The following is a 144,179-nucleotide window of genomic DNA, read 5'->3' as shown; positions in this document are numbered from 1 at the left end:
AATGCCTCCCAAATTGAATGCAGTTTGTCAGGAACCTATCCCATTCCCGTGGCTGTGTTCCTTCTGAAAACAAATGGATCAAATAAGGATTTGATTCATTATTCCATCTCATTGAATTTGTTTAAAGTCATGTGAATGAAAATGAATCCACACCCCTAATGAACATGGATGAGCATGTCTAAATCCTAGAGCAGGAAAGACTAGCTAAGCTAAACTTGATACCCAAATTAAATGTATGATAAGCAACATCATCAAAGCTACAAATCTCTATAAAACAACCATAAATTGATACATCAAATACTATATTCCACATCAAAATGTATTAGTACAATGGCTTTACAATCATAATAATTTATGAATAATTTATCATAAGAATCATAATAATTATTGGGAATTAACCAACAGCTGTATTTTTAAATGTCTGGACTGACAAATAAGGAAGATGATGTAAGATTTGATGCAGGTGAACACTTGTGTTATGACTGAATGGTTACACAGTGAGTGAATTTATTGGTTTTTGTTTGACATGGTGAATCATCAATCAAAATTGTTAATAATTAAAGTATGGGGAAGGGGAAGGGGAAGGGGTAGGGACTGTTCATACATGTCACAAAGCTTATCAATGAGGTAAAAGTCAGCTCTTGTTTAGACTGCTTTGTTTAAGTTTTTCGATCCATTGTATACTGAACTCGTGGGAAACATATTTTGTTACATCACCAATAACACTTGTTGAAACGTAGTCAGAGGGGGAGGGGTGGGGGACGGGAGGAGGGGACGGGGGGATAAAAGGGAAAAATTTGTATAGCGACTGGAGTTATGACACTGACAATTTATAATGGTCTCTTTTCAAAGCATACTCTGTATCAGCTTTGTTACAATTAATAAAAAGATTTAAACATAAATGTCTGGACTGACAATCAGATCATATTTAGTTAGATATTGACATGCCTGGCCAAATGTTACCCATTGATAAACAGATGGAATCAGAGGTCTGGAAGACAGATTTTCACATTAGCTGAATAGCAGTAATATTTAATATAAGATATCAGGATACAATATCTGGATATCCTTGCACTGGGGTATTTAGTAGCAAATTTCTATGCACATTTTTACTAAAAGGAGGACTAAGGTTTTAGGTGAGAACTGGCAGTTGGATTGAAGAGAAGTGGCTCAGTTATTGATGGACTGGAAGTACTGGATAGGGAGTCAGAAACCAGCCTGGAAAAAATGTTCATATCCCTTTTTCTGCTAGCAAAGCAACGATGCTAACTGTATGTACACAGATTTGAAATTGTTATTCTGTAAGTGCATTTTACTCCCCTGAATAAAACATGTTTCAGGGAGTCCTACTTGTTAATACAGCCAAAAGTATGCAGGTTGTGGAGAGCCAAATCTAGCAAGCCAGTTTATACAGTCTAGAAAAAAAATATATATTATCTGTGAATTTTGCAGTCAGTCCTAAATTGAACTGTATAAAATGTTTTATAGGTGTGGCCCTAGGGTTCAGGACACAACCTTTCAGGATACCCACAATGAATATGAATGGGATAGATTTGCAGAGGATGGAGGTAGTACATACTTATTTATCCCATGCATATTTATTGTGGATATCTTGAAACCCTGACTAGCTAGATGTGTCCTGAGGACTGGGTTTAGTAACCCTGGAGTAGCCTAATGGTTGAAGCTGTAGGCTAAGAACCAGGGAAGCCAAACTGATCTAGGAGAGTCACTTAAACCGTTATCTCAGGTAATACTTAGGTGCCCTTTTACCAAACAGCAGTAAACAGTGGCCTTAGCACACTCTTACATGGGTCTTCATACGTGCTAAGGCTGTTTTTACTGTGGGGGTAAAATGGCCATTTTATTTTTAATGACAATGCTCTAATTTTGACCTTAGTACTGGGCAGACTTATACGGTCTGTACCAGAGCTGGTGGTTGGGAGGCGTGGCTGGTGGTTGGGAGGCGGGGATAGTGCTGGGCAGACTTATACGGTCTGTGCCAGAGCCAGTGGTTGGGAGGCGGGGCTGGTGGTTGGGAGGCGGGGATAGTGCTGGGCAGACTTATACGGTCTGTGCCAGAGCCAGTGGTTGGGAGGCGGGGCTGGTGGTTGGGAGGCGGGGATAGTGCCGGGCAGACTTATACAGTCTGTGTCCTGAAGAGGACAGGTACAAATCAAGGTAGGGTATACACAAAAAGTAATACATATGAGTTTATCTTGTTGGGCAGACTGGATGGACCATGCAGGTCTTTTTCTGCCATCATCTACTATGTTACTATGTTAGCCATTAAAATGTGAGCCCCTACTACCACCCATTATGTATAAAGGCTACAATGTAGCTGTGCTGATTAGTGCAGAACATTCCCAGTTCTGCCCCAAACATGCCCCCTGTACTAAACAATAAATTTTTTAGCAAATGCACATCCCAAAATTACCGTGGGATACCTCAGCACACCCCATGGGATGCTATTTTTTGCTGCGGTAAGCACACATTAGTGCTTACTGTAGTTTTGTTAAAGGTCCCTTTAGATTGCAAGCCCTCTGGGAAACAGGAAAATACTATACCTGAATGTACAGTAATTCACCCTGAACTGAAACTGAAAAAAAGCATGAGCTAAATCTAAAATCTCTGGTTCTGCAGGTGCTGTAGTGTAACCAGGGGTTAAGAAAAATAAAAATAAATTTAATTCTTACCTGGGGTCCATTTTGGGGGCCGGAGGGCGTCCGGGGTCGGGAAGAGTGAGGGGAGCGCTGCCGGAGGTGTTCCGGATGGAGTTTGGCCTCGTTTGGGCAGGCGGCAGTGGCAGCAAGCTGGCGCTGCTTGGGGCCAGTCAGCGCTAGGGCTGTGTGTCTCCGGGGCCGAAGAGGAGGAATAGGGCCGTTTTCGGGCTTCGGGCCGTTTTCGGGGTCTTGCGGGCCGTCATCGGCAAAGAAAAGGGCCGTTTTGTGGCTGAAGGCCGAAGAGGAGAGCTGCAAAGAGTCAGCGGGGTTTTTTTAGATGGCCGGCGATTAGCAGATGTAGGCGCGAGAGTGCATGAGGCGGCGCGCCTCATGCACACATCGCGAACGCGCGTTGCCGCGGTTAGGCCGAAGCCGGGGCCTAAATTTTGGGCCCGGGCTCGGAAGTTTTTTTATTTTGATTCCGTTTTCGCGAGGAGGACGTGGGGACCAAAACAGATGGGGGTCTTCGAGAGTGGGAAAAATCTACTTCCAGGTGAGGGGTTTTTTTATCTAAAATTTGAATTTATTTATTTTTAAAATGTGAGAAATACGTTTTTTTATTTTTAAAAAATCAGGATTTTTTTTAATTCAAATTCTGTTTTTGGATTTGGGGTCGGGGAATTTTTTAGAATTTTTCTGGTGGGTTAATTTTTGAATTTTTATATTTTTAGTGGGAGTTTTTGGTAGGGTGTTGTTTTAAGGGGTTCGGAAAGGGTTAATTTAATTTATTCGACGGGGTATGTGAAGGAAGGGTTAATTTAATTTTTGATTGGGTTTTTAGGGAATTTGGGATTTTTAAAAGGGGATTTAAGTGGAATAAGGGTAGGCGGATAGTAAAAAGGGGTATTTTTAAATTTTAAAAACATGATTTGATAGGGGACGGGAAGTTTTATTAGTGTGGAAATTTTGGGGTAAATTAATTAAGGTTAAGAGGGGATTTAGATTAATGGAAGAATTTTCCATTAATTCCTATGGGATTTAACTAAACAAAATGGAGATTTAGCACTGCTGGCCAACATTCCGTTGGTCAGCAGTGAATCTTGGAACCTTGGAAGTGGTGACGGATTGGCTCAGGGTCTTCGGAACTGTCAGCGGAAGTTCCGTAACCTAGGATACGGAGTCGCTGGCAGTTATCAGAAGGAGTTGGGAGTGCGGTGAGTGTGGATGTGTGTAGGAGAGGCTGGTGCTATTGGAGAGAAAGGAGGATAAGTGAGCAAATAGGGTAACAAGGGAGGATTTCTTGGAAAGGGACATAAAGTAAGGGAATGAAAGAGGGGGAGGAGTGATTGTGGTGCTATTTTAGGAATAAAGTTTTTTAATAGTTCATATAAATAGGGGTTAAAATTTCATTAGTGATTAAGTGGGTTCAGAAAGAGGTGAGTAGTGTTAGTGGGTTTGAGGGGAAGGATTATATGATATTATTAGAATATAAGAAATAGTAATAAGGATAGAAATAAGAGTGTAAATGTTTTGTGTGGTTGGGTTCCTGTACCGCTGAAGGCACTCCTTCATTAGCACAGGGAACGCAAAAGAAAAGCTTAGGCTGCATAGAAAGGGTGATTGGATTATTTTAATTTTGAGTTAGGGCTGAGCCACAGTTTGATAATTAAAATCTCACTAAGAAAGAGGGAAAATTTAACTCAGACAGGCAGTTAGGGTTTTGCTCCCTTTTATGTTTATTAAGAGAGGTGAAGGGAGAAGTCAACCCGGTGAAGAATTCTGACAGCCGTGAGTCCAGAAGGAGTTTAAGGGCCCCGACGCAAGAAAGACTACGAGAAAACGATTTGGAAGTGAAGCTTCAGCTAAGTGACAGTTAACACAAATTAAAACAGGAAAAAGACTTATACTTACCTGAACGGAGATAGAAATTCGTTGAAATCCTGAGGGAGACAAAAAGGAAACCCAAAGAATCAATTCATTTTTTATTAGTAAAATTCTATAAATTGAATCTGGGGTATACTATAAGAAATAGATGAAAATTCAATACTTATCTGATATCTTTAGTGAAAGGCGTTGTTGATAAGGAGGTTCTGTAAATAAAGAGAAAGAGAATTACCATATTATAGGGAATGAAAATACATGAAAAATGTTACCAATTAGAAAGGTTGATTAATACAAATGGTACCATTACAAAACAAAAGAATATACAAGTTTTTTTATTTGTTCACATTTTGTACTTAAATAAACATTGTTGAGTTCGCTTTAAAAGTCTGGTGTTATTTCAGTTCAAGAGTTATCCTAATTTAGTTTTTATTCCTCTCCTGGTTTTTTTGAGAACAGGAGACGAGGTTAGTGTATTTGATACCTCTCTCCCTGTGTGGCCAAAGAGTCCTGAGCGTGGTCACGACTACAGATAACTAACACTCAGAGAAACTATAGCTGCCATCGCAGGCCTTAACAGGGAGGGCCGGTAACAGTAGCTGCTCGAGCACCCCCAATATTTCAGGGTCCGACATAGGCGGCACAGCAAGTGCAATGCTCCACAAGAGGACCACCCCCGACTCATGTACTGACAGCAGCTCTCCCGCTCCTCACAGCTCAATAGTGCTGCTAACTACCTTGATTGCTGCTGGTAGAGGCACTGCAGTGATTACAGGGAGCTGCCTTGGGATCTTGGTCTTCCTTAAGATGCTGCTTGCCTCCTCTGATGCAACTTCCTGTTCTGCATGGGCAGGGTGCGTCACAGGTCCAGAAGCAGAACCTTTCAATCGCCGCAGTACCTTGACTGGCAGCAGCGATCAAGGTAGTTGGCAGTACCAGTGCAGGGGGAGACAAAGGGGAGAAACAATGTACCCACGGGGGCCAGAGGAAGGGAGAGAGAGGTACTGCTCTACTGGACCAGGAAAGGGAAAAGATGTGGTAGGGACAGACAGACATGAAGAGGTGCTGGACAGAAAGGGAAGAGGTAGAGGGATAGATGCTGAACCAGCTTGGGGGGGGGGGGGGGGAGAGGAAGACAAAGACAGAGAGAGAGACTGGGGGAGAAGACATGGAAAAAGGATGCTAGATGGAAGAGAGGGGGAGAGACACTGGAGACCCAGGAGGGATCCATACTGAACTGTGAGGGGTGTGTGGGTGGGAACCAACAGGGAGAGATATTGGACCCAGGGTGGAGGGTATGGGGTGTGGATGGAAACCTACAGGGAGAGATATTGGCCCCAGGGGGAAGAAGGGAAGAGAGAGGGAAGGAGCAGGGCATAAAGGAAAAAGAGAGAGGGACATAGAGGGGTAATGCTGGACTGGGACAGGGATACAGTGAGGGGTTGGAGAATAGGGAAAGACACACATAGAGGGGAAATGCTGAATATAAGGGCTGGATCAGGACACTAAGGGGGAAGATGCTGAAAATGGAGGAAGGTAAGAGATGGGGATACACAGAGGAGATGATAAGGTTGCAGGAGGAGGATGGTGGACATGGACATGGTGGACAGACCGCAGCAAAGACAAGAAAAAAAAACACAGATGCAGAGAAAAGACACTGGGACCAAAGGGAACAGAAAAATAAAATGCTCAGACAACAAAGGTAGAAAAAAAGTGTTCTGAATTTATTAATTGGAATATATCTGCTTTTGGAAATACACATTTCTGATATTTTGCATTTTAGTTTCAATTTCTTTAGTATTGTTCTATCACAAATCTGACTTCTTGAGGTTTCCAGTTCGTTTTTTCTGTCTTCATTTTGATCTCAGATCCCTTGTGATATTGTTGTTGTGTCATGTGTTTTTTTATGTGTGACCAAGGTGCATTATTCTGCTAGTATGTAGTATCTGCATACAGATCTTATTTGGGTTTTTTTTTCACTAGGTAGTGAATTGATGTTAGGGCCCAGTGTAGTATTTACAGGGCTGCCTTTTCAAATATTAAGTTGTAGCTCTTCATGTCCTGGGTGTCACGAAATGCCTAGCCACCAGCATGGGGTTACCCCTGGCCACTTAGAGGGTCTATCCCCAGCACAGTTCAGGTCTGCCTGCAACTGTCACTTGTGCTCTACACTAGCACCATCCTCCCACTAACTGGGTCACAACCACCTCTGGGTGAGTCTCCTGCTCTCAAATTATCCCCAGTGATTTCTAGGTTACTGGGACCACACTCCCAGAGGTCCCACAGTTTCCAGAAAACACTCACAGACCCAACACAAAAACCATCAGGATTCTTTATCAGTCCAGATAGGCAGAGGCAATTATCTATTGTCTTAAAAATTGAACAATGAACAAAAGATATGCAATCAGCAAACAATAACAGGTAACTGAAATATGGATCAATTATAACACTAACTAAACATTTGTATATTGTCTAAACAGTACCTGGGAAGATCATGATATATAATTGTTCACAGAGCCTCAGCAAAGATCTGTCTCTCTTTTCTCCCTGGCTAAGACTGAAGCAGCAGCCAGCAACTGCTGGGTAATTTCAAACTCCAGGCCAATCAGAGCCCAGTCAACAAGTCTTAAAAGTATACTGCTCACAGTACTGTAGATTCACGTCTTCACTGAGTGAAACATTCACTTTTCTATAACAACTTTAACATAAAACATGCACCACCTGCTGGCCAAACTAGAGAAATGCACTCCAAGGTTTAATAAAGGCAATTGTACAGGTTTAAAACATATTGTTCTGTCACAGCAAGGTTATTGTGCTATTGTGGTATGGTAAGGTTCTGAGTGTGTTTGTGCCCAAATTTGTGTATAGCGTTAAAGATGTCTTAACAAGGTGTGGTTTGGATTTTAAAACATGCAGGGTACAGTGCTTTGATGATATAGTAATGTCTCAGGAATGGTGTTCAAGCTAAAGTTCAGGAAATGGAGCCTTGTGTTATCTTTGGATGAAATCTAAGACTATTTCTTTTTTGGTGGTGGCAGGCGGAGGGAGAATATTGGGTTGTGTTCAGCACCCCCAATCATTTTGAAAGGTTGGCTTATTTGGCCTTCCTAATGAATGGGGGCATAAGGATTTATTTTGCTTGATCAAAGTACGGCCCCAGTACTCACAGTCAAGCAGGTAGAAGTTGCTCACTACCTGTGTACAGATCTGCTTGGTCTGTTTCTGGCCTGAAATCGGGTCCATTATATATACATGAAACTATAATGCAAAATTCTATCTAACTTTTATGAGTCTTAGCCTTACTTAGCAAAATCTGATTCAAGTAAAATCATTATGTAGTTAATTGCTATCATTCTTCTTGGCATTCTACAAGTATATCTAAATTCTAGGATCAGTATACATCTTTAGAACAGATGGCAGAAAAACAGTTTGTGAAATCAACCCTGTTATAGTGTTTCTACTGGGGAATATTTCCTGAGTTGGAACTGAAACTTAGAAACATTTATTTTTATAGTTACAGATAATTTAAGTTAATAGGTTGGGGGTTGATTAACTCAAATGGGGGTTTAGGCAAATGTATTTACTGACTCAATGAATAAAAATAATTATACCTGATAAAAAAATTAAAATGACTTGGATTTAGATAGCCAAAGAAAGCTAATAAACATCTTGTTCTTTAGGAATGACACCTGTTCCAAACTGAAGAATGTACTATCAGTTTCACGAGAATAGATGTGAGGACCGCTCTCCCTGTCCTGATATTCAGAATTGCTCTCCCAAGGTCATCATCATTATCTGGGATCAGGCACAGGAAGCCCACACAGCATGCTTTCACCAGTTCAAATAAAGGACAACACAAAGCACTTGACCACACTTCTATCCAGCTGCAAACAAGTTTTGGGTGGGACAACAGGTGGATTGGGTGGGTATGCATTTCACCTCCTGCCTTCCTCCATTCAATTCCTTCTCTCCTTCCCCCCAAACTTAAATATATATTAAATACCTTATCTGCCAGATGAAGACTTAGAAGCACGCTAACCCACTTCGGGAAAACTACAGCAGTCATCTGCAGCACTCTGAACTGTCGACACACCAACTGAACATGTGTGAAAACTGAGCATTCCCATAGCCCCACTGCTGACTGCCGCAGTTTTCTAAAAGGGATTACTGGGCTTTTGAGTGTCAAGCTGGTGAGACTTGGGGTCCCTGCCAGCTATACAAGTGGTGTGCTGTTGCTGGGTGGGTCTGAGGTGAAATTAGGTTTGAGACCTCCCAGGCCCACCTGCGGCTACACCCTTCACCAATCATAAACCACCCTTTCGCTTAAATATGCACTAAAGAAAGTACACAGACTTATTTTTTTAAATATTCAGGCTAGTAGTTACAAAGTTACAGTAAATATCACATTTTACTACAGCAAAATTTACCTTACAAGTCACTAACTTCTGGGATATGAGCACCGCATGCTAGTAACTCATGTGGTGAATTTAATTTAGTGTTTCTGCAGCCAGGCACATTCTGCATTCATGGAACACACGAGTATCAAAATATCAGACTCCAAACTGGGCCTGCTGTCTTTTAAAGGGCCAATGCAGAATGTAATCTTCACCTTCCAGTCCTTAATCAGACCTTCCCACTCCTCCAATCCCTGGATCAGATCTTCCTGATCCTCTGATCCAAATCTCTGCACCTCAGCAGCTCTTACTCAAATTAAAAACCCTCCGCACTTATAGGGAAAATATATCTATGCGTGTGATTCTATGAAGAAGGTATATTTATGTATGAGTGTGTGGGAACAGTGGCACCCACCTTCCTGTTTGAGCTCTCCATTTCATCTTTCCCTGTCTATGCATCCCCTTGCCCCCTCTATGACCGTCACTCGACCATTTGATTCCTTTCTTCCACTATTACTTATTTCTCCCTCCACTTAACCCCTTTCTCCTCTAATTCCTGGCATCTCCTAACAGAAGCCTAGTCCTTTCCTTTGGGTAGCAGAGCCTGGCCTCCCCATCACTCCTGCAGCTCCTGCTGTCTTAAAAGCAGATCCTCCTTTCTGTGGAGGACATGTCCTGTGATCCCTGACACTTCCACAGCTTTTGGCTCCTTTCCTCCTGTTCCGACATACTTGACCATGCATTCACAAATTAAAATGTGTGTTATTTACAGATGAACATATATACAGGCACAGCCTCAATAATAGGTGCCCTCGCTTTATGAGAAACTCACCTAAAAAAAAACATTTTAAAAAATCCAGAAACTTGAAATATGTTTCCTTTGATGTAGCTGCAAAAAGCTTGGCGTTCCATTTCCATCTTTACAATTACCAATCCCTCCTTACTTAAGAATCCTCTGATTATCCATTTCACTCTACTGAATAGGTGTCATTAGGGGCTCAGTAGAGGCTAAATGAAGTGCAGATGTGGTATACAAATGAAATTAAGTATGCGTAGAAAAACAGGGCAATTTATAACGAGGGAGGATCTAAAAATGCAGAACTGATTCTTTGGTGTTTAGCCAGCCTTGAAGCATACTGTGGCAGTACAGCACCATTCTAACTAATGCCGGTAATTATAAAGGAAACACTTTCAAACTTTTTGTTACTTTTTGCCTATATTTGTGGTGTCAGCATGTGAAAGCCCTGTGATTATACCAGTATGTAGATTTTATTTGAATATTTGTGAAAAAGAGCTACTTTGTTACAAGGTATGATATATAATCAGTTAAGAAAAGGCAATGAGTAAGCAAGTGTGGGTCTAAGAATTAGAGCCTATAGTCAGGAGCCTTTTCCTTGTAAAAATTGTAGCGTGGGTGGTCCTAAGTGGAATGTTTAATTTTTGGATGCTTTATCAGGGTTGGATGGGTTTCAATTTGGTTTTTATAGTAATTATAGTATGGAGATCATATTGGTGTCCCTGGAAAATGTGACACTACACTTTATGAATAAAGGAGAATCCCCAGTTTAGGTGTCTTCAGGCATCTCTACTATATTCAACACTGTTTCATGTTATCTTGATAGAGAGGCTGGAAGCACTAGGGGTTAGGGGTAAAGCGAAGTTAGCTTGTATTAATCTTGGTAGTTTCTGTAGGGTCAGCGCAGTCATTAGGCAAATCTATTCAGCTGCCAAAGCATAAGCTTCTGGGAGGTGCCCAATAGCATCTCCAGTCAAAGCAAATTCTGATAGCCTCACCAAAGAATTTAAATAGTCATGGAGGGTTGGTTTTGGACTGATTGTGATAGGTGGAGGGAAGAATGGGGGCAAGGCTGAGAGGCTTCCCAGGGCCTTAATTTAAGAGTAGCCATACTGGGTCAGACCAATGATCCATCTAGCCCAGTATCCTGCTCCCAACAGTGGCCAATCCAGGTCACAACTACCTGGCAGAAACCCAATTAGTAACAACATTCAATGCTACCAATTCCAGGGCAAGCAATGGCTTCTCCCATGTCTATCTCAATAACAGACTATGGGCTTTTCTTCCAAAAACTTGCCCAAACCTTTTTTAAACCCAGATACGCTAACCTCTGTTACCACATCCTCCGGCAACGAGTTCCAGAGCTTAACTATGAGAGAAAAAAATATTTCCTCCTTTCATTGGCATTTTTTAAATGTGATTTGTGCACAAGTATTCTCACAAGCATAGTTTGGGCAGAACTGCGGAGAAACTGCAAAATATAAGTGTAACTGGGTACATGCACATGTATGCACTTAGTCATGAGAACATATGCCAGCCACAAATGTCACATATATGTACATATAGGTTCTGGAGATATACACATGACTTATAGCATTCTATAAGTGTCACATATAAGCATGCACCCTATTCAGTGCTCCCCTGTAAACTATATAGTTCAAGAATAGCACTTAGGCAGACCTTTGCCATTTACATGCATGTACCTCTGCTCTAATCATGTAAGTATGAAATTGGTATGTAAATGTTAATTCTTACTTTACAGAATTTCCTGCATAACAGTTACATAGCAACCGATGGAGGGCCCTTTTACAAAGATGTGCTGAAAAATGGTCTGTGGTAGTGTAGACGTGTGTTTTGGGCGCACGCAGAATCATTTTTCAGCGCATCTGTAAAAAAAAATGCCTTTTTAAAATTTTTTGACGAAAATGGACGTGCGGCAAAATGAAAATTGCCACATGCCCATTTTGGATCTGAGACCTTACTGCCAGCCATTGACCTAGCAGTAAAGTCTCACTCGGTAGCCAGGCAGTAATGACCTATGTATGTGTCAAATGCCACTTGGTGCGCATCCAAAAATAAATTTTTTGGATGCGCATATCAGATGCACGCCAAAAATGAAATTACTGCAAGAGCCACGCAGTAACCGGGCAGTAACTCCATTTTGGCGCACACTAGGGGCGTGTAGATGCTTACGCAGCTTAGTAAAAGGGCCCCTAGGTTACCAAAAGTACATAAAACTTACAATCCCCATCAGGACATAGAACAAACTGTTAAAATCATACTTTGTTCTTGGTAGGACTTGTAAGTTTTAGGTTTTTGATTGGGACGCTATCACTTAGAGGTCCTTTTACTAAGGTGTGCTGAAAAATGGCCTGCGGTAGTGTAGACACATGTTTCGGGCGCGAGAAAAATCATTTTTCAGCACACCTGTAAAAAAATGTCTTTTTAAAAATTTTTGCGAAAAATGGATGTATGACAAAATGAAAATTGCCATGTGTTCATTATGGGTCTGAGACCTTACCGCCAGCCAGCGGTAAGGACTCATGCAGTAACCGGGCTGTAATGGTCTATGTGCGTAAAATGCCAATTACCACCCGTGCACCAGAAATTTAAAATATTTTCCGGTGTGTGTATCGGACACGCGTCAAAAATGAAATTACAGCAAAGGCCATGTGGTAGCCGAGTGGTAACTCAAAATTGACGTGCATTGGGCCCGCACAGGTGCCTACATGGCTTAGTAAAATGGCCCCTTATTTTTATGAAGCAGAATTTTAGAAAGGACATCCAACTCAGAATATGGACATCCATTTCTTGTGTATTTTAGATCAGGGTCTGCTGACATACTGCCTGCACTCACATACATGAGAAATGGACCAACTTTTTTTGCAAAATTTTTTATGTGCTCATAAAATATTCTTAAGGACTGCCAGAGACCAACCAAGGTTTTATTTTGTCCATAAACAATTGGGACCCGACATGGACTATATTTCGCTGACCTGCTGTTTCAAGGGACCCAACTTTGGAAACTACTTGTTGATCGTGGCTGTTCCTAAAAATTCAAAAAGGTTTTTCTTTTATTTGGTAATAATTTTAAATGCAATAAACTCTTAAATCTAAAAAAAAGTTCTGTCTCGGCTGGATGGAGTCTGTTACAGAAAAACAGCTTACCACTTAACCTCCATTAACTGACATAAGACTACATTGCACACCTGGAAGTGAGCTGCTTTGCTTTTAAAGCTATGCGGAAGCACCTGACCCTCTCAGGACCATCAAAAATGATGTCATAAGTACGCCCACCATTCCGCCTCCCTATTAAGACCCTTGGGTTCCATAGTATTCCATTGGTAGATCCACTGTTGTTCATGTCTCCACAGCTTTCCAGTTAAATCACACACCCCCAACTTGTATTAAAAAGTGTGTTTACACAGGGAGCATGGACTGGCACAAAGAAAAAACAATATGTGCAATGATTAATTGCTTGTAGACAAAATAAGGCCTTGGTTGGTCTCTGGCAGTCCTTAAGAATATTTTATGAGCACATAAAAATGTTATAAAAAAAAGTTGGTAAACTTTGTTGTTATGGACACTTTTTGAAATGAATGGGATTTTTGTATAGATGATATTTTAATATCCCCATAGCTTTCATATAATTTTCCGCATTGGTTTGCAATGGTTTTCCAAACACGAAGGATGATGTTGTTGCCAATATTATAAAATTGGATTTTCTGTTTTTAACTGACTCCTATAACTGAACATTTACAAAACTAACTGGAATTATTTTTAGGAATTTATGCAGGAAGATGACAGAATTCTGGCAGAGTGCTTAGTTATTTTAACAATTACTGTACACTAAACTTTTCTTCACAGTCACAGAATGATAGGAACTCATTAATAAAGCAGGCTTATATGTTAACCTTTCTTTGAAGACTGATGTATCTTTCATCCCATCCATCCCTTTTCAACTCTTTTTATATACATTATTCAATGGAAGTGCCTTCTCTAACTTTGATTTTCAGCATTTACAATTTCACAGAAGCAAATTCAAATTCTAAATATTCATAGATGTTCAAAAAAAACCAGGCCTGGGATTGCAATCCAGGTTTTGCCTGCTTTCACTATCTAGGGGTCCTTTTACTAAGATGCATAAAAATAAATAACAACTTGGAGGGAAAGACGAAGGACAGAGGGTAAAATTAAGAAAGGGAAGAAAGGGGGAAAAGGGATCATAATAGTGTGCTAAGATGGCTAACTAGTGGGGTTTGATTCCAAATATTGCTGCAATGTTAACCAAACTTGGTGACTGTATACTTAATTCGAATTAGTTAATTTTTGTTAGTTCTATGTTTGTTATCATATAGTTCTTCTTGTGGAATGGAAATTACATTATATTTTGTAATGAATTTGGATGGATGTTTATTTAAAACTAATAAAAAAATAAAAAAAACCCAAAATGGTCTTTTGGTGTGGAAAAAACCTGTGCAAGGGAAGCTAAGGCCACTTTCCACTGCAGTTTAGTAAAAGGATCCCCTAATTTTCTCTTCGAGCTTCTCTTTCTGGATCTCTTACCAAGTCATGCTAAAAAGAGGCTGACACGTCTGTCAGCGCATGGGTTTTTCATCCACTGCAGTTAATTTTAGTGTGGCAGTAAAATGGCCACCTTGCCATATATTTTTGTAATGGCCATGTACTAATTCCCCCATTAATGCATGGGCATTACCACAGGAGCCCTTACCACCACCTATTTAAGAGGCAGAAAGGGCTCCCATGCTGATCGGGTAGTGCACAGTTATATGCCCACTTTACCCGATTAGCGCAGGCATGCCTATTCTCCACCCATGGGCATACTTTCCACATTAGATAATAAAAAATATTTCCAGTGTGGGATTAGCATGTGCTAAGTGGAAAACTACTTTGGGAGGCCTCAGCATGTTCCATAGTAGTGTCCTTTTACCTTGTGGTAGGCCCACGTTAGGCCTACAGTGCCTTAGCAAAAGGGCCCCTTTGAGCTGGCTATGATGACTGAACATTTGTGAAGAGAGAGTGAATGAACGTGCAATAGAAGCCATTAAGTAGTACTGATAATTAAAAATGTCAGATTTATGCCAATATAACTTCTTAACTGCTGTGGAAATGTTTCATGGAAAGTTGTGCAGCACATTTGCAGTGATCAATGACTATTTAGAAACTAAAACATTTTCTTTATACTATGCAAATCAAAAATTGTTTATATCCCAATAAGATATCTATGGTATTGATTTTAGATCTATTATTTTTCACTTTTACTATCATAGATATGAGCAATAATTTTCCTTCACTTCAAAAGTCATTTATATGCAGATAGCAATGTATAATAGACTTAGTCCAACACTGTATGAAATTGAATCACCTTCACCAACCAATTTTGTGATATTTCATAAGTGTTGGATAAGTAATAAATTAACACTAAACTTTGAGAAAAGTTCTAAAAGTCACTCATAATTGCCAACCTAGAACATTAATACTTAGCCCAAAGATAGGTACTGAATAGTTTTATTAATATTTCAGTCTTTTTAAATAGTTTTTTTTTTTTTCAATCATAGAACTTGCAATTTCTGCATTATGGACATAAGATACTGAATGATACTTCAATTTACGAAGTTAAATCTAAATTATTTCAACATAAGGGATTCCACAGTACATTCAATTGGCTTTAGTTTGGCTTTAACTGATTTGTGCATAGTCATGTGTAAAGTGTACTGCAACCTGCGGGATCTCAGGCACTTTGCAAGGGCCATTATTCCAGTGGGCCAGGAGCATTGGGCCACAAAGCCGCAGCCTGATGCCCCTGGGCAAGAGAAGCAGGATTCCCCTCTCCTTCCAGACTCCCCAAGGCTGAAGCTCTCTCCCGGGTCAAGGCCTGCCCCCCTCCCCACAAATTCCAAGCCCCTCACTCTCCCACACCCCAACTCCAAAGGTAGCCTTTGCCCCCCTCTAAGGGCTACCTTTAGAACAGTGGAGGCTTTAAATGACGTTTAATGTGAGCAAGTGCAAAGTGATGCATGTGGGAAAGAGGAACCTGAATTATAGCTATGTCATGCAAGATTCCACGTTAGGAGTCACAGACCAAGAGAGGGATCTAGGCATCATCATTGATGATACGTTGAAACCCTCTGCTCAGTGTGCTGCTGCAGCTAAGAAAGCAAATAGAATGTTAGATATTATTAGGAAAGGAATGGAAAACAAAAATGAGGACGTTATACTGCCTTTGTATCGCTCCATAGTGCGACCACACCTCAAATATTGTGCTCAATTCTGGTCACCGCATATCAAAAAAGATATAGTGGAATTAGAAATGGTGCAGAGAAGGGCGACAAAAATGATAAAGGGGATGGGACGACTTCCCTCTGAGGAAAGGCTAAAGTGGCTAGGGCTCTTCAGCTTGGAGAAAAGGCGGCTGAGGGGAGATATGATAGAGGTCTATAAAATAATGAGTGGAGTTGAACAGGTAGATGTGAAGCATCTGTTTACGCTTTCCAAAAATACTAGGACTAGGGGGCATGCGATGAATCTACAAAATAATAAATTTAAAATGAATCGGAGAAAATGTTTCTTCACTCAACGTGTAATTAAACTCTGGAATTCATTGCCAGAGAATGTGGTAAAGGCGGTTAGCTTAGCGGAGTTTAAAAAAGGTTTGGACGGCTTCCTAATGGACTTGGGGGAAATCCTCTATTTCTGGGATAAGCAGTATAAAATATTTTGCACTGTTTGGGGATCTTGCCAGGTATTTGTGACCTGGATTGGCCACTGTTAGAAGCAGGATGCTAGGCTTGATGGACCTTTGGTCTGTCCCAGTATGGCAATACTTAGGTACTTAAAACAGTGGTGGTCTGAGGTGGGGGGGGGGGGGGTCTTTAGGCAGAAGCAATGCCCAGTCATTTCACAACTGCAAAATGACACCACTAGCTTTAATCTTTTGTGACTATAGCTAGGGGTCATATTTTTTTATATGGAAATATGATCTCTAACATAAGTCTTGCCATTTTGCAGCTGGGGCTAGATTGGGCAGGAGGAACTGGACATCCTTCCTGCTTGAACCCCCTCCTCCCCCAGCCAGACCACCAGTGTTCTAAAGGTAGCCCTTGGAGGGGTAAGGGCTACCATAGGAGTGGCCATACATTAATGCTAACATTACCACTCGGCCATAAATGACACAAATAGAAAAAATCCCTTTTTGATGGCTGTGCCAAAAATGGGCGTAGCACACAGGAAAAGCCCATTAAGGGTGTGCTAAGCCTGTTCTTTAGTGCAGTTCAATAAAGGGCTCTTTATTTATATATTCATTTTTTTTTACTAAATTTCCTTCAACAGGATAACGTAGATTTTGTTTAGATCTAGCCAGGACAAGAAGAACAAAGCATGAGTCTAAACTCACTTAAAAAAAAAACAGTCACATGAGCCAGGAACAGGGTTCATACCTGGAAGAGACAGGAACAGGGTTCAACCTGGAAGATCAATAAGACAAGTTCAAATCAATAGAAGTAGACATAGAAACATGTTGAGGTAAAAACCAGAAAGAGACCCCTGGAGACACATGAAGACTGATAGCGAGAGATGTTGCAACATACAGTATGAAAACAGAAACACTATAAACAGATGCAGGAATCAAGTTCAATCTGTTGTACTAGAAGGCAGGACTGACCTGGAAGATAGTTAACCTAAATTTTGGTTGACTCCTGACAACGAGAAGCAGGGTCTTATATAATGCAGATCTAGGCAACAATAGTGGACATGTTGGAAAGCATCAAGACCTGAATATCTCACTGAGGATAGCAGAGGTAGATGCCCAACTACCACATTTAACATGGTGGCAGGCCCCATCCTTCTCCTTACAGAAAAAGGAGTCAGAATTCAATTTAAGGCCAATTGAGGGAGATGACAGAAAGAGGAAGGAAGGCTTCCATACATCACTGGTCCTAGGCATGGTGTTCCCCTACGCTTGACTACAAGCAATCACCCTGATTAGAGATGCAGAGGTAATGTGCTATAAGTATCATGTCTGGGATGGCAGGGCACCATGGAGGAATAAAGGGTAGGACATAAGAGTAGCTATATCTATCTATCTATCTATCTAGATATAGATATGCCTAAAACTGGAAAATGTGCATATGGCAAGGGGCTTGATCCATTGGAGCCGACTCTGTGGGTGCTGTGTGTGCTTGAGCACCCCTAATACTGAGAAAATTCCTTGTATGTGTCCAGTGAGGGTTATTTCCATTGGGCTTAGCACCCCCAATAATTTTGAAAAGTTGACTCCTATGGCTTGGTCTGTGAGCATTTTGGGTGGCACTAAAGAGAGCATAAAAAATAAAGATGTATTTCCCATTTTAGAAGGGGAATGCACATCTATGTCCAAGAAGATTGGGATATACACCTGTTATCAGGGATGACTAGGTTTCAGAAAAGTGCTTAGAGTGAGCAATGCTCCACGGGAGGGATCAGGGGAGGTATCCCCCTTAATCCTGCAGTGGATGATGCTCCACCCCAAAATTCAAAACTGGTAAGTTGTATCAGATTCAGTGACACCTTAGAAAAGATAAGCATTTATGTTTCTGAAATGCCTGACATAAATGTTATAGTCCAGCATATAAAACATGTACATTGGTATTTCAGAGCTTACACATTTATGTTAATGCTTTAGATGTTTATGGTTGTAAAATGTATTCTCCTACCACATGTAACTGGTGCATAAAAGTACATTTTTCGATGTATTTTAGTACATCGGTAGATTCTGTTCTAAAATCAGGGCTTTATTTCAGTACACACCACTAAGGAATACCGGCATCTTTTCTCATGTGCTCCAAAAATGCCTTACCCCATTACATTTTTATTCAAAATGTCCCAGCTTGTCCCTCCTCCCTGCCCCCCCCCCATTAACCACAGCAAGGTGGTATATCAAATCTCATCCTCCTTCCCTAAAGAGCTAATAATCTCCCTCCGTCCCACCCTCATATACCACATTTCTCCCTTTCTCTTTCTTCCCTCCCTCTTCTCCCCCTGGTCTATTATTTCTCTGTTCCTTCCCTTCCTTCCTTCCTCCACCCTCCCCTCCACCCCCATGAACAGTGACACAAATTAGGTGGTGAGCAGCAGCAATCTCTTCTCATGGCTACTGGAGCTCACTGCCTCAGCCACAGCTTCCTCTGGTGGCCCCTCCAGTCCTGCTTACGGATCTGGAGCTCATTCCTCTGCCCCCACCCCACTGGTCTACCTTAAAGGTGGTCTTCTGTTGGTCCCTGGTAGTGGCAGCATTGCACATACACTGCCTATGGGTGGGAGGAAATATGCTGGATCATGCTAAGGACAGGGGTTGGGAGTGGAAGAGAGCAGAAGAGAAGTTTGGAAGAGACAGGAGGTGCTGCACCAGGATTAATTCTTTTAATCACAATTAATTCTTTTAATCACAATTAATAAATAATGTTTTATTGCAGTGTTGACTGTGATTAATTTGCAGCTCTTTTTTAAATCAAATACCTCCATGTACCTCAGCTGACAAACTCCTAGTGCTGCCCATTTCCAGGCAGTGCAACATATAGCATATGTACTGTTGACAGTGAGCATACGTATACCTGAGAGAGGTTGAGGTCTGTATTCAAGGACTAATGCTCACAGAAATCTCTACTTTGAAAACATCCATCAAGGAATATTTTCCTTTCTTTTTTATTTTAGTTGTATTACTGCTATTTGGTTGTTGTTTTTTATGTATTGGAGTCTATAGGATGTGAAAAATTTTTAAAACGTCTCTCAAACAGGTCATCTTCTACGTTTGAAAAGTTGTACAATCAACAAAAACCTAGGGCCCTGTTTACTAAGGTGCGTTAGCGTTTTTAGCGTGCGCTATTGCTAGATACACCCATAGGAATATATGGGTGTTTCTAGCTTTAGTGCATGCTAATTTTTACCACACACTAAGAATGCTAGCGTGCCTACAGGATGGCTTTTTAAACAGAGTCCCTAGTTTTCTGGAAGACCATTATGGTTAACAGAGTTGCAATTATTGATCTGTTCAAGTTTGTTAAATAAGAAAGCCAGATTGCTCTTTTTTATCCATTTTCACAAGAGGAAACCAAATAAACAGAACCCATTAAAAGTAGAGTAATAGAACAAATGCATCAGAACTAGGCAATAAACCTGAATTTGGCCAATACTAAACCAGATTGCAAACACTGTTTTTAAAGAGCTGGTGTTGATTTCCCCTATCAAAGGCCATAGTGCTTATCTTTTAGAAACGGCTTTTGTTAACCCAGTGGCCAAATTTGTAAATATGCCATGCTTATCTTAATTTATTTTTAAAAAATTCTTTATGTATATCTTTCAAAACAAATTATTCACAAGAATAAAATTCCTACAGAAACACAGAGCATATGAAATCATGAATATGTCCAAAACTGGTTACAAGAACTATTTAACTCTTAATTAGACCACAATTTATAAGTGGGTGAAGAAAGAAAATTAGAGGAGATATAAAGACACTATAGGCCCTGTTTACAAAGGTATGCTAGCATTTTAGCATGCACTAACCGTGTAGATGCCCATAATATTCCTATGGGTGTCTACATGGTTAGCACGGGCTAAAAACATTAGCGTACCTTTGTAAACAGGGCCTTATATATTTATAGAAAAGCCTATTAACACATTTATCTCTCAGATCATCTTCTAAATCACTACAACAATCAAGTGGAAGGCAAAGATAGTGTTTTCTGAAATCAACAAAAGCCTTTAGCTGTTCAGGAGTAAAAAATATATACTTAACCCCTACATAACAAACTACATATTTACACGGATAATACAATAGAAATGAAGTTTCTAGATCTCTAACTTGTTGTTTTAATGCCCCCCCCAAAAAAAAAAAAAAAAATTCCTTCTTTCTTGTGTAGACTTTATAATATCTGGAAAAATCTAAACTTTCTGTCCAAAACAATTCCTGAGATGTTCTAAAATACAGTCGAAGAAGGGAATTAAAGTCCTGCTCAAAAGCAAACATCACAAGTAAGATAAATCGTTCCACTACCTCAAAACTGGATCTTTTCCAGAAAAGCTGTTCAATTATTCAAATCCATTCCATTATTATTCTACAAATATTCTTCCCTTTGAACTATTCCTTGAGAGGTATTGCTTCAAGTCTTACTAGAGGAAACTGGTAAAAATACATCTTATTTGTAAGGGGAATATGATCTGAGGAATATTGTAAAATATCAACCAACTATTTCTTGAATATATCCAAGGGAGCCATACCATTCAATTTAGGGAAGTTTAACAGACAGAGATTTAACTTCCTATTAAAGTTTTCCAGTTGCCCTATTTTCCTGTGTATCACCAGCTTATCCGTAACCATAGTAGTCACTTCTTGATTAACTTGTAAATCCTTCTTAACATGTTAAATCTGCACAGTAAGCTCCTCTTTAACATTTTCCACATTTATAGTTATTAAGCCCATTTTACGCACGAGGTATGAAATAGTTTTTGTCATCGTTGCCTCCAATTTAGACAACACCTACCAAATGCCTTCCAGCATCACCCCTCTTGTTGCCAAAGATTGCACTGGGCCTCCGATATCTCAAACAAGCCTTGTGGAAGGATGGGCCTCCTCTGCCAGAATACCAAAAGTGACTTCCACACCCTGTAATTCCTGTGCCCTTTCCTTCTCACTTGCTAGACAAGAGGGTGTTTTTCAGACCAGAGGAGAAAAAGAGTGGTCAAAGCCCAAGCTCTGTTCATATCAGAGGGCAGCAGGCTCTCCAACTCCAGTTACCACCTGAGAGTCCCGAGCACATATCGCTCAATAGTCTGTTGCACGGGGGTCAAAGTATGGGCCATGGAGGTTGTGGGCTTAATTTCCCTCTTCCTTTTAGTATGTTGCATAAAACTAAGGGATAAAACTGAAAACCAACAAACAGAGCACTGCGAAATGCAGATAGGAACATGTAGCCATCTTCATGCTGATCTTAATTTAGATATATTTTCTTGTTTTTGTATCCTTCTTGCCTCTCTCCAAGATACATTCAGTCACACCTCACCTCACTATACATCCATGCCCCTTGCTATAAACCATGTGGAGAAGTAACCTAAAGGTTAAAGCAACGAGCTAAGAGCCACAGGAACAATGTTTGATTCCCACTACAGATCTTTGTGGCCCTGGGACAAGTCACTTAACACTCCACTGACCCAACTAAAACATATTTACGCTCCTGTTTACTAAGCCACACTATGGGATCTGTTGGCATTAGCGTCGGGACAGCCACTAGTGTGCCTTAGTAAACAGACCCTTTGGACTTAGATCCCATTGAGGACAAAGACAGTACCTGAATATAATATGTAAATTGCTTTGATTGATAGTGCGGCTTAGTAAACAGGAGCGTAAATATTTTTTAGTTGGGGCAGTGGAAGGTTAAGTGACTTGTCCCAGGGCCACAACAGATTATCTTCTATACTTACACATGCAAAACATTTGTTTTAAATATACACCTTTCATGTTCTCAAATAGCCAGTGCCTATGCCCATGTGACTATCAGGGGCATTTTCAAAAGAGAAGGGCGCCCATCTTCCGACACAAATCGGGAGATGGGCGTCCTTCTCTCAGGGTCGCCCAAATCGGCATAATCGAAAGCCGATTTTAGGCGTCCTCAACTGCAGTCCATCACGGGGATGACCAAAGTTCACTGGGGCGTGTCGGAGGCATAGCGAAGGTGGGATTGGGGCGTGCTTAAGAGATGGGCATCCTCGGCCGGTAACGGAAAAAAGAAAGGTGTCTCTGATGAGCATTTGGGCGACTTTACTTGGTGCATTTTATTTTCACGACCAAACCTCAAAAAGGTGCCCAAACTGACCAGATGTCCACCGGAGGTAATTGGGGATGACCTCCACTTACTCCCCCAGTGGTCACCAACCTCCTTCCACCCAAAATTTTTTTTTCTTTTTTGCCAGCCTCAAATGTCATACCCAGCTACCTGACAGCAGTATGCAGGTCCCTGGAGCAGTTTTAGTGGGTGCAGTGCACTTCAGGCAGGCGAACCCAGGCCAATCCCTCCTACCTTTACACTTGTGCTGGTAAATGTGAGCCCTTCAAAACCCACCCGAAACCCACTGTACCCACATGTAGGTACCCCCCTTCACCCCTTAGGGCTATGGTAGTGGTGTACAGTTGTTGGTAGTGGAATTTGGGGGGTTTTGGGGGGCTCAGCACCCATGGTAAGGGAGTTATGAGCTGGGAGCAATTTGAGAAGTCCACTGCAGTGCCCCCTAGGGTGCCCAGTTGGTGTCCTAGCATGTCAGCGGGACCAGTGCACTATGAATGTTGGCTTCTCCCATGACCAAATGGCTTGGATTTGGTCATTTTAGAGATGGGTATCCTCGGTTTCCATTATCACCGAAAACCGGGGACGACCATCTCTAAGGATGACCTAAGGATGACCATCTCTAAGGTCGACCTAAATGTTGAGATTTGGGCCTCCCCGACCGCATTATTGAAACGAAAGATGAACATCCATCTGGTTTCGATAATAGCGGTTTCCCCATCCCTTCGCTGGGACGTCCTTAGAGATGGTCGTCCCCTTTCGATTATGCCCCTCTATGTAACACAGAGGTTCTCAACCCAGTTCTCATGACACACCTAACCAGTTAGGTTTTCAGGATATCCACAATGAATATGCATGAATTAGATTTGCATCCACTACCTCCATTGTATGCAGATTTATCTCATACATATTTATTATGATTTACGCACACAACTTGCTAAGCGTATTCTGGAACATGGTGCGCATAAATTACAAGTCGCACAGTTGAAATGGGGGCATGGTTATCGGTGTGGAATGGGTATTTCTATAATCTATACACATTATACACATCTATACACATGATTATATACATTATATACATATATACATTATATACATCTATACACATATACATTATATACATCTATACACACGATCCAACTTAAATGCGTTAACCCAGCAACACAACAAAACCAAAGCACATACTGGACATACTGGACATTACCTAACTCTTCGTCTTACGATTCCCCAATGTGTCTGTCACACATGAACTTTACTTTACCACAACCTCACTTTTTATTTGTTATAACTGGTATTGGCGATCACCTCTAAGGTACTATGTAAGCCACATTGAGCCTGCAAATAGGTGGGAAAATGTGGGATACAAATGTAACAAATAAATAAATTATTATAGAATACACCCACTCTGTGCCTAATATAGGCATCAGGTTTACGCCAAGTAAAACATGGCCTAAATGGACACAACCAAATTTGGTCACATGGAGAGGTGCTCAGCATATTCTATATACCATGTGGGAATTTAAGCCTATTCTATAAAATTTTACCCTGTAATTCCCTTGCCCGTAATGTCTTGTCTGTTTGTTTTACCTAGATTGTAAGCTCTTTGAGCAGGGACTGTCTCTCTATGTCAAATGTTCAGCGCTGCGTGCATCTGGTAGCGCTATATAGATGCTATTAGTAGTAGTAGTAGTAGTAGTACTAGTAGTAGTAGTAGTACTTTAGAGAATACACCTAGGTGTATATTTTTGCCATGTGGATTTTTCAGATGCCATATATAGAATCTAGCCCATAAATAATCAGACCAATTTTGTATAGGTTGTCTCAGTTATAAAAAAGGGCATTTTGGCCCATGAGTACAAATGTGTGATATCATTTTATAAAAGGCTAGCTGAAGAGTCTTTTATAAAATCTGTAAAAGATCATGAAAAACAAGAGTACTTAGCTCAACACAATCTGAAGAAGCAATTTTCCAAAAATAAAATGTACAAAAAACGTGGCATCACTCAGTGCTTTGTATATGTAGGTAGAGCCAGTTATAATATGTATGGTAATTTTCATCTTACATATGTAAATTTCAGGTTTTGAAAAATTGCACATTCAAATGTAGTTAAGGAGCCAACCTCCAGAATTCAATTTTGTTTTTGTCTTTGTCTTTCGAGCTGGTTTTGAATGCCAAAGAGGTAACAACACTCCTCAATCACAATTTCAAAACACAGATCCAGTTGAATAGTTAACTGGGGACATTTGTTGAAGCAAATGTGCATTTCCATAAAATACAACAAAAAATGTGCATACTTACATACTTATAAAAAATACCCAGTACACTTTCTGTAAATTTGTGCATGCTGCTTGCACACATATATACAGTAAATAGTACCTTTTATGAAATCACTACTTACATGTGTAAATCTGTTCTGTTTTGTTTTTTTACTAGTATGAATAGTGCCTGCCTTTGCTTTTAATACTGTTACTTACAATCATTTTTCATGCACACAAGCTACTCTACTATATTCCAATGTTTATAATGCTTTCTTTGGTATCATATGCATGCAACACACCAGTAAAATAACAGGCAACTGCCATAGATGAACTGACATCAGATATTAGAACACACAAAAATAAGAACCACATATTTACTGAAAACCCCAAAGCACCATCCCCTCTCCCTCCCTTCTACAACAGCTGAAGGGATAGTGAAGAGGGAGGTCTAGTTTAATCTGTCTTTTCCTTGTCTGCCTTGGTCTCTTCAACTTCATTTTTCAAACCTACTAGTTTTAGATAAATGGTCATAGTTAACTTCAATTCAGCCATAAGCGAGAAAATGCCAGCTCTTATGGCAGGCAGATCAAACTATTGAATGCAAAGGAACAGTTTTCTGTTCAAAGGATACATTTTTCTTGAGATCCTGCTTATAATTCTCCTGAGAAGTCAAAGCTTCTAATATATAAAGATAGCCCTTGATAAGAATGTGCACCCCCAAAAATGTTCTATTCAGTTTTGGATTAGCCTCCATTTTTTCCCAGATCTTTGAGTTCTTATTTTTTATTTTTTTTTCAGACATTCATTTCAATAAAAGATCATCTACATGCAATTCAGTTGTATACACACACAGACTTGTAGGTGTTTGTGCACAAAATTAATTATGCATGCGCTTTTTATTTAGGGACCCAAACAAAACAAATGCACAGTAACAAATGTGCACATCTCTAGCTCCTCTCTCCACTGTATATATCTCAACACTTTCCAGCTCAGGGCAAGTCGACCTAAATCAATAATACATAAAGATTGTTACAACTATAACAAATGTTCCAGTTTCCTTCCAGTTCAGAAGGCTAAAACACCCCTGAGAACAGGAGCCAATCAGAGCTGCCGAGGGAGGCGGAGCATGAGGGCCAGATTCTCCCGGGGCCTGGTCTCTAAGGGGAGCCCAGTGCCAGCAATAGAAAAGCCATTTTCTTTAGGCTTCCAGTGGTAGGCATAGGCAGAAGGCTGGATTGGTATCCTGCTGCTCTGGGCCAGATTATCACCTTATCACATTAATTCTGCTCTGCCAACCACGTCCAGCCTCCTATGTGAAGTACTTCACATGCGGGAGGGGACGTGACAGGAAGAAGGACTATAGCTGGCAGAGCAGAGTTAATGCAATAACAAGATAACCCAGCACACAGGAGCAGAAGACAGACCGAGTGAGAAGTAACTACTGAAAGGTGGGGGGCCCATCAAGATTGTCATGGACCTGGTTTGGTCTCACACTAGCCCTGGAGACAATCAGAAAAAAAGACATTTTGCAAGCTTCCAGTTTGCAGATTCAGGTTAATTCTTACAAAATATTTTAAGCAACATAGCAAGATGATAATTGTGTTAAATCTTTTTTCTTCTGACAAAAATAACTCCATTGTTCATCTCTAACAAGTGCTCTTAAATTTTTCTCCCAGACCTTCTTCTTGGCCAAATACTTTAAATTCTATCATGTGTTGGAAATATTTAGCCCTGAGAATCATAATGGTAACAAATAGGCCATTAATGAGTGCACACTGAGGCTTTTGTGGCTGACCCGGCTCTGAGCCACAAAATGCATTACCTGCCTTGTTAAAATATGTATGAGCCTCATTATTTCATTTTCAACATGCAAAGTCACTCCACTGATGTCAACAAGACCTGCAATTGGGTGGAGGAAACAGAGAGTGTATGCTCACACTGATGCCAATGTGAACTAAGGGCAACAAGCCAAGAATGCATTGATTACCATATTCCCTTATTTACAGTACATATTCTCTGAAACACAAAATTTATCCTGGCTGAGTAGGATGTCGTAGAGAATGAAATAGCAGAAAAACTGCAAGGATATGCATAGGGCATAACTTTCTGTTCACTTTATGCTTATTTTACATAATTGATATACTATTAATAATAATAATAATAATAATACATTAACCTGTGTTAGAACTTTGGAAGCTTTCAAACCAATAAATATTAATTCACCGATTAGCAAATATTAAATCGATTTAGAACCTACCACATTTGGGGGTCCTTTTACAAAGCTATGGTAAAAAGTGACCTGTGGTAGTGTGGGCACGTCTGTTGGGCACATGCTGGACCATTTTTTACCGTGGCTGGGAAAAAGGTAATATTTTTTATTGAGCCTGGAAATGGGTGTGTGCAAACAATAAAACTTGTATGTGCTTATTTACGGCCTGAGCCCTTACCACCAGCCATTGATTTAGCAGTAAGGGCTCACACGCTACCAACATGGTAATGATGCAGCATGTGCCAATGTGGCCATTCTGCCGATTACCACCAGAAACATATTTTCTACCGCGGGATTCAGTGCACACAAAATTCGAAATTACCACTAGGTGCACACGCTACACCAGTTTTAGTGCTGATTTGGAGCACGGTACCCAAGCGTTAGCTGTACCGCTGCTTTGTAAAAGGACCCTGAAGGAATAATGAACCAAGGACTCAGTTTTATAAATGACATCCAAATTTGGGCCACAACAAAAGAAAAACAGTGAGGCACAGAAGGACAAGGTTTCGAATAGTCCAACATGAAGCAAGTTTTATTGAAAAGTCTGTAATCAACATGTTGAGAGGGCTTGACACGGCCATGTTTGGGCACCAATGCCTGCATCAGGAGTCTTTCAAACAGGGTTGTTGTCAATGTTGAACTCAAATCAACAATGCAAAAATGCTCAAACAGCTGCACAGAACAGTTGCAACAAAAACAGTTTCACTATTTCTCTTTTGTTGTGGCATACCTATGAGGTTTGCACCTCAGGGGCATATCTGCGTGGGGCCTCAGGGGCCTGGGCCCCCGCAGATTTTGCCCTGGACCCCCCTACCACCATCAACCGTCCCCACGCTGCCGTTGCTTACTTTTGCTGGCAGGGGACCCCAACCCCCGCCAGCCGAGGTCCGCTTCCAACTGCCGTTGCCTTAAAAACTATTTCTTCAGCTGGCGGGGGACCCCAAACCCCTGCCAGCCGACCCGAGATGTTTAAACTTCATTTTCGGCCTTCGTGGCCGTGCTGTTGTATGTGCTGCGACGTCAGACTCCGAACTGGATTCAACAGCTCCTATCAACAACAGCACGGCCACGGAGGCCGAAGATGAACTTTAAACACCTCGGGGCAGCTAGCAGGGGTTTGGGGTCCCCTCCAGCTGAAGAAATAGTTTTTTAAGGCAGCGGCAGGTGGAAGCGGACCTCGGCTGGCGGGGGTTGGGGCCCCTCCCGCCAGCAAAGGTAAGCAACAGCAGCAGGGGAGGGTTGGCGGCGGGAGGGGAGTGAAGAGAGTCGTTGGTGGCTGGGGGGGGGGGGGTCTGACAATGGTGGGGGGGGGTCGGTGGCGGGGGGGGAGCTAAAATGTGCCCCCTCCCTCTGGCTCTGGCCCCCTTACCGCCGGAGTCCAGATACGCCCCTGTTGCACCTCCTCTTTTCTTCTACATTCTGCCCAAATTTGGGCGCCAATAAAAATTAGCACTAAGTGCTATTTTATAAATGGTGCTCAGAGTTGGATGCCCTTCATAGAATAGCATTTGATGCTGGGATCTGCACCCAATTTTGGGTATGAGGATTTACATCAACTAAAACCTGGTGTAAATTCTAACGCCTACATTAGATGCAGATTTCCTGTATTCTATAAAATTGTGTGCAAATTCCAGGAACACCCCTGATCCACCCTTGCCACTCCCATTGCCATACCCCCTTTTAGATCCACATGTAAAATTTACACATGAATCCCGGTGCCTATGTTTGAGCAAATTTAAATTAATAACAATTAGTACTGATTATTAGCACCCAATTATCAGCACTAATTGGCTCGTTTATCAATTAAATTACACACACAAATTGTTTGTGTTCTGTAATTTTATTCTTTATAATAGTTTCCACTATTTTGCCCAGCACTGACATCATGTTTACCCGTCTATAATTTCCAGGATCACCCCTAGAACCCTTTTAAAAATCAGCGTCACAATGGCCATCCTTCAATCTTCAGGCACTATGAATGATTTTAATGACAGGTTACATATTACTAATAGCAGATCAGCAATTTCATGCTTCAGTTCTTTGAGTACCCTTGGATGTATGCCATCCGGGCCAGGTGATTTACTACTCTTTAATTTGTCAATTAGGCTCAGTACATCTTCCAGGTTCACCAAGATTTCTTTCAGTTCCTCCACAACTTCACCCTTGAAAACCATTTCCAGTACAGGCAGATCTCTTACATCTTCTTCCATAAAGACAGAAGTAAAAAATTCATTCAGTATCTCCACTATGGCCTTGTCCTCCCTGAATGCCCCTTTTGCTCCTTCATGATCTAATGGCCCCACAGATTCCATCGCAGGCTTTCGACTCCGGAGGAAACTGGAGAGTTATGGGATAGGCGGTAGCATTCTATTGTGGATTAAAAACTGGTTAAAAGATAGAAAACAGAGAGTAGGGTTAAATGGTCAATATTCTCAATGGAGAAGGGTAGATAGTGGGGTTCCCCAGGGGTCTGTGCTGAGACTGCTGCTTTTTAATATATTTATAAATGATCTAGAGACAGGATTAACTAGTGAGGTAATTAAATTTGCTGATGATACAAAGTTACTCAAAGTTGTGAAATCGCAAGAGGATTGTGAAAAATTACAAGAGGACCTTACGAGTCTGAGAGACCGGGCATCCAAATGGTAGATAATGTTTAATATGAGCTATTGCAAAGTGATGCTTCTAGAAAAGAGAAACTCAAACTACAGTTATGTGATGCAAGGTTCCACATTAGGAGTCATCGACCAGGAAAGGGATCTAGGTATCATCATTGATGATATGTTGAAAATCTCTGCTCAGTGTGTGGCAGCACCGGATAAGAAAGCAAATAAAATGTTAGGTATTATTAGGAAAGGAATGGAAAACAAAAATGAGGAAGTTATAATGCCTTTGTACCACTCCATGGTGCGACCACACTTTGAACACTATTAGGCTTATTTTCGAAAGAGAAGGACACCCATCTTTCGACACAAATCGCAAGATGGGCGTCCTTCTCACAGGGTCGCGCAAATCGGTATAATGGAAAGCCAATTTTGGGCATCCCCAATTGCTTTCCGTCGCGGGGATAACCAAAGTTTATGAGGGCGTGTCAGAGGCATAGCGAAGGCGGGACTTGGGCGTGCCTAACACATGGGCGTCCTCAGCCCATAATGGAAAAAAAAGGGCATCCCTGACGAAAACTTGGACAACTTTACCTGGTCCTTTTTTCCTTATGACCAAGGCACAAAAAGGTGCCCGAACTGACCAGATGACCACTGTAGGGAATTGGGGATGACCTCCCCTTACTTCCCCAGTGGTCACTAACCCCCTCCCACCCTCAAAAAAAATTTTTTTAATATTTTTTTGCCAGCCTCTATGCCAGCCTCAAATGTCATACCCAGCTCCAACACAGCAGTATGCAGGTCCCTGGAGCAATTTTAGTGGATACTGCAGTGCACTACAGGCAGGCAGACCCAGGCCCATCCCCCCCACACCTGTTACACTTGTGGTGGTAAATGTGAGCTCTCCAAAACCCACCTGAAACCCGTTGTACCCACATATAGGTGCCCCCCTTCATCCCTAAGGGCTATGGTAGTGGTGTACAGTTGTGGGGAGTGGGTTTTTTTTTTTGGGGGGGGGGGTTGGGGGGCACAGCACCGAAGGTAAGGGAGCTATGCACCTGGGAGCAATTTGTGAAGTCCACTGCAATGCCCCCTAGGGTGCCCGCCGGTTGGTGTCCTGGCATGTCATGGGGACCAGTGCACTAGGAATGCTGGCTCCTCCCATGACCAAATGGCATGGATTTCATAATTTCTGAGATGGGCATCCTCGGTTTCCATTATCGCCAAAAATCAGAAACGACCAAGTCTAGGGACGACCATCTCTAAGGATGATCTAAATTTCAAGATTTGGGCATCCCCGACCATATTATCAAAACGAAAGATAGGCGTCCATCTTTTTTCAATAATACAGGTTTCCCCGCCCCTTCACTGGGATGTTTTGTGAGGATGTCCTCAGCAAAATTTGGGCGTCCCTTTCAATTATGCCCCTCCATGTATAATTCTGGTCACCGCATCTCAAAAAAGATATAGTGGAATTAGAAAAAGTACAGAGAAGGGCAACAAAAATGATAAAGGGAATGGGACGACTGACTTCACTATGATTGAACAGGACATCACACAATCTTCATCCATTCTGACCCTCCACTTATACCTCATACGATCACTATACAACTTTGTATTTGTTATCCACCAAATGGGCAAATGCCTTTGACGGTACTATGTAAGCCACATTGAGCCTGCAAATAGGTGGGGAAAAATGTGGGGTACAAATGCAACAAATAAAATAAATAAATAATGCATTTTGATTAATAGATCCTTTTAGCTTGAAAGTTCTTTGGCAGAAGGTGTATTGCAAACATGTGTTGAGCTCCGCACACCAGTGGCATTATGTAAAACAATTCTATTAGATCCACAGCACACGCCTGAATAGCATGCCCATTCCCACGCTTCAGTTTTCTAGATCCTGCATTCTGACATTATAGATACATGAGTGAATATATTCCAATGATCATACATGTGAATTTAAGCATAACACAGTATTCCAGCACAGGACAATTAAGCCATATTCCATGAACAACATGCAGAAATATTTGCCCTCTCTGGGTGAAACAATTTTCCATTTCATTATTAGTCTTTTTAAAATTCTTTGAACAGTTTCTCAGCAGTTCTTGGAATTCCTCATACCAGCCCAGCTCCAACTTTGACAGTATCATCTCAGATGGGGTGCCTGATGCACCAAGCCCACTTTGGCTATAAGAAAAATACTTGGCACATCAAGCACCCACGGAGAGGGCTCCAATTGGCCCACACAGTCTTATGTACACACCATGTACACTCCCCAGGTCGTCAATCTCCCGTCTGCCCTCAGCTGCCTGATAGCCCTCGATTCCTTCCTGCCCCCGCCCTACCTTAAAATATTGTAATTTTCCTCGAGCGGGCAGTGCTGGCATTGTAAGCAGCAGCAGGCTCCAGCCTTCCCTCGCATGGTTCTGCCCTCACGGAAACAGGAAATACGTCAGAAGAGGGCGGAGCCATGCGAGGGAAGGCTGGAGCCTGTTGCTGCTTACAATGCTGGCGCCACCCGCTCGAGGAAAATTACAATATTTTAAGGTAGGGCGAGGGCAGGAAGGAATCGAGGGCTATCGGGCAGCTGAGGGCAGATGGGAGATGATTGGCGACCTGGCTGGGGAGCGGGGAAGCCTGCAGCTCGTGGGGTGGGGGCAGCGGTTGGGTTGGGGAGGCTTAGCCTCCCCAAGCCTCTTATACTGGGCGCCTATGCCCTCAACTGTCTTTTCTCCAAACTGAAGAGTCCTAGCTTCTTTAGCCCATCCTCATAGGGAAGTCATTCTATCCCTTTTTGTAATTTTTGTCACCCTTCTCTTCACCTTTTCTAATTCTGTTACATATTTTTTGAGATGCAGTGACTAGAATTGCACACAGTATTCAAGGTGCAGTCACACCATGGAGCAATACAAAGGCATTACAACATTCTTAGTTTTGTTTTCCATTCCTAATAAATCCTAGCATTCTATTTGATTTCTTAGCTGCCACTGCACACTGAGCACTACAGACATTCTGACTCGTCCACATGAACAATTCTCTTTGTTACCCGTCTTGGATAAAGGCAGGATATAAATATTAAAAATGTAAAGCACATAAAAACATCTGTGAATTCTTTGAAGCTAACTCATTTACTTAGATTGTGGAGTCATTTTCTCAGTGTTTTGAGACCTTCAAGGATTCTGTTATCCAGGTGTTTCTGCCCAACACTACAGAACACTTATAGAGGGTAAATGTTCTGAAACTGATGACCACATGAATGAGTAGCAAATTCTTTGGGGAAGCCAATCCTCCTTGCAGACTTTCTAAGCTAGAGGTTCTGTGAAGTTATGGTTCAGATATCGTACAGACCATCATACAGGAGCTACTATTAGCCAGTGCCAAACACAGCTTTTGAGACAATAGGATTGGAACATATGAAATCAATAAATAAACAGAAGGGGGTAAAGCAACACCAACATGAATGGAAGACCCTAGTAATGAATATGAGAAGGTTGGACATTGTTGTTCATTGATAGGATATTATCCCCCCTCCCCCGAGGTTTATCCATTAGGATTCAGTGGCAGATCAGTATTAGAAGTGTTATTAGTTGTCAAGTGTATCCTAAGATAACTGGATACATGAAATTTGTTAGCATAGAAGGAAATATTTTTCTGGAAGGCCCTTGGTAATTTGGGGAAGGAGACCAATGCACTGCAGACAGGGTAATACAGCACTGCCAACAGTAGGATGAAAACCCACATCACCATGAAAAGCAAAAAAAACAATCAGAGAAGGAAGACTGGCATCTCTATAGAAAGACAATGATCATAGAGGTTGCATACTGACATCATGGTTGGTAGAATTAGAATGAGGACCATTAGGTTCATGGGTAAGCAATGGTAGGAAGAGGCAACAATATTAGAGTATGGTAAGGGCACAGAAGATGCTGTATTTCAGGAACCTCCCCAATAACATCAAAATGAGGGTTCATAAAAAGTAAAACCTCCTCTCCAAATGTAAGCCAACGTATAGCTAGGCCAATTTATTTTAAGGATGTGCATTTGTTTATTTTTAACCAAAAATGACAGAAAACAAATACTTTTTTTTTTTTTTGGGGGGGGGGGGGGGTGGTCTATCAGTAGTGCTCAGCATTATCATTGCCCTTAGACCCTCTTCTTCTCTACTGGATTCTTATTCCACATTTCTGTCTCTAAAACTTATGGAACATCTCCTGCCCTTAATTCTACCACTACTGTCATGTTGTTTGTCACAAGCCTATGAGCCTTTGTCTAAGAAACATGCCACCATTGCACTCATCCTTTAAAATACTCACCTGGATCCTGCAGACCTTTCCAGCTTTTGCCCCATGGCCGGAAGGATATTGTTTAAGGCATTTTGCTTATTTCAAATTATTTATGATTCTACATCACATTTATTAATAAACTAGTAAAAAGGGCCCGTTTCTTAAAGCAAAGAAACGGGCGCTAGCAATGTAATGAGTTCCTGCCATTAATGTTTCCACGGTTGTATTCTGAATATAATTGTTGTTTACATGTGTAAGATTTCTTTATATACAATATTTTTTGTGTAAACTGTGTTACAATGTGGTAAATGTTTTACTTGTTCAAGCCCTTCAATCAGTTTAACAATCACATCAGAAGAGCTCCTTACTCGTGAGAATGCAACATACAGTTGCCCATTTTACAGACAGTGTAAGAGAGAGATACACAGAGTGATTGAGTGTGTGTGTGTGTGTGATGTGTGTGAGTGACAAAGTGATTAAATGTTTGTCTTCCCTTCCGTTCTGTGCACTTGCCTCCACTGATGTTCGTACCTCCCTGTATATGATTGTTTGTTAGAGATTCAATCCACTCCACTTCTCTCCTCCAAGTTCCGTTCTGTCTGATTGGTTCTTCGTTCCTGTGACGTCGCATTTGTTTGCTTGGCAACTATGCAGTGTTCCATTTCCTCGACGTGAGGGCGGGGACAGTGAGAGCCAATGAAACGCTGAACTACAGACTTACAAACCCTACACTGCCACAGTGCCACAGAGTCAGCTTCAGAATATTGGAGGTGCTTTTTATTATATAGGATATGTTCTCCAATTCACTATTTGGTCACTTCTCATTTAAGGGATCAGCTTATTCTTTGTCCTTCATCTTTTAGAAACTTATGCTTTTTTGAAGACGATTAACTCAATTTTTTTGGTTATTATAATTCCTGAATGGAATTCTCTCCGATTGATAATTCATTTGGAATGGAATTATCAGACATTTCACAAAAAAAGTTGAAAACCTATCTTTTTGGTTGGGTTTAAATAATAGTTCTTATTTTTGCTGTGTTATTGCTCCTTTTGTATATCACGCTGAATCCAAGTTATGAGAAAGCTGCAGACAAGAAGTGTAGCATTGACATTCTTAATTTATTGTTTCTTAAAGGGTATCTTCGGAGGTAGGGTAAGGGGATGATCAACTAACCTCAAAGAATAAATAAATATCTCAGAAGAAACGAGTGTTCAATATGGGAGCAGCAAACTAAGAGTAACTTTTGTATGCCAAATAATGGCACAGTTTTTCTTGTCTTTGTTCATCTCTATGTGATCTATCATACTTACGCCTATGTTTACTAAGATGTGCTGCTATAGGCGTGTTAGTGTGGTTAACATGTGTTAATGGTTAATGCGCATTAAACGCTAATGCACCCATAGAAATGTATAGGTGCGCTAGCGTTTAATGTGCCTTGACTTTAAAGATGCGTTAAAAACGCTAACGCACCTTAGTAAACATACTTCTGTTCAGAAGGAATGGATCCTAAGGAGCTTAGACGAGATTGGGTGGCAGAGCTGGTGGCGGGAGGCGGAGATGGTGCTGGGCAGGCTTATACGGTCTGTGCCAGAACCGGTGGTGGGAGGCGGGGCTGGTGGTTGGGAGGCGGGGATAGTGCTGGGCAGACTTATACGGTCTGTGCCTGGAAAAGAACAGGTACAAATCAAGGTAAGGTATACACAAAAAGTAGCACATGTGAGTTTATCTTGTTGGGCAGACTGGATGGACCATGCAGGTCTTTTTCTGCCGTCATCTACTATTTACTATGTTAAACATACTCCTTATTTAGCAAAAAACAATGCATTGATTTTACATCATTAATAAACAAATTTATAGATTCTATTGTACAGCACCCTTACTGCTTGAAGTCTGAAGTAAGGACCATGCAATAAGCATTTTTACTGTAATCAATCACTTTATGTAGCTGTTGCTGGTCTATTTGCCCGAGGTTATTTTTAAGCTGACTTTGATCTATATAATGCTTCTCACCTATTAATATTTTTTCACCATTTCCGAGACTGCAAAACGTTTAAAAGCTGCAACAAATTCAAAATAACACAAAAGCATAGCTTTGAAGCCTACCTTTGTGAGTTTATCCAGAACATTTTTTATTACCAAACAACATTGCTTATCACAAATCTAAATCCAAGTTTTTTTTACAATCTGCATTTAAAAGTTGCCAAGAGAGGTAAAATAACAAATAACATTTGTGCTTTGGGGATAGAGGTACAATCTGCTGACATCTAAGGGACCCGTATAATATGCATGTTTCCCCTAAGACACACAATAGTAAAAACACTTTGAAGTATTTTTTTCAAGTGGCAAGTAAGCCAATAAATCACAATATTTACAGTTCTAGCACAGAATCATTTACATACAGTAGTGTTTAGAGGAAGGTGAAGAATATGGCCTTGAGTAAGAGTGGTGGCAATTATGTAAGAGAGCTGAGCATGTAGGGGCCCCTTTACTAGGTATCCTTGTGATCTTGGGCAAGTCACTTAACCCTCCATTGCCTCAGGTAAAAAAAATTAGATTGTGAGCCCTCCTGGGACACAGAAATATTCAGTGTACCTGAATGTAACTCACCTTGAGCTACTACTGAAAAAGGTGTGAGCTAAATAAATAAATAAAATAAAATAAATAGGTGCTAATGTGTGCTTAATAGTGTGTACAGTGGGATGCGCTCATAACTGTCAAATCTGGTTAGCACAGGAGCACAGTGCCCTTAGCACTTACAACATAAGTGGAGGGAAGTGCTCACACAGTAATTTTTAAAAATGGCCACACACTAATGGCAATATTAGCGCCTGAGACTGGCCAAAACACGGTGCCGTGTCAAGTCAACATATTTTATGAAATAAATTGTATGTCTCCCATCTCTCTGGTGTGTTTGGATGTGTCCGGTTGACCACATTACTTCATTGTTTGACTTGAAATATTAGCACATGGCCATTAATAACAAAAAAGTGAAAAATTGGTCACTTTACAGCTGCTTTAAAAGTGGCTTTAGCAAACAAGAAAGACTCATGTAAGGGCATCCAAATCAGTGGCGTAGCCAGACTGCCAATTTTGGGTGGGCCTGAACCCAAAGTGGGTGGGCACAAAAGTTTCTCTGTACCCCCCCCCCCCCCCCCAGCAAAATTTAGTCACACTCAGATGCATTTGTCACACAGGGTAAAGTGCTGCTTTTCAGTGCATCCGATTTCAGACAATTTACTAATCCTTTTCAGTGAGCTTTCAGAGGCCAAAACCTCCTGCCTCAGGTCAGTATAATGCTGTTACGGTATCCTCTCCTGACCTAAGGAAGGAAGTATTGGTCTCTGAAACTTTATTAACACCATATTACTTTATCCTAAATTAAAAATAAAATTATTTTCTTTACCTTTGTTGTATGGCCATTTACTTTGTCTCATTGTGTCTCTAGATTCTGCTTTCTTTCGTTTAACTCTTCTGCCAGGGTTTCCTGGCCATTTGTCATTTTTCTCTCCTTTTTCTTTGCTTTCTTCAATATTTTTCTGCCTCTCTCTGTGTCCAGATTTAATTCATTCTTACTATCCATTCTTTAATTTCCTTCATCTACTTATGGCTTTTCATCTTTTTCTCACCCTTGTTCTCCCCATGCCCCTTCCTCTTATTCTCCAATCTTTCACTACTCCCCCTTTCCATGCAGCAGCTCTCCTCTTTCTCTCCCCATCCTTCCAGTGTCTCCCCTCTCTCTCCCCATCCTCCAATAGTCTCCCCTCTTTCTTTCTGCATCCTTCCATCCAGTGTCACCTTTCTCCCTACCCTTCCATCCAGTGTCTTCCCTCTTTCTCTCCCCATCCTTCTACCCATCTACCCTCTCTCCTGATCCTTCCATCTAATGTCTCTCTCCCTCCTTCTAACCAGTGTCTATCTCTCTACCCTTTTCTGTTCAGTGTCCCTTCTCTCTCCACATCCTTCCAGTCTCTCCCCTTTCTCTCTGCATCCTTCCATCCAGTGTCTCTCTCCCCACCCATCCGTTTTCCCTCTTTCTCTGCCATCCTTCCATCTTCTTCCATCTCTGTACCTCTATCTTCCTCCATGTTTAGTATCTCCTTTTCTCTGTGTCCCTATATTACTCTGTCCATCTTCTCCCCTCTCTTTGTCCCCAGTGCCAATATATTTCTACCCTCTCTGACCCTACCCCATCCAGCTTCTCTCCTTCTCACTCCCTCCTCTTTCCAGCATCTGGTTTGGTTGCTTGATTTCCTGCCTCCCTCCCTCAAGCTGTAGGTTTAATATTCCCTTTTCCTTAATCTCCTTGGTCTGGTATCTCTGTTTCCCTTCCCTCCCTCCTTGTGCTGTACCAGCAGTTCTCTCCCTTCCCTCCAGTTCTCCTCCCATGTCCAGCAGCTCTCTCCCTTCCATCCAGATCCCCTCCTCCTCTTCCTCCCACATCTAACAGCTCTCTCCCTTCCACCCAGATCCCCTCCTCCTCTTCCTTCAGCAGCTCTCTCCCTTCCATCGTCCCCTCCTTCTCTTCCTCCCATGTCCAGCAGCTCTCTCCCTTCCATCGTCCCCTCCTTCTCTTCCTCCCATGTCCAGCAGCTCTCTCCCTTCCCTCCAGTCCCTTCCTCCTCTTCCTAGCTTGTCCAGCAGCTCTCTAGCCCCTTCCTCCTCTCCCTCCCATGTCCAGCAGCTCTCTCCCTTCCATTCAGTCCCCTCCTCCCCTTCCTTCAGCAGCTCTCTCCCTTCCATCGTCCCCTCCTCCTCTTCCTCCCATGTCCAGGAGCTCTCCCCCTTTCCACCAGTCCCTTCTTCCTCTTCCTAGCTTGTCCAGCAGCTCTCCAGCCCCTTCCTCCTCTCCCTCCCATGTCCAGCAGCTCTCTCCCTTCCATTCAGTCCCCTCCTCCCCTTCCTTCAGCAGCTCTCTCCCTTCCATCGTCCCCTCCTTCTCTTCCTCCCATGTCTAGCAGCTCTCTCCCTTCCCTCCCTCTTCCAGAAGCTCTCCAGCCCCTTCCTCCCACCTCCAGCAGCTCTCTTCCTTCCCAGTTCCCTCTAATCCCCTTCCTCCTACAAGTCTGACTGTTGGCAAAAGTATCCCTTCCCCCCCCCAACCAACAAACCACAAATCCAGCACTTGCCCTCCAGGCCCACCCATCCAAATCCTTCATCGCTGTCGCTGCCTTTTCTCCCGCGGCTTCCGGGAGGCAGCGATCAGCGTTACCTGTAGTGCCTGCCCTGAAATTATGCGTCTTTTCTCCCCAGGCTTCGCCCCGCTTGTTTCTTCGCTCGTCGGCAGCGATACGCTGCGCTGCTATTCAAACAGGCAGCTCCGCTCCTCTCTGCCGCGTCCATCCGGCCCTCTGATGCACTTCCTGTTTAGTAGGGCCGGATGGACGCGGCAGAGAGAAGTGGAGCTGCCTGTTTGAATAGCAGCGTAGCGCTGTCGACGAGCGAAGAAACGAGCTGGGCGAAGCCTGGGGAGAAAAGACGCATAATTTCAGGGCAGGCACTACAGGTAACGCTGATCGCTGCCTCCCGGAAGCCGCGGGAGAAAAGGCAGCGACAGCGATGAAGGATTTGGATGGGTGGGCCTGGAGGACAAGTGGGTGGGCCTGGGCCCGTCCAGGCCCACCCGTGGCTACGCCCCTGATCCAAATGCCACTGTTTGCTTAGTAAAAGGTCCCCATGGGGTAGCATTTTACATGCTCAAGTAGGAGCTTAAAGATAGTGCTGGCATTTTGATGTATAAAGGTTGGTGCTCCAAAATTCTAACACTTACTTGTTTACAATATAAATGTAGGAATTCCCTGGAGCAGAAAATGGACAGAGCCCTAGAGGACCAACTCCTGCAGGTAGCATCAGCATTTATGCATCTTCTTTCTTACAAATGGCATAGATAGGCACCAAATCTTATCATCATAATGCAACTTTTACCTCTTAGCTAGTGAAACATCTGTAGGAGCTTTAAAAGTATAAGAACACAAGCACTGCCATACTAGGACAGACCAGTATCCTTTTCTAACAGTGGCCAATCCAGATCACAAGTACCTGGCAAGATCCCAGAAGAGCAAAACTGATGTTATGCTGCCTATCCCAGAATATGCAGTGGATTTTCCCAAGTCCATCTTAATAATGGCTTATGGACTTTTAGGAAATTAGCCAAACCTTTTTTAAACCCTGCCATGCTAACTGCATTTACCATATTACCGCGAGATTAGAGACGAGCGAATGTGGTCCCTCTCCACAAAAGTGGAGACAGGGAAGAAGTGGGAAACTACAGACTGGTAAGTCTCACGTTGGTGGTAGGAAAAAAATGGAGCCGCTGCTGAAAGAAAGGATAGTTAATGTTCTAGAAACCAATGTGTTACAGGACCCGATGCAACATGGCTTTACAAAAAGGAAAATCCTGCCAAACTAATCTTATTGACTTCTTTGACTGGGTGACCAAAGAACTGGAAGAAGGACGTGCGCTAGATGTAATCTACTTGGATTTCAGCAAAGCCTTTGATACGGTCCCCCACAGAAGACTCGTGAATAAGCTGAAAGGGTTGAACTTAGGGCGGAAAGTAATGAACTGGATAGGAAACTGGTTGTCCGATAGGTGGCAGAGAGTGGTGGTAAATGGAATCCGCTCAGAGGAAAGGAATGTGAGCGGTGGAGTTCCTTAGGGGTCGGTGCTGGGGCCTATTCTGTTTAATATATTTGTGGGAGATATTGCTGAAGGGTTGGAAGGAAAGGTTTGCCTTTTTGTGGATGACACGAAAATAGCCAATATACCCTGGAGGGAGTAGAAACAATGAGAAGGGATCTCTGAACTTTAGAAGAATGGTCGAGGGTCTGGCAGTTAAAATTTAACTAAGAGAAATAAGTATTCTGGGTTTAAAGAAAATTTTTGGTTCCCAATCAGTAAACTGGAAATTATTAAAGAAACCAAAAGTAAAAATAAATTAAAGCTGAAACAAACTGTGTTGTTTTATATGAAAACGTATAGTGCCAAAAAATATATATGTTTACAAAATTAAGAATAGTGCTCAGTTTTTTGGGTGTATTACTGCGACCCGAAGACTTGAGATTTGTAAAAACACCATTCCACCATCATAGCACTCCCTACCTCCACTATATGTTGGTGTACCAAATTAAACAGTCTCAAAATAGAGCCATCAAAAAATTATTATAAACTGGTAGCTACTTAGCTTGCATTAACTTAGCGGGAGAGCCATTTTCCAATCTTCAATAGGGTACTGCTATGCAGGAACTGATGTGAGCGCCGAATCGGAGTAAGACTTTTATATTTCAGGTTTACTCTGTGACTTCAATGGTTCAGTGTCCATTGTTCAATATTCATGGTTCCCGACATGGACCATGTTTCACCAATGTATTGGCGTCTTCAGGGGAACTAATCTAGGAGCAATGCGAAGAAATTATAAAAATTGAAAACAAGACAAAAATCAAGCATGAAATAGAACAAAGCTCGATGTATAACATTTGTAATTAATATATCAATGTTCAAAACAATTGTAAGAACTATACTCTGTTACTTACGGATCAGCAACTATAGGGAGGAACAACTCCCATCTGAGTTAAAACCTGCATGAACACACATGCGCCCTACTCTTATAGGCTATCAGCTGACATGCAAGCGCGGGAAAATTCTAAATCAGTGATTGCCACTCTATTTCCCTATTCAGACCACTAGGGGCCACTGTGTTACAACGGAAGATCAGTTCTTCCGGGGGACATCATCACCATGAGGTAAGGAAAACTGGATGAGCACTATAAATTTAAACTCTTCAATAGCATGTTGTTCCTGCCAAGAAGTGCAGAGTGATGCACTTGGGGTGCAGAAATCCAAAAGAGAGATACCGGATAGGAGGGGAGAGATTAGTAAGCTCGACTCATATGTCTTTTATTCCTTCTCACTGCCCAGTCTTCCCTTAGCATTCTTCTTTACATATGTCCCCCTGTCTCATCTTTCCAGGCTACCTTCCCTAACTTTGCCTGTTGGAATACCTTCCCTCCTCTTGTTAAGAATCTCACAATACAGCACAGCACTGGTAGCAAACTAACTCCAGCCTATATGATTTGAAAGTGATGGTGATGTACAGGCCTGCTTGTGGTCTGCAGCATACTATTATTCTTAATGACCTGTCATCTGGGAGATCTGAATCTTCTACTTATAGAACATTTTCTGAGCAGCTATTATTATAGCACATTCGAGACAGTACGTCAGACTCTAAAACTGAGAAATGTTGCATTATCTATAACATTTATCAATCTTACGGAGGAAACAAAGGAATGCTGTTCTTATTATTACAGTATTTTATATTATGCATTCATTTGCTCTTTATTTAATTACCCCCTGTTTACTAAGCCACGCTAGTGGCTGATGGTGCGCTAATGCCGACACAGCCCATTCACTGTGAATGGGCTATGTTGGCATTGCCGCGTGGTTCGGGGCTGCCGAGAGACACAGTCGGGCCCACCTAGGCCACCACGCCGTGTTCCCCATACACACATTCATGCTCCCCTGCCTGCACCCTTACCATGCTTCCTGTGTCTGACTGCTACCCTCTCTCTCTCTCTCTCTCTCTCTCTCTTATCAGACCCCATCGCTTTGTGAGATACATTCGAGGGTGCTCAAGGAACTCAGAGAAGTTCTGGCGGCTCCGCTGACTGACCTTTTCAATGCTTCCTTAGATTCCAGAACGGTCCTGGAGGACTGGAAAGGGCAGATGTGGTCTCTTTGCACAAGAGAGGAAGTAAGGAGGAGGTTGGGAATTACAGACTTGTCAGTCTGACCTCGATGGTGAGTAAACTAATGGAAACGCTTCTAAAGTGGAGGATTGTGAGGTTTCTCGAACTGAATGGAATGCAGGACCTGAGGCAGTATTCAATGTGAGGTAGCCAGTTATCTCCACTGAATATTAGCGCTTAGTATTTATTTATTTATTTATTTATTTATTGCATTTGTATCCCACATTTTCCCACCTCTTTGCAGGCTCAATGTGGCTTGCAATACATCATGAATAGTGGAAGCATCTAAGAAGATATACAATTAGTATTATAGAAGGATCTTGGGTAATATGATAATGATAAGACATAGTAGTAATTTAACAAGCGAACGTGATAATGATGAAACAAACTAGTAGTTTAACAAGCTAATATTGTAAGGCATTTCTGGATAGTTGTATTGGCGTTCATATTTGTTGGTCTTTGTGGTATGCCTTGTTAAAGAGATGGGTCTTCAGTAGTTTGCGGAAGTTAGTATAAGTGGCTAACCAGCTAGCCACAAATATTCAGCACTTCACAAATATTTAGCGGCCAAATCTGACTGCCTAAATAGCAGTCCTATTTTTGTCCACTATAAACTTAACTGACCGGCGCTGAATATTAACTTGTCTAGTTAAGTTTAAACCAGCTGAAAAAAAAAAGATATTCAATACCGGTCACCAGAAGTGGCCCAGAATTGAATATCCAGGCTCAACGCAGATCACGGGCCTTAGCTGGTCTGCCCCCCGCAGGCTGATATCAGCCAGACAAAGACCCTCTACCACAATAAGATTTTTCCCCATATATATGTATTCCCTTGGTAAATATTAGTTCCAGCAAGCTACGCTCAAATGCAAACCATACCCCCTTAAAATATCCGCATGGTATGGCTCTCCATGTGTAAATAGCAGCTTCCTGAAATCCATGGGGTTGATATGATATCTGGTATGGTTTAAGTGAGTAGAAGAAGCTCCTGCCCAGTTAAACCACACTGAGTGGGTCAGATGCTGATAATCAGCGGCACTTAACAGGGCAGTGGCACTAAATATGGGCTCTAACCCTTCCCCATGTCAAAACGGCAGTATAGCCCAGTCAAGGGGTGGAGTCAGAGAGTAGCTGGCACTTCTGTGGGCATGGCCCATATTTACTATCAGTACCCACATAGCTAAGTGGCCAGATAGGACAGCCTTTTGTGCAGTCCTATCTTTGGCTGCTTAGCTATACGGGTGCTGGCACTGAATACTGGCCAGCCCCCACATACTGTAACTTCTAGGTCATGGCCATTGGGTTGCTGAGCATATCCTGCCCTCAATCTCCCTGATCCCATGGTTTTATTCCACCCTATACCCTCATTCTATTCTCCCCCAGTTCCAATCCCCCAGTCCTCCCATATATCCCATTCTGATCCTTCTGCCTTAAAATAGCACCCTTGATGCTCTCCCCAGCCATCATAGACCACCCTTGATGCTCCTTCAGTCAAGAGAGTCCCCCAATTGTTCCTTCCATGCAACAAATACGTCCTCATATACTCCCCTCACCCAGCCAACCCCTCATAACCTACCTGGGGTCCATCCCTGGTGATATAGTGGGATGGAACAGAAGCCTGCAGCCCAATGTGCATGCATGGTAGCCCCCTTTAAAAAAAATCATATGTACTGCATAACTGAGAACATAGTGATGCGTGTGTCTGTACCTTTGGATGTCTGTACTTTCAGCATAAACTTTGTAAAACCGCTACCATAATTGACCTTTTGAAAAGTACATGCACTATTTTTTCCTTTGCTCCTCTGCAAAAAGAGCAGGTGTAGAGTCCATGAGCCCTTTTTTTCATGTGTGTTTTATAATAGTAAATTTTCAAAGGGAAACTACCTACATCATATACGAGGTTAAAATGCCCATATCTTTGCAATTACAAAGCTTACTCAAAATTACTCTTACAATGTTACTTAAAAAATGTTTTTAACAAATTTAAAAAGACAGAGGGCAATTCTATGTAAGGTGAGCTTGCATTTAAATATGTCTGATGCAGCTAATGCAGAATAGGTGCCACTTAAGCTTATGCTTATGCAAAGCACTGTTCTGTAAACTAGCACTCAAGTGGCATAACATGCAATTGAAAAGGGTACACACATGTGGGAGGAGCATGGATGGGAAGTGGGAGTGTCATCTATTAATGAATGCGTGTAATAGAATGCTAAGAGAGGCTAGCATTGATTGACAGATCTAAGCGCACTCTCTTGCACCTACTATTGACTTGGAATAAGCGGGTACACTTTTTTTTGGGGGGGGGGGACACTAATACGGGTGTGCACTAGTATTCTGTAATGGCATCAGGAGCTCCCCGAGCTGCATCAGGGCACAACAAAGGAGGCATCAATTTACATCATCAACAGTAGCAAAAAAAACAAACAAATCTTTGTTTTCTTGTTATATGAGTGGAATATGATTTCTTAATCTGTTTATTTTTACCATTAGAGCATGCATATATTTTTATTACTGTATCTCAATCAATATTCAATTTGAAAAATTAAATCAGACAAATAAATTAAAAATAACATTGAAATGGTTAGTGTACAAACCTCACAATATTGATGCTTCAATTTCTAGTTTTTAATATGGTCTGCCCCATTGAACTGCAGTTTTTCAGCAGAATGAGATGGATTGACAGGTTAATTATGTAAGATTCATAAATATGTTTATCGTAGAGATAGTAAATCAAACAAGCATTCATATACTTGGCGTGTCAACAGAGCGCCACAAATTATGTGACGGTATTTGAGGATACAAATCAGATAACACTTGCCATTAAGAAGGACTGGTAAATAATATCTATTATTTATACAAAGCAAACAGTGTTCTTAGTGCCGCACAGAACATAAATTGCATAGTATCCAGGGTCTTGCCCCAGTGATCATTCATTCTAAATGTAAGACCAAGGAGGTTAAGGGTGTACTGCGGGGCACGCTGAGGCGTCCCACAGTAATTTTGTCATATTTGCGCACTACCTACATAAATTAATTTTTTGCGCAGGGGGCATGTTTGGTGTGGAAAGTGGGTACATCTGTGCAAATCGGTCGGCATCGCCTTGCACTAACCCATTAGCGCAGATTTAGCACGTGGGTCTCTACCACCTACAAAATGGGTGGCGGTAGGGACTTATGCACTAATAGCCATCTGATAATGAGAAAATTAGCATGTGTCCATTAATAGAAAAAGGGCCCATAAGTGAGTTGTTCAAGGCACAGCTGAGCCCGTGTTGTATTTATGGGGGGGGGGGGGGGGGGGGGGGGGGGGAGAATACATAGATGATAATTTGGTGCCCCTTTTTTGCACCCTGAAGCAGTGCAGGGAGTGCCAATTCTATAACAGCATCAAAGCCTCCTGATGCCATTATACAATACTGCTAAAAACTGATGTTGGTGTGCCAAAAAGAAGGAACACCCATGTATGCCAAGTGTTAGGATGCCATTTGCTAATGATTGGTGTGTGCCAACATTATTTCCATGTATGAACTGTTTTGGGGACATATTCCCATGGGCCAAGAGAGACACAACACACAGTAATGTCAGTGCACACGAATGGAAGTGATCCCTATAGAGGGGAAGCTATAAAGGTGCAGTAAAAGTTGGTCTTTTACCGCACTTTAATTTACCAAGTGAGCCACCATCCTGCGATAGCTCACTACCACAAGGTACTGACTCCCGTGGTACAACAATAATGCAACTTGCGATCACCCTTGCAAGCAGTATTATTGTTCTGTTTCGGGAGCATCGGGCCACAAGTGGGTGGCTTGGTGCTCCCAGGCACTTCTTAAAGAGGCCAACCAAAGAAGCATTGAGCTCCCCCAATACCCTACCCCCAGTCAGCACCTCTCCTCTTGACCCCCCCCACCTGAAACCCCCAATTCAATGTCCCCTCCACCCCTCCAAAGATCATCCAATGGCTCCTCGTCTTCCCATAAGACTCAGGCCTACCTTGAAAATATCCAGGATCTAGTGGAGTCTAGGCAGGTGTGATCCCCAGTCGCTCCTGCTCTTGCAGGTGCCGGGTACAAAATGATACCGGTGATACAGAAAAATGTTCAAGTGTTAGGAACACCCAGATCCTGTCCTTAACATGCCCATGACATGCTCCCTTGTGATTTGAATGCATTTCTAATGGACTTCATAGAAAAAAAGTCTAAAAATTGGTTTCAAAAATACCAATTTGGACATTTTTGTGAGAAAAACGCCCTAATGCAGATTTATGCCACTTTTTGGATGTTTTTCTCTTTTGAAAATGAGCCCCTTTCTCTTAAGCTTGATGTTTAGTTTAAAGTTATTCCTCCTAAAATCCCAGCCTAGATGATCAGTTTAGTTGTTCCTGCTAAAATAAAAATTTCAGTTCTCTCTGTACAATAACTCTTAGCCCTGCTGTCAAACGTTTCCTAAATATACCTCGGTTTAAAATGGCTAATATTGGAAGTAAAAAGCAGAAAGACAGTGTCTGCATCAAGGCTAGGCACAGTAGATATAACATACAGAATGCACATTGCAAAATAACAACAGACTTTAAAATCAGTTTGTTGTTATTTTGGTTTGATGCAATGTAGGTCTTTGCAATATGCGCCAATTTTGGTTTTATTAATTTGTTATATAATAATCATGTTTAGATTTGTGTTTATGATCCAATATTATCACTACAATGCTTAGAATCCATTCTGTATTTTTTTCTTTGTTGATTTTTGCACAGTTAGCCTCGTTCTCATGCTAACTTTGGTGTTATAGCAACTTACCCAAATGTTTTATGTACAAGTGGTGGCAATTAAAATTAAAACACACATACACAATCATTGTTATCATGCATTTTTACTGCTCATAAGTAAACAAAAAATGCAAACTCGGAAGATTTTATGTATAAGAAGGAAATTACTATATAGAGTTAAGGCAATTTGTTTTCTTGTGCAGAGCTTTAATTACATTACACTAGCTTAAAAAGCTTGTCCTTTAGGCATACTTTCACAACCTTGCAATCAGATTAATCTATCTACTGTACATAAGTAAGTACTCAGGCATGCAAATACCTATAATGTGGACTAACTTTTTTCTACTTTGATTTTCAATTAGACATGAAATTGCAAACTAATAAAGATTAATAGCAAAGTCAGTTTCTGATTCTGCTAATGAGTTTCTGCTGCCTTTAAAAGAAATCAACAGGCAAATCCAGTTAATTTCTCAAAAAATTTCAGTCAGCAATTTTAATCTTTATGTTTGCAATTAGACTTAGGGGCCCTTTTCCTAAGCCATGGCAAAAAGTGGTCTGCGGCAGTGCAAGAGTGTCTTTTGTGCACGCGCTGGGCCAGTTGTTACTGCGTCCTGGAAAAAGGACTTTTTTTAAGGGGCCGGAAAATGGACGTGTAGCAAAAGAAAAAACAGCACGTGACCATTCTCGGCCTGAGACCTTACCACCACCCATTGACTTAGCGGTAAGGTCTCATATGCTACCCAGGCGGTAGGCATGCAGCATGCGCACACTTCTGTCTACTGCCAGGTAAGCGCCACGTGGTAGAAAATAGAAAATATTTTCTAACACGTCTTTTTGGCACGCAGGTTCAATAGTATTCAAAGTAAAAATCCAAAATTGTTCTCCAAAATCTTGAGAAAATCCTTAATTATAGAGAACAATTTTGGATTTTTACTTTGAATACTATTGAATCTGCGGGATTAAATTGGGATATTGAATGGATGACACTGATTTGATAGCTATGAATATTGGTTGAAAGCTGTTTTGATCCTTGACCTTTGATTGTTGCTCGCTAGATCACATGATGATACTAATAATATATAAGAAAAACACTAAAAAAATGCAGCGGCCATTTTAGAAGCAGCTGTATATTGAAAGTCTGGTCAATAACATTTTGTGGGACATAATGCTTAATTTGAAAATATTTAATGAATAACTTAGATGTTTTTCATTTATAGGCGACTACCTTGAAACAGCTACGAGCAAAACATGAATTAGTATCGGTGACAATAGGTCTCCAGTATTGACCTCTTGTTTAGAATGAATGGAAAGCTAAGTACTTATTACGCTGGAATTGTTTTAGAAAAATTATACTGAAAATAAAATATGGACTAAATACTAAAAATAACTTTGACGGATTGAAGAAGATTACGTACGCCTTATAAATTGCTTGGCTCAAATTATTTAGCCATATGGATGTATGTACGTGTATCTGATAGATCCAACAAAAAATTGCTGCTCCTGACTGATAGAGAGTAAATATATAAGAAGCTGGGCATAGGAATATATGGGCATCTCTAGCATTTAGTGTGCGCTAATTTTAGTGTCTGCTAAAACGCTAGTGTTCCTTAGTAAATAGGGTCCTTAGATTGTAAGCCCTCCAGGGACAGGGAAATACCCATTGTACCTGAATGCAGCTCACCTTGAGCTACTACTGAAAAAGGTCAAACCTCTTTTTAAATGTGATCTCTCCAGGACCTGAAAAATACCTACTGGACATGAACATACACCACATTAATAGCCTTCAGGTTTGCAGGTATCTTATATGTTTTTGTACAGTAGGCATTTTTCTGTTTCTGGGAGGCTCAGAATTATTTTTTTAAAAAGTTGAAGTGGGACATGAGCCTGGACCCCTTGCCTCACAGGGCACTGCAGTACCACTAGGCCAATCTTCTGACCTGATTACTTCTTTTTTCAGAATGATCATAATACCTGCAGCTGACATATAGCCTGTTTTTTCTTTCCAGTTTCACTTTCAGGGGCGAGGGAAGGGACTGCAACTACTGGGGAATTAAGGAGAGATCATGCCTTAATCTCTCCAGTGGTCAGCTGCTCTATTAAAGCAATTGTTTATAACTTGGATGTGACTGAAAAGGTCTAGATAAAAACATCCTTTTTTTTTAAGACATGGACTTTCTTCCCATTCAAAAATCCCTGCTGGACGTCCTATTTTTGGACCCTCCTTAGTCCCACCCAAAACACATCCATAACATGCCTCTTTGCTATTTGGACAAACTACAGTGTGAAACATCCAAATTCTGACTTTCCAAAATCAGGATTTGAACATTTTTAGCAGATGGATGGTTTTTTTTTTTAGGCATTTTTAAGATGTCCATTTGCTTTGAAACTAAGCACCTAAATATATCTTAAGTTTGAAATCACCTAGGAGCTCTGCAGAGCACATAAATTCTTAATAAACCCCCTCATGAGAAAGTTTCAGCCAACTTTACTCTCCATCATATAATTTATCATCAGTTTCATTAAAACTTTGATTCATTTAATTATCCCTTTTTTAGGCCTGTGTGACATGATTTTATAAAACAAGCAAAATAGACAAGCAAAGAACAACAGCGGATGCAACAAAAGTGGCTGGAGAGCTTTAATGGTAGTTCATCAATGCAACTCGACACGGTCATGTATTAGAGAAAGTGCCTGCGTCATGAGTCTGGTAATTGTACAGCAAAAAAGCTCAAAGAACTGTTGGTCTATTAAATCATCAACCTTGAATTCCAATTGTCAATAAGCCCCACGGCTGCCATGATCGGGTAACAGTATTGTGATGTTACAAAAACAATTCTCCCACCAAAGCTACAATTATGAAAAACATGATTTTGTAGCAGGTTGCTTTTGTGCTGTAAAGAGCCCTTTTACAAAGGCACGCCAAAAAATGACCTTTGGTAGTGTGGGCGCATGTATTGGATGTGTGCTGGTCCATTTCTCCACCGCATCTGGGAAAAATGTTTTTTTTTTTGGGGGGGGGGGGGCAGGAAATGGACATTTGACAAAGTGAAAACCAGCATGTCTATTTACGGCCTGAGCCCTTAGTGCCACCCATTGACTTAGCAGTAAGGGCTCACCATCCAGTGCATGCAAACTGCTGATTACCACTGGGAATGCCCCCGTGGTAGAAAACAGAAATTTATGCATATGCAGAGAGAGACAGGAAGTGCCAAAGAAGAGGAGTAGCCTGAGCTTAAATGTTTCCCTGGAGCGGGAAACTGTGTGTGTGTTCCAACTTAGCCTCCTAGCGTTAATTGTACATGGTAGGAGATAATCCACACGGGAGTTATCTACAGACCTCCTGCGCAAACGGAGAAGTTAGACAAGGATCTGATAGAAGATATTCAAAAGATTGGTATGAAAGGGGAGGTGCTACTGTTGGGAGATTTCAATTTGTCTGACGTGGATTGGAACATCCCGTCTGTGGAATCAGAAGGAAGTAGGGAAATTGTGGATACTCAGACAAATGGTGACGGAACCCACGAGGGAAGGGTCGATGGTGGATCTAGTGCTTACTATTTGGAGGTAGTGTTTCCGATATCCGGGTGGGTGCCCACCTAAGTAATAGTGATAATCACACCGTATGGTTTGATATAAGGGCGAAGGCGGAGTTTGGACACACAAAACTCAAAGTACTGGATTTCAGACATACTGATTTTGATAAAATGGGGGAATACCTGAAGAAGGAGCTGTTGGCATGGGAAAGCATAGGAGAAGTGGAAAAACAGTGGTCCAAGCTAAAGGCTGCTATAAATATGCCGACTGATCTTTTTTGTGAGGAAAGTAGACAAAAACAAGAGAAGCAGGAAGCCTATCAGGGGCATTTCCAAAAGAGAAGGGCACCCATCGTCCGACACAAATCAGGAGATGGGCATCCTTCCTCTCTCATTCTTCTTCTTTTTTTTTTTTAATAAACTACTACTACTACTACTATTTAGCATTTCTATAGCGCTACAAGGCATACGCAGCGCTGCACAAACATAGAAGAAAGACAGTCCCTGCTCAAAGAGCTTACAATCTAATAGACAAAAAATAAATAAAGTAAGCAAATCAAATCAATTAATGTGAATGGGAAGGAAGAGAAGAGGGTAGGTGGAGGCGAGTGGTTACAAGTGGTTACGAGTCAAAAGCAATGTTAAAGAGGTGGGCTTTCAGTCTAGATTTAAAGGTGGCCAAGGATGGGGCAAGACGTAGGGGCTCAGGAAGTTTATTCCAGGCAAGGGGTGCAGCGAGACAGAAGGCGCGAAGTCTGGAGTTGGCAGTAGTGGAGAAGGGAACAGATAAGAAGGATTTATCCATGGAGCGGAGTGCACGGGAAGGGGTGTAGGGAAGGACGAGTGTGGAGAGATATTGGGGAGCAGCAGAGTGAATACATTTATAGGTTAGTAGAAGAAGTTTGAACAGGATGCGAAAACGGATAGGGAACCAGTGAAGGGTCTTGAGGAGAGGGGTAGTATGAGTAAAGCGACCCTGGCGGAAGATGAGACGGGCAGCAGAGTTTTGAACCGACTGGAGAGGGGAGAGGTGACTAAGTGGGAGGCCAGCAAGAAGCAGATTGTAGTAGTCTAAACGAGAGGTGACAAGGGTGTGGATGAGGGTTTTGGTAGAGTGCTCGGAAAGAAAGGGGCGGATTTTATGGATGTTGTAAAGAAAGAAACGACAGGTCTTGGCAATCTGCTAGAAATTGTATTTAATCTGACAGAAGGTCTTCCTTAGTGCTGTATTATAGCTTGTAAGAAAAAGCTTGCGGAATCAGAATGAGTTCTGGTCTCTTTTTTGAATGGACTAGCAGATACTAATATTCCCTATCTGCTGAAAGGTCCAAGTTGAAAAATATCTTATATAATAAAACTTACCCTCAACGTTCTGAGGACACTGACGTCACTTCCGTCATCAAAACGGGTTCGAAGGGTTCGTGGTGGTGAAGCCACCAAAATCGCCGTCTCGGGGCCCCACCCTCGCGTCAAACATGATGATGTCGAGGGCGGAGCAATGGCGTCACACACTGAGGGCAGAGCAATGGCGTACGGTGCATTCAGGAGGTGCAGAGCAATGGCGTCAGAACGACGAAGGGGTTGGTAGGGAGGGAGGGAGGGAGAAGGGGGGGTGTTGGGGAGGAAAACCTTGCTAGCGCCCGTTTCATTTGCTCCAGAAACGGGCTTCTTTTACTAGTATATATATAATTACCCAGTATAACTGCAAGATGAAATACAATTGTCAGATTATATTGGCAAACAGGGTCTTTCTATGAAAGTAGTTACTGGTATGTTCTGGCCAGGGTTCGAGATCCTGCACTAGGGAGTTGAATTGCCTTGCCACCTACATGCAAGATGGACTGCACAGGCATCTCAGCTCAGGAGACAAACCATGTTGTCTGCATTGGTCTTCCTTAGGTGTGGCTACCTGTACAGGATAGTTGGGTAAGATAGTCTACAGAAGAGTGAAATGGTTCATGTATTGTGGCATCAAGGACTGAAGCTGGAAGGTAATGCTGTGAGATATAGCACTGTAGGAACACATTCCATGCTGTACTGTTTACTGTTGAGTGCCCACATAGGGGAAATTAGATGAGTGGTGACCATTTGTGGCATTGGTTTTCATACAGCCTGCATGGGTAATCAGATCATCAACTGTGCACAGATCCTTTTTCAACAGACAACACAAGCAGATAAAGCATTGTCTGCCCTTCACCTGGTCAAAAATAATATTAACGTCATGATCAGGATGTAGAAGCAAGCAGGTATAGCAACAGTAAGGTTCAGTATTGTGAGGAAGACCATCACTGTAACACTATGGCACTGCAAATTGCAGTAAACCATGAAAACTTCAGTAAAACATACATTTATTGATGCAGCCCACCAGTGAAAATATTCAGGCTGGATGAGATCCTCAAGCTGAAAAAGCAGAGTAGCTGGTGGTGGATAAGAGCATAAGAATAGCCATGCTTGGTCAGACTGATGGTCTATCTAGCCCAGTATCCTGCTTCTAACAGTGGCCAATCCAGGTCACAAGTACCTGGCAGAATGAGGTCACAACATAGAGAGAACACAGGCATTATAATATTCTCTCTAATTTTCTTTCCGTTTTGTAATAATTCCTAGCTTTCTGTTAGCAATTTTGGACACTACCACATACTGAGCAGAAGATTTCAGGGTATTGTCCTTAATGATACCTAAATCATTTTCTTGGATGGACCCTAACATCAAGTAATTATGATTTGGATTATTCTTCCCCATGTGCATCACTGTACATCCTCACACTTTCACCCTCAGCCTTACTCTCCTAATACACAGACACACACCTTACTTTTCCAACATAAACGCACCTTCACATACACCCAGTTGCATGATACCCTCAATGGCGTACCAAGGGGGGGGCGGTGGGGGTGGTACGGTCCCGGGTGCATGCCGCTGGGGGGGGGGTGCCACGCGCCGGTCAGCATCGTTCGTTGCCATGCTCCCTCTGCCCCAGAACAGGAAGTAACCTGTTCTGGGGCAGAGGGAGCATGGAAACGAAGACGCTGACCAGTGCACGGCACCCCCCCCAGCGGTGTGCACCCAGGGGGTTCCTTCGCTGGGGTGGGGAGTGTGCTTTCACTGGGGGGGGGGGGCGCGCGGCGCATCAGTGATCCGCCCCAGGTGTCAGCCCCTCTAGGAGCGCCACTGGATACCCGTCTATAGTGAAGCCACCAGAAGCCATGCTTAAGTACAAGATTTTTGCACTGTCTCTCAACCTAGATTATGCTTTGCCACATTATGCCCATGCCCTACCCCCACTCTACCTCCTCTGTAACACTTCTTTACCAGGAACATGACTGTGAATAGTTCAGATCTCACCAATGACATTTCCTGTCTGTTACTCTATCAACAGGAAATGGAAGCAGTGAGACATGAAGTTATGCATGATCAGGTTCACAAAGAGAATAAACTAAGTGGCTCCTGAGTCTCCCATGTTCTGAAGGAGTTTCTTGATTGTGTACTACACATGACCCTAGATTGTAAGCTCATTTGAGCAGGGACCGTCCTTCTTTGTTTATTTTGTACAGCACTGCGTAACCCTAGTAGCGCTCTAGAAATATTAAGTAGTAGTAGTAAATCAGGAATATCTTGTTCAATGTGGGAGACTTGACTGGTTCACTTTCTACACGTACACATCTCAACCCTCTTCTCTAGTTAGAAAATACACAATAATGTAGTCATAAAACATACTCTTAAAATTGCCATGATGTCTTAACTTTTTTTTTTAACCCAAAATCACATTCTGAAATACCACAAACATTAATGAAAATATAAGCACTGGAAGGTTTGTCAGATATATATGCCAAGGACCCCTAAGGAGAAAATAATATATCCTTCCTAGTGGACATTAAAGATCAATTAAGTACAAATCATTGCTCTCGATCTCTGGGGTGTATCTGGACTAATAGATAAAGAACTATATAGGACTCAATTCTATAAATGGTGCTGAAATGTGGAGCGAGAAAAATGAACGCTAAGAGCTATTTTATAAACCGCATTCAAAGTTGTGTGCCATTTGTAGAATAGCATTTAGTGCCGGGATCCACATTCAACTTTGGGTGCAAGGATTTACACTAACTAAACCCTGGTGTAAATCCCCCAATGCCTAAATTAGGCATGGATCCCCTGAATTCTTTAACACTGCACACAAATCCTGGCAACACCCCTGACCCATCCATGCCCCTCCCATAGCCACTCCTCCTTTTCAGATCGAATGGAAAAATGTATGCACACATCATTATAGAATAGCAAATATAAAAATACACCTGTAAATTCCAATTATTGGTGATTACTGCCAATAAAAGAGTGTTAGTGCCCAATTATCGGTGCTAATTGGCTTGCTATGCAATTAAATTATGTGCACAACTTGGGGGGGGTGTCAAAATTTGCATGCACAATTTCAAGCAATATATATATATATATATATATATATATATATATATATATATATATATATATATAGAATTGGGGATAGTGTTTATCATCTATAATTTATTTTAAATATTGACTTACTAGAAACAAGAACAGGTATAATAGTCTTCCAACGATACTTGGTAATGAGATTAGCAGTTGTGTTTGTAAAAATTGGAATTTGTGCGTATACTAGAATGATGGCCAAGATATTGCACAGTGCAGTAATCTAACCTTGGAATTGATCAGTGTCTTCATGATTGTTTTAAGATTTATGATTCAGAGAAAAGTTCATAATTTCCATATTACACACAGATGGCAGAAGTTGCTTTTCACTGCTTTGCTCACCTGTTCCTTCAGAGTCGACATTTGGCAAAATGACTCTCATGCTGCAAAACATTTTCCTGAAGTTTTGGGTGATGATACTAACTGAAGATGATCATTGACTTCATTAGCTTTGTTACTTGTTATATCTGATGAAAAAATAAAAGCTTAATTTTCTCATCATCAAATATAACGTAAGATAACGGTCTCTAATTCAATTATCTAATGCAGTGCCAGATTCGAGTGTCATCCAATGTTATTACAACAAATATTGATATAATGCCAGTATACTTATAGAAACTACGAGTGAGGCAACTGATTAATTTGGCATTTTAGCAGTTTACAAATTGCAAACATTTAGTCCTTGACTTTCTGCCAAACATTTTACTGGCTCTCCTCTTGGACTCCCTCCCCCCAATGCAGAACCTCTCTGAGACTTCCTCTTCCTAGATTAAGCACCTGATTGGGTCCACGTCTTAGAACTGTTCCGCCCTGGAGTGGCCATATCCTATCTGCTCTTCTCCCCTTTTCTCCAATGAACTAAAAATACTTCAAATGTCCTTCTACTCAGCAGTGCTAGATTGTCAGTTGAAGCCACATGAAGAGGAGGTAAGTTACTCTTTTCTTGTCATGTTTCCTCAACCTGTTTCCTCATATAGGATAGATCGTGACAATTTTGAACCTAGAATCTAGGATGCAGCCTCAAAATTTAGGAACTGGCCACTAAGACCTATGTTAAAATGTCCCCCCCCCCCCCCCCACCACCACCACCACCACCACCACCAAAAGGATGTACTACAGTTCCTAATGTGAAAAAAACAGTGTGTTTTATGTATTGGATATTTTCCTGTCTTAAATATGTCTGGTGTATTTCTTCTGTTTGGCCAACAGATGGTGCATGTTTATGCTTAAAGCTGTTACAGAGGACTGACTTCTCTTTCTTTTAGTTGGCACACAGATAATAGGAAGAGCCTGTAGTGATGTAAACAGTTTTTATTTGAAAACTTGACTGTTCTGGGCTCTGATTGGCTTGGAGTTTGAAGGAGGAGTGGTCTAGTGGTTAGGGTGGTGGACTTTGGTCCTGAGGAACTGAGTTTGATTCCCACTTCAGACGCAGGCAGCTCCTTGTGACTCTGGGCAAGTCACTTAACCCTCCATTGCCCCAGGTACAAATAAGTACCTGTATACAATATGTAAGCCGCATTGAGCCTGCAATGAGTGGGAAAGCGCGGGGTACAAATGTAACAAAAAAAACTACCCAGCAGATGTCATAACCAAACTCTGTAAGCCACATTGAGCCTGCAAATAGGTGGGAAAATGTGGGATACAAATGCAATAAATAAAAATAAATAAATAAATGCTGGCTGTTGCTTCAGTTTCAGCCCGGAAGAAGAGAGGGAAAGATCTCTTTGCTGAAACTCTGAACAGATATATGTCCTGATCTCCCCAGATACTTTCTAGGAAGTATGCAAATGTTTAGTTAGTTTTCTAATTGATCCATTTATTTCAGTTACTTGTTACTGTTTTGCTATTTGCACATTTTTTTTTGTCCACTGTTCCAAGTTCTGAGAATAAACACATTGTTTTTTTCTGTCGATCTGGACTGATAAAGGATCCTGATGGTTTGTGTTTTGGGTCTGTGAGTGTTTTCTAGGAACTGTGGGACCACTGGGATTGTGGCCCCAGTAACTTAGAAATCACTGGGGATAATTGGAGAGTGGGAGACTCACCCAGAGATGGTTGTGACCCAGTCGGTGGGAGGAGGGTGCTAGTGCAGAGCACAAGTGGCAGGTGCAGGCAGACCTGATCTGTGCTGGGTATAGATCTATAAGTGGCCGCAGGGTAGCCCCAGGTGAATGGCTAGACATTTTGTGACACCTATAGTGTCTGATTTATTGTTTTACCATTCTGTGTCTATGCAAAAAGTAAATTAATAAATCAGACCATTGCACATTTCCAAAAGAAGGCAGTGACCCCTTTCCTGCTCCTACCACCACCAACAATTATGCTGACAACAGCATAATGGTGTCATATGTCCCACACCCTACCTCATCCAGTCTCTCATTCTAGCACTCCTTACCCTTTACCCCCCCCCCCTTCACCTCCTTCCCACTTCTGAGGCACCCCTCAGTTCATCAGACATCCTCTCAATTGGCAGCCATTCCTTACCTCTCACTTCTGATAAACCCTCTCAGAGAAAAAAAACAATTATTATACCTGCTTCCTCTCCTTCCTATAGCTGCTTATTATTACTGTGGCACAAATTACTATGCACAGATGGCTCTTATTAGATTTAAGCTGCACAGTGCAAGAATGAACTCTGATGCTAGTCTTGCAGTCTGAAGTCTCACAAGACTTGCACCAGAGTTTCTTCCTATACTGCAAGGCTTAAACCTAATAAGAGTTTCATGTGGGCAGAGCAGCACTCATTTCTTTGGCAGCAGCAGCACCAACAGATCAGGAGCATAAAATCCTAAACACCAAAGTTCAGATTGTAGGACCTACAGCAACCTGACAACTGGGATTGTTGAACCATGGCTTAGGAGGATTGTTAGTGAGTATGAACACTCATTATTGAAAAGTAGTGTCCATAATTCACAAATAGCATTCAGTCATCATGGAGAGTGTGCAGTCTTTCCAAAGAGTGCACATTATTACAAGATTTCTTTTTTAAATCCCATGATATACGAAACTATACAAAATGAATATTTGTGCTTCAAACCCCTAGAAAGGAGGAATACTGAGCCAAAATATTCTTCATTCCTTTTCAAATAATTTCTAATAGTGCATTTGCTTTCTTGAATGCCAAAACAGACTTAGCAGAGCATTTCAATGTATTGTCTGCAATGACACCAAGATCCTTTTCCTAGGTAGTGACTCATAATGTATATCTATAGTTTGGATTATTCTTCCTTACGTACATCACTTTGGACATGTTTGAACAGCATCATATACAAGTGTAGATTGATATAAGGTGTAAATTAAGTATTCTCAAATTTACATGTCCTGGTAGCACTCTCCATATTCTCTAAATACTGAGTAAATAAACTGTCCTTCACAGCTGCAGCAATTGCTGACTGCATTACAGATACCTAAGATTCAGTTTTAAACATCCATAGCATCAAAGATGTTATCATTTATTGTTTATTAATTTATTATACTGCTTACTTTGTTTACAATTATAAAAACAAGTGAAGAAAAAGTAAAAGGAACACCATATATGGATAGGAAAGAGTAAGACCTGCTATCAAACCATACACTCACATAAGAACATATACGCATCATGATTGCAGTACCTCACAGTGGTGTAGCTACCTGGGCCCCCAAAAAATGTCCTCCAGGCACCTGGTTTTCCTGGCAGGAGTCCCCAACCCCTGCCAGATGAAGCCTTGTCCAGTGCTAGTCTCCGGCGCTGCCGCAGGCTTCAGCTGGCGGGACCCGCCAGCCAAGGTACTTTGCTGCAGCAGTGGGTGGGAAACAGCAGGGCGGTGGGGGAGTGGTGAGGCACCGGTGGGGACAAGGTGGGAGTGGCAGCGGGTCAGCAGACTAAAATGTGCCCCCCACCTTGGGTTCTGGCCTCTTCCCACCGTGAGGTCTGGCTACACCCCTGGTACCTCATAGGGTCAGCTTCTCCATCGCATGGACACCCAACCAAAAAAAAAAAGATTCACATGCCAAACACCAGGTGAAAAAAGTGAGTCTTTAAGGAAGCACTGTCACGGTTTGAGGGAAGTGAGCTCTTGAGTCGTAGTGAGGTTGGCTCTACCAGTGCGACGCAAGCACAAAATAGGTCCTCACTGACGGCTGCTGACGCAGATGTTGACAAAGTCCAGTAGTGACTCCAAGATGGGGGTGCTGAAGGCTGGGGCTAGCCACAGACAAAGACCGGAGCAGACCCAAGGTCTAGGCAGACAGCAGGTGAATTCAAGAACAGGCCAAAGTTCTAGGCAAGCAGCGATCAGGCAATGTCAGGAACCAGGTAGAGGTCTAGGCAGGCAGCGGTCAGGCAAGGTCAGGAATCAGGCAGAGGTCTAGGCAGGCAGCGATCAGGCAAGGTCAGGAATCAGGCAGAGATCTAGGCAGGCAGCGAGAACCCAAGGTCAGTAACTAGGCAGGGCAGGACCAAACAGGCAGGAATGCTGGAACAAGGCAGGACAGGAATAAACAGGTAGGGACGCTGGAACAAAATAATGCAAACTGAAGTCTGCAGGATATAAGGAAGCCTGTTGCCGAGGCACTGGTTGAGTGGATGGAACTTCCTTATATACTTAAGAAGGATGTGATGTCATCAGTCAGCACCCTCTTGCAGGGCTATAAAAGGAAGTGCAGAGTTCCAGGAAATAGAACAGATTCTTCAGAGAAGGGAAGCTGCTGGAGACCACGGAAGGCTTCTGGAAACAGGTGAGAGGTATGACAAGCATGAAGCAATGGATATGAACTTTCTAGACATAGATATTGAGGAAGAGAGTTTCAAAGGGCATGTACAAGAAAGTAGAAAGCTGTTGATGTTGTTGATTCTCACTGTGCTTTTGAAGGAGGAGTACCATCCAGTTGTCATTCAGAGAATGAAAGGAAGGCATATAAGGAATAATCAGAGATGTAAGATAGGCAGGGTTATGATTGCATAGGACCTTATGTGTTAAAGTGAGAGTCATTTCAGTAGTGGTGTAGCATGATCATAATGATTTGCTCGACAAATAATATGTGCTGCAGTGTTTTGGAGGGTTTGAAGGTGCTTAAGATTGGATTTAGCAAGAACAGCATTGATGACATTGCAATAGTCATATTGTGATTTGATGTAAGTATAGAATAGAAAACAGTATGAGTCAGAATCAACAATATTACATACTCACCTTAGATTGTGTAGAAAAAAGTAGTTTTGATTTCATGGGAAACTTGAGCAGTGAAAGATAATGCTGGACCTATGAAGATGCCAAAGTACTTAAATGAGATAACAGGGGTATTTTGTCTGTCCAACAAAGTGAGTATAACCATGATCACAAATCTTAGCTGAAGCTTCTTCAGAAAATGTACACAACTGAGTCAAATTGCCCTGCACAGGATCACTGTGGTAGGGGATCTGATTTAAAGAAGCAGAGTCTTGTCTGATGATGTCACCAGGCTCACTCTCTCCTTTCCATTTTGTATTGCTTTTTTTGATTGCCATCACTGAACTGAGAATGTGATATTGTTCAAAATGACTCCAAAAACATTTTTGGAGGATTTTGACTTTTGGAACCCAACAAAATTTACCTAGAGTTAGAATTAGTTTTCCTTATATGAATCTGTTTGCATATGCTTGGAGTTTTATGAACTGTCAAGCCAACGAAGTTTCCAGAATTAAATCTGAGTAAAAAATGAAATAAGATTAGCAAAAGAGAATTTTTTTATAGCTTTCTATACTTTTTCTTTTCCATGTTGAAATTTTCTGAAGTTTTTTTTAATTCTCACACCTCTAATTAGAATTTGTAAAATGACCTCATGATTCTTCAGTTTCTGACTCTTGACAGCCCTGACAGTAATAAAGAAAAAGTGAATCATGCAAATATCATTTTCTTCAAGATCAGTACGTTCTACGAGTCTTCCAAATTAACAACCCAAAATAGCAGTGACCGATATACATGAGTGGAAAATGAAGCAATCAGAAGCATGACTCCAACCAAGAATGTTAAATCAGATTTATAATTTGTAGAAATGGCATCAGTTCTGTAATACACCCTCACAGGTATTTCAAAGCAACTGTTCTTAGGATACATATGGATTAGAATATGGAAGATATTATAGCCTGGTTATTCACCTTCAGTCATAAACTGAGAAGAAGACAAACTGCCTTTGATTTAAAGGATAAGGCAAAAATGTATTATTTGACTCCTTCAATCTGTTTCTTTTTTAACCATTAAAATATTTCATCTATGAAGCCACTGTCAAAGATAGTATCTAAGTTAGAAATAATGGGGAGGTAGTCGGTGATTTCTCATTCTGATACTTGTCTGGAATAAACCAGTAAGGTACAAAAAAAAAGTTCTGAGTAATACAAAATCAGAAGAGCTTAGCAATAAAACAAAAAAAATTGCTTTCTTATTGTAGTTTAAGAATGCACTGTTGAAGTAGGTGAAATGAGGTGCAAACTGGTTGCTACAGAGTCACATGACATGCTTGTTCAAATATATCCTATATACCAGCCATTCCCAACCCAGTCCTCGGGGCACACTTAGTGCCATCGGGTTTTCAGGAAATTCACAATGAATATGCATTTGCATGCATTGCCTGAATATACATGTAGATGTCTGATGACTGGAAGCCATGCTTATAGCAGCAATATTCAGTCAAGATGGGGTCCTTTTACAAAGGCACAGGAGGGCTAACACATGGGTAGCGCATGCCCAATCACTAATTCTAATTTTGTCACCCTGTTTATTAAGCCATGCTATAAGCGTGCTAGTGTTTTTAGTGCGCACTAAAAATTAGTGCATGCTAATGCTGGAGACACCCATAGGAATGTATGGGTGGCTCAAGCATTAGTGTGCGCTAACTTTTAGCGAGCACTAAAAACACTAGCGCACCTTAGTAAGCAAGGCCCCCAAGTATATTCCAGGCCAGGAGTTCCCAAACCTGTCCTAGGGAGAAACCCAGCCAGTCAGGTTTTCAGGATATCCACAATAAATATGCATAAGATAGATTTGCAATCCAAAGGGGCAGTGTATGCAAATTAATTTCATTAATATTTATTGTGGGTATCTTGAAAACCTGACTTGCTGGGGTTCTTCCAGGACAGGTTTGGGAATCACTGAACTAGGTGCTAATACTTACACACTCATTGAATGTATGTATGTATGTATGTGCACACTTACACGTGTTCATGCCAATATGCCACCCAAGCGCTCCGTATCTCAAAAAAGATATAGTAGAATTGGAAAAGGTACAGCGAAGGGCGACGAAAATGATAGTGGGGATGGGACGACTTTCCTATGAAGAGAGGCTGAGAAGGCTAGGGCTTTTCAGCTTGGAGAAGAGATGGCTGAGGGGAGATATGATAGAAGTGTATAAAATAATGAGTGGAATGGATCGGGTGGATGTGAAGCGACTGTTCACGCTATCCAAAAATACTAGGACTAGAGGGCATGAGTTGAAGCTACAGTGTGGTAAATTTAAAACGAATCGGAGAAAATTTTTCTTCACCCAACGTGTAATTAGACTCTGGAATTCGTTGCCGGAGAACGTGGTACGGGCGGTTAGCTTGACGGAGTTTAAAAAGGGGTTAGATAGATTCCTAAAGGACAAGTCCATAGACCGCTATTAAATGGACTTGGAAAAATTCCGCATTTTTAGGTATAACTTGTCTGGAATGTTTTTACGTTTGGGGAGCGTGCCAGGTGCCCTTGACCTGGATTGGCCACTGTCGGTGACAGGATGCTGGGCTAGATGGACCTTTGGTCTTTCCCAGTATGGCACTACTTATGTACTTATGTACTATGCAAATTCCGGCTTAACTTACATAGGGGCCATTTTACTAAATCTTAGCATGTGCTAAGTGCTATGTGGCCCTTTTTATAGCTGACTAGCAGGACGCAAAGGCAACTTGATACAAAATAAGAGGGAAGCCTTGAAACAGCAAAGGCGAAACACATGTCGGCACCTGTCTCCTACAACAGTGATACTTAAGATAAGTCAATTGAAACCGTTGAATATATGAATGCTTATTAAGCTCACTTTTAGAGTTCTCATGAAGCTGGGATAAAGGCACTAAATGTATTGTAAAATTTTTAAAAAACAAAAAATCGGACTGATGACGATTTCAGGTGTGCTCACCTACTTTCACAATAGGGGCAAGTCCCCAGTGAACTACTACTGAAAAGGTGCGAGCAAAATCTAAATAAATAAAAAATAATCAGACAGTGTTACAGCAGTCAGAGGCAATATTCAATGACTCTACTTTCTTAAGTCTCACTGAAAACTGGTGGATGGCCTGCTCAGTGGGATTTAACCAGGTGAGAGCCTCTCCTGTGTAGTTAAACCCTTTTGAATATTAAACCCTTAGTTTTTATTAAAGGTTCACTATTTTCCTTGATACAAGCATCCACTACATAGTGATATGTCAATAACATTGTAAAGTAGAGAGACTTATCTATGGAAACTCCTTAGTTTCCTCTGAGTTATCCCCTTCTAAATAACTTTTCTCACACTCAAGGACTTTCCTTGAGTGTCACAAAAATGGTATGGGGTTTGCCTAGCAAGAGGTACGAGGAGAGATTTGCTGACCTGAAAATGTATACCCTGGAGGAAAGGATAAACAGGAGTGATATAATACAGACGTTGAAATATTTGAAAGGTATTAATCCACAAACAAACATTTTCCAGAGACGGGAAGGTGGTAGAACTAGAGGACATGAACTGAGGTTGGAAGGAGGCCAACTCAGGAATAATGTCAGGAAGCATTTTTTCAGTGAGAGGGTGGTAGATATCTGGAATGCCCTCCCGCCGGGACATGGTGGTGTTGCAAGCAGTAATGGAATTCAAATATGCGTGGGCTAAACAAAAAGGAATCCTGTTTGGAAGGGATGGATCCAAAGAAAGTGGTGTCAGATGGCAACTCTTTGATGGCAAATCAGAGCCCTAAAAAGTCAATTATTATACCATGTCCATCCATAGACTCACCTCATCCCTGTGGATAAATTGTTCCTTTCCAATGCATCAGTATTAACCTTTACACCTTCAGAGTCATGGAGCCGCCCCCCCCCCCCCCCCCCCCCCTCATGGCAACTGGTTCTAATGAACAGTAGCCACTTCTTCAATTGGTTTCTTTATTAGTATTCACAAACAGTGTCATACATACCATACTTAATGGTTGCAAAAAAGAAAAGTTCAGCTGATATTTAACCTCAGTAGCGAGCATTTTTATAAAATAACAGCTTTCATAGCTGACATAAATCCAGATGTTTAGCACTGATATCTGTATTGTGACCACTATCTGGATGTAAAGATAGGACAGCCCTAATGTGTTCCAGACAGTTACCTGCTTAACAGCCTAAATATTGCTGCTAATTAGGTAACTTCTGGCTTCACCCCATGTTACAAGGAGGCACTGCAACCCAGGTGCCCAAAATCAAATGGGGCTTGAGTGGATCTGCAGCGAGAGCAAGAAATTGTTTAGGTGTGCTTTGAATATAATTTTTGCTAAAATGTTGCTTATAAAAAAGGTACCCTAGTTCCTACAGGGTGCCAAAGTATGATTCATGGTCATTATTTGTTTTTGTTTTGTTTTTACATTTTGGCACCGCTGACCCATTACCCCATGTAGCAGACTGAGCATTTTCCAGGAAACTGGAGACTGATCATTGGGAACGGAGTTCTAAATTAGTTGGATTGACGTGGACTCCTTCTTTCTATTGAAAAAATACTTGTGTATCACACGTATTCAAGTTACAGAGAAACTGCATATACTTCACTAGAAACTACAAGAGCAACGTGGAAACAATGAGAAGGGGTCTCCAGTCATTAAAATTTAATGCCAAGAAGTGCAGAGTGATTCACTTGGGGTGCAGAAACCCAAAAGAGAGATACAGAATAGGAGGGGAGAGATTAGTAAGCTCGACTCAGGACAGAGACCTTGGGGTGTTGGTGTCTGAGGATCTGAAGGTGAAGAAATAATGTGACAAGGACATGGCTGTGGCCAGAAGGATGCTAGGCTACATAGAGAGGGGTATAACCAGCAGAAGAAAGAAGGTGTTGATGCCCCTCTACAAGTCGTGGGTGAGACCCCACTTAGAGTCATAGGAGCCAACTTTCCAAAATGATTGGGGGTGCTGATTTTTTTTTTTTTTTACAGGTGGTGCATTTTTTTTTTTTTTTTGTTACATTTGTACCCCGTGCTTTCCCACTCATGGCAGGCTCAATGCGGCTTACATGGGGCAATGGAGGGTTAAGTGACTTGCCCAGAGTCACAAGGAGCTGCCTGTGCCTGAAGTGGGAATTGAACTCAGTTCCTCAGTTCCCCAGGACCAAAGTCCACCACCCTAACCACTAGGCCACTTCTCCATTCTCCCTCCCTGTCCCCCTCCCTCTCCTCCCCCTCCCTGTTCCCACTCCCTTTCCTCTCCCCTCCCTCTCCTCCTCCCCTTCCTCCTCCCTCCGAGTTCCAGGCCCCCCTCCCTCCAAGCTCCAGTCTCTCCCTCCCTCTCAGTTCCAGGCCCCCTGCTCCCTGCCTCCCTCCCAGTTCCAGGCCCACCTCCCCTCCCTCCCCTCCTTCCCTCTGTCCGAGTTCCAGGCCCTCCCTCCCACCCTCCCAGTTCCAGGCCCCCCTCCCTCCCTCTCTGTTCCAGGCCTCCCCTCCCACCCTTCAAGTTCCAGGCCCCTTCCCTCCCTTCGAGTTCCAGGGTCCCTCTGAGTTCCAGGCCCACCCTCCTCCCTCTCTCCCTTTGAGTTCCAGGCCTCTCCTCCCTCCCTCCCTTCCTTCAAGTTCCAGGGTCCCTCTGAGCTCCAGGCCCACCCCTCCCTCCCTCCCTCCCTTCGAGTTCCAGGCCCCCTCCCTCCCTTCAAGTTCCAGGGCCCCCATCCCTCCCTTTGAGTTCCAGGCCCCTCCCTCCCTCCGAGTTTCAGGGCCCCCCTCCCTCCCTTCGAGTTCCAGGCCTCCTCCCTCCGAATTTTAAAAGTAATCTTACCTCATCGGGGTTACGGCGGCAGCAGCAGTGAAAAGCGTGCAGGCTCGGTGCTTCAGCCTCCCCTTCTCTCTCTCAGCCCTGGTCCCGCCCTCATTTCCTGTTTCCACAAGGGCGGGACCAGAGCTGAGAGAAGGGAAAGCTGAAGCGCTGAGCCTGCACGCTTTTCACTGCTGCTGCTGCCGTAACCCCGACGAGGTAAGATGACTTAAAATTCGGAGGGAAGGGGCCTGGAATTTGAAGGGAGGGAGGGACTTTTAATATTCTGGGCTGGCGAAGGGAACTTCCTGTGGGTGAAATATTGGGGGTGCTCGAGTACCCACAGCACCCACGGAGTTGGCGCCTATGCTTGGAGTACTGTGTTCAGTTTTGGAGGTCGTATCTTGCTAAAGATGTAAAAAGACTGGAAGCGGTCCAAAGAAAAACTACAAAAATGGTATGGGATTTGTGTTGCAAACCGCATGAGAGACTTGTCGGCCTGAACATGTATACCTTGGAGGAAAGGAGAAACAGAGGTGACATGATACAGACATTCAAATATTTGAAAGGTATTATTCCACAAACAAACCTTTTCTGGAGATGGAACGGCGGTAAAACTAGAAGACATGAATTGAGGTTGAAGGGGGGCAGACTCAGGAGTAATGTCAGAAAGTATTTTTTTCATGGAAAGGGTGGTGGATACATGGAATGTCTTCCAATGGGAGGTGGTGGAGATGAAAACAGTAATGGAATTCTAACATGTGTGGGGTAACTCACTATACGCAGGCTGCAAAGAGCAAATACTGAGGAAACTTCAAACAGCCCAGAACACAGCAGCCAGACTCATCTTCGGAAAACCAAAATATGAAAGGGAAACACCACTACGAGAGAAACTACACTGGCTTCCACTTAAGGAACGCGTCACTTTTAAGGTATGCACATTAGCCCACAAGATCATTCACGGTGAAGCCCCAGCCTACATGTCCGAGATGATAGACCTACCACCCAGAAATGCTAAAAGATCATCCCGAACATACCTCAACCTCCACTTCCCTAATTGCAAGGGCGTGAAATACAAGACGCTACACGCGTCAACCTTTTCTCACATGAGCACGCAGCTTTGGAATACACTGCCGCACAACTTAAGAACGATTTACGAACAAGCTTCCTTCCGCAAATTATTGAAGACCCATCTGTTTGAAACAATTTACGGAAAGAGCCAAAACACATAGAGTCCACACTCACTGTTCATCAATGCATCATACATCCACTTCTGACCCTCATCCCCCGTAATTCCACATCACTCATACACTTACTCACAGAAATATGTACACCATATGTCTTTGTGTCTTAATACTGCCCTTTAAGCTTCCCATTGTCTCCTTCCAATGTTTCTATGTTGATGTCCCATTGTTATATTCCTAACCATACTTCGATGGTCTCGCATAACTTGTACAATGTAACCCATAACCAAGTTGTAACAAATGTATTTCCATTATTCATATCTTATTGTAAGCCACACTGAGCCCGCAAAGAGGTGGGAAAATGTGGGCTACAAATGCAATAAATAAATAAATAAGTAAACACAAAGGAATCCTCTTTGAAAGGAATGGATCCACAGAATCTTAGCGGAGATTGGGTGGCAACACCGGTAATTGGGAAGCAAAACCAGTGCTGAGTAGACTTCTATGGTCTACACCCTGCTCATGACTGAATAAATATGGGTGAGCTGGAGCGTAAATTTTAAGGAGCTTCAACGTTAGCTTCAGAACTTTTAGTACAAGAACAGTGGTGGCAGACTTCTACGGTCTGTGCCCTGAAAATGACAAGGACAAATCAAACTCGGGTATACATATAAAGTATCACATGCCATGTAAAATGAGTTTATCTTGTTGGGCAGACTGGATGGACCATACAGGTCTTTATCTGCCGTCATTTAGTATGTTACCATTTTGTGCTATAAAGATGATATTAACTTTGGCGTATATGCACATGGAGAGCGTGTATGTTATTGTAGTTTTAAAATTATGTTTAAAAAACTACAAAATTCCATTGGTCATAATAGTTTGAAAAGCCTTGGTGGTAAAAAGAGAAACAAGCAATTGAAGTTTTTGATTCCAAGAGGATTTGGGTCCAAGGCATTTTTTCCCCTTTCCACGCTAATCATAATCTTGTAAACAAAGTATGCACCTGATAAAAATCATTTAACACATTCTAACAGAGAAATATCTATTTTAAATAGTTACCAACAAGTGGTGACATGCAATGTAGTAGTTGTTAAGCATAATAGGCCTGTCTGTATCCATATTACTATATTAACATAGAGGCCAATGAAAGGATCTGCTAGAGTGCCAGAGTCAACTATTTCATACACAGCTGGGAATGGCAGCAGACCATCATTATACTTGCAATGACACCCTTATGTTATTGTGTGTTCTGACAGTATAAAAACAGTTGGCTCAGTCTGACCAACGAAAGTCCAACCGTCTTTTAATGAATGACTTATTCACTTTTATATTCAACCTCTTCCAGGCAGCAGTGTTGATGGCAATGCTCTAGTTATATACTCCATATAAAGCAAGTTTGCTATTACTATTATTTTTATTACTGTATTTTCTATTACAGAATAGAAAGTGCTATCATGGAAACATTAAACACATTGCAGTAAGTATATGCAATATTATCTAAATAACTTCACCCTCAAGGTGGAGAGGTAATGTGTAATTAATTGCAGATCAACAGCTAATTTAATAATGCCCTAAAGTGAAGCAGTCAAGTGTTAAGAATGTTTTATCGTTCACTTTTCTAGATTGTTGTTCACATGTTTTTACCAATGTTTTCTTGCCAGTAGAAAAGTATACAAATAATTTGGAAAAAAAAAAAAAAGGAAAATGGCAGAAACAAAATGAAGAGAAGAGGCCTAAAATATAAAACAAAGTTTAAAAAAAGAAGATACAGATAAATAGATGTGTCTATCTATAGTTGATATAGATATACACAGTACAGGTCACTTTGTATGTGGTCTTTGGGAGAAAAGTATTCTGGACCATGTTCTAAACATCTACCCTCTAATTCCATATATGGTGCAAAAAATTGCATGTGCAAATTTAATAGCAAAATGAGCCATTTAGTGCCGATAATGGGGCGCTAACAATTAATTATTGGCGCTAAATGGCAATAATTTTAACTTATATCTGCACCTTTTAGTCACTATTCTATAAAGACGTGTGTGTTAATTTTTACATGTGGATCCAAAAAAGGGGTATGGCTATGGAAGGGGCATGGTGGGTCAGAGGTGTTCCTTGAATTTGAGCGCAGCGTTACAGAATTAGGAAGATCCGCTCCTAATTTAGGTGTGAGGATTTACACCAGGCTTCAGTTGGTGTAAATCCTCATGCCCACAACTGGGCATGGATCCCAGCACCAAATGCTATTCTATAAATGACACCCAACTTGGAACACCATTTATAGAATAGGGCTTAGTGCTCATTTTTTTCAGCGACAATTTTTTGGCACCATTTACAGAATTTAGTCCATTGTATTTAAAGGGGACTGTTAAAAATGCTGTTAAACTAAATCCACATAATACATAATCCCCTTCTACAAAGGTTGTCTTCATGTAGGCATGATCTCAAATCCACCTGCAAGCTAAGGGGCCTTTTTACTAAGCCGCATAAGCGCCTACGTGCGCCCAACCTGTGCCAATTCTGAGTTACCACCCGGCTACCATTTGGCCCTTGCGGTCATTTCATTTTAATTGCACGTCTGCTACATGCTTGCAAAATTTCTTTTTTTCTGGAGCGTGTCAGCTGCGTGCGCCAAGTGGCATTTGATACGTTTAGGTCATAACCACTTGGTTACTGCGTCAATGGCTGGAGGTAAGGTCTCAGACCCAAAATGGATGTGCGGCAATTTTCATTTTGCCGTACGTCCATTTTTGGCAAAAATTTTAACAAGGCTTTTTTTACAGGTGCGCTGAAAAATGATTCTGCTCATACACAAAACCTGAACCTACACTACTACAGGCCATTAGTAAAAGGACCCCTATTTAGTTAATGAGCTCTTAACAATCAACTATTGACTTTAATTGGCACTAATTAAGACTTGCACATGGATTAGCTTATGTACTATTCTATACCACTGGGCACCTAAATTTCATAGTGCACAACTCAAAAGCGGGTATGGTCATGGGAGGGGTATGGATGGGTTGCATGCATTCCCAGAATGGAGTGTTGCCACGATTTGGGTTTCTGCCAGGTACTTGTGACCTGGCTTGGCCACTGTTTGGAAACTGCGCTAGATGGACCATTGGTCTGACCTAGTATGGCTACTCTTATGTTGCGCCAAAAGTTGGATGCGGGAATCGGTGCTATTTTATAAAGGTTGCTCATCACTAAGTGAAATTTATACTACTGGTGCTTAGCACGGATTTTAACAGCCCCTAACTTTGGGCATCATTTACTGAATCTGGCCGAATATGGGACACTCCTGAAAACTATTAATCTCTTTTTAACCAATAAAAAATGTTATATTTACACCTGATTAAGAAAAAGAAGAGATAGATTTGTTTCTTGTGGTTATATCTTTAAAACAGTGGTATCACTTTCATGGTCTGATCCAGCCTAATAACTTGAAACTATTTCAGATTTAGGGCCCTGTTTACTAAGGTGCATTAGTGTTTTTAACAAACCTACGATTAGCGCACGTGCTAACCCTGTAGGCGCCTATAAGGATATTATAGGCATCTACACAGTTAATGCACATACATGGTTAACACGTGTTAAAAATGCTAACCCACCTAAAACGCGGCTTAGTAAACAGGGCCCTAACTATGAGTTTGTAATTGACCCTTATTTTTTAATTTCAAGTCATTCAATTATTATATCGTGTCATGTATCAAGATTAATCATATATAAAATTAATCAAATCAAATTGAAAAATCGAAATTGAAAATATTAAGGGGACCATTTACTAAAGGGAATTAAACCGTAACATGAGCTTAGCTTGTGGGGCAATGTAAAAGACAAGGCTAATACAGGAGATTATTTCCTGCATCGCGGCTGTCCTGTCAAACAGGATCACTTTGCTTTTTTCCATTTAATTTTAGAGGCATTGGTCACATATACACATCATACATTCTAAGGACTAAACCCTGGCCCGTGAGGCAGGTGTTGTCTAATGCCAAAACACGGCCCGTGTCGGGTATTTTGTCTAATAAATACTCCCTTTGCCCTAGTCTTGAAGGCTTTTTTTGTTTGTGTAATGCATACAGGAAAATGTGTTTTCCAGGTGCTAGTTGCATGTTATTTATTTTTTGGGAAATATTGTTTTTGAAAGGGGCATGTCATGGGTGGAGAAGGGAATGAAAGAGTTAGGGGCCTTTTACTTAGCCACGTAGGCGACTACGCGCGCCCAATGCATGTCAATTTTGAGTTACCACCCTGCTACTGTGTGGCCCTTGTGGTAATTTCATTTTTGATGCGCATCTGCTAAGCACGCTGGAAAATATTTTTTACTTTCTGGCGCGGCAGTGGTAATTGGCATTTTACATGCATATGCCATTACCGCGCGAGACCTTACCATTAGGACAATGGCTGGCGTTAAGGTCTCAGACCCAAAATGGACACGTGGCAATTTTCATTTTGTCGCACGTCCATTTTCGTCAAAAATAAAAAAAAAGGTATTTTTTTACAGGTGCGCTGAAAAATGATTCTGCGAACGCCCAAAACACACATCTACACTACTGTGGGCCATTTTTCAGCACACCTTAATGAGTAATATGTAATTCATCTTTAAAATTGAGCATAGTACCGGAAGATTGGAGTGTGACTAATGTAACACCAGTTTTTCAAAAGGGTTCTTGAGCTGATCTTGGACATTATAAATCAGTGAGCCTGACGTTGGTGTTGGGCAAAATGGTAGAGACTATTATAAAGAATACAGTTACTGACCATATAAATAGGCATGGATTAGTGCGACAAAGCCAATATGGATTTAGTCAAGGGAAATTTTGCCTCACCAATCTAATACATTCTCACTGGTCTTCTATCGATAGGAGAGTGGAGGCTAAGACTACAGAAGTGCCCCACAACTCCGGTGGACTGAGGTCTTCCAAACCAATAAATTGAATTATAGAGCATAAGCCTTATTACAAGTTTTATAAAATTATTGTTTTGGCTTATGCAAATTATTGGAGCTTGGATGATGATCATTTGGGCCAACATCTTTGTCTCTAACCAGCATGGATTTTGAATCTAAGCTTCACTGATTTCCAGTCCGTACAGTATCCTTTTTGGTGAAAAGATTGATAAGAGGTTATGCCCATGAACAACAAACCTATTTGAATCAAACATCGAGGTTGCCTATTGTACAGGATGATTTATTGTTGTTATTTAGTGCTTTCTAACATATTTGTTTATCATTTTTTAAGTGGTATTTTTTCAGCTCACATTCTCTGTAGCCTTTTTTGTGGTCCTATGGATTGTTGAAGTGGTTGCTCCTAACAAGTCAGCTTTGGGTTATTCTGGTTTCCTTTTAGGAGATGTTATTTTAGAGCAGGATACAATTGCACTTGAGCATTCACAATTTCATGATGAATCAGTTGAGTAAGGAATGTTGATAAAGTTGTGGGCATGACCTAGTTGTTTAACTTGCCTTGTTTGCAGTGCAAGGATTTATAGGCAATACTGTCCGGTTGGTTGGTTTTATTAGCTTATATGTTGTCCTGGGGATCCTTTGACTCATTTTCAGTTTGCTGCAATTCTCAAACAGATTCTAGCTTTTACAGGTTTGGGCCCTGGGAAATACAGGATACATTCCTTTCACATTGGAGCTATTCCTTTGTGGCTGCTAATGGAGCATCATCAGCATTGATTAAGCATGTGGGGTGTTGGTGCTGTAATCAGTATTTACCTTATGTGTGTCCTTTGCATGAGTTAGGTGACTAATCTAATTTATGTCTTTTCTTTTGTGTCTTAGTGTCAGTCCCAGGAGTCCTGCCACCTGAAATCTGTGTTTGCCTATAGTGACATTCCTTCATTTTCTGATCTCATTAGCATGTAGCTGAATCTCAATGGACATTTGAAATCATTGGCTTGGATTGTGAGGAATGCATCAGGGGCCAGCTGCTTCCATCTTTGCTGCAAGACAAATGTTTTTCTTCTCAGTTAATTTTTATTCATTCAGGGTAATGATTTATCTCATGTCAAAGGGGTGGAGTTAATTAGGCACGTGAAAGAGATATGTTTTCCACTACATGTTACTTACTTTATAGTAATTTGGTTTGATCATGTATTTATCCCTAGGATAGTTTGACTGCATAATATAGAATTATTACTATCTTTTTATTATCTTTTCAATATGCACATTTATATACTTATTGCTCTATTTGTGCTTGTATCACTATACTCATACCACATTCATTCCTACTCATACTACACCTCATTCATACCAACTACTACAATCTTATACATATATTAATAGTTTAAGGCAAGACCATAAGGCTCAGGTATCACAAAGTCCCATCAATCTTCTTAGGATTAATAAGTTAAGATCTCCTGCAGTTCTTTTCAAAATCGCATCTAATTCCTCCGAAGAAAAGTCCAGCAAATCTTCACCCGTCTTCAAACCCCCAAGGAGTACTTTAAACGGAGTCCGTGAATGTTCCTTGAGCTACTATTTGTTCAATTGATCTCCACTTTCCTTCTAAGTGGTAGATCAACAAGTAGAACCAGTGTCCTTGTGACGTGACACGTATGTGCCTGGAGTGAAAGGTTTTGATCTCATTAGAAGAATTTAGAATAGTTTGAGGGATGCCAAGAATCCAAAGATTATTGAGCATCTGTGGTACAGAGTAAATGCTGATATTTCTAAATTCCTAGTAGCTCTGGAGGGGGCTGGTAGTTTCTCATGAATTATTAACTGCTGATTGTCTGGGTCTTTATCACCCAGAGGGCGTTCATCAGTCTGTTATTGGGATGGATATTTTTCTCATTTTTTTCTATCCATATTGGTCCCAGTCTCTGATTCTGCTGCTCTCTATCTGTTCTCTTAACTCCATTTCCAGGGCTTCCTTTCCATTTATTTCTTTACTTTCCTCCTTTCTTCTTCATATCTTGCCCTACATCCATAAGTAAAAGCTGGGTCCTCCTCCGTGGAATTGACTGGAGGAGGTATAATGTGGATCCAGCTTTTGCCTATTTTCTCCATCCGTCTGCAGTTTTTCTCCTCTCTTCCCCTGTCCCTCATCTCCATCCATGTGCTTCTTTTTTTTCTTAACTCCCCTCTATCCATGTCCAGCATTTCTCCTCTCTCTTCCCTCCCCTGTATCCATATAAAGCTTTAATTCCCTCTCCCCTCTCCTCCATCGAAATCCAGCATTTCTCCTCTCTCCCCGCCAACCCCTCCATCCATCCATGTCCAGCATTTCTCCTCTCTCCCCTGTCCTCCCCTCCATGTACATCTCCTTCCTGTCTTCCCTCCCCTCCATCCATGTCCAGCATGTCTCCTCTCTCCCCTGCCCTCCACTCCCATGTCCAGCAATTCTCCTCTATCCCCTGCCCTCACCTGCCATCCATATCCAGCGATTCTCCTCTCTCCCCTTCCCTCCCCTCTCATCCATATCCAACGATTCTCCTCTCTCCCCTGCCCTCCCCTTCCATCCATGTCCAGCAAATCTCTCTTCGCTGCCCTCCCCTCCTATCCATGTCCAGTATGTCTCCTCTCTCCCCTGCCTTCTCCTCTCATCCATGTCTATCAATTCTCCTCTGCCCTGTCCTTGCCTGCCATGTCCAGTGATTCTCCTCTGCCCGTCCTCACCTGCCATCCATGTCTAGCGATTCTCCTCTCTCTCCCCTGCCCTCTCCTCCTATCCATGTCCAGCAATTCTCTCTTCGTTGACCTCCCTTCCCATCCATGTCCAGTATGTCTCCTCTCTCCTCTGCCTTTTCCTCCCATCCATGGCCAGCAATTCTCTCTTCGTTGACCTTCCCTCCCATCCATGTCCAGTATGTCTCCTCTCTCTCCCCTGCCTTCCCCTCTCATCCATGTTCAGCAATTCTCCTCTGCCCCCTGTCCTCCCCTGCCATCTATGTCCAGTGATTCTCCTCTCTCCCCTGCCATCCATGTCCAGCATGTTTCCTCTCTCCTCTGCCCTCCCCCTCCCCTCCACGTCCAGCGATTCTCCTGTCTCCCCTGCCCTCTCCTCCCATCCATGTCCAGTGATTCTCCTCTCTCCCCTGCCCTCCCCTCTCATCCATGTCCAGCGATTCTCCTCTCCCCTGCCCTCCCCTCCCATCCATGTCCAGCGATTATTCTCTCTCCCCTGCCCTTCCCTCCTATTCATGTCCAGCAATTCTCTCTTCCCTGCCTTCCCCTCCCATCCATGTCCAGCAATTCTCCTCTCTCCTCTGCCCTCCCCTCCATGTCCAGCGATTATTCTCTCTCCCCTGTCCTCCCCTCCTATCCATGTCCAGCAATTCTCTCTTCCCTGCCTTCCCCTCCCATCCATGTCCAGCAATTCTCCTCTCTCCCCTGCCCTCCCCTCCATGTCCACCGATTCTCCTCTCCGCCCTGTCCTCCCCTCCCATCCATGCCCAGCGATTCTCCTCTTTCTCCTGTCCTCCCTTCCATGTCCACTGACTCGCCCCAGCCTCCACTTCCCCCTGCCCCTGAGATCATTCAAACTCCAGCCCCATCTGCCCGCCTTCAGCTCTCCGAATTTACATTTGTGCACTCGTGCTCCCTGCGTTCAAATCTTTTGTTTACCCGAAGTTGTGGTGAAGTGGCAGTGAAAGCAGCAGGCAGGCAGGCTCGCCTCCTCATCGCTTCCCTTCCCTCTCAGCGCGTCCCACCCTCACGGAAAGGAAATTACATCAGAGGAAGGCCGGACGCTGAGAGGGAAGAGAAGCAACGAGGAGGCGAGCCTGCCTGCCTGCTGCTTTCACTGCCGGTTCGTCAGGACTTCGGGTAAACAAAATATTTCAATGCAGGGAGCACGGGTGCACGAACGGGAGTGTGCAAGAGCCGGACCTCAGAAAAAAGGTGCCGGTACACCATACCGGCACGTACCGGCACAAAAACACTAATGTTAGCGCACAGCCATTTACTGCCCCATTTTTAAAAAGGCATGTTTCCTGCCACCGTTAAAAATGGCCCAGTGCGTAAACTAGCACAGGACACTTTTTACTGTGGCTTAGTGAAAGGGCCCCTTAGTTTTTTCTTCTTCTAATTGTACATTTGAAATTAGAATACCCTCAAATTCTGGTTCAGATTAGGAACCGATTGAAGATAGAAAACAGAGGGTAGGGTTAAATGGCAATTCTTCTCGGTGGAGGAGGGTGAATAGTAGGCTGCCACAGGGATCTGTTCTGGGACCGGTGGTGATGCACATTGGGAAGAATAATCCAAATCATTGTTACCTGATGCTAGGGTCCAGCTTAGGAGTCTGCACCCAAGAAAAAGATCTAGGTATCATTATAGATAATACGCTGAAATTTTCTGTCTGGTGTATGGTAGTGGCCAAAAAAGCAAACAGGATGCTAGGAATTATTAGGAAAGGTAAGGAAAATAAGATGATGAATACTATAATGCCTCAGTATTACTTCATGCTGTGACCTCACCTTGAGAATCGTGGACAATTCTGGTCTGCTAGGACCGCTGCTTTTTAATATATTTATAAATGATTTAGAGATGGGAGTAACTAGCGAGGTAATTAAATTTGCTGATGACACAAAGTTATTCAAAGTCGTTAACTCACGACAGGATTGTGAAAAATTACAGAAGGACCTTACGAGACTGGGAGACTGGGCGGCTAGATGTCAGATGACGTTTAATGTGGGCAAGTGCAAGGTGATGCATGTGGGAAAAAAGAACCCGATTTATAGCTACGTCATGCAAGGTTCCACGTTAGGAGTTATGGACCAAGAAAGGGATCTGGGTGTCGTCGTCGATAATACACTGAAACCTTCTGCTCGTTGTGCTGCTGCGGCTCGGAAAGCAAATAGAATGTTGGGTTTTACTAGGAAAGGTATGGAAAACAGGTGTGAGGATGTTATAATGCCGTTATATCGCTCCATGGTGCGACCGCACCTTGAGTATTGTGTTCAATTCTGGTTGCCACATCTCAAGAAAGATATAGTGGAATTGGAAAAGGTGCAGCGAAGGGCAACTAAAATGATAGCGGGGATGGGACGACTTCCCTATGAAGAAAGACTAAGGAGGCTAGGGCTTTTCAGCTTGGAGAAGAGACGGCTGAGGGGAGACATGATAGAGGTATAGAAAATAATGAGTGGAGTGGAACAGGTGGATGTGAAGCGTCTGTTCACGCTTTCCAAAAATACTAGGACTAGGGGGCATGCAATGAAACTACAGTGTAGTAAATTTAAAACAAATCAGAGAAAATGTTTCTTCACTCAACGCATAATTAAACTCTGGAATTCGTTGCCAGAGAACGTGGTGAAGGCGGTTAGCTTGGCAGAGTTTAAAAAGGGGTTAGACGGTTTCCTAAAGGACAAGTCCATAAACCGCTACTAAATGGACTTGGGAAAAATCCACAATTCCAGGAATAGCTTGTATAGAATGTTTGTACGTTTGGGAAGCTTGCCAGGTGCCCTTGGCCTGGATTGGCCGCTGTCGTGGACAGGATGCTGAGCTCGATGGACCCTTGGTCTTTTCCCAGTGTGGCATTACTTATGTACTTATGTACACTGTATCTCAAAAAAGATGCAGCGGAATTAGAAAAGATTCAAAGAAGGGAGACCAAAATTATAAGGGGAATAGAACTCCTCTCATATGAGGAAAGCCTAATGAGGTTAGGGCTCTTCAACTTGAAAAGAGACAGTTGAGGGAGGATATGATAGAGATCTACAAAAACCTGAGTCATATAGAATGAGTAAAAGTGAATTGATTTTCTACTCTTTTTCAAAAAGTATAAACACTAAGGAACACTTAATGAAGTTACATGGTACTACTTTTAAAATGAATAAGAGGAAATATTTTTTCACTTAATGAATAGTTAAGCTCTGGAACCCGTTGTCAGAGGATGTGGTTACAGTGTTTAGCATACCTGGGTTTAAAAAAAGATTTGGACAAGTTCCTGAAGGAAAAGTCCAGAGTTTGCAATTGAGATAGACTTGGGTAAAGCCATTACTTGCCCTGGGACCAGTAGCATGAATCTTGCTACTATTTGGGATTCTTTCAGGTACTTGTGACTGAGATTGGCCACTATTGGAAGCAGGATACTGGGATAAACGGACCATCAGTCTGACCCAGTATGGCTATTCTTATATTCTTAGGCTATGTTCAGAGTTACTGAGGCTTGAGGTTTTAGAGGATGAATCCAAAATTAGTCAACAGAAAAGGCTAGCCTGAGAATCTTCATGCAATAGTTTTTAATTGATTTGTTTCATACCATCCCAAACATTTTAAGTAAACTAACTTTTTTATTTTATTTGTGTGTGTGTCAATGCGGACTTCTCATGAATTTCAAAATGTTCTATGGCTTACCTGAAATCAATTTAGTCTATACCGTAAGAGATCCCATACCAAAGAAAAAGATGTTCTACTCGATGTGGAAACTCAAAAGAGTAAAACCTTGCTTCCCGAGAAACATTTTCTGAACCCTGGTACAGTCAATGGTAATAAGTCATCTGGACTACTGTAACACTCTGTACACTGGCTGCAAAGAACAGACTATTAAAAAACGCCAAACAGCCCAGAATACCGCAGCCAGACTCATATTTGGAAAAACCAAATACGAAAGTGCGAAACCTGGCTCCCTCTCAAGGAACGCATTGAGTTTAAGATCTGCACGACTGTACACAAAATCATTCACGCAGATGCCCTACATGTTAAACCTAGTGGACCTACCGCTCAGAAACGCCAAAAGATCAGCCCTCAAATTCCTCAATCTGAACTTCCCCAGCTGTAAAGGACTTAAATATAAGCAGGCATACGCCACTACCTTCTTGTACAGAAGTACACAGCTATGGAACGCACTACCCACAGCTCTGAAAACCATGGACAATCCTAATCAACCTTCGCAAATCCTTGAAGACACATCTCTTCAACAAAGCCTACAAAAAGAACCCTTAACGACACAAATCACCACCCAACCCACTCAAGTATCAAAGTACATCTTTTACACCATCCTATCTAACACCTCCTTCTCTAATTCCTCATACATCTTCTGCTTAATACCGATTGTATACAAGATCCTGTCATGACTATGTCATAACAACACTCTGTAAACCACATTGAGCCTGCAAATAGGTGGGATAATGTGGGGTACAAATGCAATAAATAAATAAATAAATAGTCCTATCGCCTGCAAATAGGTGGGAAAATGTGGGATACAAATGTAACAAATAAATAAATGGGGAAAATAGAGCACATGCGTTTGACCATTGTTTGATACTAATTTTTTATAAAAATGGAGGATGGGCTGGACAGTTATCAGTTATCAGTAGAGTGTTAGGTTCAAGATTTTTATACAGCAGGAATTTATGTAGGTTAGTTAAGAAACATTTATGCAATCATTCTTCGGTAATAGTCCTTATCCAGACAGTTTTACTGGCTGCACATACTACAAGTAATTTGGATTTATTAAGATGCTTAAAATACTGAGGGTTGTTAAAGCAACTGCCAAAAAGAGGTGCAAGTTTTTTGACTTCCACTTCTGTTTCTGTAATATAGTGTGATTCATCTTTTCTGTTTTAAAGCCTGCTGTTCTTTGAACTTCAAATTTCACATAAGTCTACCCACGAGATGTGTTACCACCCTGCTACTTTGACATATTTGCTGCTTTGAGTTGTTTGTTATGTTAGCTATAAATATGCTAATAAAAATATAGACAAGCAGGAATGGCATCGTATTATTTTCCTTTATTTGGTGACATTGTTTTCTTTAATCTATTGTTGCTATTTCTTTTGCTATAACAAGTTGTTTGCTTATGTATATATAATGATACATACATATATTTTTTTAAGTAACTAAGGGATCCTTTTACTAAGCTGCAGTAAGCAGTAGTGCATGCTCACCACAGCTGAAAAACATTGACTGCTGGACGTGCTGAGGTATCCCATGGTAATTTGGCAATCTGCATGCTAAAAAAATAACTTCTCTTTTTTCACAAAAACATCCAAATCAGTATTTTTGAAACGTCTTTTTAGACATTGAAGACCTTCAGAAGTGCAACTAAATCTTAAGGGGGGCATGCCAAGGGCGTGTTCAAGGCGGGACTTGGGCGTTCCTAAGACTTAGATGTTTTTCAGCCATAGTGGAACAAAACAAAAACGTCCAGGACTAAAATTTAGATGTTTTGAGCTAGACCTGTTTTAATTATGAATAAGGCACAAAAAGGTGCCCCAAATGACCACTGGAGGGAATCAGGGATGACCTTCCCTTACTCCCCCAGTGGTCACTAACCCCCTCCTACCCCCCCAAAAAATGTGATGAAAAACATTACTTGCCAGTGTCTGTGCCACCCTCAGATGTTATACTCAGGTTGATCAGAATAGCATGCAGGTCCCTGGAGTAGTCTAGTAGTGGGTGCAGTGCACTGCAGACAGGTGGACCCAGCCTCCTACCTCTCTCTACCTGTTACAATTGTGGAGGAAACTATGAGTCCTCCAAAACTCACCAGAAACCCACTGTAACCACATATAGGTGCCCCCTTCACCCGTAAGGGCTGTGGCAGTGGTGTACAGTTTAGGGTAGTGGGTTTTGGGTGGGTTTTGGGTGGGTTTTGGGGAGCTCAGCAGACAAAGTAAGGGAGCAATGGTCAGATGTGTACCTGGGACCATTTTATGAAGTCCACTGCTGTGCCCCCTAGGGTGTCCTATTGCTGTGCTGGGATGTCAGGGGGACCAGTCTACTAAAAATGCTGGCTCCTTCTACATCCCAATGGCTTGATTTTGAATGTTTTGCACTTGGAGGGGTTTTTCCCCCCAAAATGGACCAAAAAAACCTCATCCAAATCACAAAACATTCAAAGTTCAAAACGTCCATATTATTTTTGAAAAAAAAAAAAAGATAGACGTTTTTCTTTTTTGAAAATGACCTTTCCTGTTCAGAATTTGGATCTTTTGTGTCAAACGTCCAACTTCAGATTTAGACATCATATCGAAAATGCCCCTCTTTATGAGACAACCAAAAGATATGCCAAGTTATTTTATGAATCAGAAATGCTTGCAAAAATAAAATATACTCTTAGAGATGTAATTTTGTCTATAAAAGCTGACTTTTTTGCGCTTATAAGAGGCAGCAGTCATTCCACTGAAGCCAGGTGTCCAAGCAGCCATAATGCAAACCAAGTATTCATAGATACCGATATCATGTGCCTTTCCCCAGGTTTAACAATTAAAGCCCCCATCATGACTGTTGCTGCTTTTGTAGGCCAGATGGCTCCAGAGGTCTTGTCTGTTTAGAGCACTTCTATGTTCTCCCTTGAGGAAAGATTCCATTTTCACTCTTTCAACCTAGCCGAATCTGAAATCAGCTCTGATTAACGCTTTCACTATTTCATCCTCATCCAATTACTTTAGGATATTGAAGCTGGGAATTACCTGTCATAGGACCTGTTTCAACATGTTTACCATGGTAAATGCCCTGAAAGAATATTCTTTATGAAAATTGAAAAGGGCATTATTTATTGACAATTGTACAACAGTTTTATGAGACTTGCAGTAACTGTGAAATTCCCAGACTTAGTTATTTTCGCTTGCAGTATGTGTTATGCATTGGTTTGTTTTCCTATGCCTGGGTGTTACATACACCTTGCAAAATGAAGGCTGCAGGAATTCAAACTACTTTCCCTATTTCCCAAAGCTTTGGCTAGAAATTACAGATAAAGAGGTAAATGGGAATAAAAGAGGTATTGAAGGTTAAGGATCCATTTGTATGTTTCCTACCTCTGGTTCCTAAAGATAATAAAGTGAGATTCTTCTTTTTCACTCTGTGGAATATTCACAGTGTATGAAACAAAAAAAAACAAATCTGTGTCTCTTGCCAATTTTCTTACCAATCTGAAAAGAAAGTTATATTTTCAGGTTGATTGTTAAGTTCTTTAGAAGGTAATTTTATAACAAGGCATCTGGCTAAGGTTACTATATTCATGGAGACAAAAAAGAGGACACACAAAAAATATAAAATGCCTCCCCACCCTGCCCTTGGCCCCGCCCCAACTGTCCAATCTAGTCAAAAAATGTTCAATTTGATTCAATTTGCTCATATGAATTGGTTTTTCCAATTCTATTCAGCTTAACTGAAAACGAGGGGCCAATAGCCTCATGCCTATTCTATTATAACAGACAGAGTATCACAAACAGGCAGCACCAATTGAACAATGATTAATTTTAAGACGTAAGTGTGAGCAGACAGTCCTGGATTTCTGCCATCTTCATCATCTTTGCATTAAGCCCCTTTCTATTCTTTAACAGAACTTTAATATTATATCAAAGACAATAGCTGTTACAGCCTAATTTGTGGTACTTCTCCTCCAGTACCCCTACCTCCAAACAAAACATTCCATCCCATTCAAACAGTTAAGCAGCTTACAATATATTCAGCACAAAACAGTGCCAATGACAGACGTTAGCAAGGGTAAAACAAGAAAAAAAAAAGCCTCTAAGCAAATAAAACAGAAACAATATACTACATTCATGCTATAATTTGGGGGATAATAAATGTTCAGCTAGAGTCTGCAGTCATCTATATTGCCAGCATGCGGGTGTCTTTTGCTGTTTTCCGCTACTTCCCTTGTGTCCTCCTGGTGAGGAAACAAGAGGCACTTCACAGTCCACAATGAAATCTTGGCAGCTAATTGCAGTGCACACATACCTTCCATAGTTAGATTGGGAGTCCTCTCGGAGCTCTTTTCCAGCAAGGAGCAGTGGATAGTGGAAACCAAGAGTACTGCAGTGCTCAGCTCAGTTACTGGCTAACCCCGTACTTCACGGTGAAGAGGGACACTGCAGGGGAAAGTGGCAAGGTGGCAATGACGCCATGGAGGAAGAGGCCCACTGCATCCTTACAATCCAAAGGTGTGGGGGACAGGAGTGCTGCAGTGGAAGACCAGAAGGTGGCATACAGTGAAGGTAAACATGTCATGCAAAGGAGGTGAAAAAAAGGCAATTTGGGGGGGAAAATAGATTAAGCCATGAATTGGACAGCTGTAGGCACCAGGCTGCCAATCAACCCACCAGCCAGCCAGACCACCAGTAACATAGTAAATGAAGGGAGATAAAGACCTGTATGGTCCCATCCAGTCTGCCCAACAAGATAAACTTATTATACATGGTATGCAATGCTTTATAAGTTTACCCGAGTTTGATTTGCCCTTGCAATTTTCAGGGCACAGACCGTAGAAGTCTGCCCAGCATTGTTCTTGTACTAAAATTTCTGAAGTTAAAATTTACACTCCATCCCATCCGTATCTATTCAGGCATGATCAGGGCACAGACCATACAATTCTGCCCAGCAATGGTTTTGCTTCCCAATTACCAGTGTTGCCACCCAATCTCCACTAAGATTCTGTGGATTCATTCCTTCTAAACAAGATTTCTTTGTATCTATCCTACACATGTTTGAATACAATTACCATTTTCATCTCCACCACCTCCCACGGGAGGGCTTTCCATGTATCTACCACCCTCTCCGTGAAAAAAATGCTTCCTGACATTACTCCTGAGTCTGTCCTCCTTTTACCTCAATTCATGTCCTCTAGTTTTACTGCCTTCCCATCTCCGGAAAATGTTTGTTTGCGGATTAATACCTTTCAAATATTTGAATGTCTGTATCATGTCACCTCTGTTTCTCCTTTCCTCCAAGGTATACACATTCAGGTTGGCAAGTCTTTCCTCGTATGGTTTGTAATGCAAATTCCATACCATTTTTGTAGCTTTTCTTTGCCCCACTTCCATGTTACAGAAAGGTGCTCCGATTGAGCAGCTGTTCACGGGAGGGATTAGGGCAAGTCATTTCCCTCATCTCCTAGTAGTTGCTCTCCCCCTTCCTTCCCTTAATGTGAAACTGGTAAGGGACACCAGGATCTATGACAGTTTCAGGAACTATAAGCATTCTTAATAGACCTCTATGTAGATCTGAAGAGTAGCTTAAAGATTAGTGCACCGGAGTGAGAACCAAGGGACCAAGGTTTGAATTCAACTTCAGCTGTGTTTATGTGTTTAATTAAATTGTGAGCCCTCCAGGGATAGAAAAATACATTATCCCCTGGATTCTATATAGCACAACTCAAGTTGCACGCACAAATCCAGTCGTATTCTGCATTTGTGAGCGCAACCTAATTAGTTAACAAGCCAGTCAGTGCTAATAATTGCCAATTAACAAGCATTTACTGACACTATTTGGCATTAATTAGAATTTACATACACAACTGTCTAAGTGTATTTTATAATGTGATGCGTGTAAATTCAGTTACGTAGTTGAAAACAGATGTGACCATGGGCGTGGAATGGGCGAGTCATGGGCATTTCTAAAGTCTATGCATGTTGTTATAGAATAAACCTTTGCCTAATTTACGTGTCAGCATTTACACCAAGTTTTACTTGGCATAACTGTGACTAAATTTAGTTGCATGGATGGCCACTCGGCGTATTCTATAAACCATACGGAAATTTAGACATATTCTACAAAGTGTGTCTAAATGTAGGCGTACTTCATAGAATATACGTAGGCGTATTTTGTTTCAGTGCTGAATTTTTAGATGTGATATATAGAATCTAGTCCTATGTACTTGAATGCTATTTAAGTGTGTAAATTCTGTCACTGGAGGGTTCCCAATTTAAGTGAAATTTAAACCCAGAGCCCTTGGTTCTTGGCTTACTGCCTTAGCCATTAGACTACATCTCTGCTCTTCATGGAGATCTATGGTGCCACGTGGCGGGGCATAATCGAATGGGGCGCCCAGGTTTTCCTGAGGGCGTCCTCGCAGGATGTCCCGCGAAGGGGCAGGGAAACCTGTATTATCGAAACAAGATGGGTGGCCATCTTTCATTTCAATAATATGGTTGGGGACGCCCAAACCTCAACATTTAGGTCGACCTTAGAAATGGTTGTCCCTAGAGATGGTCATCCCCGATTTTTGGCAATAATGGAAACCAAGGATGCCCATCTCAGAAACGACCAAATCCAAGCCATTTGGTCATGGGAGGAGCCAGCATTCGTAGTGCACTGGTCCCCCTGACATGCCAGGTCACCAACCGGGCACCCTAGGGGGCACTGCAGTGGACTTCAGAAGAAGCTCCCAGGTGCATAGCTCCCTTGTGTGTTGTGCCCCCCAACCCCCCCCCAAAGCCCACTCACCACAATTGTACACCACTACCATAGCCCTTAGGGATGAAGGGGGGTACCTAGATGTGGGTACAGTGGGTTTGTGGTGGGTTTTGGAGGGCTCACAACTTGCTCCGCGTGTTTCCCTACTCCTCCCCCTGCCTGGGAATCAGCTGTGAGTGTGCCGCTTCCTGCCACTTGGGGGGGGGCAGGGGAGAGGGAGGTGGGGAGGGGTTCCTGAGACCAGAGAGGAGGGTGGGGAGGGGGCCCTGCGAGAGGGGGGGCACACACTCACTCACTGTCTCTCACATACACTCTCTCTGACACACTCTGTCTATCACACTCTCTCTGCACACACGCACACACAGTCTCACACACACAGACACTCTGTCTCTCACACTCTCTCTCTCTCTCTCTCTCTCTCTCACAAACACACACACACACACTCTCTGTCTGTCTCTCTCTCTCATTCTCTCTCTGACACACACACTCCATCTCTCACACACACACTCTCTCTCAAACATACACACTCCGAGGAAAACCTTGCTAGCGCCCGTTTCATTTCTGTCAGAAAAGGGCCTTTTCACTAGTGTCTTAATAAAATGCCAGTGTAAGCAGCAAAAATTGTACCAAACTTGCAGGCATAGATACTTACACCTGCTTCTGAGATATGCAAATCTGCACCTGGATTGAGCAAGGGCATGTGTCGTTTATAATCTGTGTACATAGTTGAGAAACTCTGCCCATGTTCTGCCCAAATTCTACCCCTGAAGAAAACCATAGAGGCTTGTTAATACAGGATTCAAGGTTATCCTTTGCAATACTGTCCTTTGTCTTCTCAAATTCCACCTCTGTAAACACTTACCAACAAATTAGATGCTATTCTGTCATAGTTCTTTACACCAGTTGATATTTTATAAGACATGCAATTGTAAATCAACAGTTTACATGCAAAAATGGGTTATAAATTTATCCTCCACATTGCAGTGGCGTAGCCAGACGGCCAATTTTGGGTGGGCCTGAGCCCAAAGTGGGTGGGCACAAAATTTTCTCTCTGTCTCTGCCCCCTTCCTCCCTGCACTCTCCACATCTCCCCTGGCACCTCCCAATTCAAAATATACTTTAGCTCATAAAGATCCCCAAGCTCTGTCAGCTGAAAACTTCCTTCGAAGACAGCCACAAATCCCTTTTACCAAGCTTGGCAGGCAGCAATAGCAACAATGCCTTGACTCACCGATGCTGGCACCCCATGCATGCTTAGTTATCGGTGGCTCAAGGATGTTGCCGCCATCTGCCAAGCTTAGTAGAAGGGAGTTTTAGCTGCTTTTAGAGGAAGTCCTCAGCTGATGTAGGTTGGGGATCCCCACCAGCTACAGCAAGGATCGGGACTCTCACCAAATACAGAACAAGGGATAACAAATTAGAAATAAAAATATGTAGACAAAAATTGAACTCGGAACCTCAGCATGTTACAGTGGAGAAATAAAATCAGAAATATATTTCTTTTTTTTCTACTGATCACAATAAAATGATATCCGCTGTGCACATTTCTCAAGCTAACAAGTTTCAGTTAATAAATTCAAAATAAAATGTCTTTCCTACCTTTGTTGTCTGGTCATTTTATTTTTCCATTATGTTGGTTCAAGTTTCTCTTTTCCACTTTCCTGTCTTTCTGTTAATTCTCCTTCAAGCAGCTGCTATTCATTTGTCTTTTCTCCACTCTCGTTCCATTCCCTCACTACACTGACATATTGATGTTTGTATCATTTTAGCTCTTTCCTATCTTTTTTCTTTCTTTCCTGCTCTCTGTCCACTCAAATTTCATCTTCTAATCCTTTTCAGATACCTATCTGATTTCCATCTCCTTCTTTCACCCACTAGCTCTCCTATTCCCCATCTCACTCCTTCTCCAGCCTTCCATCTTCAATCTACTCCCCGTAATCACTATCATCCTCTTGTTCATTTCCTTACCACCCCCTTGGCCTTCCACATGGTTCCACCATCCCAGTGTCTGCCTCCTTCCAACCCTTCTAGCCCAGCATCTGCTCCCTCTTTCTCCTCTCTCCACCCTCTATCCCCTCCTAGCATCTTCCTGTCCTTTCTCTCTTTCCTCTTGCCCCTTCCCCCAGGGGCCAGCATTTCTCCCCCTCTTCCCTCCCACCCACATTCCAGCATTTCTCCCTGTCTTCTACCCCTGGATCCTACATCTCCCTCCTTCTATCCCCTCCTCCACCCTCATGTTCAACATTGTTCCCTCTTTTCCTCTTCTCTCTCACCCTTGCATCCCAAGTCTAACATCTGTTTCCCCCCTTGCAGCATCTCTTCCACCACCATGTAACATTTCTCCTTCATCCCTCTCTCCCCTGTGCAGTACCTTTTCCTCCCCTCCCTCCCAGGTCCAACATTTCTCCTTCTTTTGTCATTCACCCCTCCTTCCCTCCCCCCACCCTACATCCAGCAATTATCCCTCTCTCTCCCCCCCCATATCCCAATAATGATCCCCTTTCTTCTACTATCCCATGCATGTCTCCCTCTCCTACACCCCCCTGCATCTCTCCCTCCCCTCCCTAACAATTTCCCTCACTCCTACACCCCCTGTGTAGTATCTCTTTTCTTTTCTTTCCCTCCCCTCTACTCCCATGCCCAAGCAGCCCAACAATTTTATCTTCTCTCCAACCCATCCTCCATGCAGCATCAAGAGCATCATGGCACCGCAGCACGTTTCAAAGGGTTGCTGGCAGCATGTAAGAGAGAATTGCTGCACTGCTGCTGATGACCCAGAAGCCTTCCCTCTCCTGCGCGTTCCTCCCAGGAAATGACATCATAGTTGGGGGGAAGACATGGCAGAGGGAAGGATTTCAGGTGAGACTCAGCCAGCAGCAGTGATTCTTACACACTGGCAGCAACCCTTTGAACCGGCGCAGCAGAAGAGACAAGGCAGCTTCAGTCCCTGCATTTTTTTCTTCGATCGTCACCGGCAGCGCTGCCATTCACACAGGCAGCTTCGCTGTCTTCTGCCGCGTCCATCCGGCCCACTCTGATGCACTTCCTGTGTACATAGGGCCAGATGGACGCGGCAAAGGGGGGCGGAGCTGCCTGTGTGAATGGCAGCGCTGACGGCGACGATCGAAGAAAAGAATGCAGCGCTGGCGGGGAGGACAACGAATTTCTGTGAGCGACGTGGGCGGGCGGGCCTGGACGGAAAGAGGGTGGGCCTGGGCCCAACCAGGCCCACCCATGGCTACGCCCCTGCCACATTGTATTACATTATTTTCATAGGATATACCATAATGATGCTCACCCTGATTAACAGATATAATAGTTTATCCTGTACCTCTCTGCAAACCTAGAATTTACATCTAGGACCATCAGATTAAAATAAATAAATAAGATCCATGTATCCTTGTACGTCAATGAAATTAATTGGCTTAGAATTTCATGTACAAACAAGCTATGGTGATCCAAGAATAGGGGCTTTATTGCAAATAATCAAAGCTCAGGGTAAATGTGTTTGTTAATGGATACCACTGAGCTGATTCACATGTATATTTTAATATGTATCATGATATGCATGAATAATACTTTATAATAATATAATAATACAACCACAGAGCTTTGAACTACTGTGAAAAAAGATGACCTTTTGCAAAGTAGGCTAAGCCTCATTAAATATAATTGTGTGACTAATGTATGACTACATTGTTTTTGATGACTAGCAGTTCATGTTCCATAATTCATACTGTAGGTAATACATGAATGATAATATTAAAGAAACAGTAAGAATATGTGAAATATTGCAAATCAGACTTGAAACAGACATATGTCACTTCAGGTTAGACAAAATCATTTGACTTCCATTAGATCTGAAGAAAAAAAAATGTTTGTTACATTCCTAAGCAAACAAAATATGAAATCTAGCAAGGATATGGTACCTGTGTAAACATATAGAGATTTTAATGATGCTTTAACTTGTTCTGTTGACATGTTTGCATAAATCCATTACACATTTCACAAGTACTGAATACACTTTAGGTTCAGAAACAAATCCAACAGGCCTATGGACATTACTTGGATTTTTGAAGTCATATAAGAAGTATCTAGACCTTACAGTAAATAGCAACAGATACATGTTGAAATCATATACACATGTAAATAGCTATTTTATAAAACTGCTAATTGCACATTTATATCTCTCATGACACAACGATTGAAAAAAAGCATTGCAGGAGTATTGACTGGGCAGGGTTAGAGTGAGCTGGTGGACAACCCTTTCCCATTTTACAATACAAAAGGGCCCTTTTACAAAGGCAAGTAGGGGCCTATGCTCATCCAATGTGCATCGAATTGATACTACCACCCAGCTACCATGTGCTCTGGACAGTAATTCCATTTTTTGCTTGTGCACAAAACATACAATAGAAAATATTTTCTATTTTCTACCGCGGGGCCGTTACCCGGCGGTAATCAGCAGTTGGCACACGCTGTATGCTTACTGCCCGGTTAGCACATTAGACATTACCACTATGTCAATAAGTGGCATTAAGGTCTCAGGCCAAAAATGGACGTGTGCTGGTTTTCATTTGCCGCATATCCATTGTCTGGCACATTTTAAAAAATCCCCTTTTTTCCAGGCGCACTCATGAAATGGACCAGCATGCGTCCAAAACACATACCTACACCAGCGCAGGCAGTGGTGTGCTGGTAAATTTTTAACAACAGGCTCTCTCCCCGGTCCACCTCAGCGCCCCCCCCGGCCACCTCTGCGCCCCCCCCCCCCCAAATTTGCAGAGCTGGCTATAGCGGGGGAGGGGGGCAATGCATTACTCTCTCCAGGAAAAAAAATTAAATGATCCCAGGTTCCAATCTAATTCATGTTTAATGTGGGATAAAATACTACTACTACTACTACTTAACATTTCTAGAGCGCTACTAGTGTTACGCAGCGCTGTACAAATTGACAATAAGGACGGTCCCTGCTCGGAAGAGCTTACAATCTAAAGGACGAAATGTCAAGTTGGGGTAGATAAGTTTTCTGAGAAGAGGTGTAGTGATTAGGTGCCGAAGGCGACATTGAAGAGGTGGGCTTTGAGCATTGATTTGAAGATGGGTAGGGAGGGGGCACGGCGTATGGGCTCAGGGAGTTTGTTCCAGGCATGGGGTGAGGCGAGACAGAAGGGACGGAGCCTGGAGTTGGAGGTGGTGGAGAAGGGTACTGAAAGGAGGGATTTGTCTTGAGAGCGGAGGTTACGGGTAGGGACGTAAGGGGAGATGAGGGTAGAGAGGTACGGAGGGGCCACAGATCGAGTGCATTTGAAGGTGAGTAAGAGAAGCTTGAACTGTATGCGGTATCTGATTGGGAGCCAGTGAAGTGACTTGAGGAGAGGGGTGATATGAGTATATCGGTTAAGGCGGAAGATAAGACGTGCGGCAGAGTTCTGGATGGACTGAAGGGGGAGTAGATGGCTACGTGGGAGGCCGGTCAGGAGTAGGTTGCAGTAGTCAAGGCGAGAGGTAATGAGAGAGTGGATGAGAGTTCGGGTGGTGTGCTCAGAGAGGAAGGGGCGAATTTTGCTGATGTTATAGAGGAAGAAGCGACAGGTCTTGGCTATCTGCTGGATGTGCGCAGAAAAGGAGAGGGAGGAGTCGAAGATAACACCGAGGTTGCGGGCAGATGAGACGGGGACGATGAGGGTGTTCTCAACTGAGATAGAGAGTGAAAAGAGAGGGGAAGTGGGTTTGGGTGGGAAGACAATAAGTTCAGTCTTAGACATATTCAGTTTCAGGTGGCGGTTGGACATCCAGGCAGCAATGTTGGATAAGCAGGCCGAGACTTTGGCCTGGGTATCCGCGGTGATTTCTGGTGTGGAGAGATAAAGCTGATAAAGAGATAAAGTGTGAGAGATAAAGTTTATATTAAAATATAAACTTTTAATGTTGAGCACCTGATTCTCAAAGTGAACATATTCCAAACTCTATAATGAAAATAAAATGATTTTTTTTTTCTACCTTTGTTGTCTGGTGACTGTTTTTCTGATCATGCTGGCCCAGTATCCGACTCTGCTGCTATCTGTCCTCTTAACTCCGTTTCCAGGGCTTCCTTTTCATTTATTTCTTTCCTCCTTTCTTCTTCATTTCTGGTCCTCAGCTTCTGCCTATTTTCTTCATCCATGTACAGTTTTTCTCCTCTCTTCCTTTTCCCTCATCTCATCTCCTTCCTCACTCTTCTCTCCCCTCCATCCATGTCCAGCATTTCTTCTCTCTCCCCATGTCCAGCAGTGACCCTCCTCTCCCCTGCCCTGCATGCACCCATACCCAGCGACCCTCCTCTGCCCTGTCCTGCATGCACCCAGCTGTCCAGCAGTGACCCTTCTCTCCTCTGCATGCACCCATGTCCAGCAGTGACCCTCCTTTCGCCTGCCCTGCATGCACCCATGTCCAGCAGTGTACCCTCCTCTCCCCAGCCCTGCATGCACCCATACCCAGCGACCCTCCTCTGCCCTGCCCTGCATGCACCCAGATGTCTAGCAATGACCCTCCTCTCCCCTGCATGCACCCATTTCCAGCAGTGACCCTCCTATCTCCTGCCCTGCATGCACCCATGTCCAGCAGTGTACCCTCCTCTCCCCTGCCCTGCATGCACCCATGTCCAGCAGTGACCCTCCTCTCCCCTACCCTGCATGCACCCATGTCCAGCAATGACCCTCCTCTGCCCTGCCCTGCATGCACCCATGTCCAGCAGTGTACCCTCCTCTCCCCTGCCCTCCATCCACCCATGCCCAGCAGTGACTCTCTTTTCCCCCCTGCCACCCCCTCCCGAGTTGTTTTGTGAATTCTTCTTCTCCTCCCTCCCGATCCGGTCCCTCACCGCCCGCTTGTTTTTTAAATTCTTCGCTTCCAGCGCCGAGTCACCGACTGTCCTGTGTCCTTTCTTGCTGATTCGCTCTTCAAAATGGCCGCTGAGACTTCAGCCGAAGTCTCGCGAGGCCGCCTCTGGAAGTCTCGGCGGCCATTTTTAAAGTGCAAATCGGCAAGGGAGGACTCAGGACAGTCGGCGACTCGGCGCTGGAAGCGAAGAATTTAAAAAACAAGCGGGCGGTGAGACGGATCCGGAGGGAGGGAGGAGGGAGAGAGGAGAGCCAGAGTCGGCTCGCTATTTGCAACAACCGGCTCGCAAGCCGGAAGTAAATTTAACAACCGGCTCCAGCACACCACTGAGCACAGGCTACATTTGAGTGTGCCTTAGTAAAAGGGCCCCAAAGATACTTCTAAGAAAAAAAAAGAAAACTCTGTTAGCTTGTGAGCCCACCATGATACATTTAAGTACTATCTCCCAGTTAAGATCTGAACATTTAAGGCAAACTGTGACTCTTCCCTCTGATTACCCTGGACCCCCATACCCCTTTCCCATCCTCAGTCCTCACCAACAACATCTTGTACATTTACCATCTTCTCCCTTTCTGAAGCACATCTCTCTTACCCCAGACCTCCCCTGACATTACGCTGAGCCCTTCCTCAACTCTCAACCCCCTGGATCTTACTGATTGCTCTTTCTGGTGTACAGTAGGAGAGGGTAGGATTTGCTCCTGCCAAGTTGGGTACTTGGGATCAAAATGGTGCCTCTGACCCCTAACAGAAATCTTGGTCATACTATTACTAGGGTTCAAGGTGAGAAATAAGGAACATGGACCTTTATTTGGTAATTTGACCCCTAGTGTTGGTGTGGATGCATCTCAAACACTGGGCAGTATACAGGACTGTAATTTTGAACTGCTCTGTGCTCATGGAAGAAAATTCTGGAGAAGGACCACGATCGGCTGGCCCAGATACATATGAGAATTGAGTGGATATCGCATCATTCATGAAAGAAAGTGTTTATGAACAACTGGAAAAATTGAAAGTGGACAAAGCCGTGGAACCAGTCCGGATCCATTCTAGGATATTGAGTGACCTTAAAGAGGTTCTGATGGGTCCTTTTAAAGACTTGTTTAATAAATCCTTGGAGATGGGAGAGGTTCTGCAGGATTGGAGAAGAGCAGATATGGTCCCTGTTCACAAAAGTGGTGACAGAGAAGAAGCATGAAACTACAGGCCAGTAAGCCTCACTTCTGTTATTGGAAAAGTAATAGAAGTGTTACTGAAGGAAAGGATAGTGAAGTTCCTGGAATCCAATGGGTTACAAGACCTGAGGCAGCATGATTTTACCAAAGGTAAATCATGCCAAACAAACTTGATTGAATTTTTTGACTGGGCGACCAGAGAATTGGATCGAGGACATGAGCTAGATATAATCTACTTGGATTTCAGCAAAGCCTTTGGCACGGTTTCTCATAGGAGGCTCTTGAATAAACTTGACAGGCTGAAGATAGGATCCAAAGTGGTGAACTGGATTAGAAACTGGTTGACATACAGACACCAGAGGGTGGTAGTCAATAGAATTCATTTGGAGGATGGAAAGGTGAGTAGCGGAGTGCCTCAAGGATCGATGTTGGGGCCAATTCTGTTCAATATATTTGTAAGTGACCTTGCTGAAGGGTTAAAAGGTAAGATTTGCCTTTTTGTAGGTAGCACCAAGATTTTTTAATACAGCGTACACCTCGGTGGGAGTGGAAAACGTGAAAAAGGATCTACAAAAGTTAGAAGAACAATGTTTGGCATTTAATATTTAATGCAAAGAAGTACAAAGTGATGCATTTGAGAAGTAGAAGACCAAGGGAGCTGTATGTCCTAGGAGGTGAGAGGCCGATATGCACAGACAGAGGGTCCTTGGGGTGATGGTATCCGAGGATCATAACGTAACAAAACAGTGTGACAAGGCAGTGGTTGTCACCAGAAGGATGCTAGGCTGCATCAAGAGAGGTATAACCAGCAGAAGAAAGGAGGTGTTGATGCCCATGTACAAGTTGTTAGTGATGCCCCACTTGTGTTCAGTTTTGGAGGCCATATTTCCTAAGGATGTAAAAAGACAGCGATCCAGAGGAAGGCAAGAAAAATTGTATGGAATTTGCAATAAAAGATGTACGAGAAGAGACTGGAAAACCTGAATATGTATATCCTAGAGGAAAGAAGGGACAGGGAAGATATGAAACAGAGATATATAAACACTTGAAAGGTATTAATATTGAAACAAATCTTTTCCAGAGAAAGGGAAATGGTAAAACTAGAGGACTTGAATTGAGATTGTGGGGCAGTAGACTAGACTTAGGAGTAATGTCAGGAAATTCTTTTTCACAGAGAGGGTGCCCTCCTGACGGCCCTCTGGAATGCCCTCCTGAGGGAGGTGGTAGAGACAAAAATGGTGACATGAATTGATATTGAGTGTGACAGTTGGGCAGACTGGATGGACCATTCAGGTCTTTATCTGTCGTCATTTACTATGTTACTATATTACACATCACCTGACTTGCTAGCAACTGATGATAGCTAGAGGCTATGTACATGTCAGGGTACATCCTGACCTCTACCTGAAATCCTTGAAGCCCCATTAGAGTGCAATCAAAATAACATCACAATTGAACTGGAGTGGCAACATTCCTAATATTTAACCTCATCAGCATTGCATGCAAGCAATAAGCTGTGTGATGGCTATATACACATTCCTAATAGAGACTAACATACCCTGCTGCATTCAAAGCATTCAAGCCCATTGCCTAGACTGGGTACCTGGTCTGCAGTGTGTGTAGGATGCAATGGAACCACATTATATATATATATTTTGGAGATATGAGCCTATAGCCAGGTGAGGCATTACATAATGTAGTGATTGCCATTTGTGTTGCACATTCTGGCTGTATGGAAACAGGGAGAAATTCTAAGGAGAGCACACATCTGGTCATTTTGTTTGTAGCTACCTATCACAATCAGATATTGATGGCATTCAACTGTTATCTGCAGATGAGGCAATGGCTTTGGTTGATGAAGAGGATAGGAACAGCCAGGACAGGAAAGAGAGTGGCCTGGTGACCAAGAACACCTGCAATGAGCCTGCAACAAGGGTGGTTCATCAAGAGCCACCAGAGGAGCACAAAACAGGAGGCTGCAGTTTCTTTCACCAGGGCAGCTGATTTAGAGGTTCAAATGAGGAGACTGACACACCTATTATATTTCCTTGTCCTACAATGAGCAAGGTGTACCAGCCAAAGATCTACAGGAGGTGAACAAAAGGATTACCATCATGTAAGTCAACAAGGTCAACAATTGGTTAGCAGTGGTGAGCACCTCCCAGAGCAAAACCAACCACTGCTTGCCTACCAGGAAAGGAAACGTCAACCCCAAGAACAAATTATGGCATTCTCAGAGTGACGAGCTGTAAGAGAGACAGGTAGAAGTTAACAAGCTGATGGTGAATGAGATGTTGTCTATCACCCATGATTTTGTGGTCCTGCACAAGGATGTTAAAGATCTGCACAAGGATCTGATCTACCACCCTGCCACCACCAGGAAGACCCACTTCTATTGTTTCTCTATCATATGCACCTGTGAAACATCAAGCCTCAAAGTCACTGCCAAGCAGATTATACTACTACTAGTAAAAAAAAGGCCCGTTTCTGGAGCCAATGAAACAGGCGCTAGCAAGGCTTTCCTCTGGCCCCCCCACCCAACGCACCTTCGTCGTCATTGACGCCATTGCGCCGCCCTGGCCGCCGTCGATGTGAGTGAATTGCTCCACCCTCAACGTCATAACGTTTGACGCAAGGGCGGGGCCCCGAGACTGTGTTTTTTGTGGCTTCAGAGCTTCAAACTTACGAACCTTGGCTTCAGCGACGTCAGACAATAGAACGTTGAGGGTGAGTTTTATATATATAGATTTCTACAACTACTACTACTAATCATTTCTATACTGTTACTAGACATAAGCAGCACAGTATACAAACATGTAAGAGACAGTCCCTGCTTGACAGAGCTTACAATCTATTCAGGAAAGACAAAAAGGACAAATAAGAGACCAGGGAGTTTCAATATTATGGGAATGATTAAAACAACATGGATATAAGGGGTTATACGTTAAAAGCACCCTCAAAAGGTGGGCTTTTAGCCTGGATTTGAATAAATTTAGAAATGGAGCACAATCTAATAACTCAGATGTACAGAGCAGCAAAATAGGAGAAATGGAGTCTGGAGTTGGCAGTTAAGGAGAGGAGTACAGCTCATTGCCCTATGTGCTTACTGCTAATTTAATTTAATCTAATCTAATAATCTAATCTAATCTGAGTTTTCTATGCTGCTAAATTTCCAACAGGGTCTGAAGCGGTTAACAAAAGAAACATTTAAAATACAATCAACAGGCTAATTAAAAACAGTTAAAGGCAGATTAAAACAATTGCAATCTGGCATCAAGTGCTATCTATCCATGAGAACCCTCCACTATCACTTCCACTGCCAGTGCAGTCCAGTGGGCCATGTGCCCCCATGGGGTTTCCTGACTTTCATGGGGCTGCACAACACAGAGTGTTATTGGATGGCTGAGAGCAGTGACACCCTATCTAGAACATCTGTGTGTCATAACAGCTGGGGTTTTTAGAAGGTGGAGGTTTGAAAATATGAAGGAGGACAGGGAAGATAAAATAGAAATAAAACAGAAATCTTATAGATTTATCCATTTTTAAGAAACAGTTAAAAGCTCACTTATTTGTTCAGACATTTTGCTCTTGATGCTCTTATATGAGATAGTGTTTTGTATTGTATTGCTGATTTTATATATGTTTATTGTAACCCACCTAGGGCTAGGTGGGCTAGAAATGTTTTAAATAAGTAAGAGGAAAATAGTAATCAACTCACAATTGGGGAAAATGGGAAGAAGAAGGGTATTATAATCACTGTATTTACTCCTGCTTTAAACGCAGTCACATAATTTCATTGAAAATGCTTGTGTATTATGAGTTTGAGAGGAGTACAATTGAGTGGGTCTACAAGGGTTAGTGATTAGGATAGGGCACCAAGCAGGGGAATAATAAATAGTCAAGGACAGACCAACACGGACACAGATGCAATCAGGCAAAAGACTGGCCATCAGATCTCCTACAGTCTGCAAAATCACAATTAACCCCACAAGACAAGTAAGGTCAGCATTTATATGTAATTTATAGCAGCTATTAATAAACACATTTATATATACTACCCTGGATGTCGAGGTGCTTTGCAAAATATGTTCTTCACCTGTAACCACAATGCCCCCTACACCATGATGTAACACACATCTTTTATACACATAAGGAATTATGGGCCTGGCCGGCCTAGCCACTGAAATTGCCATTATTCTAAAATCACAATTTTTACATGGATGTGGTTAACATGTATTAATGCCAGGTTTATCCACATTAAAATCACTAATAAGCTTTCTAAAATTAGTTCCTATATCAAGTGGCTGATCTTCATCCACATTCTTATTCATGCCTTTGCCCAGATTTGTCTGGGTTTACAGGACTATTTTTGAACAATGTTCATGCATGATGTAAACTCTTAGGTGGTAATTCTATAAATTAGCACCAAGAGTTAGGCACCTTAATGCTGTAACAGCATCTGGGCACCAACATGTCATTACAGAATATGTAATCAAAAATATATCCTAGTCTCTGGTACCATATATTATCCACTACACAAACCAGGACTATTTAGCTACCAAAGCATATATCTCTGTATCCTGAGTCCTACGTAATGTCACCATTTACAAAAACTGACATTATAATGTTTTTATGAGTACCCTCAGATATAACCCACTGTTCAATGCAGTCAATAAAGCTGCCAATCAGTGGTATAGCACTTCTTTCATTGAGTTACTCATTCAATATTTATTTAAGAGGGTGTTTCTTGTGGATAACTCATAAACCCATGCCCAAGTGCTCTACACATTATTCAATCACACTTCAAAAATGAAAATCGTGAGACACAATGTACTTAGCTCAGTCTCGCCGAAAATAAGTCCAAACTGAGGATTTCTTCCAACAAATGCCTTCCTCTGAAACCGCCCGACTCCGCAGGTTTCAAACTCTTTCATCAGGGACAAGGGTTAAGGCTCCGATCTCTCTCCATATACGTCCTTCAGAAGCAATATGAGACCACCACTGATATGTGCAAGTAGCTTATATAGGAGCTTCCTCCAAGGTCAAAGCCGGAAGTATCTTCATTGTGACGTCACTGTAACAACAAACTTTATGTGTATGAACATGCACAACATATTCCCAACTCACACTAACAGTGTCTATAACAACGATGACTTTGAAAAAAACTATTAAATAATGGTATTCCACTCCAGATTCTCATTGAGTCCTCCTGGACTAACAGTTCCCAATAGTCATCATCCATATAGGTTGAAGTGGTCCTTGCCTATAGGACAATTTTTGAGACTCCGCAGAATCTGTACCACCGATGAAATTTTTAAACAACAAGCCGCTGAACTATCGAATAAATTGAGAGCTCGGGGATATCCTGACCAATGTATAAGACAGGCATTTAAATGAGCATGGTACGCCCAATGTTCTTTCTTATTAGCAGATAAGCCTAAGGAACAAATGAATAAGATGGTGTGTGTGTTGGGCTTTTCTACTTTGGCCCCTCGGGTGGCACAGATCCTGTATAGACATTGGCAGGTGTTGACCTTTCATCCTATTTTTGCTGAACAGCCATGTATTGCTTATACGCGGGGGCGTAATCTCAGGGATCAGCTGGTACATACATCTTTGACACAAGAGAGAGACAATGAGGAGGAAGGTTTGCATCAACCATGTGGCAATTGTCAATTTTGTGGTCAGACGCATCTAATTCATCTAATTTCAGCATATGTATTTATATTCAAGTAATGACCTTGCATCTTATTCATTCACTTTCAGCTTAAGTATCTAAGACCATGTAATGACTACATCATAACAACACTCTGTAAGTCACATTGAGCCTGCAAAAAGGTGGAATAATGTGGGGTACAAATGCAATAAATAATAAATAATAAGTATGCGGCAATGGACTTATGAACAAACACAACAAACATTTAAACTGAAGTACAGAACTACGTGTATATCTTCATTCATGGTGTATATCATAAAATGTCCTTGTTGTTTATATTATGTGGGACGTACGTCAAAGATCTATGAAAATACGTCTTATTGAACATAAAAGTAGGTCCACTACAAAGACTGTTACGGCACCTATGGTGATGCATTGTGAACAATTTCATCATCAATTTGCGGAACTTCAGTGGCACATTATTGATCACGTTCCTCAGTTAGCCAATGGTGGGGATCGGGTAGCAGTATTAGCCCGCCATGAACAGTGGTGGACTTTTACTTTGGGAACTGTTAGTCCAGGAGGACTCAATGAGAATCTGGAGTGGAATACCATTATTTAATAGTTTTTTTCAAAGTCATCGTTGTTATAGACACTGTTAGTGTGAGTTGGGAATATGTTGTGCATGTTCATACACATAAAGTTTGTTGTTACAGTGACGTCACGATGAAGATACTTCCAGCTTTGACCTTGGAGGAAGCTCCTATATAAGCTACTTGCACATATTAGTGGTGGTCTCGTATTGCTTCTGAAGGACGTATATGGAGAGAGATCAGAGCCTTAACCCTTGTCCCTGATGAAAGAGTTTGAAACCTGCAGAGTCGGGCGGTTTCAGGGGAAGGCATTTGTTGGAAGAAATCCTAAGTTTGGACTTATTTTCGGCGAGACTGATTTTCATTATTGTCATTGTGCCTCACGATTTTCATTATTGAAGTGTGATTGAATAATGTGTATAGCACTTGGGCGTGGGTGTATGAGTTATCCACAAGAAACACCCTCTTAAATAAATATTGAATGAGTAACCCGATGAAAGAAGTGCTATACCACTGATTGGCAGCTTTATTGACTGCATTGAACAGTGGGTTATATCTGAGGGTACTCAAAAAAACATTATAATGTCAATTTGTGTAAATGGTGACATTACGTGGGACACAGGATACAGAGATATATGCTTTGGTAGATAAACAGTCCTGATTACAGAATATGAGCATAAGTTGGCATTGGTGCACCTAAAGTTAGGCACCAACGGTTACGCCAAGTCAATGCAGTCTTGACTGTTGGCAGTCAAGTGTGCCCTAAAGCACATATAACTCATAGTATTACATAAGTTATGTGTGTACCTCAGAGGCGGGCCTATAACTGCCCATATGTGTGCTCCCTTGAACCAACACACTAAGCAATTTTGACTCATAGGGTATAGAATAACACCCAGCACTTACACAAATAAATGCCAATTTGTGGTGTCAATCACACGCATACGTTCTATTATTCTATAACTTATGCGCCAGTTATAGAATTGCCCTTTAGTCTTTGCAGCTGCTCCTTTTTGTTTTGTTTTATATTTTCTTCATTTTATTATAGTATTCTTTTTGAAAACTAAATATTAATTCAGTAGATTTCCTGTTACTACAGTGCGGCACAATTTTGGAGGCACTAAGTGCTCCCACGTTACATCTGCGTTATCCAGTTAGCACATCCTAATCATAACACACTAGCCAGATAACACAGGATGCCCACTCTCCACCCATGACATGCCTCTCCAAAAATATTTGATAAAAATAGTTAACACGCACTTTAACATGTTTTGAGGTAAACCTTTTCTCATGTGCTAACTGCACATTAGAGCTTAATGCCCTTTAGTAAAAAGGGCCTCTTAATGTCTTCCCTCCAGTTACTAACTAGAATTTGACACCATGAGCTTGTCACATGCCAATTCGGCATTTCCACAGGATCCCAGCAGTGTTGCCTGCACCATGCACCATTTCAAGCATTATAAGAATATATATTTTTTTACCACCAGGGTCTTAACCGGTGGTAATCTGCCTGGTTGCCAATGGGTTACCGCAAGAGCCCTTACTACCTCCTAAATAGGAGCCAGTAAGGACTCCCCCAGGAAATGGCCACGCAGCAAGTGTTTCACTTACTGCATGGTCATTTCCTTCCTGAGCTGGGAATTCCCTTTTTCCGGGTTGCGGTAAAAGGGGGCCTAGACACAGTAAAGCTATGTGCTGATGCCACTGCAGGACCCCTTTTACCACTGCTTGGTAAAAGGGGCCCTTTATTATTTATAAAATAACAAAAAAATGCATCAAGCCAACCAGCAACACCTAGAATATGAGTCTTTTAGAACTCTGACTCTCATATAAGAAAGTAAAGCTTAAGACTCAACATACTGAGCCCTCCATCACCCTAACCAAATCAAAACACAACAACAAAAAACCTGGGCTGTGTTCACATCAGGCACCTGTAGCTTAGATTAACACTTTTTCTTTATTTATAACTCAAACTTTTACAGACGTCTGTTCAGTCTGTGTTGAATCACTACTTCTCAGTTTTACTTTGAACTTCTTTCATTTATTTTGTCTGGAGAAAGGAAACTTTTATCTTCCATTAATATTACAAACAACTCTTCTTATATCCTGTGATCTGAGATGGATCTATATTTACATCTAACCCTCCTCCTGGACAACAAAAGAAAAAGCCTACAGCAACCTGCATCAATTGGACCATCCAAGGATATCAGAACCAGAAATTACAAAATGCAAAACTACAATCTACGAGTTGAAATTTTATTTTAACCATTTTTGATATTCTGATTCTATTAAATCTAAAGTCCACCATAACCCCCTCTACATTAAGTCTTCAAAGCAATTTCACATAGAAGTGCAAAGTACAGTCATTTGTTTCTCTATTACTGGAAACCTTTGCTCTCCCAGGTCTGGTTTAAAGGGTCTGTTCTCTCTAAATTGTTGATTTAAAACCTTTAATCCTATAGTGCCAACTGGTAAGATTGCTGATCCACAGAGTCTTTTAGGACTGTAGTGCCACCCAGTGAAATTTGCTTAAGGAGCTTTTGACACAAAGAATGTGCCTTGGCCCAGTGGTGTGTGGAAAAGAAATTATAATCCTCACCAATCAAAGAGAAGACAAAAGTGCAAGAGGTCAAACACCTACATAACAGTACTTAAAAGATCACCTCACTGCCATACCAAAGCAACCCCAAGACCACCCTTTAGAACTATAGGACTGGTGAATGCCGAAGCAACTGCTAAGAAGATCTCAGTGATCCATGATGTCATCCACGAACAACATTTTGAGATCTTAGAAATAAGTGAAACCTGTCTAGATGAAAGCAGGTGTTTATCACTGGCTGAACAACAGGTTTTAACATCCAACATTAACCATGACCAGGAAGACGGGGTGGAGGGGTAGCAGTCCTGATTTGGGAGACAATCAAACTGTGCAGAGTTACTATTCTCTAGCTAAATCAATCAGAATTTCTTTTAATCCAGCTCGAAAAGGAGAAACTAATCTGGCCGCTCATGATATACCAAGCACTTCATAACAACACTTCATCTGTACAAGAACTCCTTGATTTGATTACACAAGTGAACCTTAATTACCATAGGATGGTGATCGTGGGAGATTTCAATCAACACATTGAAACTGCAGATACCACCACAGATGTCTTTCTGGACACGATGAGAGCACTAGGTTTCACACAGGTGATCAACACTTTGACCCACGAAAAGAGTCATATAGTAGAATTGGTATTCTACAAAGGAGTTGACATCCCAGAATACGAGGATAGCATTATTGAAATAACACCCCTATCGTGGACAGACCATTTTCTAAATAAGTTTCCCCTAAGTGACCACCTCAGTGCAGCCCTACCATTAGGCCAACTAACGCGGGAGCCTCAGGTGACACTCTCCAGGGAGTGTCACTCTCCCCTTCCCTCCTCAACCTTCTTCCCAACGTTTAAACATTGTTGTTTAATTTATTTTTTTTCCTTTCCAAAAGGTGGCAGTGGCAGCGATTTCCATAGGCTGCCCTGCCGCTATCACCGGCCACTTCTCCCTACTGTGGACCACCTCTTGATGTAACTTCTTGTTTCCTCAAAGATGGGACATAGTACAACGAAGATGCCAGTGCCAACGGCACCGCGGCAGAGCAGCCTAAGGGAATCGCTGCTGCTCCTGCCTTTTGGAAAATAATAAAATAAGGTAAATGTGGGGAAGGGGGTTGATGAGGGAAGGGGGGAGATACCACTGGGTGGTGGTGGGGTGTCAGATTGCTTTGGGCTGCCCCTGGACCACCTGAAACAATGGCACCTCCCAGAATTTGGAAGGAAATCAGAGACAAGAAAAAGCTGACTGCTGAGAATTTCCTAGGTGCCTTGGACTATCCGCATGTGGATGAAAATACAACCACAGTGTCAGAACAGGTTGATATTTTCAATACACACTTAGCTAGGACCTTAGAGAAAATGGCTCCACTAAAAAAGGTTTTCTGCTCCACTCACAAATGCTTACCTTGGTTTTCCCCAGAACTTCATACCCTTAAGCGCGAAGGACAGAAACTGGAAAGGAGATGGCGTAAATCTTACCTGGATGAGGGCAGGCTACACTATAGGAAACAAATGACAAAGTACCACCAAGCCTTAACAGCAACCAAAAATCGATATTTTTTCTCAGTGCATTGAACAGGCTGCCAATTCAACCAAGCACCTGCTTAGCATAGTAAACATTCTACTGTCACCCCTACAACAGAACCAGCCTGTCCAGTCAAAACTGAACTGCAACGATTTTGCTGCATACTTTGCCAACAAAATTAAAAGTCTCCACCAGAGTTTACAGGCAGTCCCACCCAGTCTTCAATCAGCTAACCAGGAGCGCACAAACTTGATCCCTCCTGACACAGACATATGGGACCCTTTTAACCAAATAACAGAGGAGGGCCTTGACAAAATCCTAAGAGACCTTCAACCAACTACCTGCTCCCTTGATCCTTGCCCATCAAAGATAATGCAGCAGGCAAGTACTGTAGGTGCCTCATAGAAGGTGCCACAAGAATTGTTAACTTCTATCTTTCTAATGGGCAACTGCCAACAGCATTAAAAAGGTCAGTGGTGCGACCTTTGCTAAATAACAACCTGGACCAAGACAAACTTGAATGTTACCAGCTACCATGTAACATCCCATTTCTAGAAAAACTTATAGAACAAACAATCTGTGTTCAACTCAGTGATTGGCTAGAAGAAAGAAACTGGCTAGATCCATGTCAATCCGGATTCAGACCCGGTTATGGAACAGAAACGGTCCTCGTATCCCTACTAGATGATCTCACAGAAACTAAGACAGGGGATTCACCTCAGTTCTGCTAGATTTCTCAGCAGCTTTTGACACTGTGGATCATGAAATCATGTCAGCACAACTGACAGAAACAGGTATCAATGGAACAGTACTTTCTTGATTCAGATCCTATCTATCAGACATGCAACAGTCCATAGTGTTCGGCAGCACCTCATCACCACTATGGGCACTGACCTGTGGGGTAGCACAAGGATCGATACTGTCACCTATTCTGTTAAATATCTACCTCAAGCCACTAGCCAAGCTGATTCAGTCGATGGACACTCAGTTCTACATCTACACGCATGATGTGCAGCTACTGATTCCCACTGAACCTGATTTACCCACAGCCCTGAATACACTGACAGTCTAACATCAATTCAAGAATGGGCTAAAAACAACAAACTTTGCCTGAACCCAAGTAAAACCTATAGGTCCCTAACATAGGTGGGCACTACCTGCCATCAAAATCTCTTTTGGGAAACACTCTAATCCCCCAAATCCAAGCAACCTTCAAGAGCTGCTGCTATCATTTTTGATAACTATGCTGAGCGTTTTCTCGCACAGTAAGCATGCGGTAGTGCTTTCCAACACTTGTTAAAAGAACCCCAAAATAACTGCTTAGAACACTGGGTAGGTTTGCCAAAGGAAAAGTCATCAATGATTCATTGCTTATTATCCCTAATCAATTATTTTATTTTTCTAGTCTTCTGCATCTTCTAGCTTGGAATCCCACAATAGCATACAGAAAAGCAAAAAGTACTGTACAAAATAATTCAAAAATTCACTGCATGCCTGTGTAGTAGGAGATATAATGGAACTTAATATCCAGGCAAAGCAAGACTTCAATCACCAACAACATCTGTGAAAAATGGCCTGTAAGCTATTTAGAAATGGCAGCCTTCCCCATTCATTTAAACCATCTGGACTCCACTCTGATTTAGCTCTGTACACCAGGAGGCTTACCTTTTATTTCTTTCTGATGCAGTCCATTAGTTCTTTCTTTGGAGCGCTATGATTTTGAATATTTAAAGCACACTGCCAATTTTCTCCTAATGCAAGTCAGAAAGACCTCTATTTTGTATAATAAAATGGCACAAGTCTAATAGGGCATAATGAAAGAAGCATGCACTATAATGTTATTTCTCCTAGTCATAAGCTAATGTTGTGGCCTGTTATTTATCTGAGAAAGAAGAGTCACATTCAGTCAAATAAGCAGGAACAATCTTACTGTGCTAATTTAAAACATAACGAGATTAGTAATGAATATCTATGGAACTTTCTATGCTGTTCATAAAACAAATAAATAAAAAATGATGGGCCCGATATTGCGTTCATGGTGGTAAGCAGCTGGTAAGCCACTTCAAGCGTAGGCTAAACTAACCATGGATATGCAATGCTGGGGCACGTGCAGCTCCCAGCATTGAAAAACCAAGTATGAATGCCGGACTGGAAGTTAACCGGGCACCAGACAACATTCAGACCTGTGAGTCCAGTTAACTCACTGCATAAAGTCAGGACAGCTGTTTTGCTGTCCTGACTTTTGTGGTAGGTAAAACAACAAGGCAGAGTTTGTAAAACAAAATACAGTCTTTATTAATGGATTAAAAGCTCCCAGAAGTTCAACATAAATTGCCTGACATGGCCACGTTTTGCCAGTACAAATGGCTATGTCAGGGGCTGGGGCTTTGGATTATGCTCCATTGATAACAATGTTCTTCAGCCAACAAATGTGTTGTTATTGCTCCAGTGGATACGATCTGTGTTGTCAGTTGCTACACAAATCTGCTCTTAACATTGTTATCAATGGAGCATAATCCAAAGCCCCCTCCCTCCGTCCCTCCGAGCTACTTGCCTTGTTCGGGGTTGGCATTCGCGTCGCGTTTCGGCCCTCTGAGTGTTATAGCTCCGCCCTTGACTTCATGACGTTTTGACGTGAGGGCAGTGCAGACCCTCCCTCCGTCCCTCCGAGCTACTTGCGTTGTTCGGGGTTCGCGTTCGCCTCGCGTTTCGGCCTTCCGAGTGTTATAGCTCCGCCCTCGACGTCATGACGTTTTGACGTGAGGGCGGTGCAGACACTCCAGGGCACACCAGATATCTCGGGCGCCTCAACTTCCATGGAGGCTTCAGAACATTGGGGTTGCCTTTTATATAGAGAGATGAGCAGACATATGTGAATAAATGGCACTGATCTGGCGACACATTACTCTGTAAGTACATGCATGTCTTCGATAGCTCAATATTTTCAGGTGTGAGTTCACATGGGTAGAATCTGGGCATCAGATGGGTGGAGCACACACACTCATGCTACATATAGAATAGTATAGTTTGAAAATTGTTTCTTTTCTTTTTCTAGTGTTTAGCTAATTTGTTTAATAGCTTGTTTAATATGTCTGATTTTCCTTTCATATATTATTCTTTGATGTAACATATAAATGGAAAGAATAGTATAAGATAACGCATCTATCTCCTGAATCTAGACATGGGCATGTACACCAGTTCTATGGCTAGTGTAAATGCTTTTGTTTACATACATAATCTAATATAATCTTATATGATCGTTTATAGTCTGCTTAATCAATTGTGGCTCAAGGTGGATTATAGAAAAGCAAAAGATTGGGCTATAATCCCATAACATATAATCAAAACAGTAACTAAGCAAAATATTAATCGTAAAGAAAGTTCAACCTCTCAAATAAATAATCAAACAAATAGGATTTCAAGAGATGCCTAAATGTGAAATAACAGTCTACTGCTCTTAGATTATGTGACAATTTGTTCCTGAGCTCAGGACCGATACCTACAATTGATCTTTTCCTTGTTGTAGACTTTCACCATAAAAGAATCAATGGGATTGTCAATCAAATTTCTTGAGATGAACGTAAGACCCTAGTAGCAAAATAGAGCAAAATTGTTGTATATACCCAGTTATTCTACTATTTTGTAAAGGAAAGGAGGCACCTACTTTTATAGAATACATTCCAAATAGATGCCATCTAGGCATCTAATATATGCATCCTTTTATAAAATTGCTCTCCACTAACATTTCTTATGCAATGGTCAAAATGAGCTCCCCGTAGAACAGGTTCTGCCTTTTCTTCTTTATGCTCTATTCATGTTTAGTAGAGCAGGGCAAGAAACGTAAGTCACGGAGGGAGTCCAGCAGAGTTAATAATGAGTTTCTAGAGGTTTATTTTTTTCATTTTTTCATATGTATTAAATATTCCATGCCAAGTTTCATATGTCCAAACAAAAAAAAAAACGAGTACAAAGAGCCTTTAAAAACAGAGGGAACATAGTTCTTTCATTCAAAAAAACTTTTAATAGTAGAATTTGATTGGAGGAAGACCCGACACGGGCCGTGTTTCAGTGCTACCGCACCTGCGTCAGGGGTCACACCAATGACTAAAAGGCTTCAACAGACTGATTACAAACCGTCTGATGTTTTCCAGAATTTTCCTCCGAATGTCATGCAGTGCAGGACTCACGCACACCATTAATGTGGTTCTCAAAAGAATAAAATAAGGCTGACTACACTTTATTGTATGTGAAGGTTCCCAGTATATGTGGCACTAGTATATCGAGGACTGATTTTTTTTTTTGTGGGGGCCTACGCCTAAGATGGGTGGGCACTATAGGCAATGCAGATGTTGACAACTTTGCCCTGTTTACTAAGCCATGCTGTAGGCATGCTAGCATTTTTAGGGCATGCTAAAAATGCTAGCGCAACTTAGTAAATAGAGTCCCAAGTCTTTTATTTCTCATTGTTCTTACTACAGTCACTGACTTGGTAAGTTTGATTCCAAAATGTGTGTGGGTGGAGAGGGGCATATCCCACTAGACCCATCCATGGCTATCCCCATGATGTGGAAGTTTTCAGGGGCATGCAATATATTGTGAATGATATCCATAGATTGCCTCAGGAGGGTGACTTCATGAGTTAGCAGCTGCACGGGTGAACAAGAAATCAAAAGGTATGGCAATATTTCTCCAGGCTCCATGAGAAGAAAGGGCAGTTTGGAGGTAATTTTCAAAAGATTGCCTAAAACTAGGTGCTGGGATGATGTGCACTAAGCATAAATTCTATATCACTGGTTTTGTGCACAGCTGCTGTTATAGAATACTAGTGCAAGTCCACATTTGCACACCTAACTTTAGGTGCGAGCACTTACGCTAGCTCAATGGCTGGCATAAATGGTCACACCTGACTGTAGGCAGTTCGGCACACAAATGCTAATATTTTATAACTACCATGATAGCTGGTTGACATACCCCTGACCCTCTCATGCCCCTCCCAGGTCCACACCCCCTCTTACAGTTGTACAATCTGGAATTTGAGTGGTTCATAACTTATATAGAAGACCGACTAACTGCTAATTGGTGCCAAGTAGTTCTAATTAAGGCCAATTATAGCCTATTAGTGCTCATTAACACTAATTATTGGCTTATTATTCAAGTATGTTACATGCACAATTGTTCTTATTCTATAACTTGCACACACAAATTTGTGCACTAGTTGTAAATGTGGATGTGCAACTTTCTAGAATTAGGGAGATTGTCTTTCTTTTCTACTGAGAGAGTAAGATTGTTCTATCAATTAGCTAGAAGTTCAGAGGGACTTGCATATCAACAGTGTTTTTAAGTTATTTGCTCCTAGTCCCAGGGATAAAACACTGTCCAGAGGCTAAGGGCACAGGTACTGGTTACATAATCTGTTCAAATACATGAAGTAACTTTTCTAACACTGTAAACATGTGCTCAGTAGTATAGTGAGTGGAAATGTGTGCTTCTCGGTACATCTTTTCTGTACAAACCCTAGAGCAGGGCTTCTCAAACTATGGGTTATAATTCCATAAAGGGCCGTGCATGCTGTGTTTAGGGTCAAGACCTGGCTCAGAAATAAATAGATGCATCATTACAACATGCCTTGGCAGGGTCATGGATGTTGCTGTGGCTGCAAATATGGGGTTATGACTCAAAAAGGATTAGTAAGCAGAGTCCTAGGATGACCTACATGAGTAATAAGCCATGGGCCACAGCTATATCTGTGATTATTTGTACAAAAAAAAAAGAATAGGTAATTAGATGGCAACAGGAAGTAGTGTGCCAGGCTGATACAGGGTAATTTAGAATAAATGTTATGCTGGGTAGAGGATAACCAGCAGGAGGTAAAGTATTATAACAGTTTGATCGAGTCCTGAGTTTAAGCTAAGGTCTGTAGGAACTTGTAGTTTGAATGTGCTAAGCAAATGCAGACTGTAAGTCCCTGTTAAAAACATGCTTCAAATAAAAATAATGGCAATACAACATCAAAATATTGTAAAGGCCCTTGTTATGTATAAAGACACACTCATAAGTTTTTTAATTAAATTAGCACAAAACTGACAAGGGTGGCATGATATAGACATGCACTATAAATACTTTGAGCAAACACATCTTTTTCAAAGATGGGGGTCATTATAAAACTAGAGGACATGAAATGAAACGGAAAGGAGATAAAGCTTAAAAGCAACACCAAGAACTACTTTTTCTCTGAAAGAGTGTTGGGTGCCTGGAACAGCCTTCTGGTAGAAGTGGTTGGGACAAAAACAGTGACAGAATTCATACAAGTGTAAGACAAATACAGAGGATCCCTATTTAGCAAGAGCATAGGATCAAAGGAAAGCAAATGACACAGAGGGGTGTAACCTACATGGAATAGCAGATGCAATCCCAAACAAAGGCACAGAGGAGGTAACCCTGCATAAGTTTAACCATGTTGCAGGGGCGACTAGATGGACCACACTAATAATCTTTACCTGCTCATCTGTTACCATGTTACTATGTTCCAATCGCATGATTCAACACTATGGTTATCATAAAATAGTGTGCTTTAAGATATCACCACATGCCAATATAGCCCATCTTTATGTATTAATTTTATAAAGATTTTTAAAGTATACAAATAAAACCTTAATTATCTTAAAAAAAATGTAAGACAAGGAAAAAGCAAATTGAATTATGCTAAAATCTTACAAAGGTCATCTCAGGATACAGCTTCCCAGATTAAATAGCTACTGTACCTGAATATACACCACTTCAACCAGCAGTAAAAATGAATACCTTGGATGGAGGGGATCCCTGGGCCCCACCAGCTGAACGGTTCTTTGTGGAGTCCTCCCAGTCTCATTCCCACGGCAGTCAGAAGCACATTTCCAGCTGCCATCACTGGCATTGCCTCCCCCCCCCCCCCCCATGCATGCACATTTCAAGAAGCACCCCCCCCCCCCCCGCACATGGCAATTAAATTGAGCATGTGTGAGAGTGTGAGTGCCAATGTCAGCAGAAGTAAATGTGCTGATGACTGCCCCAGGGATGAGACTACTCTGGGGGACTTTTGAGAGGATCCCCGCCATCTACACTAATGATATGGGTTGCCCCTGGGAGGGCCTGAAGCAAACCTGGGAGGGACCTTGCCCACCCAGGCCTACCCATGGCTATGCTACACATTACCTGCACAATAAGGGAAGGATAATGCTTACCATATTTAGAAGTCTCTCCCTTCTGCAGAGATGATGCTAGTGGCACATGGGTACAATCAATTGTACCATTGTAATAAAAGGATTTTAGAGATTGCTTTTCAACTCTATCTGCCTTGATCAACAAGTGCACTCGGGGTCTGTATTTGTGATTAGAAGTAATTCTGTTTAAAAATAATTGTTTAACTTCGATTGTGTGAAAACAAGTTAGAATGTAGAAGATAAGACACAGCTCTAATTAATTTGGTATGTGAAGAGGGGGATGGCGCTTGTTTTTGAGTTCAGACTGGCCACCTGGACTTGGAAACGTGACCACATTCCCACAGTTTACCTATTCTCAAGCATTCTATAATTTTCCATGGCTCTGAAAATAAGCTATAGATTAATAAAAAGGGGTCTTACTGCAGCAGAGCTCTAAGGCTCATCTGTGAGTGGATGCATTGCACAGAAAAGACTGTTCCTGGTCATAAACATACTTCGTGCTTTCGTTGCAACTGGCCTCCTGGCTGATAAGGGCCTGAAATTCCTGACCAGTGATGCTGTATGTATAATATGTATATATCTGTCTTATACCTTCCTTTTAGTTATATGATTTAATCATTGTGTATATCTTAATCATTGTAGATTTTAGAACCTCTAATAAAGGTCTCATTTACCTAATACGAATCCAAAAGAATCCACAGTAATTATTGAGTAGTCTGTGTTAGTGAAGCAGGCTGTAAATCCATAGCAGTATAACCATTTGCATCTGGACTATCAGATGTATCATCAAAAACATATCAGTGATCTTTGCATTGTTGTCTCTGAATGGGAATTTTGTCTTGTTATTTGAATATTTTTTCTGCTGTAATTGTCCATTGTTTATATTTGATTTATTCCTACTGTACACTGCATTGAGTGAATTCCTTCAAAAAGGTGGTAAATAAATCCTAATAATAAATAAATAAACATAATCATCTGTTAAAAGAGGACTGCAATATTCTACCAACCAAAAACACTGATCTGAACAGATCTAGAGGCTAAGAAACGTGACAACCTCTATCGCATTTCCTGTCAGAGGTTAGAGATCATCTTTGGATTTAGCTCACACCTTTCTCAGTAGTTCTAATGAGTTATATTCAGGGCACCATTGGTATTTTCCTGTCCCCAGAAGGCTTGTAATCTTAAAGGGCATTTCTATACATTGGTGCCTAAAGATAGGTGCCAGTTGTGTGCATATGTTATAGAATAATAGTGCTTAGATGTGTGATTGGAACCACTATTTGGTAATTACGCGTTTTAAGTGCTAGGTGCTATTCTATAACATAAGTGTCAAAATTGCTAATGGGGGAATTCTATTTCTGGGGCAGAACATTATTACTTCCATGCTGAAACATTCTAATGGATACAAGGTGCAGAAATGGCAGAGCCGCGTGAAAACACACTCACATGCCCATTTATAGAATAGCGCCTAAGTGTTTCCGTGTAGATATGCAAAGGGAGCGTGGCCATTGGAGGGGCATGGGCAGGTTAGGGGCACGCCCTTATATTGCATGCAGTGTTATAGAATAATGCAGATCTGCATCCAACTTGCACATCTGGATTTGCACCTGATTTCAGGTGCCCAAAGTTGAGCGTGGACCCCAGTGTTATGCACTATTCTATAAACGGCACCAATCCTGAAATGTCCGTTATAGAATAATGTTCAGTGCCAATTTGTTTGTGCTGAATTTTGAGCACCATTTTTAGAATTTCCCCCTTAGCACATACGTTTGAGGGGGCGCAATCCCAAACAGAGTATGGGCAGGTCATGGGTATGACTCAGAGATATGCATGTAACTTATAGAATATTAGAAGCTGCACACAATTCTGGACACAATTAGGTACCAACAACAGGAACAGCACTGGGGCCATGCAACTCATGCATTGTGAAGGCAATGCATGAGTGTCCCATGGTTCCTTATAAGGACCCTCACTGATGATGTCACGTTCTCTGGTGCCAGGAATGAGGCTTGGACCACACTGAAGGAGGCAGCAGGACACCAGGAAGAGGCTAGACTGTTGAAACAGCATAGAGAGGCTTGAATAGAACCAGGAATGAGGCTAGAATGCTGGGGCTTCGGAGTGAGGCTTGGAACACAGGGAAACTGGCAGCATAGGTCTCAGTGCAGGGAGAGGCAGACTGGAGAAGCCGCGGAGCCTGACCATTGGAAGGAAAAGTGAATCTGAACGCAGGGCACAGCTATAGTCGTGATATGGCATCTAACTTTAGTCATGTCAATGCCAACTTATAGTAGTATTCTATAATGGCGTCTTGGTGCCAAGATGCCATTATAGAATAAGCACTAAGCGCATGGTATTGGAGTGTCTAAATCTTGTCAGCAATTTATAGAATTGACACCTGAGCTTGCACCTCATGCAATGCATGGTTAAGTGACTTGCCCATAATCACAAGGAGCAGCAGTGGGATTTGATGGCAGTGATGGCTCAACCTGGCAGTGATGGCTCAACCGGCTGCTTTAACTATTAAGCTACTCCTCTAATAGGCTATCACTAATATCCTCATTCAAGGCCATGCTACTTCTTGCTATATAACTATTAACAACATGGTTCATAGGCAGTGCAAGCATGAGGCCTGCTTCCTGCAGACCCTATGTTATGGTGGAAGAAGTGAGTCTTCTCCATTTCCCATCCCGACTCATCTGTTTTCTGCACCTCCCACTCCTCATGCAAAATCCACCATGCAGAATAGTTCTCTAGGGAAAAGGTCCGCAGTTTGGTATGTTTATATAGTTTGATGGTGGTAGGAAGTACTGTATGGCTTGAGGCAGTGTGAAAAGTAGAGGTATATGCATTAACATACCTATTAATAAGGAAACATTATTTATTATTTGATATCCCGCTCATAGTCAGCCATATTTAGGTAGAGAAAGAAAGAATGTAGACAATCATAGTGGAGGAAATGAACAGGACTAAGGTTGTCCATATCATCCTGTCTATTCAAGACCTATTAGTGTGGCAGAGAAAAAGCATTGTGGAATAATTATGAGTTCAGTTGGGCCTTAAATTTATCAAAGGATGGATCTGAATGCAAAGAGATGGAAAGGGTGTTCCATAGTCCAATGATGCTAGTTGATCTGCTTGTGCTTCCATAGCTGCCAGAGCCGACTGCTACCTCAGGTGCAGGGCTGCCAAGAGACTAGGCCGGGCCTGGAACAAGGCCACCCTGCCTCCGCTCCCCCCCTCCCCCCGCCGCTGCTGTCCGCAGTCTCGCCCAACTACCTCTACGGCTCCGGGCCCCCTTCATTCAAAGCGGCAGTCGCAGATCATGTCTCTTCTGGCCTTCCCTCCCTGTGTCTCGCCCTCTTCTGATGTAACTTCCAGTTTCTGTGAGGGCGGGACACAGGGAGGGAAGGTCAGAAGAGAGGCGATCTGCGACTGCCGCTTTGAATGCAGGGGGCCCGGAACCGAGGAGGCAGGCAGGTGAGACCAGGGACTGCAGCGCCGGCGGAGGCCTGGGCCCAGGGAATTTTGCTCCCCCTGCCCCCCCTCTTGGCGGCCCTGCTCAGGTGCACCAACCACATTATAAATTGAGAACAGTGATGTGACCTTCTTGAACTGGAGGAGATGCCAGTTTAAATACAGTAGCCACTTTGCCGGGCTTCCCTAACAGTGGACTGACACTAAAGCATCAAAATTTGACACTTTTACCTGCACATCCTGATTTTCAGGTAAAATTCAAACATTACTGGGGTCCTTTTACAAAGCTGCTGCAAAAGGGGGCCTGCACTGGCATCAACATGTATTTTTGATGCACACCGAGGCCCCACAGCAGGTAAAAGGCAGGTCTTTGTTTTTTTTCAACAAATGGCTATGGGGCAAGTGAAGCACTTGCTGTGCAGCCATTTCAGGGGGAGCACTTACTGCCACCCATTGAGGTGGCTGTAAGGGCTCCTGTGCTAACTCAGCACTAACCAGCACACGACACCGCCCGATTACCGCCAGGTACACACCGGTGCTACAAAAACTGAAATATTTTTACAGTGCCGGAAATGGCGCACGCTAGGGGAGGAAATTACCACTGGGCTGCTGCAGTAGCCCAGCGGTACTTCCCTTTTAGCGAGCGGTAAGCTCACGTTGTGCGTACCGCTGCTTCATAAAAGGGCCCCTATGCTACTTAGGTCTTTCACCTTCAGCTACCTCCTTGTCCTTATCTACATATCATTTACCTAGTTACTGTGGTGCTATTACTGGAAATGGTTAACACAAACATCTGTAACAAGCAACAAAGCCTGTTTCGTCAAAAATGAAACGAGCCCTAGGAAGGCTTTCATCTAAGCAATTTCTCCTCTTTCCCCTGCCCTCCCTTCCATGACCAGCAATTCTCCTCTGCCCTCCCCTCCAATCCATGTCCAGTGATTCTCTCCTCCCCTACCATCCCATCCATGTCCAGCGATTCTCCTCTGCCCCGCCCTCTCATCCCATCCATGTCCAGTGATTCTCTGCTCCCCTCCCTGGCCAGTGACTCTCCCCTCCCATCCATGCCCAGCGATTCTCCCCTGCCCTCTTCTCCTTCCTGCCGCCCTGCTGTTCATGTTACCTCAGGTCGCAGCGGCAGCAGGCTCGGCTCGCGTCGCCTCCAGCCTTCCCTTGCCTTCCCTCTCAGTGTCCCGCCCTCCTCTGACAACATTTCATCTTTCCGCGAGGGCGGGACACTGAGAGGGAAGGGAACGCTGGAGACGAGCTGATGTCAGCTCATTTGCATGCGGTTACGAACCTAGCCAGCCAGCTATCCAGGGAAGCAGAATAACCAATTATTATATAGATGGCATTTTGTGTGCAGTAAAGCTTAACATAGGCAGGTTAATATATGTGTTTGACTTACTGCACTTTCATGAATAGGCCTGTTAGTGCATAAATAATTATCCAGGACAAGGCACACAAAGGACAAACGTTGATGGAGCAGGCTTAATAACCGTTCACATTCGTATCATGTATACAGTGATATTATATCAATTTGATACATTCATTTCTGGTGCTGGCTGCACAAATTCTTTGTGCAAATAAATGAGTAGCATTAAACCTGTTATCTTGGAACGTAGCTGATCCACATCTGTCTGCAGAAAGGAGAAAAATGCAGATGCTCTTAAAAGGCTGGAATGGAAACAGTAATGCTTCAAGAAATGCAACTGGCAGGTATTGAACCTGCCAGACTCAAGAGAGATTGGGTTGGTCAGTGCTTTGCATCTTCCGCACACAGGAAAAAAGCTGATATGATTATAATGTTTCATAAATCAATATCATTTTGTACAGATAAAGTCCTTAAGGATCCACTAGGCTGATGTGTCATTTTAGAAGGCTGCATTTTTAATGAGAAATTAATCTTTTGTAATGTGTATGCTCAAAACATATACAATCACATTTTTTTTCAGACATTGTAAAATGCATTACCTCACAAGACAGATCTTCATTAATGTTAGGAGGTGACCTTAACTGTGTGGTTGCTCATCTATTAGAAACATCCACTGCTAATGGAGTTACAGCTCCGAGTGAAACCAAAGACATCTATATGTAAGTATCTATCGCTGTCAGATGCCTAGAGGGTATTACACCTGCTGGAGAGAGATTATACTACTCTTCTCAATCCAGAATAGACTATTAATTCAATAAAATATGTATTTTATTAAGTTTCAACCACCCTTCTAGCATACATCCAAGGTGGTGAGCACAATTCAAGTACAAATAAAAATGTAGAAAACATATCCATAAGTACAAAATTAGATTACATAGCATTTCATATTAAATCAATAATACAGACCAGCAAGGCAATAAAACAGACAGAACATAGTTTAAACAACTTGTGAAATCAAGACAGGATAACATGGAGAGGCACAGAACCAGATAAATGAATACACACTTCTTTGCCTCAAGAGCTATATACTAAAACAATCATCTCACTAGGGGGTCCATTTACCAAGCTGTGTTATTACAATTATGTTCCTTAAAGGCCACTTTATGGAGGTTAAGTGGTCCTAACATGATTTAAGTGTAGATTTAACACATAGGGAAAATTAGGCCCAACTCATGTCAAAATTAATGAACTGCGTTCCATGTAAATACAACAATGTGGTTTGGAAGCCCATATTATTGCCAGAAAATTAGCTATACCACAAGCAGATGTCCTCAGAAAACAAAAGAAAGGAGCAGGCAATGTCCCAAATTACACCTTTACCTCTATGTAGCCTTCTTAGTGGGATAGTGATGAGAACTGTTCGGGCCTTAATTCCCCCTTTGCAATACAGCCAATTGTTACCAAAAATAGGTCCCCAAAGGCATTCAGCTAAATTGCTGTCACAGCCCCAACTTGGTGGTGACATCTAGCTAGACCAAAATTCTAATGAAATTGGTAGGGTCCTTTAAGTCCTGGCTCCTTCCACACCAAAAAAGTGGCTCTCACCATCCTGACTCCTCCAAAGCTTAGTTTATGTTCTCTTGAACTCCAGAGGGAAGAAAGAGTGATTTCTTATATACCAAGCCGAATACAAGTTTATCTTTCTGTGTAGTTGCATACATTGCTACATACAGTAAGGACAGAACCAGTGATTCCCAAACCTGTCCTGAGAGAACCCCAGCAAGTCAGGATTTCCTCTTGGATTTCACCTCACTTCTTTGTTCTTTGCTCCAGTGGCGTAGCCAGAAGGCAATTTTTGGGTGGGCCAACAGGTTGGATGGGTGGGCACTAGAGTTGCCAACTTTTTTGAAAAAGAAAAAAACAGCAAACCTGATGCACCCATGCTCTGTCCCTACCCCACTCCCCATAACTTCAATGAGGGTTGCAGTGCAGGCTTCAGTGGCTGCAGGCCAATTTAGAGCTAAGGGAAGTACAATAGACTGCACTATTCAGCCCCACTGAGCCATGGTCCTCCAACACATATATGGTATTGAAGCCAAACACATTCTGCATCCAGAGAACCTCCTGGCCGTCCACCAACAATGGATACAGAGCACAGCAAGGACAATTCTCCATAAAACTCATCATATAAAGAAATTTTGTTTTCTAGTGTAATCTCAATTACAGACATATTATAAATTAACTTTAAAAAAATCTATAAAACAAAAGTCACTCAGAACCTAGAGCAAATCTACCATGCCAACACTAACTTCCAAAAACAAAGATCCTACCTATGAAAAAGAAGTGCCTTAAATATTATAGTAGGGCCCTAAAATACAAATACATGTATCAGGAAAGCTGAACAAGCCAAATTACTACAGAATGCTACATGGAAACACACAAGACACAAATGCCAAATACAGAATAAGTGACCACAAACTCTAGAAATATAAATTAAATGGAAACCCCAAGAAACTAGACCTTGCATGTAGTACAACACCAGAGAAACAAGAAAAAAAGGCACTTGCTCCTGTGCAAAATATAAAGATGGCACATGCCAGGGATGGTGTTAGGGGATGGAACTAGGGCAATTGTGCTTGGTTCCTTGGCCAGAGAAAGCCTGCATGCTGGAAGCTGAAGGAGCAGCCTGGTAATGGACTTTGGGGTCCTTTCCTAGATTTCTGTCCTGGACCCCAGCCATCTTTACCATCAACTTTGGCAAGATGTACATTCCAAATCCAACATATTATATTCACAACATTGAAAATAAAATATTTTTTATACCTTTTTGTTGTCTGGTCATTTTTTCTCAAATCATATTGGTCCCAGTCTCTGGTTTCTGCTTCCCTCTGTCTTCTCTTAACTCACTTGCCAGGGTCTCCTATTTGACATTTCTTCTTTCTTCATGTCCATCATCCATCTCCCTTCTCTGTTTTCCTATATTTCCTTGTCCAGTATCTCCCCTGTGTTCATATCCCCTCATCCATCATCATTCCTCTGTGCACCTATGCACCCCATGCCCAGCATATCCCTTCTGTATTCCTATTCTCCCCCTTGTCTGGTATCTCTCCCCCCCCCCCCTCTGTGTCCATATACCCCCCTCTCCAGTGTCCAGCATATTATCTCTATTCCATATCCCCGTCCCCCCCCCCCCTTGTCAGGCATTACCCCTCTGTGCCCATGTGCCATCCCCATACAGCATCTCACATTTGTGTCCCTGTCCCCATGCTCCCACCTAATGCCCATCATCTCCCTTCTGTATCTGTATACTTCCCTATGTCCCCTTTCTCCCTCCTCCACACCAATGTGTCCCTCTCCTCTCTGATCCCACCCCCCAACCAGCTTCTCTTCCTCTCTTTCCTTCCCCTTATGCATCTGGCTCTTTCTCCCTGCATCTCTCTCCCTTCCCTCTGCATATCATCATCTGCATATCAAGCACCTCTCCTTCAGCCCCCCCCCCCCCCCCCCACACACACGTCCAGCATCTCTCCCTTTCATCCAGCCCCCCTACATGTTCAGCACCTCTCCCCTTCACTTCAACCCTCTGCATATCCAGCACTTCTCCCCTTTCCCTCCACCCCCTGCATATCCAGCACCTCTCCCCTTCCTTCTACCCCGCCTATATATCCAAAACCTCTCCCTTCCCTCCAACCTCCCCTCTGCAAATCCCAAACCTCTCCCCTTCCCTCCAACCTCCCCTCTGCAAATCCCAAAACCTCTCCCCTTCCTTCCAACCTCCCCTCTGCAAATCCCAAAACTTATCTCCCTTCCTTCCAACCTCCCTTCTGGAAATCCCAAAACTTCTCTCCCTTCCTTCCAACCTCCCCTCTGCAAATCCAAAACCTCTCTCCCTTCCCTCCAACCTCCCCTCTGCAAATCCCAAAATCTCTCTCCCTTCCCTCCAACCCTCTGCCCCTTGCAAGTCCAGCACCCTTCTGTTCCCTCCCCTCCCTGCCTCCCCTTACTGGGCCAGCACGCAGCACCCCACTGACTTCCTCACCCTCTCCCACCCCTGCCGCAGCGCTTTATTTAATGTTGTCGGCGCTGCTGTTACAGTTTCCCACCCCCGCGGCGGCGCTTTACACTTTACCTGACGGCAACGCTACAGATGCAGCGCTGACGTCCGACGTCCTGCTCCGGGGCCTTCCGCGTCCCGCCTCCGTAACAGGAAGTTACATCACTCCCACATGCACACTCTGAAGAAAACCTTGCTAGCCCCCCGTTTCATTTGCATCAGAAACGGGGCTTTTTTACTAGTATTCTATAAGCCATGCCTAAAATTGGTGTGGTTTATAGAATTAACAATTAAGTGGAGAGATTGCATGTAAATTTAGGTGCAACCATTGCACACCTAAATTTACATGAAGAGCACCATTATTCTACAATTCCGTGCATAACTCGACTATGCCCATGATTCACTCCGAAACACCAACAACCCTCCCATATCTGTGCCCTCTTTTTTGGACCGCTTGTAAGTTTTTGGGCACTAAAATTTGGCATGTTTTATAGAATTAATGATTAAGTGGAGAGATTGCATGTAAATTTTGGTGTAGCCATTTGCACCAATAAAAATATAGGGATCCTTTAACTACGCTCTCCCAACGCGTGCCAAAATGGAGTTGCTGCATGAATCTTGTGGTAATTTCATTTTTGCCATGCGTCCAATACAGGCAGCTGAAAAATAATTTTTATTTTCTGCTGTGCATATTGGACGCCTGCCAAGTGGCATTTGGTGTGCGTAGGTCATTACCACCCAGTTACCACGTGAGACTACCACTAAGTCAATAGCCCAAATGGACACCTGGCAATTTTCATTTTGCCGCACGTTCATTTTTGGCAAAAGTTTAAAAAGATCTTTTTTACAGGTGAGCAAAGAAATGATTCTGTGCGCACCCAAAACCTGCACCTACACTACCACAGGCCATTTTTCAGTGCACCTTAGTAAAAGGACCCTATAGTGCAAATGCCCACACCTAAATTTACATGCAGAGCACCATTATTCTACAATTCCATGCATAACTCCACGGTGGATGGACCATGCCCATAATCCACTCCAAAACACCTACAACCCTCCCAATTCTTTGCCCCCTTTTATGGACCGTGCCTAGCTTTACATGGGTAAGTCCCAATTAAATCTAATTAGTGCCACTAACAGCTTGTTTAAAATCCCAGGTATTGGCACTAGTTGGCTCCTTATTCTATTAACTAGTGCGCGCAAATTGGGAACATGCTTAAATTTGCACAAGCAATTTTTGGCGACCTTTATAGAATCATGGGGAATACTCAAGGTGCAGTCGCATGTTCAGAAAATGCTCCACTGTGCTTTTCACAACTTGTTCTTGCATTGAACAAAATGACCTTGTGGAATTTTTTGAACTTTTCTCCTATCCTATTCATGCACAAAATGTAAAACTTGTCCTGTATATTTTCGGAACCCTTCTGTGTCAAAATACGATCTTGCAGCTTCATTTCTCATTTGAGAAACCCGGTGCTGTTTACCTCTTATGCTTAAGGAGAAAATATAGGAGCTGAAGTTGCCAAAAGCTATGATGCACATAAACCCCCTAATTCTATAGAAGTTGTCAAAAATGTGTGTGCAAATGTGGGCACATGCTCAATTTGCATGTGTAATTTAATTGACTAACACACTAATTAGTGCCAATAATTGGCTTTTTAACAAGCAATTATCGGCACTAATTAGATCTAATTGGTATTTGTGTGTAAATTTAGGCACAGGATCTGCGTCTACATTTTATGCATGAGTAAAAAAAAATGAGGCATGGAAATGGGTCATGGGTGGAATGGGGACATTCCTAGTAGTGCCGTAGCGAGGGCGGCTGACACCCGTGGCGGGTCACCGCTGCGCATCCCCCCCTCGGTGCGCCCCCCCCCCCCAGAATGCTTACCACTACCATAGAAAACGGGGCAGGCGGGCGGGAGGGCCATTCCGCCCGGAGCGCACGTCGCTGGGAGCTGTGTCGGCTCCGCTGGTTCCCAGCTCTCTCTGCCCCGGAACAGGAAGTAACCTGTTCCGGGGCAGAGAGAGCAGGGAACCAGCGAAGCCGACACCCCCCCAGCGGCGTGCACCCGGGGCGGACCGCCCCACCGTCCCCCCTTCCTACACCACTGATTCCTAGCATTTAGGCATGTTGTCACAGGATAAGGGAGGATATGAGCCCAATTTAGTCGAAAATATTTGCAGCACATTTCTGTTAGTGCAAATGGCTGCACCTAAAGTTAGGCACGATTCCTGGGCATAACTGTGCCTACTTTAAATGCAGTTTATTGAATAGCACTTTTTCAGTGCCATATATAGAATTCACCTCAAATGGTATAATGCATGCAGTCCTGAATGTTTCCAAGTTTAGAGTTGCAGGATTTCCTTTGCCAACTTCTTATGTACATACTTTTGAGTAATTTCAGTTTAAAACCTCTCAGTTTATAAACAGGAAGACTGCAAAAACAGAATACAATTTGAAGCTATTCTTACATAGGATATATATATGATATGACAGCTTTTGGAAGGGAAAAGCTGTTTGTGTAATTAATATGAATATATCACCAAATGCTGATGAATTCCTAATTTTGCTATTAAAAACTCACGGTGAAATGAAAGCCAAGCCAGACTTGACATTTTTATCCAAATGAAGTAAAAGAAAAAGCAAATTAGAGGGATGTGCATTGTAAAGAGTCATTCAACCATTTAGCTTAACTCTTCTTTTTGCACTAGTTTTGGCAAGCAAAATATTATTTTACTTGAAAGATCTCATCGCGTGAATCAATTAGTAGTAGATTTTGAAAAAGGTTCTAACTGGCTAGCTTCAGTGAGCAGATGACAAGGTCCAACCTTTATAAAATTTACCCTCACATATTTTTTTTTTTTTTGTTATAATTGTACCTTGCGCTTTCCCACTCATGGCAAGCTCAATGTGGCTTACATGGGGCAATGGAGGGTGAAGTGACTTGCCCAGAGTCACAAGGAGCTGCCTGTGCCTGAAGTGGGAATCTAACTCAGTTCCTCAGGACCAAAGTCCACCACCCTAACCACTAGGCCACTCCTCCCTAACCACTAGGCCACTCCTCCACTGTTGCTACTATTTGAGCTTCTACATGGAATGTTGCTATTCCACTAGCAACATTCCATGTAGAACTCGGCCCTTGCAGATTACCAATGTGGCTGCGCAGGCTTCTGCGCAGGCTTCTGCTTCTGTGAGCCTGCATACGTGCAGGACGTCAGACTCACAGAAACAAAAGCCTGCGCAGCCTTCTACATGGAATGTTGCTAGTGGAATAGCAACATTCCATGTAGAATCTCCAATAGTAGCAACATTCCATGTAGAATCTCCAATAGTATCTATTTTATTTTTGTTACATTTGTACCCTGCGCTTTCCCACTCATGGCAGGCTCAATGCGGCTTACATGGGGCAATGGAGGGTTAAGTGACTTGCCCAGAGTCACAAGGAGCTGCCATTGGCAACAATGGGGTATTTTGTAGTGTTCCCAGAAATCCTTATCTGTGTCCTTCATGTATAATTAAGTCCATCCATTGTTTTCTAGCTGGCATCATTTCTGTGGCCATCAATCCCCTCCCAAAGCAACACAATTAACAGAACTTAATTTCTACGCACTATTATCAAACCTGCTAGGGCTCTTCAGTTTGGAGAAGAGATGGTTGAGGGGAGATATGATAGAGGTCCATAAAACATTAAGTGGAGTGGGATTGGTATATGCGAATTGCTTGTTTACTCTTTCCAAAAATAGTACAACTAGGGGGCATGCAATTAAGTTACTAAGTAGTAAATTTAAAACAAACTGGAGAAACTATTTCTTTGCTCAACGTGTAATTAAGCTCTGAAATTCATTGCTAGATAATGTGGTAAAAGCAGTTAGCTTAGCAGGATTTTAAAAGATTTGGCTAATTTCCTAAAAGAAAAGTCCATAAACCATAACTAAGATGGACTTGTGCAAATCAGCTGCTTATTTCTCGGATAAGCTGCACAATTCTGTTTTACTGTTTGGGGATCTTGCCAGATACTTGTTACCTGGATTGACCACTGTTGGAAACAGGATACTGTGCTTGATGGATCTTTGGTCTGTCCCACTATGGCAACAATTATGTGCTTATGTTCTTATGCTCTTAAACATGATTTTAGGAAATCTCTCCTTGTGCTGATGCTGGTGCTGAATACAGCTTCCAGACATATTCCGATATGAAGGATCTTATTTATTTATTGCATTTGTATCCCACCTTATCCCACCTCTTTGCAGGCTCAAAGTGGCTTACAATACATCATGAGTAGTGGAAGAATGTTAGTAAATAAACATTTAGTATTGCAAAGTATTGGTCATCATGATGATAATTAAACAAAGTTATAGTATACAAGCAGATAATTGAGAAACAGTTCTAAACATAGATGGGCGAGTTGTGCATATTCACATTGGTTGATCTTTGTGGTATGCTTTATTAAAGAGATGGGTCTTCAGTGATATGCAGAAGTTCATTCTTTCGTAGATCATTTTTAAGTTGCGCGGCAGTGCGTTCCATAACTGTGTGCTCAGGTAGCTAAAGTTTGACGCATGCATTAGTTTGTATTTCATTCCTTTGCAGCTGGGACTGGAAATTAAGCCAATATTCCTTTTGCAATCAAAGAATCAAAGAAATAAATGACAGTATCTGTTTATGGGTAAAAACATTTGCACTTAGAGGCAGTACTAAATTACATACAATAAAGTGCAATTATTTCATCATCTGCCCTTCTCTTGTATACATTAGCCCTCGGATTCTATATATTGTGCTCATATTTCTGCACTCAATTTTGTGCACACATCATTATTTATGTTAATTGGCAGTGTTAAAAATCTGCATTTGCATCTCTCCTCATGCTATTCTACAAAGCATGACGCCTAACTTCAATTACATGTATATGAAGAGGGGTCTTATCCAGGGCGTGTCGGGGGCATTCCAAAAAGTTGCACATGGATTTATGGAAGTTGCTCGAAGTGTGCCTAAGTTGGGTACCGGCATTACAATTGCTTTTAGCAGGCATAAATACGTCACTGAACGCTATTTTATAAAAGGTGAGATCCAAGAATCCAATAGAAACAACTAGGTGTATTCTATAAAACGCACCTAAATTCAGATGCGGCATATAGAATACAGTTAGGCCGGATGGATGCACCTAAATTTAGGTATGTCCATTTACGCCATTGAAAAGCTGGTGTAAATGGCTGTGCTAAATCTACACAACAACAAAAAAAAGGGTGTAAAAGAACCAAGTCCAAGAGATCAGTCCAAACACCAGGATAAGATGCTTCAAACACAACTTTATTTAGTCCACATAAAGTTGTGTTTGGAGCATCTTATCCTGGTGTTTGTACTGATCTCTTGGACTTGGTTCTTTTACACCTTTTTTTTGTTGTGTGCTGTTCTTGTGGAAAGTGTGAACCCCATTTGTTTTTGCGTGTGCTAAATCTACACACATACGCCCAAATTCTATAACAGTGCATGTAGATTTGATTGATAGGCCACGCACACCCACATTCTGCCCGTGACCCCACCCCCTTTTTGGCTGCATGCATTGGAATCTACGTGTGCCGCTTTTCAGAATATGCCTTGCAAAGCATGCACATAAATTCCAATTATGGCCAATTAGTTTTGAAAATTGGTCATTATCAGCCAATTATCATGGCTAAGTGGCTTGTTAAACAATTGAGACACATGCATAGATTAGGTGCATGCACAAATCTATGTGCGTGCCTTCATGTGCCATATATAGAATCCCGGGCTCAGTGCTCAACTTTTTTGGTACCAAGGGAATCTTTTACAAAAGAACACCTTTGTAAAAGGGGTCCCAAATTTTTGGTGCCATTTTATTGAATTCCCTCCTGGATGTTCTCCTCATCCTGTCAAGAATAGACTGGTAGAACGTAGAAGTCTGATTAATACTTGTAATATGCAAGCTCCCATAATACCTAACTGTGAGTAACTGTATCTTGGCATGGTGGGAATTGTGATGTTCTTTTGAACTACAGGGAACAGTGGTAGATATATCACCTCAACTCAGTTTCCAGCTGGTAGCAATGCATCAACTGAATGGGTTTTCTTGTTGTAATGAAATGGATGTTGTCTGGATGTCATTTCCTGGACATTTTAATAACGACTATCTTTGACATTACATTAGTAGGTATACTAGCTTCTTTGAGGTATGCATACAGTTTAATGGCACAGGCTGAATATCAGGAAAAAAAAAGAGAAAATTGACTTTTTAATCACGGTCTGATTTACTCTGTAAGATGCATGTATTTAGAGGAACAAATTGATTTTCCATGGCATAAACTGTCATTCAAATCATTGCCGTTGTGAAGAATTTGTACTTTTTATGTGCCTACTAACATTCTGCAGTGAAGAAAGCACTTAAAAAATATTAAAACTTGGGCCATGATTACTTTTTCCAAAGGGAAGCCAATGTGTGCAGATATGAAGTTTAAAAGATGTCTGCTGTGTACAAAGATACTATTTTTCTCAGCTGATAAAATGAAAGTCCTCTGGAGATCTTTTGTGGCAATTTCATTTTTTCCTCTTTGAAGTAAATGGTTGTTGGCTAACGTTTTGCAGATTATATTCAATTGGTTTTGGCAACTAATGTTGATTAGCTTTCAGCCATTAAGGTCATAATTTGTACCAGTAACCACTATGGCACAGGACTAGGGTGGATGATGTAAACAACAGAGACAGGCAGGAGGATATTAATTATCTTACTGGGGTTAGTATAAAATTTTTAGAAACTTGGTCACAATTTCTGTTGTTAGGTGCCCCTCATAATATTAATCTAAATTTATAACTCAAAGTTGAAAATAAAATAATTAAATTAGAGTCTTAGGGGGTGGGCTGAAAAGTGGCCTGCGCTGGTGTCGACGCGTGTATTAGATGTGCGTAGGTCCATTTTTCAGTACACCTGCAAAAAAGGCCATTTTGTTGGTTGAAAATGACATACAGCAAAATTAAAATTGGCGCGCATCCATTTTGGGCCTGAGACCTTATCGTCACCCATTGACCTAGTGGTAAGGTCTCAAGTGTTAACCGGGCGATAATGGTCTACACATGTACAATGCTGATTACCACCCGGTTAGCACCGCACACCAGAAGATAAAATATATTTTCCAGTGCTCTCAGTGAACGCATGTAAAAAATGAAATTACCGCCCGGGCCACGAGGTAGCCGGGATGTAGTTCAAAACTGACACATGTAGAATGCACATAGGCGCCCATGCAGCTTAGTAAAAAGGCCCCTTATCTGAAAATCTTGGGAGTAATGGCGGACATATTTTTATCTTTTGATCAACAGATACAGGCCTTGATTAAGAACATAGTTTGGATACTGCAAAATTTGAGACATGTTAGGCATTGTTTTGAACAAGATAATTGTAGATTAATAGTGCAGTCTTTGGTCTTATCACAAACCAATTACTGCAATATAATTTATATGGGTTGTAATGCAGATGCTCATAGAAGATTGCAGATGCTGCAAAATATGGCAACAAGACTTACTTCTTTGGTATCTAGGTTTAGTAGGGCTACACCATTATGTCAGGCTGTATTGGTTGCCTATTGAGGCCAGAGTGGACGTTTTCACCCAGACCTGTTTTTCTTATGAATAAGGCACAAAAAGGTTCCTGAAAATGATAAGATGACCACTGGAGGGTATCAGGGATGACCTCTCGTTACTCCCCCAGTGGTCACTAACCCCCTCCCACCCTCAAAAAACATGATTAACAATATTACTTGCCAGCCTCAGATGTCTTACTCAGGTCCATGACAGCGCGTGCAGGTCCCTGGAGTAGTTTAGTAGTAGGTGCAGTGCACTTCAGACAGGTGAACCCATGCCCATACCCCCCCTATCTGATACATTTGTAGAGGCAACAGCAAGCCCTCCAAAACCCATCAGAAACCCTCTGTACACACATATAGGTGCCCCCCTTCACCTGTAAGGGCTATGGTAGTGGTGTACAGTGGGGTGCAATTTACTGAATCTAGTCCTTTGCATGCAAATATTGCTAGATATGTGCAAAAATGACGTTATAAAATTATCTCTAAAAGTACAGTTACTGACTTCACAAGTAAAATTATACAAGTTATATGTTCTAAACAAAAACGGGGAAAAAAAAGTCATTCTTTTTTTAGTGATAGAAACCTTCATTTGTCACTAAAATGTAAATCATAAGGCTTAACACCCCTTTTCACACAGAAAATCCAATCTGCAATAAATCAGTCACATGAGTTGCTGCAAACTGTGAAGCATTTGTTTCCCAACTCATGGTCTCATTTTTCTGAAATTTCGGTTGATTCTCTAGTGTAGCCAGGCTTCCATCTGCTGGGGTGAGGGCAGTCCCAATGGTACTAAAACAGTGATTTAGATGCCTGTGCCTGCTGCTTTCAGTTGTACAAACTTTGAGTAAAACAGTATCCAACCCACAGGGCACAGACAGAAGGGACTTGGTAGATCGAGAGAGATTGCTCTCAAGCTCTCTGCTGAAAAAATGCCATAGTTAGAGCACAACGCCAAGCCAATAAACTTTTTGTAATGTTCCCAAAATACAAAAATGGAAAAGGTATAAATCAAAATACCACAGACAGACTCACCATGACTAAATTAGGTGCAGATTCCCTTTATTCTATAACAACGTGCATAAATTAATGGCCTACCCCTGATCTCCCCATGACTTTCCCATGGCTGCACCCCCTTTTTGGACCTGTGCATAAAATTTACGTGCAGATCCTGTGCTTAAATTTAAGCACATAAATTTCAATTAAATCTAATTAGAGCCAATAATTAAGATCTTAACTGGTGCTAATTGGCTCATTGTTCAATTAAATCGATCACACAAATTTGGAAAGCACCCAAGTTTGTGTGTGCAATATTTAGCAACCTTTATAGAATTCAGGAAATAAGGTCTTGGAACTCTCCCAGAAAAGATCCCGTGTCTCTTTTCTTTCTCTTACAGTCCTCTGTACAGCTCCTTATAGAATCTATTCTCCTTTCTCCTCTTAGGCAAACTTGCTAGCTTTGGGTTAAGCCAAGTAAGCCCATGATACAATGTTCCTCTTGTGACCATTTTTATATCAACCCAGGACACACTACACCTAACCCAAGGCTCCTTCAATTCCTCCTTACTTCCCAGAACTCCCTGAGGCACATTACAATGGAGGAAAGACCCTTAGACACTCCTTGCACCAGATTGGGGAACCACCTCCTATTATTGGGATTGTTGGATTTAGCACCCCCCCCCCCCCCCATTACATCACATCAACATGCACATTTCTGGAGCTGGCACCCAGAATGTTCCTCATGCTACTCAAATGAAAAGGTACATTTTGGCTTACTGCTACACTAGGATTACACAATTGCTTGAGTCTCTTGGAACAGATCTTTTTAATGTAGTGGCTGTGTTCCTCTAATCTGAATGTGGTTGAATAGAATTGTGCCCCCCCCCCCCCCATAATAAATAGATCTGATGTCATTAAGATGTTGTTTGACATGAAGAATCTGTCTTGTCTGCTAGATCTACATTCCACCAGATTTGTAAAAACAGCTATTGATTCTAGGGGAGATGCTTTGATGCGTAATGTCAGTAGTTTGTTTTCCTGTATGCCTTAAAAAGGCTGTCATTTGTCCAGTACTCAAAGACCCTTTATCCTCACGAGTTAAGTCATTTTCATCTAATTTTTTACTTACCTATCTTTGAAAAGGAAATTGAACAGGTTGTTCTTATATAACAACAAGATGTTATAGATAATAATATTTCTGACTCATAGCAATATGGTGTTAGCGTCTTCATTTTATTTGTATTAGGTTCATGCCTCTCATTGGTAACTCAAAGTGAGTTATAAACAGGTACAATACACATTTTCCTATCCCTAGATTGTTTGCAGTCTATTTACTAACTGACAGTAAATAATATGATTGTGTGCTATTCTGCCTCAGCACAGGCAAATTACCTTGATGTGCTTGTTGAGGCAGGAGTGATCCCCCTTCACTCTTAGCTCCATTGTACCAAAGCTGTAGTGCCTGGAATTGAATCCAAAGTATTGGAAGCAGGAGGCTTTGAAACATAGCTTAAAGCCACAGCCATTTAATATTTGGAGCATGTGAAAGCACCCCAAGCTTGAGGGTCATGGCAGTTACATTTTGTTTTTCAAATTGCACAGAAGTGAGCTGTTCCCATCCATCAAGGGAGTAACCCAGCATAAGGTTTTTCCTTAGAAGAGGAGACAATAAAACCTACTTGGGCCTCTTCTGTGGGAGAAATTCATTAATAAACTCTATAATGCACCCAGTTCCAGGAGGGAGACTGTACAATGCTGCTTTTGAACTTATGATGTAAACCAGTAAAATTAATTCTACAGGTCCCATAATGTACCATAATAGGGTTGTTGCAAAGCTAGGGCTGGACTAAAATCTCCCTTTTCAATTGGGTAATTTGGCAGCGTTGCTACTGTAAGTATTCAAATTTAGCTGAGTTCTACTATCAGCTTTTTTTAATAAAGTGACGTGGAGGGGCATAATCGAACGGGGCCGCCCATCTATAAGGGCGGCAATCTCTAATGACGGCCCCGTAAAGCAGCATACCCGACCGTATTATCGAAACAAGATGGCTGGCCATCTCATTTCGATAATAAGGTCGGGGCTGGCCAAATCTCAACATTTGGCCCAGCGTTAGAGATCGCTGCCATTGGTTATTGCTGATAATGGAAACTAATGGCGGTCATCTCAAACCCGGCCAATTCCAAGCCATTTGATCATGGAAGGAGCCAGCATTTGTAGTGCACTGGTCCCCCTCACATGCCAGGACACCAACCGGGCACCCTAGGAGGCACTGCAGTGGACTTCATAAAATGCTCCCAGGTACTTAGCTCCCTTACCCTGTGTCCTGAGGCCCCCAAACCCCCCAAAACCCACTACCCCCAAGTGTACACCACTACCATAGCCCTTACGAGTGAAGGGGGCACCTACATGTGGGTACAGTGGGTTTCTGGTGGGTTTTGGAGGGCTCACATTTACTATCACAAGTGTAACAGGTGGGGGGTGGGCCTGGGTCCGCCTGCCTGAAGTCCACTGCAGTACCCACTAAAACTGCTCCAGGGACCTGCATAGTGCTGTGATGGAGCTGGGTATGACATTTGAGGCTGGCATAGAGGCTGGCAAAAAAATGTTTTTAAATTTTATTTTTTGGGTGGGAAGGGGTTGGTGACCACTGGGGGGGAGTAAGGGGAAGTGATCCCCGATTCCCTCTGGTGGTCATCTGGTCAGTTCGGGCACCTTTTCAAGGCTTGGTCATGAACAAAAAAGGACCAAGTCGGCCAAATGCTCGTCAGAGCCGGCCTTCTTTTTTCCATTATTGGCTGAAGCCGGCCATCTCTTAACCATGCCCCCGTCCCAGCTTTGGTACACTGCTGATGCCCCATTGAACTTTGGCCGGCCCTGTGACGGAAAGCAGTTGAAGATGGCCAAAATCAGCTTTCAATTATACCGATTTGGCCGTGTTTAGGAGAAGGTCAGCCATCTCCCGATTTGTGTCGGAAGATGGCCGCCCTTCTCTTTTGAAAATAAGCAGGCAAGTCAGTCTTTCAATAGCATTGATTTGGTTGGTTTATTCTGTCACAAAGTCCTTAGCAGGGACTCCTGAGGCTTAAATACTAGACTAGCGCAAGAGGAATACTGAAAGCAAAGAGCTTGACAAGTTGATAGAATATTTAGTCCTCAAGAAGACAAAAAAAAAAAAAGAACCAAATGGAAGACTGTAGAATAAAACAGCACTGAAGCAACAAGTAATAAGCCCAGAGGTGGGGCAGAAATGCTGAAGCCTGCGCTGAGCTGGTCTTTGCAGGGCCAATCATGAAACAGAAACTAAGATTACCAGAAATATAAGACAGAGCTAGGACTGAACTAGTTACAGACTCTCAAGAGGCAGAATAGCTCTACCTAAAATGCAGCTCCCTTCTAACACAAAAGATCATGGGTTCAAGGATGGGTTGTACCTGACTGCTATTAACACTGGGGAAAAAAGTTTGAAGTATAAGGATGCTAGAAAAAAAACATTGTTCAAGTTTTTTCCTGTAATTTCAGGCTAAAGAAGATATGAAACCAGAAATTATATGAGGGTACATGGGATGTTGTTTCAAATAAATGCTATCAGTAATTATACCTTGTACTTTCAGAGCAGTAGTAAACCTATTTTCTCCAGTTTTAGATTATCACAATGCAATTTACTTTAACTTGCCAGGGGTGGTGGTGATGAAACTAGTGCAGTTAGTATAAAACTTAAAGACTGATTTAATTTTAATATAATACTAGTAAACAAACGCCCGTTTCTGAGCGCAATGAAACGGGCGCTAGCAAGGGTTTCATGGCTGCATGACTCGTCGCGGTTTTACCTGGTTCGTGGCGTGCACCGCTGCTGTTTCCGTTGTAGCTCTGTGTGGGTGGCGGTTTTCGTGCCCGGCCCTCAACATCATCGCGTTTTGACGCGAGGGTGGAGCAGAGCTACAGTGTGGAAATCCAGAGTTTGTGGCCTGAGTAGATCATTGGAGGTGAGAATCTGCTCCGCCCTCAACGTCATAACGTTTGACGCGAGGGCGGGGCCCAGAGACTGTGATTTTCAAGGCTGCAGAGCTTCGAAACATACGAACCTTGGCTTCAGTGACGTCAGCAGACAATAGAACATTGAGGGTGAGTTTTATATATATAGATAATATAATATCTTTATTAGTAGAGTTCATTGGCTTATGGTAAAATTCCAGATACAGTTTGTTGTTTGTTGTAGACATTAACCTGAGAGAGAAAAAACAACTCTCTAAAATCTCAACCAATTCTCCAAATACCTCCCAAAATAGGTGAGCATTATTATTATTTTTTAACACATGTAACAATGAAATTCTAGATGAGTATCCAATACAAAAGAGGTTGAAAACAGGAAAAGTCGCATCTAGTAACCTCAAAAAAGATATAGTAGAATTGGAAAAGGTACAGCGAAGGGCGACGAAAATGATAGTGGGGATGGGACGACTTTCCTATGAAGAGAGGCTGAGAAGGCTAGGGCTTTTCAGCTTGGAGAAGAGACGGCTGAGGGGAGATATGATAGAAGTGTATAAAATAATGAGTGGAATGGATCGGGTGGATGTGAAGCGACTGTTCACGCTATCCAAAAATACTAGGACTAGAGGGCATGAGTTGAAGCTACAGTGTGGTAAATTTAAAACGAATCGGAGAAAATTTTTCTTCACCCAACGTGTAATTAGACTCTGGAATTCATTGCCGGAGAACGTGGTACGGGCGGTTAGCTTGACGGAGTTTAAAAAGGGGTTAGATAGATTCCTAAAGGACAAGTCCATAGACCGCTATTAAATGGACTGGAAAAATTCCTCATTTTTAGGTATAACTTGTCTGGAATGTTTTTACGTTTGGGGAGCGTGCCAGGTGCCCTTGACCTGGATTGGCCACTGTCGGTGACAGGATACTGGGCTAGATGGACCTTTGGTCTTTCCCAGTATGGCACTACTTATGTACTTATGTACTTATGTAATTTTACAGTTGGAAAAGATGAGAAATTCATAGTGGGGTTTATAAGCAGGCTCAACTACCATGTGGTACATAGTAAAGAGTAATTTTGATGAGCAGCTGGGAGGAGACATCTGCAATCAACTGAGAAAAAAGGTAAATTGAATTCTCTGTTCCTCTGACAGCCAATATAGACTATAGAGTAGTGGTTCTCACTGACAGCCAATATAGACTATAGAGTAGTGGTTCTCAACTCAGTCCTTAAGACACACCCGGCCAGTCAGGATGTGTCTTATATGGGATATATGGGGATACATTTGCATACAATGGAGGTAAGTCCATGCATATTTATCTTGTGCATATTCATTGTGAATATCTAGAAAACCTGACTGGCTGGGTATATCCCAGGGACTGGTTGAGAACCCTGCTCTACAGAATTTGCATAACATGATCTATACTTTTGTATCCTCTAGGCAGCATGGAGATGTATTTTGAAACTGTTTTGAAACTGTTTTGGTTTCCTTTCCCCCCAATGATTCCTCTTCTTTCACCACAAGTCTCTCTTCCTAACATCTCACTTTTATGCTTGGCAAAAAGGCCTCATAATAAATGAGATGCACCTGTTCAAATCAAAAACATTTGTTTCTCAACATAACAGGTGGTTCTACTTCAAGTTCTTATGGATCTCTGTTTGCAATGGTTACTATAAATATACTATAAAATAATCTTTTGAGGAATTAATACTCTGCACAGTTTTATAAAGATTAATATATAAGCATAACTATACAACTATATTTGCTTTACAGGCAAAATTGTTCATATAAGCCTACTTTTGCATTGATTTGCTAATAAGGCATTTCATGGACATAACACACATAAAGAGGACAGCTGTGCTGTGATAAAGCTTTTTGCTGTAGAGAGAAATTGATGCTATCGTGTGCCTTTGTTTTAACTAAAGAACCAATACTATTTTTAATCATGTTGGTAGTATTCTTACAAAAATGGGCTAATTACAAGTTGCATTTTCTTTTAATGAAATAAGCTACAAAAACATTTTATGGCAATACATTTATGTTGCTATGGGTGATATGTACAAAATGCTCCAGTATGTTTGGTGTAGGTTTCCCCTTAACAATTGCACCATTTATAAATGCAAGATTATCCTCCTTTAATGCATATGGACATAAGCATTGCGACACCGGGACAGACCTAAGGTCCATCAAATACAGTATCCTGTTTCCAACAGTGGCCAATCCAAGTATCTGACAAGAGCCCAAGTAAAACAGATTTTAGGCTGCTCATCCTGAAATAAGCAGTGGATTTCCCAAGTCCATGTTATGGCCTATCGACTTTTATTTTAGGATTGTGGCCAAACCTTTTTTAAACCCTGCTAAGCTAACTGCTTTTGCCACATTCTCTGTGTACTGTTCTAGGCAAAGTATACCGTTCTAGGAAAAGCATATTGTAGCTTAAACAGTCAGCATAAACCTTCTCCAAGCAGAAGCTTCACCAGTAGACTCTCACTTCTTAACCAAATCTTCTTTATTGTAGTAGTCAGAATAAACAAAGAAAATCTAATTTACAGTTCAGTTGCTTGTAAAAGAATTGTAGCCTCTGCCCATAGAGTCTACATCTAACCACCACAGAGGCAAGGAGATGGCCACAGCCTCAGTCCAGCTGAGAGGAAAAGCTGTAACACTCAAGGAAAATAAGGGAGAACTCAGGGAAAATAAATGGAGAATGACTTTGGGGCAAGCTGTCTTGGGAATATGACTTGGGAAATGCCTTGAACAGATAGCTTGAGGAAATGTCTGGGAGATGCCTTGGGGCGATGGTGAAAATTCTTGATGGAATTATAGTAGATTAAGGAGGGATCAGCCCCTAGAACAGAGGCTGATCGCAAAGACATGCTAGGAAGACTGGACTCTCTCACACAGGCCACAGGGGCAGAGGGGGAGGGCTGGCCCTAGCTCAGAGCTAACAGCCAATAGGGAAAGTTCACAAGCAGTAAATCACAGGTGCTGCAAACTATAGGAAAAGCAGTCCTAATACACAGTGCTATCTATTACACAAACAATGCAATTGAATATAAATAATATTCATATTATAAATATACATCACAATATACCTTGCCTCCATGAATATGGGGGGAAAACACTCTCGCAGCAAACTCCAGAGTTTAATTACACATTGAGTGAAGAAATATTTTCTCTGATTTGTTTTTAATTTACTAATTATTAACTTGCTTCCTAGTCCATCTATTTTTGGAAAGAGTAAACAAACAATTCATGTATACCAGTTCCAATTCACTCAGTATTTTATAGACCTCTATCATAGCTCCCCTTAACCATCTCATTTCCAAGCAGAAGAGCCCTAGCCTTTTTAGCCTTTCATCAAAAGGGAAGTCATCCCATCTCCTTTATTATTTTTGTAGAACTTTGCTGTACTTTTTCAAATTCTCACAAACAATACTCAAGGTGCGGCTGCACCATGGAGTGTTCCACAATAATATAATTCATAACTCTGCACACCAGAAGTCATAGTTTAGGACTCCAAGAACAGATTAACCTATACACTAATGGCAAACCTACCTAATGTAAATGTTTTTATTGGTAATGAGTGACATTTTCGGTATGATCTCTAAATCTGATTTTGGATGTTTTGCTGAAAACATCCAAAAATCAAGTAGTGAACATAACGATTTTTGTAACAGAAAAAAAAATCTATTTTTTTTCTTTAAAAAAAAAAAAAGTCCAAGTGGAAAACATAAAAACAAGCTATTGGGATCTATGAAGGGTCATCTATTTTAGTAGACTGGCCACACAGACATCTCAGCAGAGCAGTGGGACACTCTAAGGGGCACTATAGTAGACTTCACATAAAAGGTCCCAGGTACACATCACACCGTTACCCCCTTATATTGTATGGTGAGCCCTCCAAAACCCACCAAAAACCTACTGTACTCAACTATAACCCACTAGAATAGCCCTTATGACTACAGGTGTCATCTATATGTGGTTACAGTTGGTTTTTGGTAGGTTTTGGATGCCTCACACTTTCCACCACAAGTGGAACAGTTAGAGTGGGATATGGGCTTAGGTTCCCTTCTCTACGATACACTGCACTGACCACTAGACTACTCCAGGGACATGCTTGCTGCTCTAATAGGCCTGGCCATAACATCTGATGCTATCATACAAGCTGATATGTACTGTTTCTTTTACATCTTTGGGTGGTGGGAGGAGGTCAGTGACCACTGGGGCAGTAAGAGGGGTCATGCCTTAATCCATCCAGTGGTCATCTGGCAATTTAGGGTACGTTTTTGTGACTTAGTTATGATTGAAACAGGTCTAGATCAAAACGTCTAACTTTTAGCCCTAGACATTTTTGCTTTGCTCCATTTTGAAAAACATCCAAGTTTGGGGAACAACAAAATCCTACCCTCAATACATCCCCTTTTGATTTAGATGCACTGTATATGAACTGCATAGAAAAATGTCTTAAAAATGGGTTACAAAAATAGTGATTTGGAAGTTTTGGCTAAATAAATAAATAAAGTGTCCATCTGCAGCTTTGTGCCGCTATTTTGGACATTTTTTTGTTTCGAAAATGAGCCCCAATTTGTATAACTCTTCATTTTTAAACCAGAATGATCTCACTGGATCTGATTGTGACCTTTTTAAAAAAAAAAAAAAACCTAAGATTGTATTGTTGCTTATGAAATGTTTAATGTACTCTTTCATCAAAAACATAACCTGGGAGTTTTCCAAAATTGTCCTCATTGTTAAAACATCTACAGTTGTTTTTATCCATGATGTTTGTATCAGTACTCAAACGGGAAGTGCAAGCATATTTTCAAAACTGTCTTACAAAAACCTGCAAAAATTTCCTTCTCCGTTTTTTTTTTTTTTTTGCAGGTATCATTTCCTCTGATCCTCTGGCCAGCTAAAGGTATCTTCAGTCTTCGGTAACATTTGTATTTTAGCTAGGCAGTAAGAAGACATCCCCAGAAGCACTCTCAAGCTTGTTTTGGTCAGGGGAGGAAAACAGCATGCATCACTGATAATTTAAAATGTATATCTGCTATTTCCCCTCTCATAGCTTCTTAAACAAAATAGCAGATGCAATATATGCAGCTGATTTAACCAATATCCTCTATGTTTTCTCTTTGAAAATCAGACCAGTCTATGAACAAAATTGTCTGCATACAATTGAGTATTTGAAAATTGCTTCCATAAAGACCAGTCTTGCAATTTCCTGTGGAATCCTAGAAATCTAGGACAAAATATCACCGATTCACACAATTACTTTGCTAACATGACATTTATTCCCTCTACTTTTGCAAAAGCCACACCAGAATTGTGTTGCTCTTGGCCTCAGATGGCAGGGTGTTATAGTGTCAACTGCCCTCGTCGCCCCTCCATGCCCTCTCCCTATCTTTTGCTAGCTCTCTGCTCCAGCCAAATGTTGAAGTAAGGACCATCCTCAACATATAACTCATACCCTACAATTGTTACTTATCTAAATGGCTGAGGCATAATATTACTGAAGCAGTGAGTTATGTACTATAATACATTTGACTTGAGCAAGTGTACTTAAACATCGTATCTAACAAAGGCTAAATTACATCAGAGAGCTTTATATGTTCCATAACAGCTGTCATAGAACCATTTCAACACAGCAAATCCTGCCATAATTACAGGTGTTAATGTTTCCTGCCATGGGGTAGGTGAAAAGTGGAGCTGCCAAGTTGCTCAGTTCCAGGAGGGAGACTTTTTGGTCACTCCAGGTTATAAACTTGCATCCCAAAGCAGTGTGAGATTTATAATCCCTGATTTCTACCCATTGAAATCCCATAATGTATCAGGATGAAGGGATTATTAGAAATACAGGATTGGCCTAAAATCTCTCTCCTGGAAATGGGTAATTTGCATTCTCTGGAAGAGGTAGAAAGTGAAGGAACATATAATCTATTAGTATGGCTGATACCAGTTAACCAACATACAGTGGAATGTAATGTTTCAGTAGTTAAGAATTGATTAAACATTATGCAAAAATGTATGTAAATCAGATCAAAAATTAACAAAAGAACTAAAAGAAGCAGCACCACAAAAAGACTTTTTATAAAAAGGGCTTTTTACTTTAAAAAAAAAAAAAAAAGCCCTATGGTCTTACTATTTATCAGCTCTCATGTGGTAAAACAAACTATGCATTGCATTAACCAGGATGTCACATGTGCCTAGTCTATTTATAGACCTGGCATTACCCTCATCAGGTAACCCTTCTGTGATGGGGTTTATAGAACTCTGACCCTCATTCTTAAGAATAGTCCCATAGACCGCCTGATCCACCTTAAGAGACCTAGTTCTGCCCAAGAGGAAGTGAACCGGAAGAACAGGTATAGACGGAACAAGGAAGTATATAATACCAACTGCTCTAGGTCAGCCTTCTGTGACTGCAGTCATGGGAACCCACTTCTTCACCAAATTAATGGGAAAGATCATCACCTTGTCCCTCTCGTCCAGTTGGGCCACCTTATAATTAAAAGGACCCATCTTTTCCACAACTTCATATGGCTTGCCACTTGCATAATACTTTACTCTCTGAGTAGGGAAAGAGGACTATCCCCTGGCTGGAATGTTCTCTGTACTGCTTTCTAATTGTAAGCTCGGGCTTGACCCACATGAGCCTTTTCCAGACAGAGCTTGGCTGCCTCACTGGCTTTCTTCAGTCTCTTCTGCATAGTGAGCACATATTTAGCCAAGTTCCTTCTTGGGTTGGGTTTCCCTTCCCAAACTTCCCGAACCATATCCAGGATTCCTCTGGGTCTCCTCCCATATAACAGTTCAAATGGAGAGAATCCTGTCTAACTCTAGAGCACTTCCTGGATTGCAAACAGTACTTATGGGAGTAGAGAATCCCAGTTTTTCCTATCTTCAGCCATAAGCTTCTTCAGCATTTGCTTGAAAGTCTTGTTGAAACATTCCACTAGACCATTCTGTCTGCAGATGATAAACAGATGTCCACAAGGTTTTCACTTTTAACAGGGCACATACTTGCTTCACAATTTTCAACAGGGATCTCCTTCCAGGAGAAAACTTCCCACAGAGTATTCGCCAGCGTAGTAATTTTCATATTATGCAGGCCAATGACATCTGTGTAGTGAGTAGCATAATCCAAAATAACCAAGATTTACTTGTTGCCATAGGTGGTGCGTTCTAGTGGGTCCATGAAGTCCATCGCTACTCTCTCAAATGGGGTGCTGACAAGGGACATGGACACGAGAAGGACAAATGGAACCCTGGCAGATTGGGCAGGGCTGACAAAAGAGCACATCTTGCTTGAATATACCAGGCCAGAAAAACTGGGCCAAAATCGACTCCCAGGTTTTCTCCTCCCCCAGGTGACCTCCTAAGAGGTGACTGTGGGCTAATTGCATGACCTGCCTATGATGGGGTTGAGGAACTAACAGTTGCTCTACCTCCACCCCTCCGGTGTTCCCTTGGCCATCCTAAATAACATGCCATTGTTTATTATAAAATACAGGAGTGCTGCCTTAGAGGGATCCTGGCTGCCCACGGGATTCCCATCCACTATAACAACCCTAGCTCATGCTGCTTTAAGGGACTCATCCTCTGACTGTGCCCTTTTAAAATTCCCTGTAGCTCTCTCTCTACTCCACTTAGGTAGGCTGTTTAAAGGGTTCAGGGTTTTTGGACCACCATCTTCCCCCAGCTCTGGATCTCCATCCACTGCAGCTCCTAGATTTAAAGAACAAAACAGTTTCTCTAACCGCCACTTGTTTTTGCCCCCAAATAAATGATACATAAATTGTAGCCTCACTATTTAATTGGTGGCAATTAGACATGTGCACTCCTGGACTTCCTTATATATATTTTACAAAAACCTCTGCATTTAGCAGATCCTTTGTACAATACCTCTGGAATTAACCACATTCCAACCTGAATGTCTCAATTCCCATCTCTATGTAAAACTGAGCATCACATAGTTGTTCATATACTACTACTACTACTACTTAGCATTTCTATAGCGCTGCCAGGGTTACGCAGCGCTGTACAAGTTTAACATGGGGAAGGACTGTCCTTGCTCAAAAGACCTTACAATCTAAAGGTTACAAACTATGTAGTCAGTGTAGGTATCATGAGTGGGGAAGGTGGTTATGCGCCAAAAGCAAGGGAGAAGAGATGGGCTTTGAGTAAGGACTTGAAGATGGGCAGGGAGGGCGCATGACGTATGGGCTCGGGAAGGCTGTTCCAGGCATATGGTGATGCGAGGCAGAAGGGGCGGAGTCTGGAGTTAGCGGTGGTGGAGAAGGGTACAGATAGGAGTGATTTGTCCTGAGAGCGGAGGTTACGGGTGGGAACATACAGGGAGAGGAGTGTAGAGAGATACTGGGGGGCTGCAGATTGAGTGCATTTGAAGGTGGTTCCAGGTCCTGGAGGCACCCCAGCCAGTCAGGTTTTCATGATATCCACAATGAATATTCTACTACTACTACTACTACTTAACATTTATAAAGCGCTACCAGGGTTACGCAGCGCTGTACAATTTAACACAGAATATTCATAATCTAATTACAAGTATTGGGTTCTAATATGAAAAATGGTTATTAATTACAATAAATTTCCTACCACATGAACCATTCAGATTTTAATTTAAAAATTCACACTTTAAAAATTCACACTTTTACACAACTTCTGTCTCTCTATTAATTAAAATCAAGACCACAACCCCAGTTATCCAGAAATTTTAAATATGACCTTGATATAACTATCTATACTTATCTAGAAAAAAGATGTACGCAGTCCTTTCTTCAAAGCAATCTCCTTGCTTAATGTGATGTATTACATTCCGGAAAACCATCGTCCCACTGACGCATTATAAAGATGCACTGTATCATGCCAATATTTAAATCCTGGACAAAAACCTTCAAGACGCGAGGATAAATCTTGTTGTTGTTCAGTTCATGCTCTGGAACGTGCCATCCACTCTTATCACCAGCTTATCCTGACTGGGTTATCTATATATGGACTTAAATACAAAAGCACCTATGCATCAACTTTCTCCTACTCTAGCGCTCATCTCTGGAATGAACTGCCTAAACTGGTGAAACTTACTACTGATCACCCTACTTTCAAAAAGCGCCTCAAGACCTTTCTATTTGGCAAAGCGTACACATCAATCCCGCCAAGCATCTCTACCTTCTGATCTGTCTTACCCCGGTGTCACATTACTCACCGCTGCTCTCTTTTACTTTACCCCGCTTTGCCTTTTCCCCGTTATACTTATAGGACATTAATTGTTTGACCCCTGACATACTGTGTTTTTATGTAGATTGTTGTAAGCCACATTGGGCCTGCCCATGGGTGGGAAATTGTGGGATATAAATGCTATAAATAAAAAAATAAAATAGCACCCAACCCGAAATCAACATGGGTTCATATTCAGCCTACTATGGCGTCCTCAGGAGTCCAGACTACAAACAAAAACATGCATTTAACCTATAGTTTTATATAATTACCACAATATCATCTAGAAATAGAGATATACAACAACTATAAATCTATTACAAAACGGCCAATTAATTTACTCGCAGGCACTTGCCAGGGAATAAAGAACCCAGAGTGGCAGTTCAATCTACCTAAAAGAACCCGCTCGGTAGAATGGAACGGTCAGCAGACTCAAGGGAACCATTTAAACAGTATGTATCCAGTGGATTCAGATCCACTCCACCTCTGAAACCATAAGGTTCAACTGTTCTCCAAGTATAAATCATTCTCTGCTCTATTCATGAATATTCATGAGAGATATTTGCACTCAGTGGAAGCAGTGGATATCCTTGTGGATATCCTGAAAACCTGACTGACTGGGGTGCCCAGTGGCGTACCAAGGGGGGGCGGTGGGGGCGGTCCGCCCCAGGTGCACGCCGCTGGGGGGGTGCCGCGCGCCGGTCAGCGTCGTTCGTTTCCATGCTCCCTCTGCCCCGGAACAGGAAGTAACCGGGGGAGGTCACGCTGCACCAGGGGGGGGGGGGCGCTGCACCCGGGGGGCGGGGCGCATCGGCGATCCGCCCCGGGTGTCAGCCCTTCTAGGAACGCCACTGGGGATGCCTCCAGGATCAGGTTTGGGAACCACTGATAAAAATTAGCACCTTATATATAGTGACACTGACTTTCCTGATCCTCATCCCACTCCACAAACTCAATGAAAAGTAACAACACTGCCATCCCTAATTCTACTTTTTTAACCCCTGGAGTCCATGTAAGGCAGTATCTTAAACTGGTACACTGGTTTAGTACAGCTCCATGACAGATGCTAAATTTAATATGCAAAATGTGAATATTAAATTTAACTCCTGCTCAGGGGCAATATTAATGGCTAATAAGAATTTTGGCACAAATTACTAACATCATGATTGGGAATATTTTTACATGCACATGTCCTTGTATAATTAGCAAAGTACCTTTAGAATGTGATCTTTCCATTGACTCTCTTTATAATAATAATTTTAAAGGTTGAATTTAAATTTTCTTAAGTATATGGAGGGCTTCACAATTTAAAATTAATCTCTTTCATATAACAGTATCTTTGAAAAGACACAACCCTGACAGGTGCCAGCCCACAGTACCCTCTCTCAAAAGCCCGGTCTAATCTCAGCCCTTCCATAACTCAGATCCAAATTATGTTGCAAAAGAATATTTCTTTATATGTGGATTTGAATTGCTAAAGCACATAGACTTACAAAGTTACATGAAGGGCATCCATCTTTGGATGTTTTGCTGAAAATCTCCAAAAAGCAAGTGGTGAACATGGCCATTTTCGAACCTGAAAAACATCTATATTTTTGTTTCAAAAATTGGCCATTTCCTAGACATTTTGTGCTCTGCGTTTTTCTTTTGTGACCATAATCACACCTAAAATAGGCATGGATCTTGTGTATTCTATAATACTGCGTGCATCTTTAGTGCCCTTGACCCACCCATGCCCCCTTTTCAGTTGTTTGCTGAAAAATATACACATGCAGCTTTATAGAACAATGCCTAGAAAGATGTGCATGTAAATTCAAATTGTTGCCAATTAGCACCAATACTTGATTAACACCCAATTGACTCTAATTGCCTCATTACTCAATTAAATTGCATGCACAAATTGGTTAAGCGCCCAAATGTATGTGTGTAATTTTGAGTGTAATTTATAGAATTTGGGGGATAGCATGTAACTGCAAGGGGCATTCACAGGGAAAGGCACATGGGCAGGTTCCACTCTTCTATGTGTAACTTACAGAATACTGTGTTACATGCTAAAATGCAACATTTACATGCTTACTATGCATGCCTTTTACATGGAATAAATGGTAGCACCTAAATGTTGACGTGCAAATGCCAACTTAGACT

The sequence above is a fragment of the Microcaecilia unicolor genome, chromosome 4, assembly GCF_901765095.1.
Source record: "Microcaecilia unicolor chromosome 4, aMicUni1.1, whole genome shotgun sequence".
NCBI lineage: Eukaryota > Metazoa > Chordata > Amphibia > Gymnophiona > Siphonopidae > Microcaecilia > Microcaecilia unicolor.
This window is presented reverse-complemented; position numbering follows the sequence as displayed.